At 45.9% G+C, this 133,571-nt stretch overlaps 2 protein-coding genes and 1 long non-coding RNA gene across 35 annotated transcripts; 1 reads left to right on the forward strand and 2 right to left on the reverse strand.

Annotated features, from left to right (window-relative positions):
* Positions 1-25,389: 25,389 nt before the first annotated feature.
* On the reverse strand, positions 25,390-64,612 carry TNK2 (tyrosine kinase non receptor 2). 23 transcript variants are annotated; one of them, XM_027107509.1, is made up of 18 exons: positions 63,818-64,612; positions 44,947-45,006; positions 44,652-44,832; positions 43,544-43,614; positions 41,996-42,129; positions 41,464-41,685; positions 40,177-40,345; positions 39,396-39,673; positions 37,812-37,938; positions 37,261-37,407; positions 37,084-37,178; positions 31,921-32,115; positions 30,435-30,526; positions 29,801-29,845; positions 27,726-29,071; positions 27,529-27,624; positions 27,232-27,359; positions 25,390-26,194 (listed from the first exon to the last, which is right to left on the reverse strand). In XM_027107509.1, the coding sequence occupies exons 3-18, from the start codon at positions 44,812-44,814 to the stop codon at positions 26,188-26,190; spliced, it is 3,315 nt and encodes a 1,104-aa protein (XP_026963310.1). In that variant the 5' UTR covers positions 44,815-44,832; positions 44,947-45,006; positions 63,818-64,612; the 3' UTR covers positions 25,390-26,187. The 23 variants fall into 23 exon arrangements, with proteins under 23 accessions (XP_026963310.1, XP_026963299.1, XP_026963258.1 ...); XM_027107498.1 differs by lacking the exon at positions 44,947-45,006 and having other exon boundaries at positions 63,818-64,611; XM_027107457.1 differs by lacking the exons at positions 44,947-45,006; positions 63,818-64,612 and adding an exon at positions 50,598-52,585 and having other exon boundaries at positions 27,529-27,618.
* A 427-nt stretch (positions 64,613-65,039) lies between these two features.
* LOC113621038 (uncharacterized) lies at positions 65,040-109,815 on the forward strand. Of its 9 annotated transcripts, none has more exons than XR_003433011.1 (8): positions 65,040-65,360; positions 68,715-68,823; positions 69,753-70,708; positions 85,399-85,464; positions 86,050-86,096; positions 88,764-88,846; positions 102,762-102,936; positions 106,901-109,815. It is a non-coding gene; the product is annotated as an uncharacterized LOC113621038 (long non-coding RNA). The 9 variants fall into 9 exon arrangements; XR_003433010.1 differs by lacking the exon at positions 86,050-86,096 and having other exon boundaries at positions 65,041-65,360; positions 106,901-107,075; positions 108,370-109,815; XR_003433016.1 differs by lacking the exon at positions 86,050-86,096 and having other exon boundaries at positions 65,041-65,360; positions 107,015-109,815.
* TFRC (transferrin receptor) lies at positions 89,001-115,336 on the reverse strand. Of its 3 annotated transcripts, XM_027107656.1 has the most exons (19): positions 115,157-115,334; positions 109,286-109,344; positions 108,533-108,743; positions 107,809-108,019; positions 106,513-106,662; positions 106,229-106,340; positions 104,544-104,657; positions 102,824-102,922; positions 102,303-102,442; positions 100,654-100,811; positions 99,807-99,926; positions 98,576-98,661; positions 98,286-98,349; positions 97,037-97,104; positions 96,267-96,325; positions 95,989-96,070; positions 93,793-94,014; positions 92,666-92,806; positions 89,001-92,048 (listed from the first exon to the last, which is right to left on the reverse strand). In XM_027107656.1, exons 2-19 carry the CDS (start codon positions 109,319-109,321, stop codon positions 91,806-91,808), a joined length of 2,316 nt encoding a protein of 771 aa, XP_026963457.1. In that variant the 5' UTR covers positions 109,322-109,344; positions 115,157-115,334; the 3' UTR covers positions 89,001-91,805. The 3 variants fall into 3 exon arrangements, with proteins under 3 accessions (XP_026963457.1, XP_026963476.1, XP_026963466.1); XM_027107675.1 differs by lacking the exon at positions 104,544-104,657 and having other exon boundaries at positions 115,157-115,336; XM_027107665.1 differs by lacking the exon at positions 115,157-115,334 and having other exon boundaries at positions 109,286-109,363.
* Between the last annotated feature and the right edge of the window lie 18,235 nt (positions 115,337-133,571).

Consider the following 133,571-nt stretch of genomic DNA (forward strand, 5'->3'; position numbering starts at 1 on the left):
CACAAACGTGAAGACTCTGCAGAAGTTAAAGGCCGTATGTCCCTGTGACGCACACCTACCCTTGACTCCCTCCCCCTCTAGGAAATGCTTTTCACTCTCTGACCTCTGTGGCCCCGGGCCATCCTGGTTCTTCTCTCACTCTGACTAGTCCTTTGTCTACTTGCTTCCTGTTTCCTCTTCCTCTCCCTTCACCTCCCAATTGTGAGCCTTCCTCCACACCTGAGTCTTAGTTCTCTCCAGCGTATAACGCATCCCCTCAATGGCATCTGGGTCTCTCTGTGTGGATGACTCACCGGTCCATACATCTGACCCTAAGTTCTCTTACTACCTGCAACCTGCAAGGTCCCACTTGGAATTCCCTTTGTGCCTTTAAATTGTGTAATGAAAGACTCAGAGCTCCCAGCAATGAATTCCTGGGGATTTTGTAATTCCTACCAACGCATCATGTTGAAACCTCATCATAATATCTTTACACAATTGTATACCGTGAGGCCATTGGAAAGAATGAGACAGCTCCGTATGTACTGATCTGGAATAATTTCCACAACATGGAAAAAAAGCAAGATGTGCAACACTGTGCAGGGTGGTGCTGTCCGGGAGAAATATAACGCAAGCCACACACATAATTTTAAATTATCTAATAGCCACATTGAAAGTAAAAAGAAACAGATGAAGTTAATTTTAACAATATAATTTATTTAACCCAATTATATCCAAAATAGTATCATTTCAACATAACAATATGAAAAAGTGTTAATGAGATATTTAATGTTTTTTCTCATACTACCACTCACTGAAATCCAGGTGTACTTTATACTTATCGTACATCTCAATTTGGTCCAGCCAGATTTCAAGTCTAGTGGCTGTCATATTGGACCATGCAGGTGTCCTTTTTTTTTTTTTGCGGTACACGGGCCTCTCACTGTTGTGTCCTCTCCCATTGCGGAGCACAGGCTCCGGACGCACAGGCTCAGCAGCCATGGCTCACGGGCCCAGCCACTCCGTGGCATGTGGGATCTTCCCGGACCAGGGCACGAACCCATGTCCCCTGCATCGGCAGGCGGACTCTCAACCACTGCACCACCACTGAAGCCCTACAGGTGTCCTTTTTGAAGAATATGTGCATGGCAAGGACACAGCAGGAAATAACTACACAGCACATCCCAGAGAAGCACCCTTCACATCCTGTTGTCTTTCCTCCTTGAATGCTCAATGGGACATTGGTGACTGACTGACCCACAGATCAGTTGGAGGTCTCTCCCTGAAGTGCCAATTCTAGGTCCCCTCCATGCCCCTGCTTAGACTTCTCTAAAGGACAGCTATTCTACAAAAAGACTCCTGCCATTTTCACCCAGAGGTAAAAGAGAAGAGACCACCGCAAGAGAAGCCACCGCAATGAGAAGCCCACGCACCACAGTGAAGAGTAGCCGCCGCTTGCCACAACTAGAGAAAGCCTGCGTGCAGCAACGAAGACCCAACACAGCCAAAAAATAATTAATTTAAAAAAAAAAGCATTTTCACCATCCTTTGCACAGCCTCTCTCGATGAACTTGTTCAAAATCAATCAATTGATCGATCGATCAATCAATCAACAAACGTTCATTGAGTGCTTACTACATGCCAGTTGCTTGCCGGCCCTGGGACATGAGGCAAACCTGGCTCCTGCCTTCACGGATCTCCCAATCCAGCAGGAAATCTCTTCCCGTCCCTCCTCACCCACTCCCTCCTCCTGCCCTTCTTCTCACGCTCCTTCCTCTTCCTCAGATCTCTCTCCTGGCACCCATGAGCTATGACAAGGGGCTGCCCAGGTTGCAAACCACACCCCTTTGGGCTTGGTTTCCATTTTGGAGGTCAGCCTGGTCTTGCTTCTTCCTGGGGAGGTTTCTGTGCATTAATCACTTGGCTTAGCACAGGATGGCAGAGAGGCTGGGCTCATGAGGAGGACAGGAGGAAGTAGGTGGAGCAAGGACTCAGCTTGGTGTCTCACTGCCCCCGGGCTGCTCTGGAATGACCAAGGCCAGGCTGTCCTGGAGAGAAAGCAGAGACCACAGTGGGCCTCGCTGAGGCCGGAGCTGCGTGTGGGGTCCCATAGTGCTCTCCTCCTCAGCCAGAGGAGAGAAGTACCGGCTGCCCGGGGGTGTTCCGTCCAGCGCTGACTCTCCCCTCCCCTTCAAGTCTGTCACAAATCAACATACTTCCTGCTCGGCACCATGGCCCCGGCGCCTCTCACCTGCTCCCTGGAGCCATGCAGGGCCCTCCTCCCTAATCACCCGCCCAGGCTCCCCATGCCCGTCTGCATGGCCCCCCTCGGTGGGCGCCCACTGCTGCTGAACAGCCCTCACAGCACGCTGCCCCGCCTCTGGGGTTGACCAAAGTCACACCTTCCCAGACGTTTCTCCTACTAACGCATGAACAGCGGGACAGACGACCATGCTCATCCCACCCACACTCTTCCTGGGAGGGGCTCTTTAGGAAGATGGAGGGAGCAAAATAGAGATGGTCTTAGCACGATACCTGCAGTGCACCAACGTGGTAAGGCCGTCAACACCGACAAAAGAAAGGTTTGCTGGTCTTGTGGATGTGCTTTTCTGAGGCTGGACACGGAGGGCCGTTTTCCTTCATCTTTTCTTCCTACTTCACACTCCTCCTTCACTCTCCTCACCAACTCCAGGAGGAGGAAAATCTGGCAGAGCCAAGACCCTGGATTGATGGAAGGGCCTAGGAAACCCAGCGGGTGTGCCTGTGTGTGTGTGGTGGGTAGGTGGGTCCTTAGGGTCAGAGCAGAAATGCCCCCAACTCCCAGACAGTGACTGACTGTGGCAGGGATATCAACCCATTCCCGAGAGATACAGGCTCCAGGATTCCCCGACGGCTCTGTCGAAACTTCTACAGACTACTCCGTGGCGGGGCGGGAGGCGGTTTAGGACACCCCACTTCACGTTCTCTCCCTCTCTCCTTCACTCAGGTTCAGACTTGCACGGAGGCCTGGAGGCTCTCCCAGCGCCTCCAGCCCCTTCCTTATTTTCTCTCACACAATCACTCCCCCAAATAAAGACCTTGGGTATTTGATCCCAGCCCTTGGTGACGGCTTCTTGGAGGATCCGGGACTAATGCAGTCGGGCTGTGCATTTTTTCACACAACCTCAGCTGCAGCTGAACCCAGCTCGCTGAAGAAGCTGAGCGTGATTCTACCAGCAAGGAGCGTAGGTGCACGCAGAGCAAGCGCCCCTCAGCCCTCCTCCTCCTCCGCCAGGCCGGCTTGAGGAGAGCTCGCTCCTGTCTTGGCCCCTTCCTGATTTTGTCAGCTCCCACGTACACCTGCCAAACTTAGCTGTCCTTCGAAGCCTCACTCGGGGTCAAGTTAATTCCAGGTGAAGGGCATGGCATCCCAGCTGGATACTGGAGCTCTCCCCGCTCATCTGAGACACAGGTGTGGAGGGTGGGAGGGACCCACAGAGACCATGTCACTGGCACCTCCCCCATCTGGGCCTGCCGGTGTCTCTAGGGGTCTGTCTGTGGTGTGTGGGGTAGACGACCACTTGGCGTGCCACCCGAGGAAGGGGTCCTGGGGCCATGGTTCCATCTGCCCACCCAGGCTCTGAGGGCACAGGGCAGTGCAGGTGGGGATTCCCCAGGGACGCCCAGCTGCTCTCAGCCTCAGGCTCCTACAGTTGCCCTCTTTAGTCCCTAAAGAAGGTTTATTCTTTTCTGTTGTAAACAAACCTGGCCATGCCCTGGTGACTACACAACCCTTGATAAACTAAACACCTGCAAAGCAACCCATAGAGGGAAACATGGGCTTTGGTGACAAGCAGACTTGGGTTCAATCTTGCCTGCTCCCCAATTACTAGCTGTGTGAAAGTGGACAAATTGCTTAACGTCTCTGAGCTTGATTTTCTTAGCTCAGGAGACGGAATAATAATACTTACCTCCTAAACTTATTGGGAGGAGTGGATGAATAACATGTAAATTTCTAAGCCCAGGGTTTTCTCTAGGGGATCAGCAGTTCTCAAAGGGACAGTAATGACCCCTAGGGGACAGTTTGGGAAGTGCTGGGGTGTTTTCAGTTGTCACTGTGCCAGAGGCTACTGATGTACTGGGTTGGTCAAAAAGTGCCTTTGGTTTTTAAGTAAAAATAAAAGACACATTTTTCATTTTCAAGAACTTTATTTGACCACCTAGAGGGGTGGGATAGGGAGGGTGGGAGGGAGACGCAAGAGGGAGGAGATATGGGGATCTATGTATATGTATAGCTGATTCACTTTGTTATACAGCAGAAACTAACACACCACTGTAAAGCAATTATACTCCAATAAAGATGTTTTAAAAAAAAGATAAATTAAGTGATAAATATTTGCCCTCTGATTATCCAGAGTTAACTGGACTGTTATAAAAATGTTTCCAATCTTCTTCCACGTATGAAAGTTTTTAAATGACCTATATATATTTATGTGCATATGAATTAAATGTGTAGAGAAACAGAATTTGTAAAAACACTGACCAGCAATGGGTTTGGGAAACTAGAGAAAATAAATATTATTAAAAACAAACAAACAAAAAAGAACTTTATTGAAAATGTATTCACCCTTTTGTTCCACTACCTTCTGCCATTTTTCGGGTAACTTCATAATTCCATCTTCCCAAAGCTTTTTATCTTTTCGAGCAAAGAAGTTCCAGGTGTCTTTTACAGTCTTCCAGGGAGTTGAAATTTTTTCCATTAAGAGAATTTTTTAAAGACCGAAATAAATGGAAATCCAAAGGCGCAATGTCTAGTGAATATATTGGATGAATCAGAGCTTCCCAGCCAAGCTGTAACAGTTTTTGCCTGGTCATCAAAAAAACATGCGGTCTTGCGTTATCCTGATGGAAGATTATGCGTTTCTGTTGACTAATTCCGGATGCTTTTTGTCGAGTGCTGCTTTGAGTTGGTCTAACTGGGAGCAGTACTTGTTGGAATTAATCGTTTGGTTTTGCGGAAGGAGCTCATAATAGAGGATTCCCTTCCAACCCCACCATATACACAACATCACCTTCTTTGAATGAAGACCAGCCTTTGGCGTGGTTGGTGGTGGTTCATTTCGCTTGCCCCACCACCTCTTTCGTTCCACGTTATTGTAACTGTATCCACTTTTCATCGCCACTCACAATTTGTTTTAAAAATGGAACGTTTTCATAACGTTTAAGTAGAGAATCGCATTTGGAAATATGGTCAAGAAGGTTTTTTTGCTTAACTTATGTGGAACCCAAACATCAAAGCGATGAACATAACCAAGCTGGTGCAAATGATTTTCAGTGCTTGAGTTAGATATTTTGAGTATGTCGGCTATCTCCCGCATGGTATAACGTTGACTGTTCTCAGTTAATGTCTCAATTTGATCGTTATCAACTTCACCTAATCTACCCAACTGTGGAGCGTCTTCCAGTGAGAAATCTCCAGCACGAAACTTCACAAACCACTTTGGACACGTTCGATCAGTCACAGCACCTTCTCCATACACCACACAAATCTTTTTTTGCGTTTCAGTTGCGTTTTCACCTTTCTTGAAATAATAAAGCATAATATGCCAAAATTGTTGCTTTTTTCTTCCATTTCAATATTAAAATGGCTGCACAAAAATTCACCAATTTTGATACGTCTTTTTTAAAATGCACGCTGATATGACAGCTGTCGCATACAATCTAACAAAATTGTTTCGAATGAAGTTAAAGACAACTAAGTGCTACTAGAGCCATCTTACAGAAAAAACTGAACGAAACTTTTGGCCCACCCAAATAAAAGGCCAGGGATCTTCTGCCTTACATGGAGCAGTTATGCACAGTGAGGAAATGTCCTCTGTTCTACATGTGGCAAAGGAGGGTTTTTTGCACGATATTAAGAGACACTGAATTTTCCAGGAATGCAACTACTGGATGAATTAAGGGAATTTTATGTGTTTTGTTTGGCACTTTACCAACACTCGTTCACTGATTTAGAAAATCTCATCACTGACAGCACTGCTACTTGTGGTCTCTGAGCGGCCATGAGATACCTGTGTGTCAGTGCACGTTCGTAATCACACCTGACCCTTGTGATGTCTCAGTGATGTGTTCTAACTCAGTGCACATTCATCCCCTGGGGACCGTACTCAGGTGCAGGTTGGGATTCCAGCAGGTCGGTTGGGAACTGAGACCGGCGTTTCTCACAAGGCCCCAGGAGAGGCCAATGCTACAAGGTCCTGGTGCAGTCACACCTGAGCCATGACATGCTTCATTATGAATTATAAATTCCACTTCCTCCTTTGTATGACAGTTAGAGCATTGTCTTAGGTTGAGTGTCCCAGGAAACACCCTGAGAGGGATATTTCCGTGCAGGTGGTTGCCTGAGGCGTGTTGGAAACCCCTGTGAGGGGTGGGAAAGGCAGAGGGAGCTGAGCTGTGAGGCAGCATAGAAGGATCCCTCAGGGAGCTCGAGGTCTGGATGGCCTTTCAAAGATGTCTCATGTTCACACAGGGCCCTGGGCTTCTGCTCTGACTCTGAAGGATTGGGGTCATCCTTTAATGCATTCATTCACTCATTCATGTATTCATTACATTCTCACTGAGTGCCTGAACGCACTCTGGGCCTCTTTCCCTCTGTGGCCCCCCTCCACCGTGTCTCCCAGCACCCAGACCCTCACTGACTCCTTCCTGGGAGAGATGTGCACAGACTGGGGCCCAGGAGTCTCTGGGTCAAGGAGGGGAGGGGCGGGGTGTGTCCTGAGCAGGAGGCCCCGGTGGTCCCTCCACAGCAGCCTCATCCTAGCCTCCAACTAGGAGAGAGAGTCCCCCTCCCGACACCCTCTTCTGCATCCCTATTCTCCAGCTTCTCCAACCTGAAAAAGGAGAAACAGCCATTTGTGCCAAGTGCTTTACACTTTTTTTTATCACATCCTTACAATCACCTTAAAATTTATGTTTTATTATGCCCACTTTATGGATGAAGAAACTAAGGTTCAAATAGACTAAATATTTCACCAGGGGTGGCCAGGAGAGAACCCAGAATTCTGGATTCCAGAGCTCACACCCTTTGCACAGCAGCATGCAGCCTGCCAGAAGCCCTCTGGGGACTCTCCAGGCCAGAGAAGAGGCTGACGGAAGATTCAGGAAACATTTTCTAGTCAACGTGGAGGTTTAGTCGGCGGAGCTAGTGCCTGTCCTGTCCCAAGAACAAGGCTCAGCGTATGGTCAGAGGCATAACTGAGCATCCCCCAGGGGCAGGCTGACGCTACTATAATCTAGGGTCCGGGTCCGTACTGGCACACCTTTGAGTGTGAAAAGGGCTGCTATTAGCAATACCCAGAAGCAATGGGCATAAACAGGGATGCGCTAGAGAAAATGGGGAGGGATGGTCACCCTGCTCAGGGCAGATGGAGGATGGCAAAAGTGCTTTCTAAGGAGATTGCGCAGAGTGGCCAAAATACACAAGCTCACCCCTCAGGTGAGTTCTGGGCAGCGAGTGATATTCCGAGCCATCGTGTGGTTTCTTCAGGTGACTGACTCTCCTTATGGCTGGGTTCCCAGGACCCAGCTTGGCAGCCACACTGGTTGTTTATGCAGCCAGCAGCTATGGATTCCAGTGCCATCTCTCTCTGTGCCTTTGGGAAAATTACCAAACCTTTCTGAGCCTCAGTTTCCTTGTCTGTAAAATGGGACAATAAATTCCAGCTTGTGGGGTTACCATATTATATAAGGTCTGCGAAAGGGCCGACTGCTTAGTAGGTGCTCCGTAAAGATAGCGTTTACCTTTGAGGTGGGGTCGGTATGTGGGTGGGACGGGGTCGTCAGGGTGATGATGTTAATTAAGTGTCAAGGCTAATATAAGTTTTCTCCAGCCGGGTAAATCCTGATTGGCCTGTGGCTTTCTTCTGCAGGAGTACCCTCAGGAGCACTAGCCTGGGAGGCAGGTGCCCGTCCTAGTCTGAGGTCCGCTATTGGAGACTCTGAGAAGTAAATGGTGGCAGGTGGATGGGGAAGAAAACTAGAACCTGAAGTTACATCAGACCAGCAGGGAATTTTCCTTTTTTCCCCTCTGGCCTCTCCAGACCCGGACTAGGACAGCTGACCTGGAGCTCTGGTCAGAAAGAGCTCCGAAGAAGCTCTCTACTTCTGGTCAAAGGAGCAGAAAAGGGGGGCTCATGGGTTAGAGTGAGTGGAGGGAATCTCCTACATTTTCTGCTGTTTTTTCATTCTCTTCCACCTCAGTTTCCCGGCAAACCTACAGCGGCACTGGCAACAGCTGGACAGGCACCTAAAGCTCCAAGGGAGAGAACTCTTCTCTCTGACCAGAGAATCTGTGGCCCCGAAAGTATGGGGGGAATCACACTGCTTTTTCTTCTCTCTCTTTCTTCTCCTCTCCTTTTGTGTGGTCAGAGGCAGTTGCCATCATGGGAAGTGTGGGGTAGAGCAGGGAAACTAAAGCCCTGGCTTTTTTTTTTTTTTTTTAATAAATTTATTTATTTTATTTTATTTTTGGCTGCGTTGGGTCTTCGCTGCTGCACACGGGCTCTCTCTAGTTGCGGTGAGCGGGGGCTACTCTTCGTTGCGGTGCACGGGCTTCTCATTGCAGTGGCTTCTCTTGTTGTGGAGCACGGGCTCTAGGCGCGTGGGCTTCAGTAGTTGCAGCATGTGGTCTCAGTAGTTGTGGCGCACAGGCTTAGTTGCTCCGCGGCATGTGGGATCTTCCCGGACCAGGGCTCGAACCTGTGTTCCCTGCATTGGCAGGCGGATTCTTAACCACTGCGCCACCAGGGAAGTCCCAAAGCCCTGGCTTTCAAGCCAGAGAACCTGGAAGGGAGGCCCCTGGGAACCAGAAAGTGCCAAGGAGATTGTGAGGAGGAGGAGGCTCCAGAAATCGACCCTATAAAATTTTAGAGGAACTCCTGGGCTCATGCCCACACTACACATGCCTGGTCTTTCCCTAAACAGTATACCAAAGGAAAGAGACAGTCAGCAACCCAGGTCCCAATTTGCCCACTGGGTGATGCACACATGGACAGATCCAAATAGCATTACAACGCACTAGCAAAGACTTGAAAATTGAACTGACATTGGAACCGCAGCTCACAGTCAAGTAGGAACTTGTAATTGTAAATCAATTGCCTGCTAAAACAAACAAACAAAACCAACATTCTCCATAGGCTTTAAGCGAGACTAGAGTCTCACAACATAATATTTAACCAAAACAAAAAGTTCATTGGATGGGTACCACCCTAGAATGGGCCACTGGCAGCCCAAGGGCTCCTTGGGTTTAAAAGACGAGGTGTGGAGGGTAGGGCAGTAAAGCCAGCACCCAACCGAGTGGCTTCGGCCCCAGAACAATTAATGCTGCTGCCCTGAGGCCTACATGTGGCTAAATCTGCCCAGCCCTTCCTAGACCAGCCACCCTAGCCCCCGACTCAGAACCGGGCTGTGCTTACCCTCCAGCCCACCACTGTCTTTTCTAACCAACTCCTTGATGAGCCCCCTCCATGTATAAGCTGCCTGCTGGGAGGGACTGGTAGTTTTCCCTCTGCACACAGCAGGAGGTACAGAAGGAGTACTCACCTCCAACTGGGGCTCTGGGGGAAGGAGCAAAAGTAAACACTGGGGGTGGGGTGGGGGGAGTGAACTGCTAATTAGATCTCACACCTGGAAGCCCTGACATGTCCACTCCCTCACAATTGCTCACTCCCATTTCAAGAGGAAGGGACTGATGTTCCTGAGAGATTAAAAGACAGGGATGAGGTTGAATGTGAGTAGCAGAGCTGGGATTCAAACTAGGGCTTCTGCTTATAACCCTGGGCTCATTAGACAGAGAAGACAAGAGGGACAAGGGAGGGGAGCACAGATGGCAGCTGCGGGCACAGTTAAAGCATCCGTCTTCTCCTCCCAGGGACAGAACACAGACTAATAGAGGCAGGGGATAAGGACCCTCCTCCAACCCCCTCCTTTACAGTCTGTGAAACTCAGGACCAGGGAAGGACCGGGACTTGCCTAAGGTCATACAACCAGTGGCAGAAATACCTGTTTTCCTGAACTTTCTATATTTCTGGAGAATTCAGTACTATAAGGCTTCTACAAGTTTCATTAAGGATTTCATTTTTACCAAAATGTGCACAGTTCAAGAAAAAAGGTTCTTATATTTAGATATCCTTAATAAATAATTTGCTAAAGTAGCGTGACAAGCAATTACTATTTTTTAAAGGAATGCACCAGATTAAATGCAAAGCACTGAGAGGAGCTGGTTAAATAGTAATATACTTAGCACAATTAGCTTTGGCAATAAGAATTATAGAAGGAAAGTAGGAACTGCTTCGATACTCAACCAAAGGGCAATGGTTAAGAATATTTGGCACATGTACTCAATGGACTATGCTTATGAATCTATGATGAAGTGAATACAGTAAAAACCAAACAAAAACGAAGACAAGACAAATACCAAGATGCTAAGCACTGGTTGTATTCAAGTGTCAGGCTACAAATGAGCTGAAGATTCTATTTTCCTATGTTCCAGAAATTCTGTAATGAGAATGTTCTTTTAGTAAAGAAGGAAAATGTTTTATTCAGGGGTGGCGGGAAGCCACTCTTTTCTTTTAGTGGGAGGACAATAGATGGAACAATAGCTGATCTGACTTTAAGCAACCTCCGCGCCTGGTAACCCATTTCTATTTTGCTCATGACTATACCTCTAGCTCCTAGCACAGTGCCAGGCATACAGTAGGAGGGCAGGAAATATTTGTTGATGAGTAAATGAATGGATGGATAGATAGATGACATATTTGGAAATATTTGAAATTTAAAAACATCTAGTAGAGAAACATATTGGAAATATGGAAATTTAATATGGAAATATGGAAACATATTGGAAATTTTTGGAAATTTAAAAACATCTAGTAGAGAAACAAAGGAGTTAAAAATAAGAATGATTCCAAATGGGAACTCTGTAAATGAGACAAAGAGAAATTTTTGCATATTAGAGGAAGCTGTTAGGCTTTTCACCTGTGAATTAGGCTGTGGTTAAACAGAGAATGACTATCAGACAGGACAGAGTCCTCACAGTCCCAAGGCTTTCAGCAGCCAAAACACTCCTCCAAAACATGGGCCTGATGTTTTTCTGCACCTCTACCATCCTTCTCTGACCAGCTGTCCTTCACCTCCACGGCCAAGGTCAACCCTGAGGTTCTGAGGGGAAGCAAGTAAGTGAGAGGGGTGGGCAGGCCGAGAGGAGACCTGGGCGCCTTCCCTCCAGGCTGAGTCCTTCTGGAGGCCTGCCCCGCACCCAGGGATGCTCCGTGCCCCGAGTGGCCTCTCTTGTTCTGGCAGGGAAGGATGGGACTGGGGGGGCAGTGACTTGCCATCATAGACACTGTGTGCATCTTACAGAAATAGAGTTAATGTATTCCAAGCACCCAACAGTAGCCACTCAGTTTTAATGGGGAGGGAAACACTGGCCTGGAAAACGAGGAGAGCAACACTCGGCTGGCGCACATGAGGAGGAGCAAGATACAGGTCTGCTCTCTAGAACTTCAGACCTGGTCACGGAGACAAAACCATCCCCTGAGGCCACCTGTCCAGCGCTTCCTCTGGGCTCTCCCCTACCTCCCCGCACCCCTGTCCAGCCACCATTTCCTACCACACGAGTGCTTCTGTGATTCCAGATCTTTGTTTCTTCTAACTTCCGCTTTCTGTGCCTGGCAAGCGCTCGTCCATCTAGGTTCACACATTTCTCCAGTTGTGCTGCCAGGGCCCCTAGTCCCTGTGTGTCCTAGCAGAACTCTTGGCTTGGCGTCGTATAAGGATCTGCGTGTGGCCGTCTCCCCTCATTCACTGGGAGCCCGTGAGAGCCTCGTGACCGCTCGAGAGGGCAGCTCACCTCGACAGGACGCCTGCGAAGGAACCGAATGAACCGTAGGGGAGGGGCTGCGGCCACGGGCACGCGGAAGAGGCAGCCTGGGCTGGAGGGGCTGGGAAGGCCGAGTGAGAGCCGGCACTTACTGGACAGCTGCCGTCAGCAGGACTGCGAGACGTCTCTGCACAGGGGCGCAGCCAGCCTGGCGGGGATGGCAAGGGCCACATGCGAGGTGCTGCTCCTCCAAGAACCGGCTGATAAAAACCCTGAAAAAAGGAACAGTCAGGACAGAAGGTGCTGGCGTGTGTGTAGGGAGAGCTGGGCCCACCTCACATGCATGGAGACAGGAGAAAAGCAGGATTCCTAAGGCCAGTGAAACTAGATGGCGAGAGAGGAGGCTCCAGGTCATGGGGTCAAGCAAGAGGGCAGTTAGGACAACAAAAAACCAACGAACCAGTTAAAAAATGGAAGACAGATGACCAACAAGCACAAGAAAACACACTCAGCATCATTGATCGTTAGGAAAATGCAAATCAAAACCGCCTTGTACTCATTAGGATAGCTGCTATTTTAAAAAATAAATAAGTAAATAAAATAAATTTTGTAATGTGTATTTTACCACAAAACAAAAACAAAACTGGGCAGGGTAGGGGGAATTCCCTGGCAGTCCAGTGGTTAGGATTCCACGCTCTCACTGTTGAGTGCCCGGGTTCAGTCCCTGGTTGGGGAACTAAGATCCCACAAGTTGCCTGGCTCGGCCAAAAGAAAAAAAATTGGGAAAAAAAAGTATAACAGAAAGTCATTTTCCAATAGAAGAGAAGTTTTATTTTATTTTTTTTTTTGTTTTTTTGAAAAACCAGCCACAATCCCATCACTAAGAAATAATCGATTTTAATATTAATGGAATATCAATTGAATATTCTTTTAAGGATGGTTTGAGATGCTGTGTCGTATCCCATTCTGTGGATGAAATAAAGTATGTTCAACCAATCCCCCATTATCGGACATTTTGATGGTTTCCAATTGTTTACTGTTATACACAGTGTTGTGATTAAATTCCTTGTATATATATATTTAAACGAATTGTTTATTCAAAAAAGGGGGGGAGCGTTAGAATGGGTGATGAGTCATCGGAGAGGGCAGGGCAGGGAGCACAGCCCCTGCTGGGAGAGGACCAGGGGTCCTGGGAGCCAGCAGGGCCACCCAAGGCCCACCAGCTCTTTGGGATTAGAGCAGAGCTGCCTTACTTCAAGACTTTACACAATTAAGTGTGTCCGAGGATCCCCTGGGAATCTTGGTAGAATGGAGATTCCAATTCAGTAGGTCCAGGGTGGGGCCTGGGTTCTGCATTTCTAGCAGGTTCCCAGGTGATGCTGACACCTCTGGACCTACCTCATGCCACCCTTTAAGTAGCAAGGATAAGGATGAGGATACCCTTAGCATAAAAGATGAACACAGGATGCAGCCTGTGATAACAGGACTGGAGATGTTTCCCTCAGAATTTGGCCCAGTGGTTTGTAAAACTCCACCTTGTCTCTACCTCACAAAGGCCAGCAAGAGAAGGGGATTCTGTCCACCTGATGCCATAGCTGTAAAGGGAGAAGCCATGCATTCTGGGGGCCATCCTGGAGGTGTAGCAGAAACAAAGTCAGAAACCTCCAAAGGGACAGTTTCAGAGAAGACAGCTGGACCAGTGAGAATGTCCCCACCTGGAAAGTGCGTGTATTTTCGTTTAGCTTTTTATCATGGAACAGTTTATTCACCCCCTTAAGTAGAATAAGCCATCATATCCCATCACCAGCTTCGACATTTATCAACTCGTGGCCCATTTCCTTCAACCATCTGGACTATTCTCAACAGATCACTTCATTCAGAAATGTTCTTAAACATGGCTCCAAAATATAAATCCTGTCTTTAAAAACATATAGGTTTTGTTTCTATAATTCAAAAAGATACATGCACCCCTATGTTCATAGCACAATTCACAATAGCTAAGACATGGAAACAAACTAAATGCCCATCGACTTATGAATGGATAAAGAAGATGTGGTATATATATACAATGGAATACTAAAGAATACACAAAAAAGAATTTAAAAAATACAGTGGTGGAAGAGATCAGAGGCAAAACATTCTGTGACATAAATCGTACCAATGTTTTCTTAGGTCAGTCTCCTGCAGCAATAGAAGTAAAAACAAACAAATGGGACTTAATCAAACTTACAAGCTTTTTTTTTTTGGCCTCTCCTGTTGCAGAGCACAGGCTCCGGACGAGCAGGCTCAGCAGCCATGGCTCACGGGCCTAGCCGCTCCGCGGCATGTGCGATCTCCCCGGACCGGGGCACGAACCCGTGTCCCCTGCATCATCAGGCAGACTCTCAACCACCACGCCACCAGGGAAGCCCCAAACTCACAAGCTTTTGCCAGCAAAGGGAACCATAAACAAAACAAAAAGACAACGTACAGAATGGGAGAAAATACTTGCAAACGATGTGACTGACAAGGGATTAATTTCCAAAATATACAAACAGCTCATATAACTCAACAACAACAACAAAACAACCCAGTCGAAAAACGGACAGAAGGGACTTCCCTGGAGGTCCAGTGGTTAAGACTTCGCCTTCCAATGCAAGGGGTGTAGGTTCGATCCCTGGTTGGGGAGCTAAGATCCCACGTGCCTCTCGGCCAAAAAACCAAAACATAAAAACAGAAACAATATTGTAACAAATTCAATAAAGGCTTTAAAAATGGTCCACATAAAAAAAATCTTAAAAAAAATGGGCAGAAGACCTAAATAAACATTTCTCCAAAGAAGATATGCAGATGGCCAATAGGCACAGGAAAAGATGCTCAACATCACTAATTATTAGGGAAATGCAAATCAAAACTACAATGAAGTATCACCTTACGTCTGTCAGAATGGCCATCATTAAGAAGTCTACAAATAGCAAATGTTGGAGAGGGTGTGGAGAAAAGGGAACCCTCCTACACTGTTGGTGGGAATGTGAGTTGGTGCAGCCACTGTGGAAAACAGTATGGAGGTTCCTCAGAAAACCAAAAATAGAATTACCATATGATCCAGCAATCCCACTCCTGGACATATATCCAGACAAAACTATAATTCAAAAAGATACATTCACCCCTATGTTCATAGCAGCACTATTCACAATAGCCAAGACATGGAAACAACCTAAATGTCCATCAACAGATGAATGAATAAAGAAGATGTGGTACATATGTATGATGGAATACTACTCAGCCATAAAAAAGAACAAAATAATGCCATTTGTAGCAACATGGATGCAACTAGAGATTATCATACTAAGTGAAGTCAGAAAGAGAAAGACAAATACCATATGATATCACTTATATGTGGAATCTAAAATATGACACAAATGAACTTATCTACAAAACAGAAAGAGACTCACAGACACAGAGAAGAGACTTGTGGTTGCCGGGGGCAGGGTTGGGGGCATGGGGGAGAGATGGACTGGGAGTTTGGGGTTAGCAGAGGCAAACTACATTTAGAATGAATAAACAAAAAGGTCCTACTGTATAGCACAGGGAACTCTATTCAATATCCTGGGATAAACCATAATAGAAAAGAATATAAAAAAGAATGGGCATATGTGTATAACTGAGTCACTTTGCTGTATAGCAGAAATTAATACATATTGTAAATCAACTATACTTCAATTAAAAAATAAATTTAAAAAATAGAGTGGGTGTGTGGGGGTCCCAAAGGGCACTTTTGTCCTCCCAGGACTTTTCCCTTAGCCCACAGCTTCCTCCCAGGTAGCCCAGAGTTCCTTTCCTAGGTTAGGGGTGCGCTCCTTCAAAGCCCCCCACTCAGTCCCTCTTCCTGGCATTAAATCCTAGCTGGCCCCTCTTTGGCTCCAGATGATGGGCGAACCTGTTCCTTTCCTCACAGCTTCTCTGGAATGAGTCCCTTTAAGTACCCATGGGCCTGGGCCCGGAGCTTTTGGACTTGATTATTGGGCAATGACTTTACACAATCTTATCCCTCCCCCTAATTGACATTTAGCCCAAGAGACTGCAATGTCCCATGTTGCCAATAGGTGGTGCTGCCTAACACAAAAGCACTCTTGCCTGGGAGTTCTGAAGATAGATTTCAGGGATCATGATTTAAACTAATAATTGCTTGAGAGGGTGTGCTGATATAGCATTGCTACGTAAGGGTGAGGGGACAAATTTACCCCCTACCACTGCCATCACCACACAAGAATAGCCATTTTAATACCAAAAATGTAGGAAGACAAAAATCTCAGAGTAAAGGCAATCCCTGCAATTGAGCACATTTCATTTTAGGAAAAACTCAGTTGCTTGCTTCTTATTCTTAACATGTCACCTCAGGCCAGTGAAAACTTGACCCTAGGCCAGCACTGGCCTTGGACTGGCCCTCAGGACCCCTGTTCTCCCCAAGGATTCCAGGAATTTGTGGCCTCTTCATTCCCCAAGTTCAAATTTCTGTAAAAATCAATTTGCTTCCAATTAAGAACACATTTATTTTCCCATTGTGCAGCGAGACAAACATGCTAGATCTTTCCTCCACTCGTGGCCGCAGTGGGGGAGCGAGAGCCACTTTAAAGCAGAGCCATCTCTCCTTTTAAAAAATGTTACTGAACTATAGTTGATTTACAATGTTGTGTTTCATTTCTGCTGTACAGCAAAGTGACTCAGTTATACATGTATTCTTTTCCATTATGGCTCATCACAGGATATTGAATATAGTTCCCTGTGTTATACAGTAGGACTCTGTTGTTTATCCATTCTACATATAATAGTTTGCATCTGCTAACCCCAAACCCCCATCTCTCTTAAAAACACAGGTCCGACCACATTATTCCTCTGCTGCTGCTTCTCTGCCATCTCCCTTTGTCTACAAAGTCAGAGTCAGAGAACTCAGCATTTCACACCAACGTTTTCATGATCCAGGCCTGCCTTACTAGCTAGGATCACACGAAAGCCACTTCCAACCCACCCCAGAAACTTAACAAAAGGATGGGTGCTAAACTTGCCAACTTCAGTTCTCAGGACAGGTCAGTTGGCATCTCCATACCGTTACACGTGCAGTTCCCCACACCTACAATGCTTTCATGCCATCTCACCTTCCTGGCATAGGCCTGCTCCTCCCTATCACGTCAGACAATGTCACCTCCTCTGGGGAGCTACTTCCTCTGATCCCAAGGCACCTGGTGCATCATGATCTGAGAGCACTCATCACCTTGCAATGTCACAGTCCCCTGGGGCACAGAGTATGTCTGTTCAACTTGTATCCCCTCTTCAGGGCTTGACACAGAGAAGGTGCCCAATGAATCCTCACTGATTTATCGATTCTCCATGTTGGCAAACAAACCTGGGTCAGCTTTTTCAATATCTTTCCTTAAGATCTTCAAAATAAACCCAAGAGATGCTGGCAGAAGCTGGCAGGCTGATCAGAAATGAGAAAAACAGCAGGAAACCCTAGAGTTTAGGGAACTGTGTGTCTGGCAAGAAAAGTATTCAATACATCGGTTCTCCTGACCCCCTGAGGAACCCCCAGACGCTTTGGCATGCCCCTTACAAAAAATATTTCTGAAGTGTATTAGCTCTGCCATTGTTTATCAAAAAATGACATTTTTCAATGGAGTCCAAAGTGCCCATGCTCTATAAATAGGGGCAGCTTTGCAGCAAAAAAACAAACTGTTTCCAAAAAACGGGGGTGGGGGATGGGAAAAGAAGACAATTGTACACTTAGAGTTGTTCAGTGTATAATGTAAGCTATTGATTGGTAGGGACAGGCAGGAACATGAAGAAATAAAATGTATTATGATTATAGTTTATTGGGTACTTACCATGGCCCACACACTTAGCAAAATGTTTTACCTATGTGACCTCATTTAATCCTCACAACCATTCTATAAAGCAGGAATTACTCTCCCCCAGTTTACAGGCTCAGAAAGGTTAAGAAATTTTACCAAGATCCAACAGCTGAGAATGAAATCCAGGTCTAGCAGTGATGCCCAAAGGTAACAATACTTTTTCCCTTCTATGATATCATATTTGACTAATTTCTTTTTTTTTTTTTTTTTTTTGCTGTACGCAGGCCTCTCACTGTTGTGGCCTCTCCCGTTGCGGAGCACAGGCTCTGACGCACAGGCTCAGCAGCCATGGCTCACGGGACCAGCCACTCCGCGGCATGTGGGATCTTCCCGGACCGGGGCACGAACCCGTGTCCCCTGAATCAGCAGGCAGACTCTCAACCACTGCGCCACCAGGGAAGCCCCTATTTGACTAATTTTTAAAAATTGCAACTAAATATAATTTAATTCCTGCATTAGTGAATAGGATACACAGAACACATTTGGATCTGAAGGCTAAAGACCTCCCAGGCCTCAGGGCCCACCACACAAGCCATCCTGGAGCCCCAGACACTAAGGAGAGTGGCTCAGACTCACCCTGAATGGCCTTTGTTTTTAATAAACCCAAACCACCAGCTTGTTTTGTTATGATTTATCTCTTTTCCTAAAGTTCAGATGATAATATGGTGAAGCTCAAAAGGCTACATTTCTTCTTCCAGTAAATTCCTTAGAAACAGTAAGAAACAGATTAATAACCTAATCCTTAATGGGTCAAAGCTGTCGTGGTCCGAGCACAGGTTGGAAGAAGAATTTCCAGACACAAAGTATTTTAGAAAAGAATGAGTTTATTGAGAACAGAGAGCAGAGCTGAGTTAGTGAGGGGCGCTGCCGATACAGCAGGCCCATGTCCCGATAGACCAGGGAGGGCTGACCCCCTTTGTGGGCTAGTAGCCAACTTTTATAGCCTCAAGACAAAGAAATTCCTGCTGGCAGGATGGCATTAGGTGATTGGTCAGGATGCTACAAGGTTATGACATGGTGATCATTTTGCCTAATACGGAGCTGGGGGGCTGCCCGGTTTAGACTAGGAGAGCCCATGGCAACAGTTGCCATGGGGGTTTGGTTAATTCCAGAATTTTTGTTCTGTGTCCTTGATGTAGGTTGTCCTTGATGTCGGGCTCCACATTCCCCCCTCTTTTTATTTATGGGCCAAATCTTTGGCCCCTTAACACTCCGCTCATGACTAACTATCTGCCTATCCTCATCTGGGGCCATAGGAACCCAGGGTACTGGGGAAAGAGGCGATGACCTTTCCTAGCTTCTTCCTGCTGGACAGGGGCCTCGTGGGGCCCTGGGTCCCAATGCCCGCTCTCCATCAGGGTGTATTTACGGAGGGAGATGAGAGCCCGCAGAATGATAAGGCGGCTTGTTCCAATGTAGTTCATGTGCCAACTGGCTGGTATCCTTGTTGTATCACCATCTGGAATTGAATCTTTTGAACCTGTCAGGAGATGAACTTAGATAATGTGTTGATAATGCAGGGGCAAAACAACAAAACAAAGGCCATCAGGATTAATGGTCCCATCAAGGGCAATAGCCATGTCCATATCTGGATCCCCATAGAGGAGAGGAGGCTGGAAAGCCAGCTGGGGGCCCTGTCCTGCTCTCTCTTTTAAATCTTCTATTAATTTGATGTTTTTCTTTAGACTCTGAAGGTCTTCTTCAACCTGGCCGGAGGTATGAACATAGAAGCAGCCTGTCTCATTTAGTAGGGCACAGACACCACCCCCCCCCCTCAGCTGTTATATAACATTAAGGGCCCTCCTGTTTTGTAAAACCACCTTGGCCAGAGAGCTCAGGGCTGACTGCTGTTCCTCAGTGGCTGCTACCATAGTCTTCCAAGACTCCTGGACCGTGATGGTGAGATGGAGAACGCTCCTCTCTAAGAGGGGTATGCCTGCAAACCAAAAAAGCACTCTGAAGACACCATGTATTATTTCGGGCCGATCAAGAATTGGGGTATCATAACCATGTCCCCCCCAATCAGTGGTTCGTTTTTGTCTCTCTGGGACAGGTCTTAAGGCCTCCTTGAAGAAGGACCCAAGGTTGGGAATGCCTCCCGAGGAAGCTAAATCCTTTGCAGTCATAATGGTCGCCTCTGGGACCGCAGCAATAATTGTGCAGGAGCCCCCAAAGTGTGGGAAGATCCAGATAGACCCCGTTACCACATAGAAATGAAAGTCCGGGGCCCCTCAAGGATACCCCGCTGTGGGTCCCCAGATCCAGGCCCTGACCTTTTGGGAGTTTTCCTCTGGAAATAGACTGGGGTCCCATGGCCTAGGATTATATTGGGAAGGACAAACTCTGAGGAAGTAATCATCTACACAAAGGGGAGAATCCGGGCTCTGACTGATTATGAGTGTGATGGGGGGATTGGCATAACAAATTTCTGAATGTTAGTTGAATTATGTTATATTTCGGAGGACAGTCTTGTCGGGAGGTTAAACTAAGTGTCTGGTGGTCACACCAATCCCCACATATTTAGTTCCCAGGGCCAAGCTGTTTATGCGGATATGGTCTTCATTAATATATTTCTTAGTCGCATTTTTCCTTGAATTTTCCCAACACAAAGTGAAATTATCTTCACATACATCATATGCATCCTCCTCTGACCAGGAATTCCACTCCAGGCTAGTCTGATTAAAATTGAGGGTGTAGATACAAAGAGAGTCATTTAGCCAGCCCCCAATGGGTCCCCATCCATCCAGGTTGGAGATAGTCCTTTAAATTATGTCTTTTCCAGTATGCACAATCCCCTGATTGTAGGTCGTAGGGCATCTGATCTTCATCCAAAAATAGATTACTGAGAGAGCTTTAGAAACAAACTTAGAGTGTCCTTTAATAATTCAATTAAACTTTTTAGCAATATAACATAACAGCAAGGAACTATCTGGGAAGTGAGTCTTGGTAACACAGACCTTAATTAACAAAACTAGAATTTAATACTCAGTGAAACGTAATTTTTTCCCCCCCATTGTAAGGGCATTAACCCTGCAGCCAGGGAAGGCTTTATCCCATCAAACAAATGAGGTTTGTCAGGGAGCCGGAAAAAACCAAGCCGCTGTCTTGGATTTCCCATAGCCCTGACTGTTTGATTGACAGCTATTGTTTACCCATTTTAAATTCCCTGATTTAGGAGTAGACTGTTGCCATGTTTTAAGGGCATCAGGATGGCAAAAGTCTGGCAATGAGGGGTTAATTTTTGTAGAACCAGAATGAACTTTATCTACATCCGCCATAATCTTCATAGATCATTGTGAAATACTACTTATTTACTCAACCAAAGTAACAAAAGGATTTTAAAAGCAAATATAAATCACTTAAATGCAAGGTAATTCACACGGTCTGTTATCAAAGGCAGCATTCCAGGAAAACTTCGTTCTCTTAACAGAGAGAGAGAACCAAATTCCAGTCTGGTACCAGCTGACTGTTAATAACAAAATTTACTTAATTAATTTTAATTCAATCTTAGAAAGTCCTTTCTATAAATCTTGAAGAGGCAGTATTTTTGCAAAGGCAGTTCAACATCTTAAGAAAATTGTACCATGTATAAAACTCTTTTCTCGGGGTCCACTTTCCACAAAACTTTTTTTATCACTTTCTGTATCCATCACTTTATTTTCCCATTCAAAAACAGCTACCTGTAAGTCAGTCCTACTTCCTTTTTCCTTAATAAAATGCAATTCCATTCTTCATACCTTTTTTACTAAAAACATACATCCTACTTTCCTTAAGCAACCATGAACTGTCCTTTATATCATCACTCTGTAGATTGGTAAACATACATCCAAAGAATAATTTTTGAAGAATGTGCTTTCTTATAGTAAATATCTCAGTCTGACACCAACACATTTTTTAATAGTTCCAAACCTTTTGTTTCTCTGTAAAAGGAAGCCAGTGTTCAGTAATTAATGTTTCAGTATCTTATTTTATTTGGAAATGGACTAGGTATTTAATAAACTTCCATCCTTTAACTTAATTTAGCACAACTCAATGTTTTAAGTTGTCGGCCATCTGGAGAGATTATTCTTAAGTAGACATTCCTAACACATAATTATTCCTAAAAAGTTCACCCAAAGCTCTTTCTCATTTGTATTTTCTTTTCGTAAAAGTTTCTTCATCTTGAATTATTTTCATTGCTGACAAATTTGCAGCAATGAGATAAGCTCTTATTTAGTTTATATTAAACCTAGGCACAATAAAAGTATTATACTTAATGTTGATGGCTCGAAAGACATGTCTATATTAATTAGATCAACAAACATAAACATTAACACCAGGTATTAATTTAATATTGAATATTTCCCAGTTCACATGAACCTGAAATTTATTTAGCTTAAATTTCTTGTTTTAGAATTGTTTGATTTGTAAGTGCTTACCTTTCTTTTAAGCCAATTAAATAGAGCTCACTTACAAATTAACCTCAGCAATATTATCCAAAGACAAAGACACATGCTGAGACATACACATATATCCAGACAGTCAGAGATCTCATTGTTTCCACTTGAGATTTAAAATGTCTCTTTGCCTTTTTTTCTTTTTTCTTGGCTTGAAGTTCTACTCATTAACCCAAGGCTGAAGTCTCAGGCAAAGTGCGCTGTGTTTGTAGCTCAAGGACATGATAAGAGTTAGCTTCAAACTTTTTCCTAGGGATATTTTTGTTCTCTGAGGGTCAGGATTCTGAAAAAAATATTTCAACAGGCTAGCTTTTCTAACTGCACATGCAAAAAGAACCCCTTTTGCAATTTCAAGAAAAGTTTTATTTTAACCAGTTTTCTCCGGAGTCTAAAGAATATTGTAGCCATCCTGACTGAAGGATCCTAACTTGTTTTGAATTTGGGAAATGTCAGACATGGGAAAGGGAACATGGACTCTAATAGTGTTCATGTCTCCATTTGCTACTTCCCTTAAGGGAAGCATATTAGAATCTGTTTCCTAGCGTTGGGCAGTCCTCCACCTTTTGTGGGGAGGGGAGAGGGGGCTTTCGCCCTGATAAGGAGGTGCCTGTTGGGGAGCTGTGGGTTGAGGCAGGGGCGGGGGCTGAAGCAAAGGGGGTTGATGGGGTGGGGGACAGGAAAGGTCGAGTAGAGGGTCGCCTAGGAGATCTGATGGAGAGGGAGACAGAGGGGGTCGGGAGGATAAGGCGGCAACAGAAAGGCACATGCGGCATGAGTCCCTTAGCTCCAGATTCTGACTAAGGGCCATAAAGGTCTGGACATGAGGAACCTCTGAGTCCTTTCCTTGTTTCCGACAAAAGAGATCAAGTTGGAGGATCGTGTTATAATTTAGTGTGCCATTAAGAGGCCATTGTTCTCGGTCCCCCAGTTTACACTGAGGCCAAGCCGTGTTACAAAAGAAAATGAGCCTCTTCTTTTTGAGATTTTTCAGGGTCAAATTTTTCCAGTTCCTGAGGATACAGCCGAGGGGTGAGTCTGAGGGAGGCTCCCAAGACGTACCAGAACCCATTCTTAGCCTGTATGCCGTAGAATGGGGGTACCGAGAGTCACCAGCTGACAGAAAGCGTCCCCTTTGTGCCAGTGATCTCTTCGTGTGACTAAGGCACAAAATGGGCTGGCCATCCCAACAATCGCGTCCGACTATGAGAGGTGACCCCTGAGCGTGCGACTAAGGCACCATGCGACTCGGGCAGGGAAAGAAAAGAGAGATTCCCAGGACCCACTGTTTGGCAATTCCCTGAAACGTGAAAAGGCACTCCTGGGATGGCTCAGAGGCAACACCTAGGCCCCTGTAAGTCAACCTGGACTGAGAAAAAGGTGAAAGTTAACAGAGAAGACAGGCTGAGGAATCTGCCTTGTAGTCCTGCCAGGAAGGCGGCGGCCAAGGGGAGGGGGCTCAGTGTTTTGCTTGAATCAATATGTACCCCATGGTGCACGGAAGTTGTCTTACTGGGGGGGGCAGAAGCTGTAACAGCCTTGGCTGTTCCGTGACCCCTCTTTCATGGGAGTCTTCAAGCAGCAGACACCCTAATGGCTTTTAAATGCCTGACCCGAGCCAGCACAGTACCAATCGGCCTAGTCCTTAGTCAGAAAGAAGACAGAGGGAACCTCACCCATTCTGGGCGGCAGTCACTGGGGCAAAGTGAGCCGTGGAGCCTTCAGAACACACCAGGGCGTGGCCCTGGCCAGAGTTCCTCTGCTGCTTCCCCCGCAGCTTGCCTGTTCACAGAGGGTCCCAAGAAATGAGGAGAGGAGGCTGGGGAGGAGATCCCCCAAGAGGTGTCCCCGTATGGGCCACCAAAATGTTGTGGTCCGAGCGCAGGTTGGAGGAAGAATTTCCAGACACAAAGTATTTTAGAAAACGGTGAGTTTATTGAGAACAAAGAGCAGAGCAGAGTTAGTGAGGGGCGCTGCCAATACAGCGGGCCAACTTCCCAATAGACCAGGGAGAGCCGACCCCCTTTGTGGGCTAGTAGCCAACTTTTATAGCCTCAAGACAAAGAAATTCCTGCTGGCAGGATGGCATTAGGTGATTGGTCAGGATGCTGCAAGGTTATGACATGGTGATCATTTTGCCTAATACGGAGCTGGGGGGCTGCCCGGTTTAGACTAGGAGAGCCCATGGCAACAGTTGCCATGGGGGTTTGGTTAGTTCCAGAATTTTTGTCCTGTGCCCTTGATGTAGGGCTCCACAGAAGCTATTAGTAGGTAGCTTATAGAAAAGGAAATATAAATGGCCCAACTTATGTTTTAAATGTTTATTCATTCATTAGAGGAATGCAATTAAAACTATCAAGACACCATTTTCCACGTGTCATACCGTCAAAAATCAGATAGCTTTGGTACCACATGGAAAGCTCTCACACACTGGTGGCTGTAACATCGGGAAGAGCCTCCTCTGTGGGGAGAAAACTTTCCCAACTGGCAGGATCGCTCATTAGCCACACACACCCTAACTGAGGAGCGCTGCTTCTGGGAACTCATCCTTCAGATTGCCTTGCAAGTAAGGAATAACCCACATTCGCCATTTATTGATGCAATGGCTATAACTGCAAAGGACTGGAAACAACCAAATATCCCTCCATCAAAAGGGGCCTGGTTAAATAGATTATCATAAAACCATATCCATGCAACCCTACACAAGAGTTCTTTCAGTAAGGCTCTGGAGCTCTTCAAAATAGTGAAGAAAATTAGAAACACACGGGAAACTGATGTTAAAGGCAGCCTCTGGAGAGGAAAGGGGGCAGCTGGGCTGGGGAATTTCACTGTATACTCTTTAGTACCTTCTGAATTTTGAACCATGTGAATTATTAGCTATTCAGAAAAAGAAACTTAAAATACTACACATATTGAGTCCTTCCATGTTATAAAAGTTTCTGGCTTAGCTCCCACTAATTGAGTTACTGTACTCTGTCCTGCGGTATATCCTGCCTCATGGAACATCAGAGATAAAACCTAGGGGCTCTGAGTCAGGTGGGGCTCTGCCCACTGCCAGCCCCGGAAAGGGAGAGAGACCTGTTAGGGTCAACCAGGCCTGCACTTCCCCCCCTCCGTCAACAGGTGGCGCTACAGGGCCTGCGGCCTGGGACAGATGGCAGTGGCTTGGGGAGCCCAGGAGCCTCGGGCTGCTGACCAAGAGGCAAAGAAGCAGGCAGACACAAATTAGTAACATAAAATAGAAACTAACTTTATTTCTCTGGAAGAAGCAGATATTCATAGCCGGGGCAGAAACTTTGGCAAGAGGCTGGTGGGAAAACAAAGAACAGCACAGAGGAAGAGCTGGGTCAGAGGAAGCACTGGTGTCCCTCCAGGGCAGCTGCCCCCTTGGTCTCCTTCCAACCCTGGGGCCTTGGGCCCTGGTCCCTGCCAGAGAACGATCTGGCACCCTAGCTCTGCTACCTGAGCCACCTCAGGCTATTTCCAGGCACAAGATCCTAACACCAGCCAAGTCCCATAACATGTCCATAGTGAGGCCACAAGTCACATTCTGTCCGACACCCCAACTGCCGCCAGGGGCTCCCTGGGGAGGGCCCCCGCCCCACGCCCTGGGTGCTGGTCCACCTTTCTGCATGGCCAACACATCCTCCCTGCCCGGGGTCAAGCCTGGCTTCCCCGCCGGCAGGGCCTGGCAACACATTTCAGCTACAGGCCCCACCAGGGACTGAAGCCAGAGGCAGGTCAGCCACAGGGCCTTCTGAGGCCACCCCCAGGCCTGCCTACAAGAGGCTCCCTCCTGCACCTTGGCTGGGTGCACTGAGAGCTCCGAAGTTGCAGGGACAGCGCTGGGTGAGGGAGGGACAGGCAAGGCGGGGCTCCCAGCCTCCTGCTGCCTTGGCCTCGCTCTGCCACTGGGGGCAGCAGGTGCAGCAGGTCCTCCAGGCCTGGCAGGGCGTCTCCCCACCCTCGTCAGATGGACAGGCTCAAATGATTCCTTCGGGGCAGATCCTCTGGGTCTCCAGACATCTCAGCGCCTAAAGGATGGGAAACCACCAGAAAGCCCTTCCATCAACAGGGGTCGCTGCAACAGAGTATGGAATGTCCAGTGTGGGCGGGTGCGAGAGGGGCCTCTCAGGGTCAGCCAAATCGGTTGAAAACTGGTGGTTCTAGGCACTAATTTTGGAATTTAGCATCCTGGGATGACTTCTTTAATAAACTAAGAATAAGACACCAGCAGTATCGTGTTTTAGAGTAACTGATGCAAATCAGTAAGAATAACCACGAGGTAATGGCCAACGTTCAGCGATGGCGTCCCACGGGCCAGACACTTGCTGTGCGGTGCATCCCTCATTAATTCTCCTAACCAGTTCTACGAGGTAGGCACTATCATTTACACACGTTTTACAGATGAGGACCCTGAGAGGTCAGGGAAGGAGCATAAGCGGACGCCACGTGGGATCAGAAGGCTGGGCTCCAGCTCCAGCTGTCTGCCGCCAGAGGAATCCGACACACCCACCCCGCCAGCGCCCCCCAGGGAAGGATTTCACTTTTTGACTTGATAAAACTTTCATTTGTACGTATTTATACTCTACATCAAGTATGTTATTTATATATCTATATATTGTGTTATATATACACGTACATATTTTTTATAGGAAAGTAATGGATTTTTTTTTGATTAGACATTCCTTTAAAAAGGCATTAAATCTTTGTTACTTTAAACTGAAATAGGAAATGAAGAGGTGAGAGAGATTTGTTTAAACCACTGGATCCTAAACTGCTGCTCACTGGAGCCCGGTCAGGAAGCAAGCCCCCTGCAACCAGAGAGGCTCCAATTCCTTTTACTCATTAGCTCGTTTGAACAAAGCGCCTGTGAAGTCTAGATAAACGTGCTTAGGAGAAGCTGTTTTCTCCGAGAACTGTCTGTGTCCTGGGATCGGGACCCCTTTCCCTCCTCCCGCCTGGAGCCCTGTGTCTGGCTGTGTGTGGCTGTGAGCTGTTGGCTTTTCCCAGAGTGACTGCTCCAGGACACCCCGGGGACAGGAAGGTGGCTGGGGCAAGGTCTGCTCACTTGTGGTGGGCTGGGCCGCAGGAGCCCAGCAGGTGGCAGCCAGCCTGCTCCAAGTTCCAGTCGAACATTTCCAGCACTTTGTGGCACTCGCCTCGCGGCCGCAGACCCAAACCAAAGAGCTGCTCCACCTGAGGAGCAGAGGGTGGTGCCGTGGGACACACTGGGGCCAAGGGGTACTGGACCAGGGCGGGACAGAGGAGAGTGAGGGTGGGGGCAGGGAGCGGGAGGGTTGGAGGAGAGCCGCAGAACCAGTCTTCAGGGTCCCTGAAAGCCAGAGTGGGCAGGAGGTGGTGGTACCTTCAGATACTGGGCAGCCCTCTGCACGCTCCAGCTGTGGCTCTGCAGGGCCGCCTGGCACTCCTCTGTGGTCACCCCATGCACCATGGCCTGCAGCTGGGCACACCCACCCACCCGTCAGCACCACTCGGGCCCCTTCCTCTGGGTCCCTCGTGCCCCTGCCCCTCCTCGCCCTGTTAGCCTGGCCCACTACTCACCATCTGGATCTTCTCTGCTGGCCGTCCAGCCTCTGGCCCGTCCCCGGGGCAGCCCCTCTGTGGCAGCCGAGCAGTGGCCCTCAGGGCTGGCAGCTGGGCCCCTGAGTTGCTGGTGTTGGTGGAGAAGTTAGCCTTGGGGTCTGGGGCAGCCTGAGGCATTGGTCGAACGGTGGCAGTGGGGGCAGCAGGAGCTGAGATGCCGGGAGGGGGCAGCAGCAGGGGCACAGGCACGGGGGTCGGCTCTTCGGGGCTCCGGGTCTCACGCAGGAAGCGCTGGTAGCGCTCCAGGTAGGGTGGGCGCTCAGGCAGCAGGTAGTAGTGGGTGCTGCTGACCTTCTTGCCATCACGGACGATGGGTAAGATGCAGGGGCCAGCCCGGGGGCCAGGTGCCTGGATCACCTGGGGTGTGGCATACTTGGGGTCTGAGGCGAAGCTCTGGGTGGTGGGCATGGTCTTCCCAGGTGAGCTGGAGAGCCGGGGTGGCAGCGGGGAGCTGCCGCGTGGCACCAAGGGGCTGGGGGTCCTGGAGCCTTGTGGGGACAGGGGCTCCCGGGGTGGTACCCGGGGAGGGGAGGCAGGTCCAGGCCACCGCCCCGTCTCCTCCTCGCCCGAGGGGGCTGGAGACAGCTCCCCACGTGGGCGTGTGGGCCTCGGGGGGATGGGCACACGAGGGGGCACCTGGGGCTTGTCGTCGCCCACTGGGCTTGGCGAGGGGACCAGAGAGCCGGCCGGGACCTGTAGCTGCCGCATGCACTCCTGCTGCAGCGCCTGGAAGATCTCTGCGGTCTGGGCTGAGTTGGGCGGCTTGCCCCCACCCTGAGGCGGGAGGAACAGGTTGTCCTCCAGGGCAGGGAAGAGCCGCGCTGGCTCAGGCACAAAGGCGTAATTGGTCTCGCTCTGACTGGGCCCAGCAGAGAGCCCTGCACTCACGAGGGTGCTGTTGATGGAGCAGACCTCAAAGTCATCCTCATCCTGGGCCACGTCATCGTAGGCAGGAGGCGGGGGCAGCGGGCGCGCATCCCAGTCCACCACCGGCGTGGGATGCAGGGGCCGGGGCAGGGCCCGCGAGGGGCTCTGCGGCGGGGTCTTGTCCAGCAAGGAGCAGGCATCCATGGCCAGCTGCGCCAGTGAGGGCGCACAGGGCCGTGGGGCCGGGACCGCGGGCTCCTCACCGAAGTCGATGAGCGTGACCTCACTGCTCCCGCGGCCCGCTTTGGTGCCTGGCACCCGGGCAGAGGGCTTCGCGAGCCACAGCCCACGGGGCAGTCCTGGCTTCCGCAGGCCCAGCCTCTTGAAGTCGCTGGACAGGGGGTCTTGGTCCTCACTCACAGGGTCGTAGGTTGGTTCTGCGATGGAAGGTAGACCCCAACAGGGAGGCGGCGTCAGGCAGGCCGATGGGAAAGGTGGGGTGTGGGGAAGACAGCCCACCAACTCCCCACTCCCAATTCCCCCAGAGGTCAGCCCTCAGCCGCCAGAATTCTCTGCACACCCAGACCCCATTCAACAGGAGGGCAGAACCTGTGCCAGTGGTTGGCAGCCCTCTATGGGGCCTGGCGAGCCCCTCCCTCCATTTCAGCTAGAGCAAGAACACCCCACACCTGCCTGCCTGACACTCCTCCATCAACACAAGATCCCATATACCCCGGCTCCTGAGCCCTGGTTAGTAATCCCTACCCCATTACGGCACACCATTAGTGCAGGCAGGGGGCTATGGGCCATCTCCCACCATCAAGGGCAATAGGAGCTATCCTTAGAGAGGACAGAGCTCCTGATCAACTGGCATAAAGCCCGGACACGGCCTCGGCAGGTCCCAAAGGAAGTGAGGCAGGGCCAGGCAACGGCGGACAGTGGCAGAGTGGGTGCCAGGACCACACTCTTGTTCCCGAAGCCCAGGCTTTTGGGGGTTGGGGGAGAGGCAGGCATGCCGGGCCAGGTCAGCGGCAAAAGCTCACAGCACACACCCACTTCCCCTCCCACCCCGGCCAGCTGGGGCTCTGTACCTTCCAGGAGGAGAGAAATGAGAGGAGAGAGGGGGCGGGGGCGGGGGCCAAGGCACCAAGAGCAGCCCCACTTACTCTGAGTGAAGATGGCAGGCTGAGGAGGGCGAGGTGGAGGTTCCCCTGCGAGAAAGGTCATGCGGAGAGTAGAGGGGGCAGAGCAAGGACAAGGGAGGGGAGACAGAGTCAGACAAGAGGGCAGAGTGTGGAGGGGGGAGGGGGGGAGGGGGGGGGGGAGAGAGAGAGAGAGAGAGAGAGAGAGAGAGAGAGAGATGTGAAAAGGGGCAAGTGAATGTACAAACCCAGCAGCAATGGGAAGCAATGGGGCGGCAGGATGGGAAAACTATGTTCCGGAGCGACAGGCCCTGGATCCGGGACGTGGATGAGGCTCCTGGCCAAGATGGAGCCTGTGGGGTGGTTTTGGCAGGAGAGGAGAGCAGGATTAGGGCGAGTGAGGAGAGCCAGGATCTGAGCACGGCGGGAAGGAGGAGGGAGGAGGGAAGCTGAGCAGGCAGGCCAGTGCGGGCCAGACCGAGGATGCCCACCTCGGCGGATACAGCTGCCTCTTGCCGTCCGCCCCACGCCCAGCCGGAGCCAGGGACACAGCTGTCCCCGTGCTGCCCTGACCCAGCCAGCTCGGGGTGGCCTGAGGAGACAGCATCCCTTCCCGGGCAGCTGATGAACTAGGGGACCAGGACTTGGGGGCCCTTACTTTTCACCCTGCCCAGATGCTGGGTGGGTCTGGAGGTGCTCAGTTCCACACTCAGCAGGTCGGGAGGGTCCATGGGGTTTCCCAGATACAGTCTGTGGGGAGAGACGCAGGTCAGAGATGGGTAAGGGTGTGGGGCGGCGGCAGTGAGGGCACCCTGGAGGAGGTGCTGGGCCTGTCCCCTGGGGTCAGGCAGAGGACAGAACCACGTCATCCAAGCCCCTTGCAGACGCAGGCCTGGAGCCCAGGACTTCTGACCCTGGTAGCTCCCTTCTGTAGATCTAGCAGGAACCAGGGGAGGGTACAGTGGAGAGGGGGCAGAGAAAGAACTCCTGACTGTAGGCTGAAAAACCTAGGACTGTAGGAGCTCCAAGGACACCCCAAAAGGGCAGAGCTGGCCCTCTGTAACCCCAGGGCACCCCAACCCATGCCCAGCAGCCACCTGCTGGCACACTCTCTTCTCTCCTGCCAGGCCCTGAGGCGTCTGGGCCACACTGCCCCAGCCAGGGTGGACAGGAGGCATCCTTCTGCCCCACTGCCAGGAGGTAGGGTATGGGCCGGGCTACTGCCACGCTCCCAATTCACCTGCAACCCCTGTGCCAACTCTCAGCATCTGGGACGTAGTCACTGGGACTGATTAAAGCCCAGAGGAATGGGGCTGGGCTGGCCATGGCACGCCAGGAGCAGGGCAGAGGGTGCCGGGCCGCCTTCTGGAAGGTGTCTGCCTTCTCCGGCCCCAGCTCTCTCAGGCCCTTGCCTGGCTCCTGTGAGGCAAGAGACGGGCACCCTCCCAGGGCTCAGCGTTCTGGTGTGCAGGGCAGGGGGTGAAGGGCCTGCTGCGCCACGCCCCCGGGGCAGAAGCCTGTCAGAAATCAGAGGGGAGAGCGCTGCCCGGAAGCCCCGTGCTGCCAGCACAGAGGCTCGGAGGCCCAGCAGGAGGAGCTCCAAGTGGCACCCTCGGGCGGGGCCCCCAGGAAGTGACTAATTCTCCTGTGTATCCTCCCCAGATGCCCCCCACCCCATGACCTCGTCTTTTCACTTAAAGGAGGCTGAACCCCCCTCCCAGGTACAGAGTGAGCAGGCAGGTGGGCACTCTGAAGTTTCCCCGTAGGGAGCTTTTTCTGCACCTTGCACCCCTGGGCCTGAGCCAGCAGCTCCCATCTCCAGGACTCAGGTCCTACCAGCAGGAGCAGGGAAACTGCCACCCAAGTGCTGGGGCTCATGAGCAGCTTTCCTACTGAACTGCTTCCAAAGGCTGTTCCCAAGTCCATGCTCCTAAAGCCAGTTTGCCAGGGGGGCTTAAGGTGTGGACCCTGGAGGCCATTTATCCTTTGAAGCTCCAACCCCAGTTCTGCCGACAAGGAAAAGCTGCTGAACAAGACCCTTGGCCCACGGCTGTAACTGGGACCTTGGAGGCCTGGAGAGCCTGCATGCCCAGAGAGGGGCTGCTGGCCCTGGAGCCCCCAGGCGGGACCCTGCCAGTACTCACTCATCGATCCTGTCAGGGAAGCCCCAGCAGTGCCGGGGGTCACTGTCACCATGCCCTGTGTGAATGAAGCTGTTCTGCAGGGGCTGGCTGATGTCCTGGGCTGACAGGCCGGCCACAGAGGTTACCACGTTGCGAGGGAAGGGCCCCACGCACAGCGTCCGTGTGTTCTGCCCACGCCACCAGTAATTCTCAGCCCTGTGCAACAGAGGTGACATGGTGAACACCAGGGAGTGGTGGGACAGTCCCAAGGACTGGGACCCTTTTTACACCAAGCTCTCTTTAGCTGTGGTATCTGGCCACCTTGGCAGAAGGGAGCACAAGGGCTAAGGGCCCAGGATCAGAGTAGCCTGCCACCAGTCCACCTCCTCCCAGCAGCCCCCCAGGACCTGCCACTCACCCAGTACAGGGCCTGGTATTTGCACGCAGCCTTACCCTAAGTGCCCTAGGTGGGTCAGACAGCTTTTCCTACAGTTTACAAATACGGAAACAGGTTCAAACAAGTGACATGACTTGCCTACAGTTACCAGAAAGAGTACAGCAGATCCAGGATTCAAACACAGTTGTTAATCTGTGAAGCCAGCGCCCTTCTCACAATACCACCTTGCCGCCCTCCTCGCCTAAGCCCTAGTCCTCTCCTAGCCACCCGATCTCACTCTTCAACCCAGTTCCAGGAGTTCTGAGCTACAACGGCCCAAGGGAGAACCGTGGCCTTAGGACTGGGCTTGGGGCCAAGCCCTCCTACCACAATCCCATCTCCTGCAGTCAGCCCTCCAAGTTTTGGAAGCACCTGGGGCAACCCACGCTATCACATCACCAGTTTACACATCTCCAGTGCCTTCCACCACCTCCTGCCAGGACCGTGGGACCCCCACTCGGGCCCCCATCCACCTCCTTGGGAGGAGAGCTCCACTCTTGTCTTCAGCAAGGGATCCAGAAGGGAACCCAGCCTCCCAGCGTGGCTGGACTATGGGACCACCAGCCCCTCGCTCTGACCTCAGACACAGAATCTGTTGGCACAGCCTAAGTCCAGGCCTGGGGTGGGGGTGGGGGTGGGAGCCGGGCCAGGTGGGCAAGAAAGAACAGAGTGCCCTCCTGGACGCTTCCAATGCCCCAAATCCAACAGGCCACGAGGCCCCTGCATCTGCTGGGATCACGCACACCTGAGGACAGGCACAGAAGCTGGGCTAAGGCAGGGGTGGTGACAGCCTCATGCTGCTGCTGCAGCCGACGTGTGTGGCGCCAAGCTGCGTCCGCTCACTGTCAGCCCCCCACCTGTACATCGCCTGTCCACAGCGGGAGCACAAAGAAAGGCTTCCTCCAAGCTGCAGCCAGACCAGAGGGGTTGGGGGAGGTGGAGGCTGGAAGGAGGCAGTGAGGCCCGAACACCTGGACCCCCCTCCGCGAGGTGATGTGGCCACTGGGCCAGTGTGACCCCCAAAGAGCCTGTCCCAGAGACCTAACGTCGAACCCCACAAACACTGCAATCCTTGGGGAGCCAAGAGGCGTGGAGGGGGAGGGATGAGTGCCCAGCCTCCTTGTCAGCAAGGCTGCTGACCAGCCACCACAGACACAGCAGCCCTGTGATTACCACCAGCCCCCCTGGGTGGGAAGGGCAGGAAAGGAAGGAAGAAGGGAGGACAACACCCGGAAGGGACAAAGCCCATCCAAAAATAGCAGGGCCATTCCAAAGAGAGAAACGTCTCCTCCCACCCACACCCCCAGGCCGGCTGAGGCCAAGGAGGCAGGGTGGGGAGCCCCTGGCCCCCAGACCCCGATGCTGCTCTCACCCAACACCCAGGGGCCCCCTGGGTCCCACGTGCCCCTCCACGGAACAGGCTCAGACACCAAGCCCATGGCTGGACGCTAGACTCTGCTCTCCACACCTCTTCAGAGATGCTCGTTAACTGAGGTGGAGAAGCAGTGCAGAGTGGAACAGACTCGCGTCCAAGGCCAGGTTTATGCCGTGACCACACCCTCCCAGTGGATCCTGAGCAAGACCAGATGGGCAGGAGGTCACTCCCTCTGCTCCCTTCCTTTTGCTAACCGACCCTCACTCGGAAGCCTCCTCTGGACCCACTTCTGAGAGCAAGAGCAGAGCCAAGCCTACCTCTCTGTTACAGGTATGGCCAAGGCTAGAGCCAGGCCCAGAAGGAAGGGCTCCCTTTATCACTGCTGGGAGTCCTCACATCAAGTCTCAAAAAAGGAGGTGGGAGGTGAGGGGCAGGAGGCACGACAGCCCTTGCTACTGGGGAAGGAGAGTGGGGAGTGCAGAGTATGTATAAGAAAGACCCCCTTGGGAATGACATCCCAAGCACGGAAGCAGCTTCCTCCCAACGAGGGTCAATTATAACTCCCGAGATGGCCAACGTTACGTCACGCTGCCCACTGGTCCCCCTCCAAGGCTCAGTGGGGCGGAGATACCAGCAGCCCAGAGAGGACCAGACCAGCCCTTCCCACCCAGCCTGCTCTGGCCACACCTCCCTTCCCCTTCCAAGAACAGCCCAGAGACTCCATGGCAAGTGGAGGGCACAGTCCCCGCAGCAAAGACAGGCACCTCCAGCAGGCTGCCCGACAGCATCCTGGGACAGGCAAGATGTGAAGCAGCACCTGGCAAACACCGAAGGCTGCCCCAGCTCTCCTGGGGACCAGCCTCTGGAAACCTCAGCCCATTAGCCCAGTTCTGGCTTAGGCAGCCCAGAAATGGCTGACAAATGTGGCTTAAACATTCTGCTCAAAACACCACCCCACGCACTTCTCTCCAGGTGTCCCCGGCAGCCCCTGGCCTTGAGGGACAACACACCCCCTTTGCTTCCCCCTCTCCCACCCACCACAGGAAGCAAAGGCTCCAGGGACCAGGCCAGGCCAAGGACCTACACATGGATTTCAAAATCTCTGTCCCCCTTCTCTGGTTTGTGAAAACAGAACATCAAAGTTCTGTCAGCCATCCCAGCCTCCAAAGAAGACCCCCTGGAAAAGAGTGGTCATCATCTGTCCCTCACAGTCTAGACAGAGCCTCGCAAGCTTGGCTCACAGGACATCTGGTGTCCTCTCTCTGCCCGCCGCCTGGTACCCCGAGAAGCCCTGAGTCTAAAGAATCAGTCAGAGCCAGGGGCAAGGGTGCTCCGGACTCTGGCTAGCAGACAGCTTCTGCAAGAAGAAATCCCAGTCTAACAGAAGAGCACAGATACGAGACAGCTGAGAGCCAGGCTGCTAAAGGAAGATGGAGAAACAGACTGAGACCCACACGTACAAACCCAGACCCAAAGGGACACCCACGAACAGAGCCCACCCACCCGGAGACACGGAGACAGAGCCAGACAAACACACACACTTGGGGCACCAAGGAAACAAGGGGGCATTTAAAGCTCTGGTACCACCGACACACAGGCCCACTCCCAAAGCCTCACCGGCTGTCATGCCTCCTGCCCCTCACCTCCCACCTCCTGAGTAGCTCCAGGGACCTGCGGCAGGCACTGTGGTCCAAGTCGGCCGGTGGCCCTGGAGGAAGAACCCAGCAAGCCCACACTGGCAGGCAGTGGCGGTGGAGCCAGCAGATGGGCCAACCCAAGCCTGTGATGAAAGGGCGGGGCAGGGCCCGCCCACGGTGGCCTCCCAGGAGGAGCGGCTCCCCTCTCCCCTCCTGTTCCCCGCCTCACCCCAGTGGTGACCCAGGTTGCCAGCTCCAGAGACAAACGCCCCAGAAACACACAAAGCCCCTGAGTCACCCCTACTGAGAGCAAGGGATGAGGGAAGTAAAGACCTGGGGACTAGAGGGCACAAGAGGGCTCAGGTCCAGGGCCCTCTGGCTCCTGGAGGTGGGAATGGCTGTAGGCTCAGATTCTAGCTGAAGGTCCTGCCATGCACCTCCAGAAGGGCCCCCAGCCTAATCTTCCTATTTCCAGAATGCTCCCCAGACTGCCACGCCTGCATTCCCTTCCCTGGCCCCTTAGCTCCAAACCACAGACTACGTATTCCTTCCTGTCCTCCAGGCTTCTCTCCTAGCAGCTTTCTAGCTTTCTGTCCACCACCACTAACTCCCCAACCATACCTCCCCCCGCCCAACTTGCTAGGATGTCATTCTTAATTCACAGATACTGGGCCCGAACGTGAGGGGAGCCCCAGCCTGAGGAGGAGATGCTGGGGCCACAGCGCGTGCGGGCCATGCTCCCCCACAGCCAGCCTGGGCTCCAGGGCCTACCCTGTCAGTCTGACTCAGACCCAGAAACACTCCCTCTCAACAACCCACCATGAGGCACAAGGTTTATCCAAAGGTCCCAGACCCCCAAACCTGAAGTCCAGGTAGGAAGGGCTCCGTGGGAAGTCCCTGCCTGGCTCTGAGTCAGAGGGGCTGGGAGTGCGGGGGATTTCCTCTGCCTCGCTCCTCTTCCGGGTCCTCCGTGCTCACCCCCTACCCCAAAGGCACCACTAGCCTGCCCCACCGCAACCAGCTTCTCAGACACCCTGGGGATGAGATAACAGAGGGTGGCCTGAGCGGTAGGGGGGCCTCCACAGCAGGCAGGCTTGAACTTTGGGGGCTCCAGGTGGGAGACCTGACTCAGGAGAGGCTGCCTGCAGGCAGACACTTGTTGCCAGGTGTGAGGGGGATTGAGGGGGCAGGAATAGAGACCCTGTGAGGGCAGCCCGGGGACAAAATGGCCAGGTGGGAGGCCCAGCAGAGGACGGAGGAGAGCCCTGGGAAGGCAGAGGCTGCCAGGAAGAGGCAGGGCTGCTTGGGGCTACTGAAGGGCACCCAGGTGGGAGTCCAGAGTCCTTATCCTGGGAGGAGAGGGAAGAGGTGGGGCAGGGGAGGATAAGAGGAGGAATGTCCAGGAGTCCCAGCTGGGCCCCGAGGCCAGGCTGCTCCACTTCCTACACCCCACCATTACGGCAGTGAGGCCCCAACCGACAGAGCCAGCACTGGAGCCTGGTGGGAAAAGGGTGACAGAGGAGACGCTAGGCAGGGAAACCCCCCTGCGAGCCACCGCACCTGCATACTTAACCCCAAGCACTCAGGAGGACGCAGGCCTGCCCTCCCCTCTTGCTGCAGGAGCCCTGAGAGGGGCTGTTGCCATGGGGACCTGAGAGGCAGAAAGGCTCTGGGCCCCAGGCCCAACCAGTCTGCGCCCTTCACGGCGGTGCAGGCACAGCCCCCGCGCTCCCTACCTCCCCTCAATGACGGTGATGACATCGTTCATCTGGATGTGCAGCTTGTCTGGTTCCTCAAAGTCCTGAAGGGCCCGCATGTCAGTGGGCTGGGCCTGGGGGCAGAGACAGGTCACTAACCACCTCAGGCTGACACCTGCTCGATATCCCTGCCCCCGGGGGCAGATCTGCCCTCACCTCCAGCAGGAAGTCTCTCAGTGCCACAAAGGTGGGTCTGTCCTCTGGCTTGTGAGCCCAGCACTGAACCATGACATTGTAGATGTCCTGGGGGCAGTCCTCGGGCCGGGGCAGACGCTCCCCCTCCTTGTCAATCTTATGCAGGATCTGGTGGTGGGGAGGTGCAGTTTGAGGACAAGCAGAGCACCCGGCTCTTCACCGCTCATCTTCCCCCCAGCCCACGGAACAGCTGGAACTGCTGGCCGCCATGCCTGTACCCCAAAGAAGAGCTCTGCCTGCACCCTGGGCCTCTGACCCTTACGCCTAGGTCTGGGGCCTCTGAACAGGGGGCCGTGGCAAAGGAGGACTGCGAAAAAGCCCAGGCCGGTCTGTTCCTGACCACTGGGGGCCGTGCTCTTTGCTCAGCTTACCTGAGGGTGTCAGGCAGACACAGGGCAAGGGAGACAGGGATTCCAACAGGTAGGAGCCAGTTCCAACAGGGCCAGGTTGGGAGACAAGGATCAAATCAACCCCCAGCCACGCTGTGGGGAGCACAGCCCCAGCCCCCTCACCTGACTGCCATTGAGGCCAATCCAGGGCTCCTGGCCATAGGTGAACATCTCCCACAGCGTGACCCCAAACATCCAGGTGTCGCTGGCATGGGAGAAGGTGCGAGTCTTCAGGCTCTCAGGGGCACACCTGGCAGAGGCAGGGGTCAAGCAGAAGGCCTCTCAGAGCACCCCCACCCCCTGCATCAGCGCCAGTGGACCCCAAATGCTCATGCACAAGTGTGCCGTTGCCCCGCATGCCCAGGTTCACAGTAGGTACTGGGGGCGCAGTGTGAAGTTAAGGACTTCTTAACTACGGGGTGCACAGACTTGGACAAGATTGTCTCTGCTCAGGTCTTTTTTCCACACGCGGCCTGGGGTGGGGAGAGGAGGATGTTCCCATGTCAGGGAAAGGAAGAAGGTCAGCAGCTCCAGAAGGGGCAAAAAGTGGGGTGGGATAAGATCTCAGGCTGTTTTCTAATTGTGGTGGGAGGATGACAATTTCCAGATTTGGGGCAGGATCCTAGGATTTAGGTCATTTCAGCAGGAAGGTGTGGGTGGGAAATCTGGATAGGGCCTGGGGAAGAACCAAAATGGGTGGGAACAGTCACAGTCGCTTTCCTCATCCCACACACTCTCTGGAGCTCCCTCTTGGGTAAGGAAGAAAAATGGCACTGCAGGGAAGCTAACAAAGGGTATTCATTCCACGGTGGACTGAGGCATGGGGAGTGAGGAGGAAGCCGCCCTCGATGGAGAATCAGAGATACCTCATGGGACTGGAGAGCTGGCCCTGCCACTCAAAGGGCGTGGGACCCAGGGAAAGTTACCCAAGAGCTCTAAGCCCCACGTTCCTCATCTGTGAAATGGGAATAACAATAATCTGCTCACTTCACAGGATTGTTTTAAGAGGGCTGCATAAAAAAAGGTGACCTTATAATTTACCATTCAAACCAGGACGCCTGAGTATGAAAGGAGGTGCTATTAATTACTCCAGGACATCAGGCATGATCCAGGATGTGTGATCATCCTAGATATTAAGTTAGTAATTAATTAGGGGTGACCGTACATCCTGGATTAGAGGGTTTTCTGGCAACCAGAACTGGACCGACTCCTCCCACGCCAAAGCAAGGAGATGACACTCCTTCAGGAGCCTCTGACAGCAGAGGATCATGATGGTCTCAGCACACGATAAGCTCACACAGGGGCCAGGGCAGGGTCAGGTACCACCCCAGTGTGCAGGTGAACATCCCTCGTCAGTCTACAAGGCCCTGCCTGCCCCCAGCTCTACCTGGGACACGCTTAGCAGCCAGTCTCTGCCTGGCTAACTTCTCCTGGTATTTCAGGAGCTTAAAACTGCGTCTTCCAGGAAGCCTTAATGTGTCCCACAGCACTTATCCCTGTGCACCCTAGCACCTGGCACGTGGGCCCCTGAGAATTACTGGATGGATACGTGAATGGATGGGCACACAACAAGGGCACCCCAGGCCCAGAAGAGACAAGGGCTGGTGGGTGCATGGAAGGCCCTGGAAGCTCTGAAGCCTGGGTGTGTAGGGACCGGGTGTGGGGGGGTGGTCCAGGCCCCGCGAGCCGGCAGCGCCTGCCCCTCACCAGGCAAAGGGCACTTTGCGGTGCTCCTGCATGACGTAGTGGTCGTCATTCTGGGGTAGTGCTCGCATCAGCCCGAAGTCCCCGATCTTGACCAGGTCACGGGTGGCCAACAGCAGATTGCGGGCGGCCAGGTCACGGTGAATAAAGCGCTTGGACTCCAGGTAGCCCATGCCCTCAGCCACCTGCACAGCGTAGCGGCTCAGGGTACCCAGGAGGAAGTGGCCCTGGTGCTTGCGCAGCCGATCCAACAACGATCCCAGAGGTGCCAGCTCTGTCACCTGAGGCCACGGAGGAGGAAGGAGGAATAAGCACGGCTGAGCCCTGCTCCTCCCTCAGCTCCTCCCCTCAAGGCCTGCCAGAGCCGTGCTCCATGCTCCTCCCTGGCCTGTCCTCCAGGGACCTCTAGGAATCCTACAGCTTCCCAAGCCTCTCCCCTCTAGGGAACATGGGAAACCGAGGCCCAGAAGAGCAACCCAAAGAGGCTCAGGTTAGCAAATGCCAAACACTAAACTCTGGGACCGGCCCCTCCCATGGGTGCAACGCTCTGCCAGTGAACACAAGCCAAACCCAGAGAGACGGAAGTGAGCTCCAGCGGACACCAGGGTCGGTCAGTACTGGGGCAGGCCTGTGAGCCCCCTTGCCACATCAGGTGGGGGACCAAAGCAGGATCTGGAGGACCTCTGACCTTCGTCAGGATGGAGGGAGTAACCACAGCACAGGCAGGAGGTGAGGGGCACAGGGTCTTCCCTGCCGCCATCCCCCTTCTGCCCACAGCACTCACCATCTTCATGGGCGGCGTGAGCACCACACCATAGAGGCGAATGAGGTTTCGGTGGTCAAGCGAGTGCATGGCATTGACCTCCCGGATGAAGTCATCCATGGCCTCTGGCTGGCTCAGCACATCAGGCTTCAGGCACTTCACAGCCACACTCACCTGGCCAGAGTGGGGACTGCAGAGAGTCAGGACAGGCCCCAGCCTCCACACTCCGGGCTAGCCTACTCCCCACTCCAGCCTCAGACCTGCTCATCGGGTGAGTGAGTGTGTCCCAGGGGCCTGTGGCCTGGCAGGGGGAGGGCAGCTTACCCCAACAGCCATGAGCCGGGCCTCCCCTTCCTGCGGGAGTGCCCAAGTTAAGTGGCAACCGCAAGGTAAGAGATGACCGGTGCAATGACGGAATATTAAAATGTTATGATAAGAAATGTTTTTGGTATAGAAGGAAAATGCTTTAAATATAATGCCATAAAACTAATCTGTGGTGACAGAAATCAAAAGAGTGGCTTCCCTTGAAGGGAGGTGATACTCAGTGGAAGAGGCATGAGGGAGCCTTCTCGGATGACAGAGATGTTCCACACCAGTGGTCTCCAACCTTTTTGGCCCCAGGGACGGGTTCGTGGAAGACGGTTTTTCCACAGACTGGGATGGGGCGGGGCTGGATATGAGGGTTCAGGCGCTAACGCGAGCGATGGGGAACGGCAGATGAAGCTCGCTCAATTGCCCACCACTCACCTCCTGCTGTGCGGCCCGGTTCCTAACAGGCTGTGGACCGGTCTCGGTCCACGGCCCGGGGGCTGGAGACCCCTGTTCTACAACACAATCTGGGCAGTGGTCACACGGGCCCATGCATATGTGAAAAGTCACTGAGCTGTACACTCAAGAACTGTACGCTTTACTGCACACACGCTATCTTTCCCTCCGGGGAAAATTTTTTAAATACAATACTAAGATAAAAGGGCAAGCGTTAAAAAGTTGTATCTAAAATTTGTATCTTAAAGAAATTCAACAAAATGTCTGAAGGGGAAAAAAGGTGTAAGTGCTAACTCTGCTTCCTCTGAGTGGTGGGTTACAGGCTTTTTTTTGTTTTTCTTATTTTTAAGTCTCCAAACTTTTATGATCATTAGTTTTATAACTGAAAAAAGGAACATGTGTCTAGTTAACCCTGAGCACGGACTCCAGGGTGAGCCACTTTGGACCTGTCCCCAGCCCCCTTCACATCCCAGCAGAGGGGACAGATCCGCCTCAGAGAGCAGAGCAGGGCCTGCCACGCCCCACAGGACCCAGAGAGCTCACCGTCTTCCCCGAGGGGGCGTCCCACTCGCCCCTGCGCACCACGCCAAAGGAGCCATCTCCCAGCTTCTCAAAGAGATGCAGGTCCTTCTCCCCAATGAGGCAGGTGAGGCTCTGCAGGGACCCCTCTGCTGCTGGGCCTCCGGGGGTGGGTGAGGTCTTCCGGAAGGTGCTCTGAGAGTGATGAGGGGGGAACTCAGCCTCCAGCCGCTTTCCACTGAACACCTGTTTGAAGGCAGCCAGGGGCCAGATGGAACCCTGAGGCCCCAGAGCCAGTCATTCAGCCCTGCCCCACTGGGTCCTTGGCGAGGCCGCCAGACAGGTCGTGGCTTTGCCAAACTTCTGGGGGGCGGCCTGGCTGGAGGCCCACGCCCCCTCCTGACCACACCTCCAAACGGGCACCCACGGCCTCGGTGTGGCCTCGGGCTGCAGTCCCACCCCCAGCTGTGGGGTCAGGGATAGCCCAAAGCCCGGCACCACCTCTGCCCCCCTCCCTGCTCTGTACCCCTACCCAGCACAGACTCCAGCCCCTCACCCGAGCAGATGGGCAGGAGCCCTAGGGGCCCTTGCAAACACCTCCTGTCCATTTTTAGCCCTGGCCCCGTCTCTGGGTTGCCCATTTGGCGCTGTCTGTCTCCACCCTCCCCAGGGAGTCGGCTGCTCTTCATCCTGCCTGGGGAGAGGATAATTTGAGCCTGAGGTTGGACCGTGAGTGTGTATGGGGGTGCAGATGAAGCAAGGCCTTGCCGGGGAAGGGCCTGGGAAGACAGCTGGGCTTCTGGAGGGAGGCCTAGAGCTGAGGGCTCAGAAAGAAGGAAGGTTGGAGAGGACTCTGCGGCCTGGGCTGGAGAGGGAAGGGGCCAAGGGTCAGGGGACAGGAGGGAAGCCCTGAGAGTCAGAGCGGCCCTGTCCGTTTGACTTGGCCACCCTACCGGGGCATGCAAAGCCTCGGCTTCAGGCGGCACCCTCTGCCCAGTTGGTCCCTGCCCCCAAGGTCGGCAGAGCCTTGTCTGTGTGGGGTGAAGGGGTCTCCAGTCTGAGGGCCTCTTCTGGCCACTGCTCCGTCCTTCCTCCCAGCAACTGGCATCCCTTCCATTTGCAAGCAGTGTTCAGCTGACAAGGTCCTTCACAGCCTTTTTCTCAAGGGACCCTCCCCAAGGCCCCGTGAGGTGAGCTGGGCAAGTGCGGCTGGCACTGTCTTGCTGGCCACATGCCTCAAGTCTGGAGCGGTCAACCGACTGGCCCGGGGACATCCCGTGAGTCGGTGGTAGCTCCAAGGCCCCCTGAATCCTGCACACCGCGTGGCTCTTCCCTCCTGCCTTCGCCCGCCCCAACACACCCATCCTCCCCTAAAACCTGGGCAAGGGACCAGGACAGTGTCCCCAGAAAAGGCCACAGGATCCCAAGAGACAGCCCCTTGCCAGATCACAGCCAGGAAATCTCTGCGGCCCAATCCCAGATCCAGCTGTTCTGCACTGCCCGCCCCTCTCCCCAGCCCTGAGGCCAGAAGTGGGGGGAAGGCCCGGCTGGTTCACTTCCTCTCACATTGTCTTCCAGACAATGGGCAAAGTTCCCCTGAGTCAGACCTGGGACTCACCACTCCAGAGACCCAAATTAGGGCAACGGGGTGGGGGCGGGCCTTAGGGAAGGAAGCTGTCAGTGGGGCCCAGTGACCAGAGAAACCTTCCACAGACTAGGGAGGTGCGGGATGAGGGAAGCAAAGACGTCCTGGGTCCAGACGGTCCCACCGCCCCACACTGGACACCGGCCCCAACACTTAGGCAAAGCGAGGGCTCAAGTTACAGCACACTTGTCAACAAGCGCCTGTTCCATGCCTGGCACCACTGCCTGGCGGGAGGGGACGTGAAGCCAAGGCTACACACAGGCCATTCAGTGCCGTCTCCAGCGGAGACAGACGCTTAGCCAGGCAGCTCTACAAGCACCCTGCCCGATAAGACCCCGGAGGTGGGAGGTCTGTACAAACTGTGAGATTATACTGCGGGGAGTGGGGGAAGGCTCTCAGGATGACAACAGAGGAGGCCCCAGTGAGCTACCCCTCCCACGTCCCTCCCTGTCCACCCACCTTGCTCATCCAGGACTTGCGTTTGCACATGGCCTTCCTCCTCTTCACAGCCTCCCACAGCCGCCGCTGGCCTGCGGGGAGGAAGGGGAACCCGTGCTGTTAAGGCGCTCACACCCCCAAGAGGCTGCTGCCCATCGCAGGCTTCCTCGGTCACCCTGGGGGGAGTCCACCACTAGACACTGCCCAGCACGATGACACCAAGGAAACAAGCCATTCCCACCAACCAGGGGCTGCCATTAACCAGATGGTCACTGCATTCCACTTCTAGGCAATTCTTCTCGAACCGGATGGAGGTATTTAACCACCAAAATTGAACAGTAGTGCTCTTATGCCAACTCTCAAGAAAAAATAAATAAATCAAGGTAACGGACAGAATTTCCCCAATTTTGAGTTTTTCTCCCATAAAATTTTATTATGTTACTGGCATCAGATATCAACTCTCTAGGCTAAAAGCAGCGTAAGTCAGTGTCTAAATTAGCACACCATTACTTATTTAGCTATTTCAGGCTGAATGCACTCAAAAGTTTCTAATGTTCTACAAGGAACACCGTGACTTCTAGAAGCTATAGTCACTACTTTCAGGATAAACACATAGAAAAAAAAAAAAGAGTTCAACTTATAGAATAGATCTTTGTAGGAGAGACAGAGAAAGGGAGAGATGGGGAGAAGAGCAGCAAACCAACATCTGAAGGATTTTATCTTCCCTTCTCCACAGACCTCTGGACACTAACCCCCCTGGTGTTCAGAACAGACTCAATTCTACATTTATAAAAGAGGAGGAGATGGAAGAAATACACCCTAGAAATGTCTGCACAAACAAAACAGAGTGTGTAGTTAATCCTGAGTAGCCAGAAATTTAAGTAAGATTCCTCAAACTCCAATTCACCTTCACGACTGCAAACTGCTCTCATGCACTCACTGTGTGCAGCATCTACTGATGCCCCTCTGCCCCACCGCGGGGGCTCTTGGACAGGCAGTGAGAGTTCTCAGTTCTGCCACCCCACGGAATAAAGGGGGGAGGGCTCTTCCATGCGGTTGCCGATCCTGAGGACAGAGGAGGTAAATGGTCAGTGGGGCGACGACAGGCAAGGCCAATGCCCCCACCTACCAGGCCGGCCCATGCCAATCTTCTCCAGGTCCTCATTCTTGACATACTCAAAGTGGGACAGGCGGGTAACGTTGAGGTCGTCGCGGAGCCGCAGGAAATACTGCTGCAGCTGCACCTCGGACAGCAGCTCCAGCAGCCAGCCTGTGCCCTCCTCCGGCTGCATGCTGCTGCTCCCCAGCCTCTGCGGGGAGAGAAGAATGGCTCAGGGACCACGGGATGCAGGCAGGTAACCGGCGACCCCGCCTCTGCCTTGGGCTCACCCACATCCTACTATGTGCTGTGGGGAAGGACTCACACCACCTTCTTGCTCCCCAAAACAGCTGTACAGAAGAGCCTGTAGCCACCTGTTCTCCTCCTATGGCAACAAGGGTAGAATCAGGGCAGTTGGGACACAGCCCAGGCCCTGGAGTTAGGGTCTTACTCCCCAAATCTGCCATCCATGGCCGAGTGAACTGAGATCAAACTCTGTTCTCCGGTTCCCCACTGGCTCTTCAACGCTCCTGTTGTCACAAGGCCTTTGAGAATCTGATGAAAACTATCGAGTGTGTCTCCAGGAAAATAGATGCATCCTTATTCATAACGTTTTAATTACAAAACTTTTGGGGGTGCAGTGCCCCTTGAGACCCATCCATGAGCTCCCCAGACCTGATGGACCCCCCAGGGACTAGATGAGCTCTAGCTACTTTCCTCTCAGTGCCTGACATCGCATGAGCCTCCCCCCAGGTCCAAAGACCCCTCCGCAGGCCAGCACACAAACACCTCCAGGACCACAGGAGGGTCAGAGGGAAGGAGCGGCAGAGGCTGGGGCGGGCTTTCAGACTGCTGTCAACGGCTGTCACAACAGACTCTGGCCCAGTGTGGTCAAAGCTTTCAACTTTTTCAAGAAATACCAGAAATCTGAATCGACGTGTAAAATCTCGCTATTAAAATTTTTTTTGAAAAGGTACTATACGCACACGTAAGATATTCAAAAGGCACACGAGAGCCGTAAAGTCTCCTCCCTCTCTTGCCCCACCCCCAAAGTCGGCTGCCATTCATGGCTTTTACACGTTCTTCCAGACTTGTTTTTTCCCCACACAAATACTCACCCATTACCCACACCATTCTGTTCCTTGTTTACACTTGACATTAGATCTTTCTCCTGACTTTTGAACTATGTCAACTAATTCAAGTTTGAAATACACACACGCAAGCACACGTGTATGCTGTGCTGGTCAAACAAAATTACATGCAGGCCTCAATCAGCCAAGGGGCCACCAGACCTTTCTCTGGGGCCCAGAGAAAGAAGCCAGTGGCACCCTCAAAGCTAGGCAGCCCTACACTAAACCCATCCTTGTCCGAGTAAGACCCGTCAGAGCTGAGGGCTTGGCCAGCCCCTGACCCGTGTTCAATCCCCACTGGAGAAGACAGGGATGAGGGAAAAGGCCAGCTGCCCCAAGACCCCCTCCTCCCGACTTGGAGGTGGCCTTGTCCCCCAGCGCTCATCACAGGTCGCACTAAGAGAGCAGGTGCTCACAGCCTGGGACCAGCATGAGCCTCCTGCTCTCACAGTTCCCAGCGGTGCTGCCAACCCAGTGCCAGGAGCTCAGACTCTCCCAGGCAGCTCAGGGCAGTACAAAGAGCCACCACTGGGAAAGAGAAGCCCTCAGTTCAAACCCTGGCTCCTCTACCAAAGTGGCTGGGCCAGAAGGGGGTTTCCAAACTTTAAGCCCTAACCCTTCACTCAGATGGTTCTCATGAGGGCCATACAGCCCCCTAGGGGGCATTTTTGGCTGTCACAGTGTTGGGGGACCATTAGTGGCACTGAGTGGGTGGCTGGGGGACTCACACACTGTCCCAAATCCCATACAACTTAATTCATGCAGGTGAGAAATTTGTTTACAATCATCTGATTATAAATCAAATCCCATTTTACATATGAACAAGAAAGTATTTTTACAGTGTTAATACAGACTGAATTTTCCTGGAATGGAGCTACTGTGTAAACTGAGGGAAAACTGGCCTTTTGCTTTGTTTGGAACTTAGCAGAAGTTGTCCACTGTTCAGAAAAATATCACTGAAGGCAGCCCAACCTACTATTTCAAAACTCTGCTCTCAGTCAGCACTTGTGTAGATGTTGCCGTGCTGGTTCTACCTGCGGTCTTAGCATCTGACTGCTTGGTAATGTCACATTCTACTGACGTATTAGAATACACGAAATGCTACAATCGATTTCCTTTTGGTTCTCCTTTATATTACAGGAGGCATTAAGTTGACTGACCACACACACACAGAGTAAACAGGTTGTATTTCTCTTAATTTTAGTTAAGAAAAATAAAAACTCTAACACTTCAACTACAGTTAACTACATGCTGGGCACAGTTCTGAGCACTTAGCTGTATTAACTCACTTATCCACAGCAAAGCCATTTGTTACAAACAAGGGGGTGTGGACTTAAGAGGGCAGGGCACCACTGCTTTCCAGAAGAAAGCCCCAAAGGTGCCCTGTGAAAATCACTAACCTAGGCCCCGTCTCTCTGTGGCGTGACCAGGAGAGGCCAGCCAGCACTTCCGCCATCACTATTCCATCCCTGGAGCAAAATGATCCCACCCCCTACACGGCTCAGCCCAAGAAGAGGCTGGCCACCAGGGCAAGTGGTCTGAAGATCCCCACTGCTTCCTCCCCAGTCCCCGAATCCCAGGGCTCCAGGCCACTCATTCCTACCCTCCTGGGGGTAGGAGGCAGCCACTCCTGAGAACAGCTCCAAGCCCTGCCCTGTGTGGTCCGGGCTGGGAGAGACCCAGAGGCCACTCCCCTGAAGAAGCTGCTTAGAAAGCACAGTCTGCCCTGTTCCTTTACCCATGAAACACCAGCTAACAAATCTCCCTGCTCAGCTGGGTCCTCCTCTCCCTGCTCCCCAACCCCAGGAACAGGGCTGCTCTGCGTGGGGCGGGGGGGTGTGTGTGTGTTGCGGGGGGAAGACTAGAGAGAACACTGGGATCTGGGTGAGAAGAAAGCAGCCAGGGTCCCTGTCCGGTCTCCACCACCCCACCCAGGGTGACCCTGGACATGTCCCCTCCCTCCCTCCCTCCCTCTCTAGCCCGTGTCTTTGTCGGTGAAGCACAGAGCACGGCTGCGGTTGCCCCCAGCACAGCCCCGTCCACACACCTGTGTCTGACACGTGTGGCTCTCATGGCCGGCACGCACACTTCCCACACACGCTCTCCTGACACACTCGCCACCAAGAATGCAGCCGCTGGAGCAGGGAGGCCCTGAACCCCTGTCAAGCAGCCCGGTCCTGCTCTCTGGCCCTCAGCACAGGGCTGCCTCTCAGTCTGTCCAGCTCCCGCCCGCAACCCCCCACTCACTGTGTAGAGTCTCCGCCGGAGTCTGGCCAGAAGAGGGAAGGAGAGCTCTAGGCCAGGGAACCGACGAGCTGCTGGCATCTCCACGGAGCTGGACCCCCTGACCAGGTCACCGGGGCTCTGGCCCGAGGGAGGTGGGGTGGGCAGTGGTCTCAGCTCCTGAATTTCAGGTTCTGCCCAGAAGTGAAGTTGGCCAGAGGTCTGCCCCAGAGACCCCCCAAATCCCACACCAGGGGTGGGAAATGGAGCAGAAGAATAGGGTGGTCCCCTTTTCTCTGCTCTACAGCTGTTTCCACAGCTGGCTACCCTGGCAGGAGAGAGTTAGTTCTTCTCTCAGTTGACTGCAGCCTGGGTCCTCGGTCCTGTTTCTCTGTCCTCTCTCCAGCGCAGTGGTCACGGCTCCAGCCCTATTCCCTGGCTCCCCCGACAGCCCGCCTCCCTCCCCCCTCCCTCCGCAGCTGAGCAGCTCTGACACTGGCTGAAAAAGGACCTTTCTGAATCACTGCCAAGAGGGCGGCGGGAATGGGGGGACTCTTCCTCCCAGCCACCCGCGCTGCCCCCACCTCCTCCCCGCACACAAGGCCCCTGTCTCTGGCTTCCACCCCAGCCCCCAGAGCTGCAGACAACCCCTGGGATTTTAGGGTGGGGGCCAGGTCAATCAGGCAGCAATATACAAAGAGGCCCCCGTCGCGCTTGTCTGGGGCTGTGAGGGCTTAGTGCACAGCCTGAGCTGGGGGCTTGGACACCAGAGAGTCGGTCCTGGACCTTGCAGGCAGACCCTTCGGAGACCCTCCCCCATCTCCCAGTCCCAGCCTTGGCTGGGCGTCTCCTGGCTCAGGCCCTAATGTGGCCCTGTTACCCTGGTGCCCGACGGAAATAGGAGTCCGGCAGCCTGCCAGAGCGGGGCAGTCCAGCCAAGAGCCGGGGTGGGGGGAAGAATCTCCCAGACCAGCTGGCCAAGATCCAAAGCCCCCTCAAAACACACAAATATGCCCCTAAACCGTGCGATGCCCCCAGCCAAAGCTGGAGGATTCCGGGCCATAGGATGTCTCCTGAATAGCACCTACACACACAGACAACAGCCCCAGCTAGAGGGAACTGCAGTCACCCCATGAAGCCCCCGTGGAACCTACACATTCCTAGAGCTGACAAGTGATCCCTCTGGCCCTCCTCAAGGGCGCCAGCTGCTCTTACACCCCCCTCGCTACAGCCCCCAGACACACCTGACAGCTGCAGGAAGTCCTCTCAGGCTCCCTCAGCACCCCCCTCCCAGCCGTGCCCAGGGAGCCCCTGTTTCTTGCACACTGCTCTCTTGTCCCTATCCAGCTGGCCACCAGCTCTGGGAGTCCCAGCTGGCTGGTGGAGTAGGCAGCTGGGGTTGAGTTTTGGGGAGTCAGCATCCCAGGCTCTTTCCAGGGCCTCTCTCTCAGTGCTTGACCTCCCTGGCGGGGAGGTGCCTGCAGGGGCAGCCGTTTCCAGATCTGACTCAGGGAGGGGGGAAATGGGACACCCCCAGCAATCAGTCCTCTTTCCCATCCCCCTGTCATGTCATCCACCGCCACCCAAAGCTTGTGAGGCCAGCCAGGTGCAGCCTCCCTTCAGTGCCAGTGAATCACCAGCCTGAGAATGGAGTCAGAGCTAATGGACAAGATGAAGTCGGGTCAAGGTCACACTGGAGCTGACCTTCCCGCAAACGCTGGCTCACAATGCCCACAGCACAGAGAAGCCTATTGCTTATTTCCCACAAAGCACCATTCTGAAGGAGATCCAGGGACCTGACTTCAAGGGGCAATTTAAGCAGGATTATTCCCTCTACCGCAAGTTGGGGGACTGCTGGATTGGAATGGGCAGACTGAAAATTATAGCCACCCCCTGAAAGATGTGCCCCAAATCCACCAGAACCCCATGCCTGCCTGTTCCCTTGCACATCAGGTAAGAACAAGCCTCAGTAGCTTGCTCAGCAATCCAGCTGTGGGAGGCTGTGGAGAAAAGCAAAGCACGGTCAGGGGTCAGAGGTCAGGCCAGCTCCTAGACCTCTTCTCCCAGCCCCAGAAAACAGCCACCTTTCTGCACCGCCACCCCCACCCCGCTTCGTCCTGTCAGTGACTGCCCTCTACTGGTCAAGAGAGAAAGTGCTTGATCTCCAAGGGGAAGGGAAGCCGACCCATAAATACCATGATCATGTTTTCCAAAGCAAACAGGGACATTTGGCTTAATACGCAGATTCATAAAGCCAATAAGAGGGAATGTCCAGGGCACAGGGACTCAGTGTCCATAAAGGACTAAACCCACATCCTGGCAGTGCTTTCGGGGCTCCCCTGCAGCGATGAAGCAAGCCCAAAGGACAGCTTAATTGGGTCCCAAGGACTCAGAGATACTGAAGCAGATGTCAGCAACAGGAATTCACCACCACTGACTCGCCCCGCCCCACCCCACACACAAACACATCACCCTTCTTTACCCAGCATCCCAGCCCCCAGGATCTGTCCTGGGGCCAGGATCACAGATACCCCTCACTCCTGAAAGGCTCCCCTCAGCTCACCAGCAGACGATGCGGTCTAGGGCCCGGCTACCTGGCTATCCCCCAGGTTTTCCCTATTACCTGCTGTCCCTCCTCGGCCCCAGTTAGGTGCAGATATGCAAATCTCTCACCCTTGGAACCCAAACTCCGGGCTTTAGGGCCCGGGAGGGGAGCAGAGCCCTCCCGCAGTCCCCGCCCCTCCAGCGCACCGGCAGCGTCACTGCCCTGCGTCCTGAGGGGCCGGGCCTCGAGCATCCTCAACAAGGAGGGCCGGGGCCGCTAAAGCACCTCAGCCAAGGGAAGGCCCAGTCCTCGGGCCCGCACGCACCCCACAGCCCGTATCTGCCACCTGCAGCCAGAGCGAGGGAGCAGAGCCTGGTGGTAGCGGTCTCTCCCGCTGGCCTGCGGCTGCCCCTCCCCCAATCCCGTGCACAGGCTCCATTCCAAGGAGCCGCCTCTCCGCAGCGTAGGCTGCCCCCCAGAGAGCCCGGTGCGGGGCTGCACCTTCACTGACCACGGAGCCACAGCTCCCCTCGGCCCCTGTCCGCCTCCAGGACCCCAGAGATCCACAGCCACCGATCAGGTCCTGGGGACTCAAGGGCCCCCATACTCCATGACAAGGGGGGGGGCCGTCCAAGAAGCTCACAGAAGAGAAGCCCCCATCCTAACTCGACCTGAGACCCCTCCCTCTAGACCCCTCTCCTTCCACCAGCCCAGCTTCCACCTAGCTCCAAGCATGCGCCCACCTGCCAGGCTCCCTGGTGCGCTGCCATTCCGCACTCCACTCAGGCCCGGGGAACCTGCCCAGCCCACTCCTCTCCGCAGTGGAAGCCACGCCCCCCGCATCCACACTGGGAGGGAGACCTCAGCCCTCCGCAGCCCACGCCTCTTCTCACCAGCCTGGACTTCTCCCCGCCTGCACCTCCACCCGCCCCGCCCCCAAGACTGCTCGGGCCCGGGCAGAGCACTGTGGCTGACTTCTCTGGGCTCAGAAGAGTGCGAGTACCCACACTCCCTCCCGCAGGAGCTGCTACAACACGTGTCCACGCAGGGCTGTCACCCAGTGCCAGGATGAGGACATTGCTAGTGGAGGAGGTCCCACGGCAGAGGCCCCAAGGTGCCACACGCACACCCTCTCATTCCAATGGCACCTGAAGCATCCACTGACTCCTCAGTACCAGGTATTTAGGGGTGAGCTCAGGGCACCCTCACACCTTGGGGCTTTGGGGCAGAGGAGGAGGGAAATGCTGAGACACCTCTACTCCCCACTCCCCTCCCCACACACACACACTCCACCTCAAGACTAAGGAAGGAGACCCCGGGTGGGCACTAGGTGAGTTCCCATAAGGCTCACTCTCTTCAAAAGCTCCTTCTCCAGCTGAAGCGCGTTGGCATAGGGGATGACCCTGCCAGGCAGGGTGTTTATTCTAGGCAGAAGCTCCTCTGCATCTTACTGCAGCTATGGCAGAAACTGGTTTTGGGAGCAGCTGCAGGAACACTCAGGAGGCCGTCGAGAAAGAGAGGCTGAAAATGCCAGGCCCACAGATCCCTCCTCCTGGTTGGATAAAGAGTCTGATCTAAACCATTCCCCCATCCTGCTTTCTCCCTACCTCCTCCCTCCACAAGGCCCCTGCCTCCGAAAGCCATCCTATTACAAGATACCCACAAGATCCAAACTGCCTCTAGGATTTGGGGAATCCACCCCACATGTATACCCTCTGGTCTACAACTTGCCCCCTTATCTCTAAAGGGAGCCGGTAGTGGCCCAGGAACCAGCCTGCCTCTGCCGTCCACTCCCCTCCCCCAGGCTCTCCAACAGCATCAGTCAAGTTACAAATCCACACTGAGGAGCAGACGTGACATGTAATTTCCGGCCAAGAAGATTTTTCCAAAACAATCTACCGTATTCTCAGGAATATATGCCAGGCCTGCTCTCTTGTATCTCTGCCCTCCCTCTTCTCCAGGCCCTGGAGGGAAAAAACATACTGGGAAGGAGAAGGAGGGGGGCTTATGGCTCCTCTCCCAACCAGAGGATTATCTTGCCTACACATGCCAGCCCCACCAAGCCCAGTCAACCTCAACTCACCCCTGTGTGTGCAGCGCCCAAGCTTCTGGACCAAGGCCAGGCTGGTTCCCCTTGGGACTTCATCCCAGAGAGAACTGTACCAGGTAACCCCACACCTTCAGGTCATCCCAGGTCTGAAATCACACTGGTCTGGGGAGGAGGCTGGCCACAGGCCAAGGGAGAGAAGGGGGTGATTCAGACACATACCATGGCTGTCCACACCCTCTCCATCTCCAGGCCACAGTGGCCCACTCCCTTCCAGGGGAGCTTGGCAGCTGAGGCCCTGAGGACAGTCAAGCCTGAGGCATATTTGCCAGCAGTGCTGAGCCCACAGGCCCTGAGTCTAACCCTGAGGGCTCTTCACCCTTCTCCTTAACTGTGGATATTTCCTAAGACTTTGGAACTCACCCTTCCTTCTCTTCCCTCCCTGGGCGTCACCTCCTCTCCTCCCAGGGCTCCAATTAGCACCATGTGCTGTCTGTCTCCATTCCTGAGCTCTAGAAGCGCTACACCCATGCTTCTAGACATTTACAGCCAGCTCCACCAGGAGGATGCAAAGGTACCATAAATTCTACATGTCCAAATTGAGCTCATCAACCTCCGCCTTAAACCTAGCCTGAAAACATCACAAGCCAACACGAGCCACCTAGGCTAGACACCTCACCCCTGGCTCCCCAACCATAACGCCCTTCTTTCCCCACTGGGCAGGCCACAAAATCTTGTTTCTGCCTCCTCATTACTCCTCCCATCAATACCTTTGGGACAAGAGTCAGACAGACCCGGGCTGAAATCTTGGCTGTATCACTCTCTAGTCAGACGACTTCTGGGCAAATGCCTTAACCTCTAAGCCTCAATTTCCTTATCTGCAAATGGGAATAAACAGTACGTCCTTCAGAAAGTGCAAACTCAATGAGATCACGAACGGCACACTTAGCACAGCATCTGGCACGTAGTTGCCTATTCTTATACTGTCATCTGAACACGGATCCGAAGTTCCTCTCCTGCTTACGTCCTCTGTAATTCCTCACTGAGCCAAATACAAGGCCCTTCAGGATCCATCCCTCGCCTATCTGTCCACCTCCAACTCTTATCATTTCCTTCAAACGTCTCCATATTCCAACCAAGTCAAATACTTGCCCTTCCCTAGACACAACATCTTCTTTAATTTTAATGTCTTTGAGCTATTCTTTGTGATACTCTTTTCTCTTCATGATGAACTCCTACACATTTGGGTCCCTCAAGACCCAAATAAAACGTCATCTCCTTTGTAAATTCCCATTTCCTATCCCCAAACGGTTCTTTTTGCCATTGCTTCCCATGTTATTTTGTTAAAGTATGTTTGAAAACAAGAGTGGTATAAACACATAATACTACACGTGGAAAATAGCCAAAAGGATGAAAAAAATTTTAATTATCTATCATGCTCTGATCCTTAAAGGGTGCTATTTCTGTAGCACTCTGTACTAATTCTATTGAGGGAGCCCTATGTACGTACCTCTTGTGGTTTGTACATTGTAACCATCTGTTTATATCTGTCACCTTGAAAGAAGAATCTGGCAAGGCACCTGGTCAAAAGAGTTTGCTAAAAGGGACTTCAAGCCTTTGTGACAGACACTGGGGAAAGGAGGCCTGTCTCTTTTCCAGTGAGCTGGTACCACCTTATGTCCAGTGAATACCAGGAATAAGCCTGGTTGCCCTTGTCGGCCCTGGCTTTGCTTCCCCCCATTATTTCGAACCCAGAAAAGCAAGCACCTTCATGCGAAGAAGGGCAGCCAATCTCATTACAGCTACTCCTGTCCCAGAACCACTAAGCTACTTTGCTCCCACAAAGCTATTTCAGCCCCGGGGACAACACAGCAGTCCCTCAAGGCAGAGGGACAGCTTTGACTGAAGGCTGCCTTCTCATCAGACTGCGGAGGGAGAGCTGGGGATACCACAGCGTTGATCGACGGGCAGGAGGTCTTTTTTGTCAGGCATCCCAGCCTCGCAGAGAGAGAGGAGGGAGACAGGGGGATCAGAGGGTGGGAAGGCAGGGCACAGAAGCAGGGGCAGACACACCAGATACAGGGACCCTCCTACGCCTCATCTCCTTTGACTCCAACAGAGAAGGAGGTGTAACTTTCAGAGAGGAAAGGAAAGAACCTGACTAAACACCACAACCACAGGCCCTCACTGAACCCAGTACCTCCGCACATCTACCAACTTGGTCTTGAAAGTTTTTTTTTTTTTTTGTGGGGGGGGTACACAGGCCTCTCACTGTTGCAGCCTCTCCCGTTGCAGAGCACAGGCTCTGGACGTGCAGGCTCAGCGGCCATGGCTCATGGGCCCAGCCGCTCCGCGGCATGTGGGATCTTCCCGGACCGGGGCACGAACCCATGTCCCCTGCATCGGCAGGTGGACTCTCAACCACTGCCCCACCAGGGAAGCCCTTGAAAGTATTTTTTAGCTGTTTCATGCTCCACCAGCGAAAGACCAGTGTGCCAACCCTGACACCCAGAGACAGGACACTGAGAGCCCTAATACATTCCTGGAGCATCCCTCCCCCGCACATAAACACCACTCGAGTGTGACAGTGGGTAAATTCCTGCAGTTGCCTGAGTCTCTTGCACACATGCACCCCACACGCCCGAATGACAGGGCTGGGATGCAGGGTACTGCAGAGAGCTGCCTCTCACCATCCTCTGGCCCAAACATCCTCCCGGCACCAAGGCCCGGCAGCCGAGGCTCCCGGGAAGAGAGGAAGGATGTAGTCTGGCTCCCAGCAGCCAGCCACTCCCAGGGCTCTTCCAGGGCTGGGCAGAGGCCGCCCAGCTGGTCGCCCTGCCTACCAGCTCAGGCCTCACCCCACTCCCCCAACCCCCTCAGCAAGAGCCTAGAGCTGAAGGGGCCTATTGTTGGGCCCTGGAGGTGGGGTGGGCCCAGAGCTGTGAATTGGAGAGCATTTACTCTGTGAGAGGGACTGCTCATTCCCTTGGGACAGCGCCCACACCAGAACCCCAGGAGCTAGGAACATCCAGCGCAGGGTGGGCTGCTGGGCCAGGGAGAGAAAGGGTCTGAACCTGGAAGTGAGAGAGATGTCAGGGACTGCAAGATATTTAAGATACCTTAAATCCCACCCATTTTAGAGATAAAGAAACTGAGACCCTGAAAAGGAAGGGACATGCCTGGTCTGAGGCACCTAAGAAGCTGTCATAGGGAATGGATCCCTAGGAGCTGCAGAGCAGTTCAGAGCAATGGTGATTCCTCTCTGGCCATAGAGGGGCAGCCCTGCCAAGGTCAGGGACTAATAAAGGTCAGGGGCCTGAGCGGAGAACCTGCCTCAGGAGGAGACACAACATCCAGGGGACAGGCAGAGACAGGAAGAACCTAGAGTTCTCACATCCAGCAGAAGCCCTTGGCTCCCAGGACCTAGAGCTGCTGAAGGAGGGCCCAGGCCAAACCTCTCATCCCACCCACCTCTTTAGTCACTCACCACATACTGACTGTGTGCTCACCCTGTGCTAGGTTTGGGGGACTATGAAGGAGGAGAAGTCACGATTCACATCCTCAGAAAGACACTGTGTGCAAGTTCTTTACTAAAAGTTTTATCTTTCATTGCCTGATTAACCTGCCCCCCACTACCCTACATTATCCGCATTTTACAGATGAGGACACTGAGGCTCTGGAGGGGTGACCAGGGTCACCTGTTACTGGAGAGTCACAGGTGAACCAGAATTCAGTCCATATACAACTGGACACAAAACTGCTTGGTTCAAGGATTTGAGCTCATGGAGGGCAGAGCTGGAGTCTTATTTGTTAAATATATACTAGATACTGAATGAATTCATGGATTCTGCGAGGAAGTTTAAGGAGGGAATAGAGGCTCCAGGAAAAGACAGATTGCACAAATGCACATAATTTCACTCCTTCCCAAAACCCCACCAAAGCCAAAATGATCAAAAGAGAAATTTTCTGAATGGCAAAAGTCCCTAAGGACGGGAAGAATAGTAGAAGAGAAAACCACAACATAGCTTTGGAAGCTGGAAAGCAGATGGCCAGTGACTGTGGAGAGCAGACCTGAGAAAATCCCCAATCCCAAGGTGAAAAGGACCTGATTGACCCCACAGAATCCTCAAAAGGCCTGGGAACTAGAAGCCCCAGAAACCTCTAGAAGAAGAACAGGTGCTAAAAATACAGAGGATTAGTCAAAAGCTGTTTAAGAAGCAGTAAGACCCCCCTGGACTCCCTCTCCAGTACAAAGCCACTGGGTTGCTGCCCTGGTACCACCCGGCAAAATCGGGATTTCCCTTCGGGGGTAAAGTGCGGGCCTCTGCACTGGCGCAGAAGGCTTGGCTGACAGCGGGGTACCAGGGACCTAACAAGGAAAGCACACATAGATGTGGAGATCTCAGTCTCCTTCTCGACTCCCTCCAGGAACATGGAGCCAGACCTCCACCTCCTGGCAGAAGACAGGAGTGTCCTTTCTGGGGACTCTGATCAGGCCAAGAAAGATATAAAGAAACCAACATTAGGAGTTCTCCACAAACCGAGCAGCCAGGTCACCATACAAAGAAGCTCGGTCAACAAGGCCACCCAGTGCTTGTGGTCAAGAGTAGATGACAAAGAAATACTGGACACCCAAGGAAAGCCTCTAACGTGGAAGAAAGAACAAAACACACAGAAAATGCTCATTAATATCCTCAGAAAGACAAGATGTTGTATCTACAAAACAAGAAGAGAATATTATTATTTTTTAATAGGGGGAATAAGAAATTACAAATATGACAGGAAACATAACAAATTCAACAGACCCATCCTCACCCCAACCAACAAAGTCTAGCCCACAGCAGGTGCTCAGAAATATCTGCTGAATGGATAAATGAGGCAGTATTTCATGAACTTTAATGCACATGCAGATCACCTGGGGGAATCTTGTTAAAATGCAGATTCGGATTCCATAGATATGGGGGTGAGCCTGAGTTTTACATTTCTAACAAGCTCCCAGTGATAATGTGCTGGTCCTTAGACCACACTCTGAGAAGCAAGGGTCTCTGCTAAACCCTGGAGCAGTGGTTTCTTTGCACTGGCTGTGCATTAAAATCACCTGGGAGGTAGGAAAGTGACAGTGTGTGGGCCCCGCCCACTGAGATTCTAATCAACTTGGTCTAGGTGAGACTCAGGCATCATATCTTGAAATCTCTGCAGATGAATCCATACTGGGGTCGAGAACCGCTGCTCTGGAGAAAGCCTGTAACTGCGCCAATCATTGGTCCTAGCCAGAGCAGTCCTGTTTTCAAATATTCTTTCCCATTGTTGACACTGACCACTCTTTCAGAAGGCCCTTCTCATCACGGCCATGAGCATCAGTTTATGGGACTATTTACTATACAGAGGGTAATTTTTTTTTTTTTTTTTTGGGGGGCGGTATGTGGGCCTCTCACTGTTGTGGCCTCTCCCGTTGCCGGAGCACAGGCTCCGGACGCGCAGGCTCAGCGGCCATGGCTCACGGGCCCAGCCGCTCCGCGGCATGTGGGATCTTCCCGGACCGGGGCACGAACCCGTGTCCCCTGCATCGGCAGGCGGACTCTCAACCACTGCGCCACCAGGGAAGCCCCAGAAGGTAATTCTTAATGCTAAGTCCCATTAATGTCAGTGGATGGAGAAATCATTCTACTAAATTTCCAAAAATTCATTGAGAATTTTTTCCTTATTAGATTCACACACTTATCTTAATTTTTCTAATTAACAAAAAATCTGGACTGTAAAACTTTAGCAAGTCCTTTAAAAAAAATAAAGGATTTTTAAAAGTGAAATGTGGATATCTCCCTAGCCAAAAATCCTAATCCATTATTCCAATGTTTCTGTTAAAACTTAACTTGAATTTAGTAGTTTTGTGTCTACCTCATCCATGCCATGGGATAAAATAATATCAACAGACATTTACTGCTGTTAAAATTGCTAAAATCACAATAGAAGGGTTGGAGGATAAAGCATCTTCCACAATGGAGAGCAAAAGCCCACACCAAGCTACATAATTAAAGAATACTGGAGATAAAGAAAAGATGCTATAAACTCCTGGGCAATGGTATAACACAAGTTCCACAAAAAGGATTGGGAATGATTTTAGACATTAATGTTAACTCTGGAACTTAAGAGCAATGTCCTTAAGCTTCCAAAGGAAAGCAATTTCCAGCCTAGATCTCTATGTTCAGCTAATTAAGTGACTGAGTGTCAGACTGGCAAGGTCTCAAAATAATCTACCACTCTTTTACCCTCCTCTCTTAGGAAGCTACTAAAGGATGTACTCTACCAAACTAGAGAATAAACCAACAAAGGGGAAGATAGGAAACAGGAGAGAAAGGCACAGAAAGGCAGTGAAGGAAATGCCCAAGATGCTGAAAGGGAGATCCCAGGAGGACAGCTAAGCATCAGTGATAGAGAGCAATTAGTCCACGCCGCTTTAGGGCACAAGGCTCTGAAAGAGACTTCTTTAGAGAGGTGAATTTGATAGAATACCTAATGGAATTGACACCCTGAGAAATTTATACAGCTACTGGAGAGTTTAATTAATTGAAAAGTACATAGAAAACTAAGCAAACAAAAAAAGCAACTCCAGGAAGAACAAAAAGGTGCCCAGGAAAGGAAAAGTCATAGTTTATTACACCATAACAATATAAACAATGAACAGTAGATTGAAGAAAACATGAGATACGCCCAGAGTGGATGGGCTGGAAGATGGGATGAGTAGCAGGGTGGGAATGAGGGAATTAAAGTAAAATCCTCATCTTTGGCCAAGATGGAATAACACGGATCAGACTTACCCTCCTGACTGAAACACAGAAAAATGGACAAAATATACAAAATGGTTTTGAAGACACCAGACATCAAGATGCAAAGGTCAGTGATACCTAGGAAATAGGAAACAAAGGAGGTCAGCCCTATGGTTGGGTTTCCAGGCTACAGAAAAGGGAAGGGAACCAGTTGGACCCCAAAGGACTCTCTGAGTTGAAGAGATGAAGCTGAGACTCTGGGGAAACTCAAGTGGCCAGAATTCACAGAACAGAGCATCAGAGAAGAGAGAGCACCACAGAAGTCTGTAAAAGGTCCCCCTTGAGCAGTAAGCTGAGTACTGATCGTCACATGAATGTATGGGAACTACCCAAGGCTGGGGAAAAGAACCACCCAAAGGCTTCCCTGGTGGCGCAGTGGTTGAGAGTCTGCCTGCCGATGCAGGGGACCCGGGTTCGTGCCCCGGTCCGGGAAGATCCCACGTGCCACGGAGCGGCTGGGCCTGTGAGCCATGGCCGCTGAGCCTGCGCGTCCGGAGCCTGTGCTCCGCAGCGGAAGAGGCCACAACAGTGAGAGGCCCGCGTACCGCAAAAAAAAAAAAAAAAAAAAAGAGTTTCAGTTCTGCAAGATAAGAAAAAGTTCTGGAGATGAATGATAGTGATGGTTGTGCAACAACGTGGAAGTACCTAACTCTACTGAACTATACACTTAAAAGTGGTTAAAATGGTAAATTTTATGTTGTGTATATTTTACCACAGTTAAGGTAGGTAAATTTTTTTAACAAAAAACTGAATTCCATTAAAAATACCATTTACAATAGCATCAAAAATATGCAATACTTAAGGATATATCTGACAAAAGATTTAAAAGATCTGTGCATTGTAAACTATAAAACATTGGTGAAATTCTTAAAAATCTAAATAAATACAGAGATACACATTGTTCATAAGTCAGGTTCAATACTGCTAAGACAGCAATTCTCCCCAAATTCATCTGTAGATTCAATGCAATCCCAGCAGGCTATTTTGTAGAAATTTACAAATTGTTCTAAAATGCGTATGGAAGTACAACAAACCTAGAATAACTAAAGCAATTTTGAAAAGGAAGAACAAAGTTTAAGATCTTTCCTTGGTTTCAAGGCTTACTATAAAATCTACAGTGATCAAGATAATGTGGTCCTGGGATAAAGACAGACAAGTTAGATCAATGGAACAAAACAAAGTCCACAGTTGGATCTACACACATACAAACAACTGATTTTTGATAAAGGTGCAAAGGCAACTCCATGGAGAAACAAGTCTATTAAAAAAATTTTGCTGAACAATTGGATGCCCATATGCAAAAAACTGAACTTCCATTCATACCTTGCACCATATACTAACCTAAGAATTAACCCCAAATAGATTGTAGACCTAAATGGAAAACCCATAACTATAAAAGTTATAGGAGAAAGCCATCATGTTTTGGGTTAGGCAGAGAGTTCTTAAACACCAAAAGCACAATCCATAAAAGAACAAGCTGGTAAACTGGAGTTCATTAAAAGTTAAAACTGGGCTTCCCTGGTGGCGCAGTGGTTGAGAGTCCGCCTGCCGATACAAGGGACATGGGTTCGGGCCCCGGTCTGGGAAGATCCCACATGCCGCGGAGCGGCTAGGCCCGTGAGCCATGGCCGCTGAGCCTGCGTGTCCGGAGCCTGTGCTCCGGCAACGGGAGAGGTCACAGCAGTGAGAGGCCCGCGTACCGCAGGAGAATTAAAGTGCAAGCTAGAGCCTGGAAGAAAATACTTGCAAATCACATATCCCATAAAAGGCTTGAATCCAGAAATATAAAAGAAACTCCCAAAACTTAGTATGAAAAAAAAAACCCACACAATAAATGGGTAAACAATTTGAACAGACACATCCCCAAAGATATACAGATGGCAAATAAGATGAAAAGATGCTCAACGTTCGTCATTAGAGAAATGTAAATTAAAACCAAAATGAGATACCATTACAGACCTATTAGTATGTCTAAATTTAAAGAGACTGATCATACCAAGTGCTGACAAAGTAGTGAACAAACTAGAACTTTCATACACAGCTGGTGGGTACATAAAATGGTACAACCACTTTGGAGAACAGTCTGGCGGTTTGTTAAAAATTAAATGTATACCTACCATATGATCCAACTATTCCAGTCCTAAGGATTTACCCAAGAAAAAAAAAAGCATATGTCCGTACAAAGACTTACACATATGTTCATAGCAGTTTTACTTGTAATAGCCAAAAACTGAAAACAACCCATCAGGAGATAAATGGATAAACAGACTGTGGTATACTACTCAGCAATAAAAAGGAATAAGCAATTGATACCCACAAAAACATGGATGAATCTCAAAATAATTATGCTGAGTGAAAAAAGCCAGGCCAAAAAAAAAAAGAGCACATACTGTATGATTCTATTTACATAAATTTTAGGTAATGCGAACTAATGTATAGTGACAGAAAGCAGACTATTGTTACCTGGGGAAGGGGGATGGCAAAGGAGGGGTGGGATGGAGGGATTACAAAGGGGCACAAAAAACTTTTGGGAGTCTGGGAATAACGGGTATGTTCATTATCTTGATTGTGGTGGTGGTTTCACAGGTATACACGTATGTTAAAACTTATTAAATTATGTTTTAAATACGTGTCATTTACCATACGTCATTATACCTCAATAAAGCTATTATTAAAAACAAACACTTCATCTTCCAGGATAAAGCACAGGGCAGGGGGATAATTGTGGGCTCAGGGGCTAGAGGAAAAGGTCTGGTAGCACTGACCCCTCCTGCCTAATGTCCACTGGCCATGGCTCCTGGGAAGGTGGATGCTAGGCTGGCAAAGAAGGGTCTGAGCCCTCTGCACTCAGGACACTGTAGGGAAAACCAGGGCCCACCTCACAGACGAGGAACTGAAGCCCAGAAATGTTATCCTAGTTACACACTAGTTACACAGCTAGTAAACCAGATCTGCCAAAGTCCTCTCTCTCTTCATCTACCACAAATTCAAGAATCAACCTGAAACAGGGTGAACATGTATGCTTACGTGCGCGTGTTTAGAACAGTTCTCTCCACTGAAGCCAGAGCGCAAGAACCAGTCTGGCCGTCCCAGAGGAGCCAGACACCTTGGACACAGCAGCTGAACTTCCGGTGCATGAGTGTTTGGGGTGGCAGGATGACAGGCAGGCATGGGACGAAGTTGACAGTCAAGTCTGGGTCTGCATGGGAAGCAGGATAACTGGCTCCTCCAGCAGAGTCCCAGCAGCTGCCTGCTTAGGACGTGACCACCACTCCCCCTGCCCCAACAGAAAAGGACTATCTCCACCCAGTCCGGTTGGGACAGGGGTCTGGGGGCCATCTGACTCAGAGCCACTCCTTGGGGTAGGGCAGAGATGGGTCTTGGCTAAGGCCCCGAGACAGGCAGCAACTCTGTACCCATCCCCACCCGAGGACTAGAGAAGCAAGAACCCAGACAGCGCCAGGTAAGAGGTGAACGTCCCTAGGCAGATGAGGCCCACAAGTGGCCAACCAAGCCCCTGTGGGGCAGGAATGAATAGGCCTGGCACCCAGGCCATGAGGAAGTCAACAGGAAGCCAAATCTAGCCCCCACCTCTGCAAGTCCCACCTCTAAGCTGGGCTGAGAGCTGGCCCTGGCTGGTACAGAACCCATGATGCCACAGCTGCCCATATGTCCACCTCCATGGGGTGGGGCTGAGGTCTGGGCCACAGAGGATGCCCAGAGTCCAGCAGTGCAGATAACCTCTCCTATCCCACACTTTCAGGTTGGGGTCCTGAGAGCCCACATAGAGACAGAAGTCCTCACCAGCTCTCCACCCTTCTGCCCACTATTTATCCTTGGCTCTGGGCCCTCAGTATTAATCAAATGTGACAAGAAGGTGTGGCAGGAGCAGGCCAGGCTCGTGCCCAAGTTACCGGCTGCCACGCTGACAGCTCACGTGGCCAAGAGGGTTACAAGATAAGGTCCTGTTAATGCAATGCTGCCCCTTCCCTTTTTTGGAACGTGTTTTGAGGACGTGAAGCAGCGTGTGCTGATTGCACCAACCCAGCAATGGCATGGAGGCACCCCTATCTCCACCGGTAAACGGGTGAAGCGGGGGTGGAGGGGTGGAGAGATGACTACTTCCTCTGCAACCTCAGCCTGGGACTACCCCTCTCTCCCTTCTGCCCAGGCCTGGCAGCCACCCAGACAGTCTCACCGCCAGTCTAGACTCTAAGGAAATATCCCATCACTCCAGTTGGCATATACAGTAATGGGGGGAGGGATCCTGTCTCGTTGTTGAACACTGCACTGCTTCATTCCTCTCCAGGTTTAAACACAGGGGAATGAAAAACGGCAGTTTGGAGACCACGCTCTCCTGCGATAACTGCAGCCCCCTCCTTCCAAACACACCAATTCCAGCTGAGAACAGAATTGGGCTTCCTTACCTGCTGCCTTCCACTGGCTCTCTGCTGACAAAGCTTCTATGATGTCCCGGCTGAGGTGGCAGAAAAGGACCCAGCAGGACACTGCCTGCTATCGGGCAGTGGTTTCCAACGCTCCCAGGTTCACGGCGCTCTTCTGCCCCCCACTCCCCAAACCCCTACATCCTGCTCTCACCACGGCCCTGGCTCGGCCGATGCTGATGCTGAGCAGCCGGCCTGTGAGTTACCACCTCCTCCTCCTCCGTCTGCGCCTCCGGATCCTGTGTCCCTCCAGGGGTCCGTCTCCCTCCTGGGACCCTTTCCCGTCCAGGTATGTTTCCTGGACAGCCCGCACAACCTGCCCTTCCTGCACCCCGGGCAGCCAATTTGCTTCCTGCACCCCCAGGCGCCCCTGTCCCTCAGGGCCCTGGGGCCCCACTGGCCGGGCCCTCCCCACCACTTCGAGTCTCTTGCGGCGTGCCGGGGCCACTCCCAGGACCTCTGCCTCCCCTCTGAGGTGCCCGCAGCTCTCCCAGTACTGCTCCCCCCGCTCCTCGGAACTTTCGAGCTCGTCTCTGCTCTCCCAGAGGCCGTCCCCGAGCTCGGACAGCTGCTCGGGCTGCTGTAGCAGCCTGCGTGGGCTCCCCTCCCCCTGCTCCTGCACCCCGGTGCGAGCCTCCCCCCGTTCCTGCACTGCGGGGCTGCCTCCCCCTTTCTCCTGGTACTGCTTGCGGGGGCCCAGCCCCTCCTCCTGCACCACAGGCCAGCCCGCGGAGCCCGTCCACGGCGGCGGGCGCCTCCAGTCCGCGCTGTCCGCAGGCCCCCACACCACCCCCAGGCTAGGCTCGCGGCCCCGGCCGCCCCGCTCCTGCACCCCCGGACCCACCCCGCCCTCCTCCTGCACGGCCGGACCCACGCCCCCCTGCTCCTCCACGCCGAGCTTCAGCCCGCGGAGCTGCTGCGGGCCCCAGCTGAGAACCCCGATCCGCTGCGGATGCTGCTCCTGCAGCGCTGGGCAGAGCCCGCCGCGCTCCTCCTGCGCTCCCGGCCTAGGGCCCCCAGCCGGCACTGCCCAACGCACTCTCCTGCCCACCAGAGGCCGCGCTGTCCCGCCCCTCCAGATGGTGCTGCCCTCGCCGCCCGCTCACACCCCCCTACCCGGTTCCTTCCGCCCCGTCCCCCGGGGGAGGGGGCTGCGGGGTCGCGTCCCCTCCCGCTCCGCCCACACGTCCCGGTCCCGGCTCCCAGCCCTCGCTCCTGGGCGTCGACGTCCGCCCGCCGGGCGCCGCGCCCTGCGCAGGCCCCCGCAGGTGCTGCGGCCCCACGCCCCGGCCCGAGAACCAAGAGCGCCCGCCCTCCCGCCGGGGGTTCCTGGAGCCAGCCTGCGCCTGCGCTGCCCGAGGGGGGCGGAGCCTGGCCGGGTTGGGGGCCGGGCGGGGCCTTAAGGGGCCATGTCCCACTTACTTCTCCTTCCTTCAGAGCCCCTACTGCTCCCCCTTCTTCCTCCCACCAGAAGCCCCGCTTGCGCCTTCCTGTGGAGCCAGAAGGAGAAGAGGTGAACCAGAAGGTAGGGAGTGCCTACTGAGACGGTGTAGTCAACAGGGCCCAATGGAGGAGCGCTGAAGTAGGAGTCTCGAATTCTAAGTAGCAGTTCAGCTGCTCCTGACTTATGAGTGTAAAAAAAACACTTACCTCTGGCCTCAGTTGCTTCGTTTCTAAAATGAAGAGGAGATTGGACCGGAAAGTTTCCAAGGTCCCAATCCAGTGAGTGTTTGACTGCAGAGAGGGACTCTAGTCCTAATCTTTCAGCAACAGCCCAGAGACCTATGAACCTGGGCTGCCTCCACCTTTACCCTGGGGCCAAGGGAGAGCCGGGCTCAGGCCTGTGACACTTCCTGCTGGGAATACAAGCAGAAAGAGTTCCAGGCAAAGGGAGTCTTCCTCCCTCTTGCACTGCTCCCTCTTGGGTCTGTACCCCGAAAGGAGGAGAAAATTCAGAGCTCCTTCTCCCAGTGATAGTGCAACCTGCAGACCCAGATCCTAGCACAGCTGGAGGCGGCCTTGGGCTGCCAAGCTTAGAACCCAAAAGCTAGGGCAAGTTGGCCGTTTCTGACTGTACCTCATCTATAAGATGCGTTTAATAATAAAACAACTCCAGACAGAATTGTCCCAGGGATCAGACATCAGAGAACTGTGTAAGGGTGACTCCTGCACTCTTATTTTCCAGCATTGGGCCCAAGGGCTCTGGCCTGAGGACAGTAGGACAATGAGAAGGGCGCGGGTTCTAGACAGCTATGGGGGGGCTGGACTGGGTGGATTTGGGTCATGGCGTCTTTCCCTGTGAGGTGAGCAGGGCAACTTTCTACTAAATCATTCGATAACAGTGTGTGTAAGGGGGTTGCCCTTCACCATGCAGCCAGGGCCACTGAGCAGGAAGTTGAATGCACCCCACCTGGGCCGAGACAGGGTCTAGGGCAGGCAATACTCCACAGGTGATAGAACTGAGGCTCTACACGATTAAGTAACAGCTGGTAGTAGTGAAGCCAGAATTCAAATCCACTTTTCTGACTCCCAAGTCTGCTCTGAACCAATAAGGGGCAACGAAGCAACACCATACCCAGGAGCTTTGGGAAGCATCAGGTTTTAAAGTAGTAGATGGGCCCCTGGGCTGGACAGCTGGTGATTGTCAAGTGGAGCAAAACTGAAGTTTTGTCCTCAGCCAGACAAGAATGACGCCCATTTCCCTTCCTCCATTAATATGGACGGAATGAACTAGCACTGGGGAATTTGTTGCAACAAAAATAGAAATGAAGTTGTTCCTCTCCTGAGAACAAGGAAAGTAAAGGGAACAGTGAACAGGCTAGAGAAGAAACAAATGGGATGGAAAGGGTTAATCACTCCTAGCTTTATTTTAACTGTTGCTAATCTGTAGTGTCTGTAACTAGATTTGTCCTTCACAAAGCTAACCTATTACTCCCTGACACTATGTGAATTACATCCTGCATGGTAATACCCCCTAACTCTATGTAAATTACATCATGCCCTACTACCCTGCACTCCCTTATAACAAATCACCCCTTGTAGCCTTTTGCATTTCAGAAAAAAAGATAAACCAGAGACAAACAGGCTCAAGTACTGGGCTGCTGGACCCAGTTACCCAGCTGCCTGACACCAGCTGTGACTGTTTTGAAATAATGCAAGAAGAATGCAAGACCTTCACAATTTTGATCCTTATCATATACCCTGGACTGTGAGCCCCACCTATAAGATCTTGTCTGATTCCCCGGGAAGTGGGGGTACAGTTCTTGAGGTGCTAGCCTGCTGTGTTTTCCCCTTTGCCAGACAAATATTAAAGCCATTTTTCTTGTTCTTCCAAAACTCTGTATTTCTGTTTGGCATTGGTGCACAGAGAGCTGAGATTTTTGGCATCAGTCTGACCAGATTTTGGGGATCAATAGATGCAAACAGCTGATTTGGAGCAAGTTTCTCTGCTGGTAAATCAAGCTCTAAATCAAACAAGGCAAAGGGTCAAAGCACCTACATGCTGGATTGTTCTGCTGGGTGATTCTCTTAGGGAAGCCCAGCTCCCCATTCTCCCGTCTCCCTTCCAGTTGCTCTCAAGAGCCAGACCCATGCCTCCAACATCCCTAGTGCAGGGTTATCTGGAGCTTCAGGCTCACAGAAAAGAGGTCTCCTGCTCCCTTCCCCCATCCTGCCATCTCAGCTCCTGGACTGTCCCCACCACCACATTGAGCACTGGGACTGTGATGGAAGTTGTCTTGGAGCATGTCTCCTTCTCTTCATTGTGTTTGACTCTGGTACTGGTAGCTGAGGAGACTGCTCTCTCCCAAGGGGACTGACAGCACAATGGAGGAAATGAGACACAGGCTAGAAACACAAGGCTTAGGAGATTTAGGAGGCTGGGGGGATAACCTCAACCCTCCAATGTGCCTGTGCCAGTCTCTTCCCAGATCTGAAACTTGAAAAGAGCTGCCCACAGGAGAGTGATTCTGCAGGGGGAAGGGCTTGTCAGGTCTAGTTCTAAGCAGAGGCAGCCCAAGCTGCTTGAGGGAGGCTTGTGGCAGTGCCTTGAAGAATGTCCACTGTGAAATGGTTGCATGTTTGGGGTAAGCAGGAGGGCAAGGAAGGCTGCAGCGGGTGATAAAGGCACCTGCAAGCAGGTGCTCGGCCAAGAGTGTTGATGCTGCGGAGTGGTTGGGCTGAAGGTTTTTTGGGTTCTGTTTTGTTTTTTAAAATAGAGCAATGTTTTTTAAACTACTCTTGCAAACTATTAGCTGGAGGTGCACTGAATTTAGTGAGTTTTAACTGCCTTTTTTTTTGCTGTGTTGGGTCTTCATTGCTGCATGCGGGCTTTCTCTAGTTGCAGTGAATGGGCTTCTCTTTGCGGTGGCTTCTCTTGTTGCAGAGCATGGGCTCTAGGCACGTGGGCTTCAGTAGTTGTGGCACATGGGCTTGTGGGCTCTAGAGCACAGGCTCAGTAGTTGTGGCACATGGGCTTAGTTGCTCCGCGGCATGTGGGATCTTCCCAGACTGGGCTTTAACCCATGTCCCCTGCATTAGCAGGTGGATTCTTTATCACTGCGCCTCCAGGGAAGTCCCTTAACTGGCTTTTTTTTTTTTTTTTTTTTTGCGGTACACGGGCCTGTCACTGCTGTGGCCCCTTCCACTGAGGAGCACAGGCTCCGGACGCGCAGGCTCAGTGGCCATGGCTCACGGGCCTAGCGACTCCGCGGCATGTGGGATCTTCCCAGACCGGGGCACGATCCCATGTCCCCTGCATTGGCAGGCGGACTCTCAGCTACTGCGCCACCAGGGAAGCCCTGGCTTTTTTTTTTTTTTTAATGAAAGAGGACAGTAATAGAAAATATCAGAATATAATTTTCTGAACTTTTCATTGAAGTATAACATGCATCCAGAGAAGTGCAAAGACTTGGGCATTTTACAAAGTGAATACACCCAGCACCGAGATCAAGAAACACCATAATCAGGATCCGGAAGTCCCCCCAAATGTAAGTTGTAAAAGAAACTATAATCTTCAAGCATGTCCTTCATATTTATGATTTACTTTTAACTTTCTGACAACCCTCCCTGGCCTCCGCCACCAACATAAACTCCACAATAACAGGAAGTTTTGTCTGGGGATAAGACTGGCACAGGCACCTAGAACAATGCCAAGTATACAGTAGGTGCCAGCAATATCTATTGAATGGGTGAGATTGCATCACAGATAGTGTAACCAAGCAGGACCCTATGGGGCCTTCCCAGGACAGACCCTACCCCCCACCAAGTCCTCTGCCTCCCTCTTGTCTGTAGAAAAACTTTAGCCTCCTAGGCCTTCCCCAACTTCCAAAGAATAAATGTAATCAGAGAAGTAAGAAAATGCAGAAAGAAAGGAAAACAGCCAAGCAAGACAGAATAATAATAGTTTAGTCATTAAACAAAGTCAAGGACTGTTAGTTCCTCCTCAAGGGCTATAGATAATATACTGGATCATATCCTTTGAGCTGTTTGACAGCTACTAAAACCCCCACGAAGTGGAAGAAGTTAACTGCATGCTGCCCACAAGCACGTAGACCCCAGACGAGTTGGAATCAGGAGGTTGATGATGTTGATTCCCAATTACTCACCAACAACCAATCAGAAGAATGTCCACGAGCTGATCATCCACCCTTTTCTCTCACCCTGTCTTTAAAAACCTTTCCCTGAAAGCCATCAGGGAGTTGGGTCTTTGGAGCACTAGCAGCCTGGACTCCTTGCTTGGTGCCCTGCAATAAACGCTGCGCTTTCCTTCACCAAAATCCGGTGTCAGCAGATTGGCTTTACTGTGCCCGAGTGAATGGACTGAAGTTTGGTTTGGTAACAATAGTAAAGGTATGGTTTCATTATATATACACAGGTGTGCTCTACATCTTGATATAAAATGTGTTTCTTTCTGCAGATCAGAGGCAAAGACTTCTGAAGGCCAGTGCTCCAACTTGAGAAAGCTGTGGAGGCTGTGGTTCAGGTCCGGGGAATGAGCATGGACGAAGTAGAATAGTATGCTGACTAGACCAGTGCTTCTTAAACTGCAGTGTGCCACTGAATGACCCAGGCATCTGGTTGAAAGGCAGGTTCTGATTCAGCAAGCTGGGAAGGGGATGCTGCGATGCTACATTCCTGTCAAGCTCCTACACTTGGTTAGCAAGGCCTTGAACCCAGAGATTCTCAATAATGCTGTACATAAGAATCACACGGGAGGCTTTTCAAAACACTGCTGCCCAGGTCCCACCCCAGAACAATTCAGTTGCAATCTCTGGGGTGGGGCTCACATCCATAGGTTTTAAAAGCTCCCCTGGTGATTCCAGTGTGCAACCAGAAACAGTGGGTGCTGGTTCCCTGGAGCACCCCCAGTGCCTGAGCTGAGGTGGGAGGGAAGTGAGGTGTGGGGTCAGGTCCGGTGTCTGAGCAAACGATCCAGTATGACAAAGGGCAAGAGATTTCTTAGTCAGCAATGGACCATTTGCCCCTTAGTGGAGGTGAAGGGAGGGATTTCTGAAGGAATTCTTTGGCGTGGGGCTACCTGCTAACCCAGGTCACATCCTCCCAGGACCAAGAACAGACCTGTGCCTTCACCTTATCAAGCAAGTCAGAGCTCCCCAGAGCTGCTCCAGGGGCTGGGCTCACATGCCCCCAGGCGGTTCAAACATTTTCAAAACCTTACTAGGGCAGTGGGAGGAGGTGCTGCCAGCTGCTCCCACACCCTGCCCTGCTAGAGAAAGAGCCAGATGAGTCCAGAGATTACAAGCCCTGGATCAACATGGGCTATTCAGGATGAAGTGCCATAGTCCTGGGTTCTGACGCCCTCTGGTGGACACCTAGAGTTGAAGTTGGTAACCAACAGACTACTGTGTCCAGGTACTCTTTATTTATTTTTTAAACTTTTAATACAGTTTTTAAAGGTTACTTTATATTTACAGTTACTACAAAATATTGGTTGTATTCCCCATGTTGTACAATACACCGTTGAACCTATCTTACACCCAGTAGTTTGTACCTCCCATTCCCCCACCCCTACACCCTCCCCCTCACTGGTATTAGTTTGTTCTCTATATCTGCAAGTCTGCTTTTTTGTTTTATTCATTAGTTTTTTGTATTTTTTAGATTCCACATATAAGTGATAGCATACAGTATTTGTCTTTCTCTGTCTGATTTATGCCACTTAGCATAATGCCCTCCAAGTCCATCCGTGTTGCTGCACATGGCAAAATTTTGTTCTCTTTTATGGCTGAGTAGTATTCCATTGCGTGTGTGTGTGTGTGTGTGTGTGTGTGTGTGTGTGTATTACAGCTTCTTTATCCATTCATCTGGGTTCTTTTGGTTGTTTTTGCCTCAGAAAATTTATTTCTTTAGATTGAAGTTTAGTTGATTTACAATGCTGTGTTAGTTTCTGGTGTACAGCAAAGTGATTCAGCTATACATATATATATTCTTTTTCATATTCTTTTCCATTATAGTTTATTACAAGATATTGAATATAGTTCCTTTGGCTATACAGTAGGTCCTTGTTGTTCATGTATTTTATATATAGTAGTTTGTATCTATTTTATATATAGTAGTTTGTATCTGCTAGTTCCAAACTCCTAATTTATCCCTCCCCCTCCCCTTTCCCCTTTGGTAACCATAAGTTGGCTTTCTACATCTATGAGTCTGTTTCTGTTTGGTAAATAAGTTCATTTGTATCATTTTCTTTAGATTCCACATATAAGTGATATCATATGGTATTTGTCTTTCTCTGTCTGACTTACCCCACTTAGTGTGATGATCTCCAGGTCCATCCATGTTGCTGCAAATGGCATTATTTCATTCTTTTTAATGGCTGAGTAATATTCCATTGTATATACACACCACATCTTCTTTATCCATTCATCTGTCAATAGACATTTAGGTTGCTTCCATGTCTTGGCTATTGTAAATAGTGCTGCTGTGAACATTGGGGTGCAAGTATCTTATCGAATTAGAGTTTCTGTCTTTTCTGGATATATGCCCAGGAGTGGGATTGCTGGATAATAAGGTAGTTCTTTTTTCAGTTTTTTAAGGAAAACTAAAACTGTTTAGTTTCCTTTTTTAAGGAAAACTAAACTTGACACTGTTCTCCATAGTTGCTGCACCAATTTACATTCCTACCAAAAGTGTAGGAGGGTTCCCTTTTCTCCACACCCTCTCCAGCATTTATTTATTGTTTGTAGACTTTTTAATGATGACCATTCTGACTGGTGTAAAGTGATAGCTCATTGTAGTTTTGATTTGCATTTCTCTGATAATTAGCAATGTCAAGCCTCTTTTCATGTGCCTTTTGGCCATCTGTATGTCTTCTTTGGATAAATGTCTGTTTAGGTCTTCTGCCCATTTTTTGTTTGGGTTGTTTGGTTTTTTGTTATTAAGTTGTATGAGCTGTTTGTATATTTTGGAAATTAAGCCCTTGTTGGTTGCATCATTTGTAAGTATTTTCTCACATTCTGTAGGTTGTCTTTTCATTTTGTTCATGGTTTCCTTTGCTGTGCAAAAGCTTATAAGTTTGGTTAGGTCCCATTTGTTTATTTTTCGTTTTATTTCTATTACTTTGGGAGATTGACCTAAGAAAACATTGCTACGATTTATGTCAGAGAATGTATTGCCTATGTTCTCTTCTAGGAGTTTTATGGTATCATGTCTTATACTTAAGTCTTTAAGCCATTTTGAGTTTATTTTTGTGTATGGTGTGAGGGAGTGTTCTAATTTCACTGATTTATATATGGCTGTCCAGCATTCCCAGCAACACTTGAAGACCGTCTTTTCTCCATTGTATATTCTTTCCTCCTTTGTTGAAGATTAGTTGACCATAGGTGTGTTTATTTCTGGGCTCTCTATTCTGTTCCATTGGTCCATATGTCTGTTTCTGTGTCAAAACCATGCCATTTGGATTACTGTAGCTTTGTAGTATTGTCTGAAGTCTGGGAGGATCATGCCTCCTGCTTTATTGCTTTGACAATTCTAGGTCTTTCATGGTTTCATATAAATTTTAGGATTATTTGTTCTAGTTCTGTGAAAAATGTCATAGGTAATTTGATAGGGATCACATTAAATCTGTAGATTGCTTTGGGCAGTATGGCCATTTTAACAATATTAATTCTTTATCTCCCTTTCTGATGGAATGTAGTCTTGATCTGTCACGTACCCAAGCCAATGTCAGGCACAATCAAAGAACACATGATCCATATGCATAATCAAGAAACTGCTGGTTGGGGGAAGCAAGACTAAACAAAGAAAGGACTGGCTCCTTTTATTCTTCACCTACTCCTTCTTTACATCCCCCAGATCTGGCTTTCCTTGGAACTCACTGTGCTAAGTTTAGAAATGAGGAACACTCAGGGCTACTGAGGTATTTTTTCACTTTTGGACCTCCCTGCTGTTCCTCTCTCCATCTTTGTTTAAATCTCCCCATTCGTAGTGTAGATACAGCACAATCCTTAGCTGACTGTTCTTCCTCTTTCTGCTCCAGTGATGACCATCCCAGGGAAGCTCATACCTGCTGCTTTTTTGGCCACCTCTGCAGCTTGGTCAGCTAATTTCCACTCATTGCCACCCCCACCTGCAAACACACACACATCTGAGCTAATTAGGCCCACAGGATAGAGCTCCCTGCATCTGTGGCTGCCCTCTTGAACCACAATGTTCATTGGTGACTACCAGACACTTCCTTTTGGTCATGCCAATCTGAGGAAGTGGCAACAGAACCCAGACTCTCAAATCCAGCCCTCTCTCCTCGACTCCCCTGGCTCTCTCATTTGCCCAGGAACCAGACTCAGGTCCTTGGCCGCCTCTTTCCACATCCCCTCCTTCGGCACTCTGTGCAGACCCCAGACACTGCAGGGCTCCAGTCTGCCTCCTCCTCCCCAGACTCACTTCCTCTCAGCTACCACCTTAGTGCCGTTAGGGAGAACGTGGGTCCAAGACACCTCAATATCAACAGCCCCAAAGGAGGTGATCAGGTGGTTAAACCAATGGGAAACACTAGTTGGGGAGATCCAGGGCACCTGCATAAGTGCCTGAAGAATGTCTACAAGATAAGGACAGAGTAACAATCTCATCGGTAGCACATCTGAGCTATTGGGATGGGTAAGAAAGGATTGTAAAGGTACCCTAAGAGGATAGAATCAAATCTGGGTTTGAGGGAGGAAACATACATTCTCAGTGGGAGAGGGATTTTTTGTTTGAGCTAGAAAGGATCTTAGAGAACAGCAGGCCTAACCCCCTCATTTAGAAGTGAGGAAACGGAGGTCTTGAGATGTACAGCAGATTACCCAAGGACGTCCAGCGATTTAAGGATGGTGATTGAATTGGATTAGAATCTCCATGACCCAGATACAAATTCAGGGCTCCTACTCTACTAATTCTTTTCCCCAACTTTCCCTCTAGCAAATACATATATACCATGCCAAAGCTGAGCTGCAAAAACAGGAGGGAGTAAGAATATCTTAGTGAGTTCTGATGATTTACGTATAGAAATTATATATGGGCCAGTCTCTATATGCTTGGTTGGGGGTGATGAGAAAGCACCTTATGGAATTAGTTGAGGGGAATAGCTGGATATCAAGGAAGGCTGGGGCTGAGTTCTAGCATGGGAACAGGTTAGGCCATCAGGCCTCCTTACCTTCCAGTTCATACATGCATGAATGCACTCGCACATAGTTTTTTCCTAAACACTGGTAGCCTGTGTGGATAATAGTCAAACACACTTTGAGCTGATGAGGTTCCTGGTCCTTGGTGTGAGCACTTACATAGGATAGACATTTTCAGCAGGGAGAGGAGCAGGAAACAGGGCAAAAAATACAGAAAGGAGAAGGGGCCACAGGAATGATGCTACATCAGAAAGGTGTTATAGGATCCCTTTAGGCATTAAGGAAGCCTTTTATGTATGGAGAAAACATTTTTTATTAGTTTGTCAATTATCTTATGATTTGGTTTATGCTATGTTTTTTTTTTTTGCAATGCTACAATTTGTATGAAATCAGTGTATCAATCTTTTCCCACATGGCACTTGGGTTTCTTTTAATTTAATTTTTATTTTATATTAGAGTATAGTTGATTTACAATCTGCTAATTTCAGGTGTACAGCAAAGTGATTCAGTTATACATATACATATATCCATTCTTTTTCAGATTCTTTTCTCATATAGGTTATTACAGACTATTGAATAGAGTTTCCTGTGCTGTGCAGTAGGTCCTTGTTGATTATTTTATATATAGTAGTGTGTATGTGTTAATCCCAAACTCCCGATTTATCTCTTCTCCTCACTTTTTGTTTTTGAAGTCTGTAAGTCTGTTTCTGTTTTGTAAATAAGTTCATTTGTATCAAATTTTTTTAGATTCCACATATGATTGATATCACATGATATTTGTCTTTCTCTGTCTGACTTACTTCACTTGGTATGATGATCTCCAGGTCCATCCATGTCGCTGCAGATGACATTATTTCTTTCTTTTTTAATGGCTGAGTAATAGTCCATTATATACATGTACCACATCTTCCTTATCCATTCCTCTGTCAATGGACATTTAGGTTGTTTCCATGTCTTGGCAGTTGTAAATAGTGCTGGTATGAACATTGGGGTGCGTGTATCTTTTCGAATTATGGTTTTCTCTGGATTTATGCCCAGGAGAGGAATTGCTGGATCATATGGTACTTCTATTTTTAGTTTTTTCAGGAACCTCCATACTGTTCTCTGTAATGGTTGTACCAGTTTACAGTCCCATGAACAGTGTAGGAGGGTTCCTTTTTCTTCACACCCTCTCCAGCATTTATTGTTTGTAGACATTTTGATGATGGCTATTCTGACCAGTGTGAGGTGATACCTCAATGAACTGTTTTAAAATTTTTATTTTATTTATTTATTTTTGGCTACGTTGGGTCTTTGTTGCTGCACACGGGCTTTCTCTAGTTGCAGAGGCTACTCTTTGTTGTGGCGCGCGGGTTTCTCATTGCAGTGGCTTCTCTTGTTGCACATCACGGGCTCTAGGTGCATGGGCTTCAGTAATTGTGGCGCATGGGCTTAGTTGCTCCATAGCATGTGGGATCTTCCCAGACCAGGGATCGAACCCGTGTCCCCTGCCTTGGCAGGCAGATTCTTAACCTTTGCACCACCAGGGAAGTCCCCTCATTGTACTTTTCATTTGCGTTTCTCTAATAATTAGTGACGTTGAACATCTTCTCATGTGCCTCTTGGCCATCTATATGTCTTCTTTGGAGAAATGTCTATTTAGATCGTCCCATTTTTTGATTGGGTTGTTTGTATTTTTTGATATTGAATTGCATGAGCTGTTTGTATATTTTGGAGATTAATCCCTCGTTGATTGCTTCATTTGCAAATATTTTTCTCCTATTCTATGGGTTGTCTTTTCATTTTGTTTATGGTTTCCTTTGCTGTGCAAAAGCTTTTAAGTTTAATTAGGTCCCATTTATTTTTGTTTTTATTTTCATTACTCTAGGAGGTGGATCCAAAAAGATATTGCTGCAGTATGTCAGAGAGTGTTCTGCCTATGCTGTCCTCTAAGAGTTTTATAGTATCCAGTCTTACATTTAGGTCTTTAGTCCATTTTGAGTTTACTTGTGTGTATGGTGTTAGAGAATGTTCTAGTTTTATTCTTTTACATGTAGCTGTCCAGTTTTCCCAGCACCACTTATTGAAGAGACTGTCTTTTCTCCATTGTATATTCTTGCCTCCTTTGTCATAGCTTAGGTGAACATAGGTGCCTGGGTTTATCTCTGGAATTCCCATCCTGTTCCGTTGAGCTATATTTCTGTTTTTGTGCCAGTACCATACTGTTTTGATTACTGTAGCTTTGTAGTATAGTCTGAAGGCTGGGAACCTGATTCCTCCAGCTCCCTTTTTCTTTTTCAAGATTGCTTTGGTTATTTGGGGTCTTTCGTATTGCCATACAAATTGTAAAATTTTTTGTTCTAATTCTGTGAAAAATGCTATTGGTAATTTGATAGGGATTGCATTGAGTCTGTAAATTACTTTGGTAGTATAGTCATCTGACAATACTGATTCTTCCAATCCAGAAACATGGTATATCTTTCCATCTGTTTGTGTCATCTTTGATTTCTTTCATTAGCATCTTATAGTTTTTCAGAGAACAGGTCTTTTGTCTCCTTAGGTAGGTTTATTCCTAGGTATTTTAGTCTTTCTGATGTGGTGGTAAATGGGATTGTTTCCTATAATTTCCCTTTCTGATCCCTTGTTATAAGTGTATAGAAATGCAACAGATTTCTGTATATTAATTTTGTATCCTGCAACTTTACTGAATTCATTGAGCTCTGGTTGTTTTCTGGTAGCATCTTTAGGATTTTATATGTAGAGCATCATGTCATCTGCAAACGGTGACAGTTTTACTTCTTTTCCAATTTGGATCCCTTTTATTTCTTTTTCTTCTCAAATTGCTGTGGCTGGAACTTCCAAGACTATGTTGAATAAAAGTGGCAAGAGTGGACATCCTTGTCTTGTTCCTGATCTTAGAAGAATTGTTCACCGTTGAGTATGATGTTAGCTGTGGGTTTGTCATATATGACTTTTATTATGTTGAGGTATGTTTCCTCTCTGCCCACTTTCTGAAGAGTTTTTATCATAAATGGAAGTTGAATTCTATCAGAAGTTTTTCTGCATTGATTAAAATGATCATTTGGTTTTTATTCTTCAATTTGCTGTGTGGTATCACACTGATTGATTTGTGGGTATTGAAGAATCCTTACAAACCTGGGTTAAATCCCACTTGATCATGGTGTATGATCCTTTTCATGTATTGTTTGATTCAGTTTGCTAGTATTTTGTCAAGGATTTTTGCGTCTATGTTCATCTGTGTTATTGGCCTGTAACTTTCTATTTTTGTGGTATCCTTGTTGGGTTTTGGTATCAGGGTGATGGTGGCCTCAGAATGAGTTTGGGAGTGTTCTTTCTTCTGCAATTTTTTGGAATAATTTCAGAAGGATAGGTGTTAACTCTTCTCTAAATGTTTGATAGATTTTACCTGTGAAGCTGTCTGGTCCTGGACTTTTGTATGTTGGGAAGTTTTTTAATCACAAATTCAATTCCAGGACTTGTGATTGGTCTGTTCATTTTTTGTATTTCTTCCTGGTTCAATCTTGGAAGATTGCACCTTTCTAAGAAGTTGTCCATTTCTTTTAGGTTGTCCATTTTATTGGCATGTAGTTGCCTGTAGTAGGCTCTTATGGTGCTTTGTATTTCTGTGGCATCAGTTGTAACTTCTTTCTCATTTCTAATTTTATTGATTTGGGCCCTCTCCATATTTTTCTTGATGAGTCTGGCTAAAGGTTTATCAATTTTATCTTTTCTTTTTTTTTTGGCAGCACTGCATGGCTTGTGGGATCTTAGCTCCCCGACCAGGGACTGAACCCAGGCCTCGGCAGTGAAAGCGCCCAGTCCTGACCACTGGACAAGCAGGGAATTCCCAATTTTGTTTATTTTTTCAAAGACCCAACTTTTAGTTTCATTGATTTTTTCTATAGTTTTCTTCATCTCTATTTCACTTATTTCTGCTCCGATCTTTATGATTTCTTTCCTTCTACTAAGTTTGTGTTTTGTTTGTTCTTCTTTTTTAGTTGCTTTAGATGTAAGGTTAGGTTGTTTATTTGAGATTTTTCTTGTTTCCTGAGGTAAGCTTGTATCACTATAAACTTACCTCTTAGAACTGCTTTTGCTGTGTCCCAAAGGCTTTGGATTGTCATGTTTTCATTTTCATTTGTCTCTAGGCATATTTTGCTTTCCTCTTTGATTTCTTCAGTGATCTGTTGGCTGTTTAGTAACATATTGTTTAGCCTTTACAGTTTTTTTCTTGTAGTTGATTTCTAATCTCGTAGCATGGTCAGAAATGGTGCTTGATATGATTTCAATTTTCTTAAATTTACTGAGGCTTGCCTTATGGCCCAGCATGTGATCTATCCTGGAGAATGTTCCATGTGCACTTGAAAAAAATGTGTATTCTGCTTTCAGATGGAATGTTCTATAAATATCAATGAAATCCCTTTTGGTCTAATGTCTTATTTAAGCCTGTGTTTCTTTACTGATTTTTCTGTCTGGACGATCTATTCATTGATGTAAGTGGGCTGTTAAAGTCCCTTACTATATTGAGTTAACATTTGCTTTATATATTGAGGTGCTCCTATGTTGGGGGCATATATATTTACAATTGTTATATCTTCTTGGATTGATCTCTTGATCATTATGTAGTGTCCTTCTTTGTCTCTTGTAACAGTCTTTATTTTAAAGTCTACTTTGTCTGGTATAAGTATTGCTACTCCAGCTTTCTTTTGATTTCCATTTGCATTGAATACCTTTTTTTCATCCCCTCACTTGCAGTCTGTATGTGTCTCTAGTTCTGAAGTGAGTCTCTTGTAGGCAACATATACATGGGTCTTGTTTTTGTATCCATTCAGCCAGTTTATGTCTTTTGGCTGGAGCATTTAGTCCGTTTACATTTAAAGTAATTATTGATATGTGTGTTCCTGTTGACATTTTGTTAATTGTTTTGGATTTGTTTTTGTAGATCTTTTTTCCCCTTTCTTCTTTTGTTCTCTTCTTTTGTGATTTGATGGCTGTCTTTAGCTTTGTGTTTAGATTCCTTTTTCTTTTTTTGTGTATATCTGTTATAGATTTTTGATTTGTGGTTACTGTGAGATTTTTATATAGCAATATATATGTATATATGTGTGTGTGTGTATATACACACACACACACACATATATACACATACTTGTTTTAAGTTGTTGATCCCTTAATTTCAAATACATTTTAGATACCTTCCATTTGTACTCTCTCCTCTCACAATTACTGTTTTTGATATCATGTTTTACATCTAATTGTTTTGTTTAACCCTTAACTACTTAGTGCAGATACAGATGATTTTGCTACTTTTGTTTTTAACCTCCGTACTAGCTTTGTGTGTGGATTAATTCTTGTCTTTACTGTATGTTTTCTCTTACTGATGAGCTCTTTCATTTCATAATTTTCTTGTTTCTAGTTGTGGCCTTTTCTTTTTCACCTAGAGAAGTTCCTTTATCATTTATTGTAATGCTGGTTTGGAATTCTTTTAGCTTTTGCTTGTCTGTAAAGCTTTTGATTTCTCCATCAAATCTGAATGAGAGCCTCCCTGGGTAGAGGATTCTTGGTTGTAGTTTCTTCCTTTTCATCACTTTAAACATATTGTGCCACTTCCTTCTGGTCTGCAGAATTTCTGCAGAAAAATCAGCTGATAGCCTTATGGGAGTTCCCTTGTATGTTATTTGTTGCTTTTCCCTTGCTGCTTTTAATATTCTCTATCTTTAATTTTTATCATTTTTATTATAACATGTCTTTTGGTTAATCCTGTATGGGACTCTATGCACTTCCTGGACTTGGGTGACTGCTTCCTTTACCATGTTAAGGAAGTTTTCATCTATTATCTCTTCAAATATTGTATTTTCTCAGCCCTCAGGCTCTCTTCTCCTGGGATTCCTATAATACGAATACTAGTGCATTTGATGTTGTTCCAGAAGTCTCAAGCTGTCCTCATTTTTTAAATTCTTTTTTCTTTTTTCTGTTCAGCAGCAGTGATTTCCACTACTCTGTCTTCCAGCTCACTGATCTGTTCCTCTGTATCATTAATCTACTATTGATTCCTCCTTGTGTATTTTTCATTTCAGTTTTTGTATTCTTCATCTTTGTTTGGTTTTTCTTTATATTTTCTAACTCTTTGTTAAAAACATAACTTCTCACTCTGTGCATCCATTCTTCTCCTGAATGCTTTGATCATCTTTACAATCATTGCTCTGAACTGTTTCTCAGGGAGATTGCCTATCTCTACTTCACTTAGTTCTTCTTGGGTTTTATTTTGTTCCTTCATCTGGAACATACTCCTCTGCCACCTCATTTTGTCTAAGTTGCTATCTGTATTTTTATGTATGTGGTATGTTAGTTAAATTTCTCGACCTTGGAAAAGTGACCTTCGTATGCAAGTGACGTCATATGCATCCCAGCGGTGCACTCCCCTCTCATCACCTAAGCTATATGCTTTAGGGAGTCCCCCCTAAGAGGGCTGCAGGGGTTCTTCTGCTGTGGTGGGCTGACTCTGGGGCGGTGTGGTAGGCTTTTTGGCCCCTAGTCTCGTTGGTTGCCTGACCCTTCCGTGTGTGGATGCTGCTGGCTGCTGTTGAGCAGGGCTTGGTCACAAGGTGGCTATTGGTAGAAGCCTAGGGGGCGCCAGGGCTAGTGGTAGCTCACTGGTGGGCAGTGTCAGGATCCTGAAGACGCTGGGTCTGTTGCCCACCCACTGGCAGGTGAAGCCAGGTCCTGGGGTTAATGCTGTGCTACTGGCAGGCAGAGCTGGTTCCTGGAGTCTGGCAGCAGGGCCCAGGGATCCCAGAGCTTGTTTCAGATCATTTGGGGCAGATGGGTTCTTGACACTGTTGGGTATGGGGGCCAGGGTGTCCCACAGGTTACATTGGCCTGCTAGTGGGCAGGGCCACGGCCCAGCTGGTCCCAGGGTAGGGTCTGACCTGCTGGTGGTGGTCTGCAGGGTACAGGATCATAGTTTTCTTGCTTCTGGCGCCTGCCCACTGGTAGGTGGAGCTGGGTCTTGGCACTCTGGTGGGCAGGGCCATGTCTAGAGGCATATCTAGAGGTGGCTGTGGGCTCAGGAAGTCTTTAGGAATTCTTTTTGCTGATGGGTGGGGCTGTCTCCCTGCCCAGTTAGTTGTTTGGCCTGAGGTGTCCTAGCACTGGCACCTACAGGCTGTTGGGTGGGGCCAGCAGCCACCAGTAGCAGTGCTCATGCAGCTGAATGCCCCCCAAAATGTCTGCATGCAGCCAGTGTCCATGTCCCCAGGGTGAGTTTCAGCCATCTCCCCACAACCCCCGCCACCTCTCCAGGAGGCTCTCTAAGACCAGCAGGTAAGTCTGGCCCAGGCTCCTATCAAATTCCTCTTTTTGCCATGTGTCCTGGTGCACATGAGATTTTATGTGTGCCCTTTAAGAGTGAAATCTCTATTTTCCCCAGTCTGATGGGGCTCCTGTAATTAACCGTGCTGGCCTTAAAGCCAAGTGCTCTGGGGGCTTGTCTTCTTTGTGCTGGACCCCTGGGCTGGGGAGCCTGATGTGGAGGTCAGAACTCTCACTCCTGTGGGAGGACCTCTGCAGTGTATTTATTTTCTAATTTGTGGGCCACCCACCTAGGGCATATGAAATTTGATTATATTGCAAGTCTGCTCTTTCTACCCATCTCATTGTGGTTGCTTCTTTATGTCTTTAGTTGTAGAAGGTCTTTTCTTGTAGTTTCCAGTCTTTTTCACTGATGGTTGTTCTGCAGATAGTTGTGATTTTGGTGTGCTTGTGAGAGGAGGTGAGCCTCAGATCTTTCTACTTTCCCATCTTGGCTGCTCTCCTCTTCATTCTTTTTTCTTTCTGCTCTTCAGACTGGATAATTCCAATTGCTTTATCTTTAAGTTCACTAATACTTTCTTCTGTCTGCTCAAATTTGCTGTTGAATAACTCTAGTGAGTTTCTCATTTCTGTTATTTCACTTTTAAGCTCCAGCATTTATTTGGTCCTTTTTATAATTTCTATGTTTTTACTGATATTTTCATTTGTTCTACATAGTTTTCCTGATTTCCTTTACTTCTTTGCCCATGGCTTCCTTTAGCTCATTGAGCATGTTAAGTCAACTGTCTTAAATATCTTTAATAATTCCAGTGTCTGGGCTTCCTCAGGGATGGTTTCTGTCGAAATCTTTTTCCCCCCATGATTGGGCTATACTTTCCTGTTTCTGTTTCCTGTAACTCTTTTATTGAGAACCAGATATATTGAGCATTATGTTGTTTTAACTCTGAAATCTAATTCTCCCTCTCCTCAGGAATTGGTAAATCTTGCTAGTTGAGGGCTGGAGCCATCGTTGTGACTTCTCCAAACGATTTTTGCAAAGTGTGTATTCCTTGTTTTGTGTGGTCACTGAAGTTTCTGTCTGATATCTCTACAGTCAGCCAGTAAGCTGACAAATATTTCCTCAAATGTCTGGCTCCCAAAGGGAAATACTGTCTCTAATCCCCTGTAAACCACTTTAGTTCATGGGGGTTGAAACAATGGCCAACCTTTGTGCTGGCCCCTCAGTGATCAAAAGCAGCAATTATCAATCAAAACACACAATCCTAATATTTGGAGGACAAGTTTCTTATTGTCCAGGAAGCTGCACCAGGAATATGGGCCACCACCTCTCCTTTCTGCTCCCCGCTTCAGAGAATGGTAGTGGAGGAATGGTAGCCACTATATGAAAGACCAACATTCCCAAGAATTTACTGATTTACCAGTCTCTTCATCAAGCTCTACCCTGAACACTGCAAGTATTTAACTAGACTCCAGAATTCCAAAATAGTTGCTTTAGACAGTTCTTGCCAGCTCAGTAGTTGTTTAGGTGGAGAAATGGCTTCCTTCCCTGACATCATTCCATTTCTTTTTATTGCCAAATAATATCACATTGTAGGCTTATACCACATTTTGTTTATTCATTCATCAGGTAATGGACATTTGGGTTGTTTTCAATTTTTAACTATTATGAATAATGCTTCTATGAACAATCACTTATAAATTTTTGTGTGGACTTGTGTTTTTATTTCTCTTGGGTGTATACATAGGCATGAAATACCTGGGTGTAATGATTACTATTGTTAACAATTATTACTATTATTAACCTTGCATTCCTAGAATAAACCCTACATGGTCATAATACATTATCCTTTTATATATTGTTGGATTCAATTTGCTAGTCTTTTGTTAAGAGTTTTTGCATCTACATTCATGATAATATTGGTCTGTAAATTTTGTTTTTGTAATGTCTTTGTCAGGTTTTGGTATGTTATACTGACATCAATAGTTTCCTCTGCCTCTATTTTCTGAAAAAGTTTGTGTAAGGTTAGTGATAGTCCTTCCTTGAATGTCTGATAGACTTCACCAGTGAAACTGAGTCTAGAGTTTTCTTTATGGAAAGTTACGATAAATTCTGTTTATTTGCTAGAGGGCCATTCAGATTTCCTGATTTTTTCTTGTATTAATTTTGATAATTAAATTTGTTAGTACATTTGTCTACTTCACATAAGTGGTCTAATTTGTTGGCATAAAATTGTCCGTGATATACCTTTACTATCCTTTAATGTCATAGGATCTGTAGTGATAACCTTTTTCATTCTTGATATTGGTAATTGTTTTCCATCATTTTTTTTTTCTTCATTGCTCTAGCTAGGGGTTTTTCTATTTCATTTTTCATTCCAAAGAATCAGATTTTGGCTTTGTTAATTTTATCTATTGTATGATTTTCATGTCATTGATTTTTGTTCTTTATTGTATTTCCTTTCTTCTATTTCATGTGAGCTTACTTTGCTTTTCTTTCTCTAACTTATTAAGATGGAAACTTAGGTCATTGATTTTAGATGTTTTTCTAATATAATTATTTAAAACTATAAGCTTCCCTCTAAGCCATGACTATTCAATAGCACTTTCTGCAGTGATGGAAGTATTCTGTTTTCTGCTGTCCAGTACAGTAGCCACTAGCCATATGTAACTATTGAGCACTTGATATGTGGCCAGTGTGTCTGAAGAATTGAACTTTTGTATTAATTTAAATTTAGTCACATGTATCCAGTGGCTTCTGTAATGAGCAGTGCATCTCCAAGCACTGCTTTACCTGCATCCACAATTTTATGTTGTAATTATCATTAAATTTAAAATATTTTCTAATTTCCCTTGTGACTTCATCTTTTAGATGAATAAATTATTTACAACTGTGCTGTTTAATTTCCTGAGGTTTTGGGGGTTTCTGGATATGTTGTTACTGATTTTAAATTTTTAATTTAATTCCTTTGTGATCAGAGAACACACCATGTATAATTTCAATACTTTTTAATCTGAGCCTTGTAGAGCCCAGCATATGGTCTATCTTGAATTTACCATGCATACCTCAAAAAAAATAGTATTTTGCACTTGTTGGATGTAGTGTCCTATAAACATCAGTTAGATTGAGGTGGCTGATAAAGTGGTTCAGATCTTTGTCCTGATTTGTCTAATTGTTCTAATGACTTCTAAGAAGTGGGTGTTAAATCTACTATGGCAGAATTATGTTTCTCCCCACAATGCTATAAACTTTTAATTCATGTATTTAAGGCTATCAGGCATCCTACATACATATTTATAATTGTACTATCTTCCCAATGAATTGTCCTGTTTATCATGAAACGTTCCTATTTTTATCTATGATAATCTTTGTCTTAAAGTCTATTTTTATCTGGTGTTTATATAGCCATTCTAGTCTTATTATGCTAATTTACATGCTCTTTGTTTTCCATCCTTTAACTTTCAACTTATCTGTGTTTTTAAAGTGTTTCTTGTAGGCAGCATTTAAATGAACTTTTTGATTAGAATGTTAACGTGTCACTGATGTAATTATTGATATAGTTGGACCTTGGCATATTTTATTAGTTTTTTGTTTGTCCTCTGTTTTTGTCCTTACCAACTCACGTTTTTTTTTTTAAGGTCACTTCTCCCAGCTTTACTCCCATCCACAGTCTGTTTGCCTGTGTTTACTTTTTAAGTCATCAGGTGGGTTTCTTTTCCTTTCTTTTTTTTCTATTTTACTCAGAGTTTATCATCGTAAGCAGTGGAGGGATGGGTTATAGGGGCTTACATTGTGATACTGGAACCAAAACTCCTTTCATGAAGGTTTCACGGCTACTCTCACTTATGCATAGACTACTTTGAAAGCAGACGCAAGAAATTGGTGATTGTGGATATTTAGAGGGAGAAATTGTGGGGGCCAAGAGGAAAAACTTTTCAATATAGACCCTTCTGCACTTTGACCATTAGTATGTAAACATTTTTCAAAAAAGGCATTAACAACTAGTCAAAATAATCAATCTGGGATGGATTAAACATTAGGTAGTTTGAAGGACAGATGTAGCCAACTACAAAGGCTTTAACTCAAGCACCTAAGAAGGTAAGCCCATTGATAGCTACAAGGAAGATAACGGTATTTGATGTGTTCAATTCCAAGCGAAGGTATATGTTGCAGATAACCAACCATATGTCTCTTCAAATATTTGTTTAGGGCTGCCTCCTGGCCCATCACCTTTCACAAGGCACATTTTCCTTAGAATACAGTCATCTATTGTCTTGATTTTTTTCCAGGCTGTGCACGTGGCTACTAATTCTGACAGGGGAAAGCTTGGACATAGGTGAGGCAATTAAAAGGCTTCCCAATTCTAGTGGCTGCAATTCCTGCAAGCGTACTGAAGAATTCTGGCTGGCACTTGTAGCTACGAGATTCAGTTGTATAATGGTTTTTTTGGTAATTGCTTAGTAGAAAGCCTGTAAAATAAAACCCTTACCAATTATGCCTTTTACTATAGAGCAGCAGTGTCCACTAAACCATTAGCTATTGAGCACTCGAAATAGGGGTAGCCCAAATTGTGATGTGATAAGCACAATGGATTTTGAAGACTTAGTATGGAAAAAGGAATATAAAATGTCTTGGCAATAATTTTTAATGTGTACCTGTTAAAATAATAGCATTTTGAATATACTGATTTCAAATATACTAAAATTTCATGTTTCTTTTTAGGTTTTTAATGTGGCTAAAAATTAAAATTAGATAGGTAACTCACCTATTTTGGAGGGGGAGGGGAGACGAAATAGGTCCTGCTAGAGTTTTCTTTTTTTTTAATTGAAGTATAGTTGATTTACAATGTTGTTAGCTTCAGGTGTACAGCAGTGATTCAGTTTTATATATATATTCTTTTTCAGATTCTTTTTCCTTATAAGTTATTATAAAATATTGAGCATAGTTCCCTGTGCTATACAGTAGGTCCTTGTTGGTTATCTATTTTATACATAGTATTGTGTTTATGTTAATCCCAAACTCCTAATTTATCCTTTTCCCTCCCCCCTTTCCCCTTTGTTAACCATAAGTTTGTTTTCCATGTCTGTGGGTCTGTTTATGTTTTGTACATAGGCTCATTTGTATCTTTTGTTTTTTGGGTTTTTTTAGATTCCACATATAAGTGATATATGATATTTGTCTTTCTCTGTCTAGCTTACTTCACTTACCATGATAATCTCTAGGTCCATCCATGTTGCTGCAAATGGCGTTATTTCATTCTTTTGTATGACTGAGTAGTATTCACTGTATATATATACCACATCTTCTTTATCCATTCATCTGTCCATGGGCATTTAGGTTGCTTCTGTCTCAGCTATTGTAGATAGTGCTGGCTATGAACATTGGGGTACACATATCTTTTCGAATTATGGTTTCCTCCAGATATATGCCCAGGAGTGGGATTGCTGGGTCATGTGGTAGCTCTATTTTTAGTTTTCTAATGAACCTCCATACTGTTTTCCATAGTAGCTGCACCAATTTACATTCCCACCAACAGTGTAGGAGGATTCCCTTTTCTCCACACCCTCTCCAGCATTTATTATTTATAGATTTTTTTGATGGCCATTCTGACTGGTGTGAGGTGGTACCTCATTGTCATTTTGATTGGCATTTCTCTAATAATTAGTGATGTTGAGCATCTTTTCATGTGCCTTTTGGCCATCTGAATGTCTTCTTTGGAGAAACATCTATTTAGATCTTCTGCCCATTTCTTTATTGGGTTGTTTTTTTGATACTGAGCTGTATGAGCTGTTTGTATATTTTGGAAATTAATCCAAAACAAAAAGACAACCTACAGAATGGGAGAAAATATTTGCAAATGATGTGACCTGCTAGAGTATTCTTACTGAAAACCAATGACCAATTGGACAACCACATGCAAAAAAAATGAACCATATACCCTTTAGAAAAATTACCTGAAAATAGCTCAGACCTAAATGTTAAATGGAAAACTAAAACTCCTAGAAGATGACACAGGGAAAAACTTAGATGGGTTTGGTGATCCATGAAAGAAATAAGTGATAAGCTGGACTTCTTTAAAATTAAAAAATTCTGCTCTGCAAAAGACACTTTCAAGAGAATGAGAAGACAAACCACAAACTGGGGAAAAATACTTGTAAAACACATATCTAATAAAGGACTGTTGTCTAAAATATACAAAGAAATTCTTAAAACTCAACAATAAGAAAACAAACAACCTGCTTAAAATAGGAGCAAAAGATCTGAACAGACACTTCACCAAAGATATACACTTGGTAAATAAGAATATAAAACATCTTGTCATTAGGGAAATACAAATTAAAATGAGATACCACTACACACCTACTAGAATGGCCAAAATCCAAAACACCGACTCCACCAAATGCTGACAAGGACGTGGAACAACAGGAACTCTCATTCACTGCTAGTGGGAATGCGAAATGGTATAGTTACCTTGGAAGACAGTTTGGAAGTTTCTTACAAAACTAAAGATACTCTTCCCATATAATCCAGCAATTGCACTCCTTGGTATTTACCCAAATGAACTAAAACTTATGTCCACAAAAAACCTGTACACGTTTATGGTAGCTTTACTCGTAATTGCCAAAATTTGGAAGCAACAAAGATGTTCTTTGGTAGGTGAATGGAGAAATAAACTGTTACATCCAGACAATGGAATATTATCCAGCACTAAAAAGAAATGACCTATCAAGCCATGAAAAGACACAGAGGAATCTTAAATGCATATTACTAAGTGAAAAAAGCCAATCTGAATAAGCTAGATTGAATGAATTATATGATTCTAACTATATGACATTCTGGAAAAGGCAAAACTATGGAGACAGTAAAAATATCAAGGGTTGCCAGGGGTTCCTGGGAAGGGAAGATGAAGAGGCAGAGCACAGAGGATTTTCAGGGCAGTAAAATTATTCTGTGTCATACCATAATAGTAAAAATGTCATTATACATTTGTCCAAACCCATAGGATGTACACCACCAAGAGTGAATCGTAATGTCAACTATGGATGATAATGATGTGTCAAGTGAGGTTCATTGATTGTGACAAAGGTACTTCTTGGGGGTGGGGCTCTCAGGATGTCAATAGTGGGGGAAACTGGGGTGGGAGCAGTGTGCAGGCAGGGAGTTTATGGGACCTCTCTGTACTTTCTGCTCAGTTTTCCTGGGAACCTAAAACTGATCTAAAAAGTCTATTAAAAATGACAACAGTGTTCAAGCATTTTATTAAATCAGGATAAGGAATCTCCACATTGTTGCACATACCAGATTGTATACAATTATAAGGGCATATCACTTGTTTACGAAGACACAGCTGAGCAGTAAGTTGACAAGTCTAATAAACCATGTTTAGCCAACTAAAATTTCAAGAACATTCAAAAGGAAACACAATAAAGGTCATGCAAGTTCTAGAATAGTGAATCATGACAAAGCTCATTCATTATATGCTTTACCTTCAAAATGCACATGACATCTAAAACAAAAAAAATCTGAAGACCAGTTGGTTGTCACTAGTCAGATACACATTTCATTCAGGAATATTAAGCCCCTTACCACTACTGACTTGTTTGATTGTAAATAACTTAGTCCTAACTACAGAAAAGTTTTCTGAAGAGATTTACTGTTGTAAAATATATGCCCATTGTTCATAATATGCCTTGAAGCCACTGAACTTTCATTAAAATACGATAAAGAATGATACTCAAACCAGGAATCCCAGCTATGACCTTTTCACTTACCACTAAATATCAGTTCAAGATAAAACACCGTAAAGACTAAAATAGACTGTGAATGGTCAAATCAGTGAGACCGTATTAATCTACATCTATTTTAACTTACATAAAGGACACTAAGTTTAAGAACCTGAAGAGACCCTATGGAGTTTTTCTTAGGCGACAGTATTGAACTGCCTTAGAACAAACAGCTGATTATCAGGTTTATAATGATGGCTGAGTAGAAAAGAAAGTCCTAACTGATGTAGCCTCAAACTTATTTGTTCAAATCTATGTTTAACTTATAACCACCAAATCCTAATGGTTGGGGAGACATGATCAAATACCTTTCTGCAAACTTCATCTCCCCACACCCTCCACTCCTCCCTCCCCCCCAAACTCCTATATAAGTTTCCCCTGCTTTAAGCTAGAAGGTCAATTCTGGATTCAAACTTGTATGAACTAAGTTTATAGGAGATAACATGCAAATAATGGGATAAAGTTAAATTCATTTGACAACAGCAAACATTATAAATGTATGCCACTATCCCGCTAAACAGAAGACCTGGGGAAACCACAAATATAACAAAACACAACGTTAGGTTTAAAAACAAAGACTCTTGAAGGAAGTAATTTTATTTTACAGTGGTTGAAGTTATCCACCAAATGCTTAATGACCTCCATGTTTCTGCAACTAAAACTAAAAGAGAATTATAGGGAGCTGGGAATACATGTTAGATACTAACGATCTTCAAGCTTTGAAGACGTCATTGCATGAAGAAAATTATGGGAAACACTGTTCCCGATAATTACGTACACCCTTAGTGTAACATATGGAGATCACTGTCTCCGATATAGACACTGTGGTAGGCAAAAACTACCTTGTTCTTTATACATTATGGAAGACACTGCTCCCGATAATGTGAGTTAGGTTTGTGACAAAGGTACTGGAAATTTTGCAAAATTCGAATTAAAGTTACACCTTGGATAAATTGAGCTGTAAAATTTTGCATGTATGAGTACGATCACAGCTTTTAAGTGACATTAATTTATAACTTGGTCACAATTCACTGCATTCAGGGGAACTGCTGTTTTTATCTGATTAGCTAAATAGAAATTTAACTTGATTAGCAACCACTAATTAAATTTAATTCTTCTCCAAGACTTAGCTTTATAATTTTATTTGGCTTGCGGTTGTTTTCTAACACCCGTAAGTGTCGACCACAAATGCAAAACTTCCAGTATCTGTTGGGTTTTATTAGCAGATGCTGCTATTATTTAAAAAAAAAACGACAGTATAACTGTCATAATTATGGAAGGCACTGCTTCCGATAATTATCTTCTATAAAAAAAACACCATTTATAGTGAACTCTGTCACTGATAAATAAACAATAAATATCTCAGTGCCAAAATGACAGGAAGCTTTTCCAAAAAATTAACACTTTGGCCAAAATTTGGCAGTGTGTTCTTTAAAGTCTGACGAACTGAGTTTGAAATTAAACACCTAAAACTTGGTTCTCTTTCAAAATACCTCGGAAAAAACGAAAACAAAAAACTAACAAAGGTTTATGGAACAAGGGACAGAGGAAGAGAAAATATACTAGGTCTTTGGCTTCTGGTCTCCTCTTTTCATACATAATCTTGAGGTTAACACATTAAGGCCTTACTCCTGTGATAAACAGTTGAGCCTCCTTTTATGCAGCGGAAGGACCTCTATTTCAGACCTCACTGGCAAGAAAACAAGTCCCATCTCTTCTGAAAGTGAACTGTTTCACTTTCAGATGTGGAAACGAGCTAAATCCTTAAAGAAGGCAGAGATCTCATGTGGAGAGTAAAGCCTTACAGCCTGGGATCTCCTATATAGCATCCAGTGAAGGTGGAGAATCACATTAAGCTACCACTTTCCACCTTCAGCAGATATCACCTTCCTCCTCCAATTCAAAAGATACCAGTTCACGTACTTAGGATTTAGAGCAATAGTTCACATAAATGGTTCTGACTTTTTCATAACTGTAACAGGAAAGAGGCAGTTACCATTACAAAGCACTTAAAACCCTAGAGATAATCAGAGAAAATATTCTATCGTGAACATTTTTTTAAGTGGTTAGTCACTTTAACTTGAAGTGCAGGTACCTACCCTGTATTAAAAGCTGCTGCCTAAAGACATCTATTAGTACCAAGATTGGGTAGAATTTTAACAATATTAGGTTTTGTAGCCCTACTGAAAATTTAGCACAACCAACACAAGTCTAGGAACCACACTACCCTGATGTTCTTATATAAGTTATAGGTATCACATTTAAAATTCATTGTCAATGTCCCAGATGTCACCAGAGAGGGCATTTGCAGCTCCCTGAATAGTCCAAGTTGCTAGAGCCAACTGGTTTTTCAACAGTGTTTCATTAAAAGCACCGTTATTTTTCTGCTGCAGCTTTAAGTGCTCTAGTAAAGCTGACAGAGTGTGAGAGCCAGAGCCCCAGAAGATATGTCGGAAAGGAGACTCTCTTGGAGATACGTAGGGTGACAGGAAGTGATATTCCACCTACGAAAACAAAACATACAAGGGAGCTTACACAGTGCTGTGACTTTTGTTGTGAGGGAAGGACCTGATAGAGTAAAACAACTGTCATTCTCTCACTTCAAATGTTAAAATTTCCCTGAACTTAAGAATGTTGAGGACAGGCTACTAATCTTCTAATGTTAAAATTGTAAAGCAACTTGTCAATTCCTTTGTAAACTCTAACTGCATTGGGTATTTTTTTTTTTTTTTTTGGTCAGAGCCTATATAGGGAAGGTTTACAAGTTTCCACTGTAATGCAGTCTTCTGCTTCTTACAAGCAGACTAGGCTAAAAGCAGCTAAGGGCTAAATTAAACAGAAATACAGAGAAAATGACAGCTAAAACCCATTAATGATCCCTTCTTTAAAATGTTTTTAAAGCCTAAAAAAGTTAATATGACGTCAAATGTCTTTTGTATTTCCAGTTTAGATATGTTGGCTTTATACCTTGCTAATAAGTAAAAGTTAAAATTTGTGCTCAATTCTAAAGCAGCAAAGGATTTTGGGCTCCTGGAATTATTACTCTACTCTTTAGAAACACAAGATTTACCAATTAAAAATGCACATACTTGAATTCCTCCTTTTCTAAGGGTTTACGTACTTTCATGATACGGTCATTGATCTCCCTCATGACAAATCTGTTTGTCCTCTCAGCATTCTTATAATCTGTTGTTAGTCTAGACGTAGCACGGAAGAAGTCTCCACGAGCAGAATACAACCACTGTAGATTCAGACCCATCTCCTGAAGCAGAAAGACATTAAACTCACTATTTATTAGACGTTATATTTCTAAGGATGTTATTCTATATACCTTTCTAAATTTAGGTGTACTAACTGAAATGATTCTGATAGAAGGGGGTGAGACTCACAGACAAGCTCAAGCCAGCAAAAGCTAGACTTAACCATCTTGTACAGGAGGTTCCAAGCTTTATAAACTCGTAACACACTCATATTTCAGCTCAGCAGATAGTACAGTTATCCATTCTTAGTCTCATAAGAAAACCATCCTCATCAAGAAATGTAACATAATGTACTTAGTAAAAGTATATAATCCTGTGTAGTATATTCTTTCCGGTTCAATTTCCCTTTGGTGGCAAACTTCAAACATTTTGGTTCAGTGAACTTCAAAATCTAGTTATTTCCATCTGGTAAGTCCCAGTTTCTGATCAGTTACAATTAGTTTCAAGTAAGCCAATCCTAATAATTAGGATTCGGTTATCAATGATTTACTTCATTTAAGGGATCTGTTAAATTGACTTCTAGTACCATAAAAGCCACTTATTAATTAATTTGGTTTTATCAAATGTTTGAATATTAGACACAAAGGATCAACACTAAATAACACTTGAACCACTGGCTATGTTCTCTCTCCATCCATGTCATCTCTGCAAGGCACATGTGGCCCAAACTCGTAGGTTCAGAGTCATAGTTGAGATCTTTATATTCTCTAGGCCCAACTTCTTTATGGGTTGCTTGGAATACATGAATGAGAGAAAGCTTAACACCATTTTAGATTCTGAAAGACTTGCTGTGGTCTATCCTATATCTATAACCTTCATCCTCCCAACTTCCCTTTCAAATGAGTTATGGATCCTAAGCAAAATTATACTTCAGTTCACTTTAAAACATACTTTGGCTACCAATCATGCTGCCCAGGAACAGCTAAACATTATTCTTCAAACTGCTTGATACTTCGGCAGTAAGAACCTGATTTTAGTTAGTGCTCACCTTTATGTCTGCTCTGAACTGGTTCATTTCTCTCACAAACCAAAGTATTTTGTCATTATACATCTCATAGTTCAGGTTCAATTCAACATCATGGGTAAGTTTAATCACAAGCAGACCGGCTACTTCTGCTGCTGCACGTGCCATTTTGTTCAACTGAGGAACATTCTGATTCAGTACCTCATAGGTATCCATGGGAGTACCCAAATAAGGGTAATCTGTGTCCTGGAAGACAAAGGTAGGTTAATGTACTCAGGTGGGTTGTAAGACTAGGAACCTCACGTTCTAGTTTCCCCATCAAAGTAATAGGAACTGTAATTCTTCCTTTGCTTCTAATATATTCCTACTCCAACTTTGTCTCATATCCACTACTTTAAGAAGATACGGCTTTTGCTAGCTCCTCTGAACCTAGCCTACTCCTGGAATGATTAGTTTCTTCTAGGTTCCACAGAATCCCTGTTCTATCACATCACAGACCCTAAACAGCTTTCTAGCCAAATTCCTTGAGGCTATATCCTTATTCCCTTCTCTCTGGGAAGTTTGGCCCATATTAATGAGGAAAGAGGAGAGCACACGTGAAATGTACTTTCAATATAAAGTGTTACTTTTAGACAAAAATTTACCTCCTTCTTCATGCAGCATTTATCCATTCATACATGTTACCTTTCTAACAAGACCGTTTGATGCTCACAAGAGCTCCTCTCCACTTTCACTGGACAACTTTAGTAGCTCTTTTTTTTTTTTTTTGCGGTACACAGGCCTCTCACTGTTGTGGCCTCTCCCATTGCAGAGCACAGGCTCCGGACGTGCAGGCTCAGCGGCCATGGGTCACGGGCCCAGCCGCTCCGCGGCACGTGCGATCTTCCCGGACTGGGGCACGAACCCGTGTCCCCTGCACCGGCAGGCGGACTCTCAACCACTGCGCCACCAGGGAAGCCCCTAGTAGCTATTTCTTCAACTGTATTCCCTACCACTGTCCCCGGTGATACTCATTGCCAAACCTTTGGTTTGACCTCAATTCTTTACTTTCAGACTGTATATATCTGTATTACCTATACCTCTGAACCAGCACTGCTAGGAATCATTAAGAAGTTTTTTAAAAAAACATGACTTCTGAAGGTCAACAGAAATCATCCATAAGTTTCCTCAACCCTAGGACCTGACACTCAGTTCTTCCTAAAGTACATAATGACCAGATATTTCAATACCATTCATACTGTTGCTCTAGCAGAAAGTCAGGGGAATTCCAGCTATGTTCATCTCCAAATCCAGATCTTTCATCACTCCCTCACTTCACACCTTTCCATCCTAGTTCCAGGCTAAAACACCCAGTGGTAAGAAGTCTATTAAGGACCTGGCCTCTACTGCATCATCAATTTGATGCCGAAGTCAACAGCTTCCACCCTGACCCCTTAGACTAACTCTGGGATCTCTTCACACCTCCGAAGAGCCTGCTACGGAGCTGGTTTTCCAACTCTAGCCTTCAGCACAGAAGCCTTCATCATGCTTTTTACTCTGCCTGGGTTTTAGTGCCTTCTAACTGGCTCTTGTACCAAGTCAATTTTGTTTTCCAACTTGGTCAGTTCAAAGTTCTGTCTCTTAAAAATCTTACCTCTGTTTGGTTTTTCTGCTTTTATCTATAATCCCTGCTTAAGAGACTAACATTTCAGGATGAACATCTACAACCATATTTCAACAGGCATCAAGAACAGTATTATCCTGTAGAACTTTGTTTGAAGGAAATATTCTATACTGCACTGTTCAATAGACGGCCTTATTATTAAAACTCATCATGGGGCTTCCCTGGTGGCGCAGTGGTTGAGAGCCCGCCTGCCGATGCAGGGGACACGGGTTCGTGCCCCGGTCCGGGAAGATCCCACGTGGCGTGGAGAGGCTAGGCCCATGAGCCATGGCCCCTGAGCCTGCGCATCCGGAGCAATGGGAGAGGCCACAACCGCAAAACAAAAACAAAAACAAAAACAAAAAAGCTCATCATGCATAACTGAAGAAGTTTAGCAAATAAACTCAAATGCTAACTAAGCTGAGATTAAAATTCTGTCTTAAGACTGATAATAAGGGACATTACGATAACTGCACGTATCTAACTTCTCAAAACATACTAAGCACTCTAGGAAACTTGGCCTCAAAACTGACGAAAGAAGATCTAAGATATAATGCCGTAGCGTTCTTCAGACTTACCTCACAAAAACAGAAAGAGACTGCTGGGATTCCAGAATATGCAAGGAAAGGGAAAGCAGCATTATCAAAAGAAAGTTTCTCGCTGCAAGAAAAGCAGGAATGTGTTTTTAGAAAGTTATCTAAAGAAAAAGACTGTGCTACATGCAACCCTACCCCACCCCCAAGTAAATTTTAACTCACTGCAAGGTTATGTTTAAACCTCTACCTAACACAGTAGGTGCTACTTACTGAGTGACTCTGCTTTTCTATTAGCTATTCATTCACTTATCTCAACTTACACTTTGTTGATCCAGTTGCTATCCCGATATAGAGAGAGCCCAGTAACTGGATGTTTCACCTGTAAAACAAGACATTATTTTATCATTACAGTGAACCTTTCTGGACTTATTCATTCAGGCTAGTCACTAACATTTTTCTCTATAAACATTTATTAAAAATATTAAATTTTTTATTATATCTTCTTGAAAAAAATTTAAGACAGTTAAAACAATCCCAAATTTCTGAAGTTACTTCTACTAGGCTCGTGCTGTTAGTTCCTCTAGTTATGGTGAGAAAAAAAGAGTTTTCCTTCTTAACATTTTAAAGGTGACTTCCCCACAGTTTTAAAAGCCCTCTCTAGTCTTTATGATCTGCCTCTCTTCTTTCTGGTTTCTTCCTTCCAGCACATTTTATACTACTGCCAGCCTAACCTGCAAGCACATTACTGCCCTGTTGGAGACCCTATAGCAATCCCTAGTTTCCCATGGGATCAAGGTCAAGTTCCCTGACCCTTATTTCTCTCCAACTTCAGTCACTCCAATATATTGTCTCTAATCCCATCAGGGAAACTTTGTTCCTCACTCATTCACATGTCTGTTTTTATTCAATGACTATCTCATCTGGCCTTCTTATTTAAGTCTCAGGTATGGTTCAAGTTCATTTAAACCTTCCTTAACATTCTGACTCTATAGATAACCTCTGTGGGCACCTACAGTTTAAATATCAGTGTTTTTCAACTTAATTTTTTGTCTAATTTATATTACACTTTCATAAGTAGGTATACACTCACATCTTGCATCGTCTTCTCAATAAGCGAATACAACAGTGGGCTGGAAGAAACTTTGAACTTGCTGGTACCTGCAAAGAGATTATTTTAACATTGCTCTTTCTTTAGTCAAGCAATTTGCACAGTGCTACTTCTATAAAACTACTTGGCAAACAGGAAGACAATAACCTAGATCAGTGGCATATACAACAACTATCCTCTTAATGAAGTAGATAAAAAAAATGGTTGGGTCAAGCTCTTTCGTGACTGATAACCCTAATTTCACTCAACTGAAGCTCTTACTCCTTGAGTTTGCATATTTAATGTTAATGACTTGTTTTTCTGGTATCTTTTTGGTTCACCCACGTTAGGGTAGGCATCTATTAGCTACAGTAAGCTTGCTATATTTAGTACATTCTGCTGCAAAGGTAAAATGGCAATAATGACTAACCTAATAAATTTTAGTTTAATTGTAACGCCTTTTTATTCCCAAAGTAGACATTTCATTACTCTCCAGTTCATCCACTAGCTACATCTGTACGTTAAATAACACCGAACTCTTTCAGAAGTTTGATTACCTTGTATTTCTATCCATGATGCCACAATCTAGCAAGTTGTGAATTAGTCTCTAGAAATAATACCATTCTATTGATATGGTTTAGTTCCTTCTGGTCCAAAGTAGAGAACTAGTGGTTCTCAAACTTTAGTGCAACTGAATCACCTAAAGCACTTGTTAGAACACAGTTTGCTGGACACTATGCTCCAGATTCTGATTCAAAAGGTCTGGAGTAGGGCCTGAAATTTTGCATTTCTAACAGCTCCCAGGTGATCCTGATGCTGCTGATCTGGGACCACATTAAGACCATTGCTCCAGACAAGGCAGTCTGTACCCATTCTATAACTTAATCCACTATTTAAAAGGAAGCTAGGGCTTCCCAGGTGGCACAGTGGTTGAGTCCGCCTGTCGATGCAGGGGACACGGGTTCGTGCCCCAGTCCAGGAAGATCCCACATACCGCGGAGCGGCTGGGCCCGTGAGCCATGGCCGCTGAGCCTGCGCGTCCGGAGCCTGTGCTCCGAAACGGGAGAGGCCACAACAGTAAGAGGCCCGCGTACCGCAAAAAAAAAAAAAAAAAGGAAACTAAGTTAATCTTTTGATCTGGTTATATCCAATGTAAATTGTAAAAAATAACAAGTGCTGCTTTAGAAAGCTTTCTTCTACTATTCTGTAAGTAGTTTATAAATTTATAAACAGCTAATGAAAGGATACTTACCAAGAACAGCTTTATCCAGGTTAATGTAAGTGAAAGCCTTTAAATGCAAGGAGGCAAGGTATCCCTAGAAGAGAAGGAAAAATACAAATGTACTAATATGTATTAACTTAATTATCACAGACAGTAGCTATTATTAGGGATTTCTGTTTAAGTTTGGATTCTATTGAAACTAAATATACAAAGGTAAAAGTGATATAATCACATTTAAAAGAGCATGGTTTCTGGAGGACAGCTTAAGCCAATACAAGTTCGAGTGCCCATTCTGGGTATGGATGATATATAGATAATACCTCTAGCCATTCAGTGGCACCAATAGCTCCAAAGTCTCCACCACTCCAGCTGGCAAAGACAATGCTCCTGCTGGGTTTAAACTGACCTAAAAGACAACAGAAAGTTAGTTTTGTCTTGGTAAAGGTTATAGGTAGGTAACTGACTTACGATGAAATCAGAAACTTCTAATTCAAGCCTGCAGATTCAGAAATATTTCTTTTCCTTTTGAGGCCCCAGGTGAAAGAACCAAAAAAAGAAATAGAAATAAAATTTTAAAGTAATATAGCAAAGAACAGGATAGGAGATCATTTGAAAATAAGATCTTAAGTACATAGTAGGGACCAGCTTCCTAGACCTCACTCTTTTACCCTCCATTCTTTGAGTCCCTTATAACTTCCAGACCAAGAGATATTTGAAATCACAGCCAAAGTATCTTCTTTGAAAACAATTTGCCTAGAGGTAAGTCACTTAAAACACTAGATTACTTTAAAAACAACTGTTTGAAATAAAATTAAAACTCACAAATTCAAGTTTAGGAAAAGAGTGAGTTTTCAGAAAAATTACATTAATGACAGCTCCTTTGGGGGTTTTATGTGCCACTACCCTCCATCCCTCCCCCTCCCCTGGGTATATACTTTTCTGCATTAATGTACTTTTGTATTCAAGTTAAGCACTGCAACTTACCCTATGACGCAAAGATTCATGAATGTGGTGGGGTCTGCATGTGGGTGGGTACAAAAGAGTGGCAAGTACTATGGGAGAAAGGCTTGAAAGGAAGCCTTTCTTACATAAATTATATACTATATAATATTATATATTTATAAATCAAATATATAAATACATATTCTATGTTGTATTTATAAATATTTAAGTTATATATTATCATTTTATAACAAAACTATAGAACATTAGTGCAAAGGTATGACACTGCTTGCTTTCAAATAGATTCCTTAGGGACCATGTTAGATTTGCCGTATCATTCTGGATATGTCAAACTAAGAATTTAGGGCCCAATATAATGCTTTCCAGCATCTCAAAGAAACTCATGATTCCCAGTACAATGAAGGCACTGCACAGAAAGCTGTTTCAAAGTCAAAGGCAGATACAACAAAAGGCAACCTGCTTTGTACTTAAGAATTCAGGGTCTAACACAAGTGAACCATAAGAGTATAGGCGAAAGTGAGCAAAGCATATTATAACATTTAGAAATACAGTACATAGATGTTCAAGTTCTCAAAATTTGTACTCTACCTTTTAAGACCATATCGGAAAGTATCTGGGCAAGTTTCAATAGGAGACTTGTTCCTACACTGGACTTTGCAGCTCCAGGACCCCAGGCATCCCTCTGGGCCCCTACTATAACATAGCGATCTTAATTAAAAAAAAAAAAAAAAAAAAAAAAAGATAAATTATACAATCAGCTTTTAAATTGTTTTCTAATATTGAAGTCTAGAGTAAGCACATTAGTAGAAGGGTAACAATGTAGTATACGTATTAAGGGTAAGAGAGCCTTCCTTCAGATCTGACTTAGGACTCTAGGGATTAAAAAATTCACATGACAATACTGATCTCTTTTCCCTTATTCATACTGCTACTCTTTTTCTACATTACCAATAAGGTTACTCACTGACTACTTATTTGTGCTAGTTGTCTAATAAGCACTGAAGTCCAAGGGCTTTCCTTACCAAATATTATTATTTGATGGCATTCAGATACATTGGCAGACTACAGCCTGCATGCCCATATTGTCCATGGCTATTTTTATGCTACAATGGCAGAGTTGAAGAGTTGCAGTGGAGACTGTATGGCCTGCAACATGTTTATTATTTGCCCCCTTAAGAAGAAATTTGCTTACCTCTGGTCTATTTAATAACTTACAAGAGATTTTCTAGTCATAATGGTCAGTTTTTGACAAGTTAATTTCCTAGTGCCTTATTACCTCCCACTAAAACTGACACCTGAACAGTTCCTTTAGGACAGATAAGATTTAGCATTTCAGGAAACCAAGCCAAGTCAGCCTTCCTGCACTCCCTCCCTCTGGCCACATCCTTAAGAGTAAGGAAAACAAAACAAACGAAAACCCCCCAAGGATCTTTACCTGGTTCTTCAAAGCCCTTAATAACTCCAAAGATGTTAAAAATTCTTATCTCTTTCAGCACATTGTTCACAGTGAGCTTCACATTCTTGTTCTGTGAGGATACCAGCTTACATGAAGAGTCTAATCCCCAAATAGGAGGACAGTCTCCTTCCATATGTCTAGAAGTAGAAAACAGAGATCAGAGTTCTGAGTTATTGTTAACCTCCCCCCAGTTTACAAAGTCAGTCCTTCCTACTGTCCAGTGAAGTTCTAGGTTAAGAGGACATATAAACAGAACATACAAAATTATTCACTAGTGGCCAAACATTTGTGTTTTTACTCTGATCTGTAGGCGGTCATTTGAAAATCATGAGTTACTTCCTAATTTAACCAATGTTTTCTAAAAGTATTACCTATCCCATCTGATGTGTGCCTTTCTGCCAGAGACATAGCTACAATTTACATTTGAAATAGATTCCAAGATGGACTCGGAAGGAAGTTCTTATACATAAAAGTCCATTAATATATCCTCCTGTTTCCTAACTCTCCACTAACAAGGGTAGTATACATTCTTATTTCAGTTAAGAAAGAATACTCTCATGCTGCTGGTAGTTAGGTTAGATATCTTCCCCTACCTGATTCCTCCTGTGTTATTCAAACACTGACTACTCTAAAACGGCTTACTTACATAAATATGTCAAAACATCATTACTCCCCACTACACAAGAAGATAAGGGGCTGGCTTCATAGGTTAGGAAAGACTTGTAGATGGTAGGAAGAATTAACTGATTCTCAGTTTGATTTTAGTCAAAAAGAATCATCCATTACAAAAACCTCTTAAACAGCATTATTAATAGCCATATAGGATATTTGAAAGTCCTTACATGTAGATGGCTCTTCATTTGATACCAGTAACCCTGCTAAGTAGAATATACTTTATAGCTATCCGATTAAGTCAAAGAAACATGATCAATGGGGTTAAGAGTGACTTGTTCTATGTCACATAGCAAATAAATGCTCACATGAGTTTTGAAACTAGACTGACATCCCATGCCAATACCAGGTGGGGAATATATCCAGATCAAGATGAAAATTAATGACATGTACTCTAATCAGACTGAGTTCTATTTCTAAAGAGGGTACTAATACACTAGGGAGATATCCAGAAGGACTAATCATGACTATAAAGCATCTGGAAACTGTCATGAGAACTGAGGATATTCAATCTATAGACAAGGAAACTTGAATCATTCTGTTGCTTCAAAAGAAAATCCAGAACTAATGAGTGTTCCAGGGAATACGATTTCAGCTCAATACAAATTCTTATAGATCTCCAATAATTGGACGGGTTGCCTAGGTAACAAAATGCTTTACCACAGGAAGTACTTAAGCAGAAGCTATGCCAGGAATATTACACAAGAAATTCACTGGGTGGATTGAACAAGGACTCCTTGAGTTTATAAATCCAATGTCTATTATTAAGATCACTTTATGGAGGAAAAATTTCATTTTTATCTACACCAAGTTAACAGCTAACCATCCTCAAAATGTCCAAAATGTGGAAAATTATAGCCAATTGTTTTAAGATTTTATCAAATCAACAAATTATTATTATTTCTCCCTAATCATAAAACCTGACCCTGCATTACAGTTTTCAAATGAGAACTTACTGAAATAGCTTTTCTGCACCAGCTCTGGAAATTGTTTGGACAGGGATGTTAGGCAATCCTGATGACTGAGATGGTGGAAACTGAGTGTGATTGAAAGAAGGGAATCCAGGTGTGTAAGGGTCACCTGTTCCCAGATGAGCCTAGTAAAACAAAAGAATAATTAGCTCAGGCATTTATTCAAGAAATCCCTATAAGATTCAAATTCAGTATGGGGCTATAACCTGAGTTTGGTTTAGCACCTTAAAGTTTGAAAGTCTGAGTGGTTCTATAATATGTGACTCTTACTTTTATATGGCATATGTCAAATTCTCAATTCAAGATATGACTGATAAAGTACTTTTAGCAATAAGTAATAATTAGGTCTCAAAGTCATGTAATTCATCTTCTCACTTACTGCTAAAACTCTCCAAGGGAAAAAGAGTATTTAAGGATGGCACAGTTCTCTTTCTATTAATGTAGATGGAATCCAGCAACAATTTGGAGAACCCAGTAACTCATTTACTCAAGAAATAAAAACTCACATGTCCAAAAACTGGAAGATCTGCATTAACAATGGGAAATTTAGTCTGGTCCATGTATATCAAGACACCGATTGCATTTAAACTTTCAGCATTTGCAGCCTAAAGAAAAACAGGTAAAGCTCAGAAAATGAAGATCTAATCAACCAAAATTAGAAGAATACATACTGAACTTATACTGAAAGACAAAGGGTTACAGCAGACTACACCAGTACTCCCAATGTTTCAAATAGCTTATATGTTTAGAAAAAAATACTTGCCTTAAAATTTAACTCTTTTTTAAAAAATTTAACTGAAATTTTTAATGAGATAATTGTAGATTCATTTGCAGTTTTAAGAAGTAATAGAGATCCATTGTAAACTTTGCCCAGTTTCTCCCATTAGTCAAACTTTGCAAAACTATAATGTAAGAGCCTGAATATTAACATTGATACAATACAATCCACTAATATTATTCAGATTTCCCCAGTTTTACTTGTACTCATTTCTGTGTTTGTGTGTATTAAGTTCTAAACAATCAAAATATTGAACAATTAGTTTTAATACCACAAAGATCCTTCCCATTGCCATTTGATATCCACACCCACTTCCTTTCCACCCTCAACTCCTGGCAACCACTAACCTAACCTCTCCTCCATTTTTAAAATGTTGTCATTTCAAAAATATTATATACTCAAAAAGCTAAACAGAGTTACCATATGACCCAGCAATCCCACTCCTAGGTAGATACACAAGAGAATTAGAAATATCTATTCACATAGAAACACGTAAATGAACGTTTATTGTAACATTATTAATAAAGCCAGAAAGTGGACACATCAATTGACAAGTAGCCAAGCAAAATGTGGTATATCCGCACAGTAGAATTCTATTCAGCCAACAAAAGAAATGAAGTACTGATTAATGCTACAACGTGGATGAACCTTGAAAACATTATGCTAAGTGAAAAGAAGCCAGTCAAAAGACGCAAAATATTGTATGAGTCCCTTCATATAAAATGTCCAGAAGAGGCAAATCCATAGAAACAGAGAGTAGATTAGTGATTGCCAGGGACTAGGAGCGGGGAATGGGGAGTGACTGCTGCTGGTATGGGGTTTTTTTAGGGGACGATGAAAATATTCTGGAATTAGATCATGGTGATTGTTGCACAACCTGTGAATATACTAAAAACTGAACTATACACTTTAAAGAGTGAATTTTATGGTATGTGGATTAAACTCAATTTAAAAAGTAAAAAAGAAACAATTCAATGTGGCTGCACAACAAAGTTTAACTAACTCTTAAGGAGAGTTCAGAAGATAAGAGAAATAATAAAAACCCATCCAAAACAGCCACTGTCTTTCCATTCTAAGCCCTGTGTAGGTGACTTTTAATTTTCCTTTTTAGAAAACATAGTTATAACTGAATTTTATATATATAATATATTCTATATATAACTCAGTTACATAGACACAATTTAAACTTCTTTCACTTAAGCATTTCTGATTATTGCATTTTTATTGAAAGACAACGACTGCAAAATACTCCAAGTGGGTATGCCAGTTTTGGAAGTATCCTATAACTTTAGATAACTGGAACTTATTTGGTTTGTAGAGTACTTTAATAAATTATATTATCAGGTATGAGAGTGTAAGACAGATGGTTTTCAGAATGTAAGAAAATTAACAATACCATTTAGCTGAAGAATGTTATGATACCAATGTATTTAATAACTCATACTCACCTTTTCAGCAAAAGTAATTTTCCCTGCTCTAACAATCACTAAAGATCCATTCACAGGCATATTTAAATCCTCAAAGTCTTTTTTAGTGCCAAAATTAGCATGGACCAGTTTACCCTAGAATAAAGACATTAGATTCAATGAGCATTATGGTATCAGAATAGCGACAGAGTCTGCCACCAAATATTTCACAGGTCAAACCCAAGAGAGAAAACCAAGAGAGAAAAAAAAGAAGGCCGAGGCCAGGAAAGAATATATGAGAGTTCTAAAGTCAAAACTGGTCAGGGTTAACAGGAGTGAAGTCAAGATTTCTGGTCTCCTACATTCATGCCATTTATTATCTTATGATGCCTTTAATTAACATTGATTATTTACATCAATTAATTTACATTGCTTCAGATATTTGGGGGGAAGAGAAAGGATAATAAGATATCCTTAAGCAAAGAGACATCTATCAATATAAATATGGTAGGCTAGCCAAGGCAGTACCAATTACATAATGTTCCCACACTTGAACTCCAGACAATTGAGGACATAAGAATTAACTAAAAGTTCTGATAATAAATCTGTCTGAAAATTATTTTATAATAAAATGACTTGCATAGATCAACTTTTAGATGTTTTTATAAGCTGTTATCATAATGCTCCTAAACTCTATCAGAGTTCAGACATACAGCTATAAACTGACATTAACAACCAAATATCTAAATATAGAAAGCTCACAGGTGAACCAAAACTCTCCACGTTCTTTAACAGAACAATCTACCCGCCTCCAAACCACTGGCTTGTGGGAAAGTGATACAGCACAGGTAAAGCAGGAAGGCAGAGAACAACCCTAAAACTTCATTTGGCTCAGAAGGCAGTTTTTAGATAGACCCCAGCATATAAATATGTGGTTTTTAACCTAAAAAACAGATAGATCTATCTAGCTGTTTTTTAATTTCTATAGTAGTTTGGCCATATTTGCCTAAATTTTAAAAGATCAAGCATTAAAGAACCAAACTAAGATTAGACTCCAGCTGAGACGGTTATTTATATCTGTCCCCACATAAGGGGGTACCTGATACATGAATTCATTTAGTAAATACTACCATGTGTCAGGCACTGTCCAAGACTCGGACATAGCAGAACATGAAACCAACCCCTAGCCCTTCATGTAGTTTACATTCTAGTGTGGAAACAAGTAAATAAAGTCAGGTGCTATAAGTACTAGGAAGAAAAATAAAGCAGGATAAGGAGAAGTGATTAGAGGAAGGACATTTTTGATCAGATAATCAAGGAAGACTTCCCTAGGGAGGTAATGCTGGGAAGAGACGTGCACAGGGTGAGGGAAGAAGCCATGCTAATATTTAAGGGAAGAGTGGGCCAGGCAAAGGGAAAGGCGATTTCTATAAAGGCCGTGAGGTGGGAGCATGCTTGAGTTTGAGGGTTTGAGGAACAGCAGGGAGGTTAGAGTGGCCACAGCAGAGTGAGCAAAGAGGGGAGCAGGAGAATTACTGAGGGCCTTGCTAACCAAGATGAGGACTTGGGATTTTATTTTAACTGTGGCTTAGGAGGGTTGAGAACAAAAAATATCCCAAGGTCAGTTACATTTTGTAAGTAAATTTATACTAAGGACAGCAAAGACAATGAGTTTTTGAGCTATTCAATAGGGAAAAATGTCTCACGCACGGTTTTGCCTTACTCACAGTAACTGTCGTAGCCTTACTATACGCCACATAACCCTCGGGATTCTCCACCAGGTACACCGTACTGCTGCTGCCGCTCTCACTCACTATGGTCACCGAGTTGTGAGCATTGCTAAAAAAAGATTAAGTTAAAATGAAGCTAAGGCATTCCTGATAAACAAATTAAATGGATTTAATACATTTAGCGTTTGACTTGCATTATTTATTTTGAAGGTCTTCGCTATAATTAGCACACCTGAGAATAGCTACTTCTTATAAAATAAGGTTACCATCTTTCAACATACCTGCCTTTGACCTGAATCTTAACAAAATGTTCATCATGCCAGGCTTTGCTGAGTTTAAGTTCACGGAACTGATTTTCAATGTAAAAAGCAAGGCTTTCATCTTTTTGAGATCCAGCCTCACGAGGGACATAAGAATTTCCATTCAGCATCCTGGAGGAAAAAATGTCACTGTTAAATGAACTAAAGTTTAACCTAAAATAAGCATTGAACTCAAGTATCAAGCAAATCGTTTTAAAAGCGTAAGTCAAAAAAATAAATTAACTGTGACCCAAAATCCTGGATTAACCAGATAGAGACAAGCTTAGAAGAAAAAAACTGTGTGCCTATATTTTAGGGAATTTGTGACTTCAAACTTGTTAAAACCTCTTTATCTGATGTATCTGCTTAGGGTAATTTTAGGGGAAATGAGTAGCTTCCAGAAGATCTGCTGTAAGCACAATGAAAGATAGTATTGCTACTGGTGAACTCAAGATTTACAGCTTCAACTTTTACTCTTTTGAAGCATTCTGAATACCCCGGAAGCAAAACTCCTCTTCGTTCCGCTTTCTTTCCCATGACTCTTTGTAAGTATCTACATATTAGTTATATGATCTTTTTTTTGATAGACCTTATCCTCACTTTATCCATAATGCCTAAATACAGTATCCACAGAAGTATTCACCAGATGAAGTAAAAAATGCCAAGATTTCTAATTTAAGACAAAAAGAATTACTGTACCATTGAAATTATAGGGGGCTAACAAAAGGTAAAAGTTGATTTGTTCTTTATATGGAGTTAGATATGTGTCCAAAGAAGACCTTAAAAATCTAAGGACAGGAAACTTAAGGACACTTCTTAGGGTATAGATTGAGTGAGAACCAGAAGAAATCAAGAAATACTAGAGACATTATCAAGCTGGGCAGTCAAGTTGGTTCTGAACTAGAGGATGAAAAAGGCTACCGATGCCCTTATGGATAGTAGCAGGGCTCAGCATGACTTACAAGGGGTTGAGATGGAAAATCGGAGCAGAAGAAAGTCTGACAGCAAGCAACAGGCTACAAAGAACCAGACGACAAAAAGATCAAGAGCCTGTGAATTTTCTTAAAAAAAAGGAGTCCCCACAGAAATTCTAACATTTTTTCCTAACAACATAGTTTGAGTTCTTTACTGACTCTTTACGCTCTAACTGAACATGGGAAGTCTCGCCTTATAAAGCGTTTCCTCCAGACTATATCACCTTTGTTTTTTTCCACTGCACCTAATAATCAATATTTGTGTAGGCACTGAGGTTGAACTTGTAAAGCAGCTCAAGCTTACTTGATGGCACTGGTGAAGTCTATGGCATCCAGTCTCTTGGACAACATTGATTTGAGGTCTGCCCAAAATATGCGACGTGTTTCGGGGAGCTGCTCTTCTGTTTCGAAAGTTTCTGTCTCCTCTGTGCACGAAGGCTCTCTTCCTGCCGGTCTCTCACAATCGGCTTTTGGTTCTACACGTTTACAATAGCCCAAGTAGCCAATCATAAATCCTAAGGATAAAAAGTTTCAGAGCTGAACTCATAGAATTTCATTTATAATCTATTCCTATAAGAATTGTTAATATTTTCAGCTAACCCTTGAAAATACTGGTTTTAATCAAATTGTAAGCCATTTGAAAGTAAGTAATGCATCTCCATTTTGTCTATTTTAAACCAATCTATTATATAATAATTTTACTTTAAACAGTTACCTTTTCAAAGCAAAGGTACCTTTTCTTCCCCCGAAGCCTTCCTTGAATCCTCAGGTCCAGGGTCTATGCTACAAATATCCTGTGCATATTTCTAGTATAACATTTGCACATTACACTGAAATGATTCATGTGTCTCTCTTCTCCCACCAGGTTAACCTCAAAGGCAGGTACAGAGTCTTAGCCATCATTGTATTCCTAGTGCCTTGCACAATGGCACATAAAAAGGTACGAAATAAATGTTTGCTGAGCTGGATGGACAGAATTCCTAGAGTTGGTGACAAGGAACATTTAAGTTTTGAATGGCCATTCTTACCAATCAAGAAAAAGACGATTACAGCAATAGTCCCATAGCAGATATATCCATTTAACCTTTTTGGTTTTGTGACATTGGTGTGGTTACCCCTCATGTTATTGTCAACATTTTCTTCTTCATCTACAGCTAGTTTCATCTCCACATGACTGTTATCGCCATCGACTTGCCGAGCCAGACTAAACCGGGTATATGACAATGGTTCTCCACCAAACTGAGATTTAAAAAAGAAAAAAGGACAGAGAGAAGAAAGGGAATAGGGACAGTCAAAGAAAGTTTGGTGAGGTGTTATACATATTATTGGGCCATTACTATGACTTGCTATACATTCTCAAGGAAAAAGAAGTTCCCCCTTCAAATCAGCATTCTCCTCTGTGCCCAGTTCTGTCAACAGCAGATGAGGGCTGGATCACACACTGGCCTTCATCTCATTCAGACTTTTCATTCAGGGTTTCTGTTATGCATGTCTACTGGTATACAATTTGACCAGTGCTTTCTTTACTTCATCTTACCTACTTGATTGTCTCTCTGCCCTGAAACTTCTTACAAGATTTTCCATAATTAGCTCTACTCAAGACTGAATATACCCTTCCTTTGTGAGATCAGTTACGCCTCAAGACCACCACTTCGAATATAAATGAATACCTGATGACGGCTTTGGGTATTATCTCCTGCTTACTGGGTGAAAGCCATCCTTGTATACTTCGTATTCTTGCAAACTGGTGACAGAGAAATCTTTCTTACTGAAAATCTTACCAAGTTAGAGAATGCTGATCTTGCTTGATCCATCATTGCGAGCTGCCACACAGAAGAGCCTAGTAGTAAAATAGAGAATTAATATAATGAGATACATACCATTGTATCAGACTGGTGAGGACTTTTCATTACCACACTAGATTATTGTATATCAAATATCCTTTTTAATATATTATCACCTTTCTAGAAACGGTCTTTAACCAAAATATTTAGTTTACATGACAACTAAATTTAGTGTGATCCTTGATTAGATCTAAATTGGGGCAGGGGGTGGGCAGCTTGAAGGACATTATTGGAAGAAACAAGAAATTTGAATATAGACTGTATCCTAGATAACAGGATTGTATCAATATTAGATTTAGGAGTGTGATAATGGTATTGCGTTTTTTGGAGGAGAACGCCCTTGTTCTTAGGAGATTAATGCCAAAGAATTTAAGGATGAAGTATTGTGATGTCTGTCACTTAATTCCAAAGAGTTCAGTTTAAAAAGTATGTAAGAAATAAAGGAAATGTGGTTAACGATCAGTGAATCTAGGTAATGGATATACATTGTAATATTATTTCAGCTTTTCCTGTAGGTTTGAAATTTTTTTTAATTAAAAATGTGAGGAGGGGGCTTCCCTGGTGGCGCAGTGGTTGAGAGTCTGCCTGCCGATGCAGGGGACACGGGTTCGTGCCCCAGTCCGGGAAGATCCCACATGCCGCGGAGCGGCTGGGCCCGTGAGCCACGTCCGCTGAGCCTGCGCATCCGGAGCCTGTGCTCCGCAACGGGAGAGGCCACAACAGTGAGAGGCCCGCGTACCGCAAAAAAAAAAAAAAAAAAAAAAAGTGAGGAAAACTGGGACTTCCCTTGTGGCGCAGTGGTTAAGAATCCGCCTGCCAGCACAAGGGACACGGGTTCGAGCCCTGGTCCGGGATGATCCCACATGCCGCGGAGCAACTAAGCCCATACGCCACAACTACTGAGCCCGCGTGCCACAACTACCGATGCCCGTGCGCCTACAGCCCGTGCTCCTCAACAAGAGAAGCCACCGCAATGAGAAGCCCACGCACCGCAAAGAAGAGCAGCCCCCATTTGCTGCAACTGGAGAAAGCCCGTGCGCAGCAACAAAGACCCAATGCAGCCAAAAAATTTATTTAAAAAAGAAAAAAATGTGAGGAAAACTAGTTAGAATGTTATCCATGGTAAGTAGATTTAAGTAATTGAATTTAGTAGTCAAAGAAAAGGGACAAATACAAAAGAAAATAGACTAGCACCTGGAAAAAAAAAAACCTAACAAAAGTAAAATTAAGTCAAGACTGGTTATGCTACACAAATCCGTAACAAATCACCGCCAATAGAAAAGGAGAGAGAACCTGATCTTTCTGATTAAATGAACAGTTCCTAACAAATGATTTGATAGATCTTCGATGCAAAAAGAATAGGTAAAAGAAAAACAGAGTATGCTATTTTACAGATGAAAAGGCCAGTTATTTGAGACGTTAAGTGACTTGCTCGAGGCTGAAAACTGATCATCTAAAAATGAAGTCCAATGGGTTTCTATAAAACTGGTTTTATAGAAAGCGCGTTCTCATCTCCAGAAATTTAAGAAATTAATTTCAACTTTTTTCAAAGCAAACTACACCTCTGTAACCAAGAGAGAGTCTTAAGTTAAAGCGTAGGTATTAACTGAAATCTAGATTTTCTAATTAATTTGGTTTGAGTCCATCTAGATGCTTGAAAGTGATAGTATGTTGAGATGTATAAAATGGACATTTATTTCACACTATTTTAAAGCTTTTCCTCCACTACAAGTACACTCATAGCACATTTAACACCCACATTGCACAAAGCAACCTGTGATATACATGCAGATTGTAAAACAAAGAAATTATAAAAACTGGCATTAGAAAAGTCTATCAAAACCTATTAACAAAAAAACAATTTTTAATCCCCAAGCTTTAAAGACCGGAGCCAATAAGCAATAGGTCATATTCTTAGAAGCACAATCTCTTGCCCCATGTGGTACAAAAAGCTTATCACTATCACTGCACCAGAACCCTACAGACCCAATCACTAGAGCCAGAACTAGAAGGCCCCACCCTGAACCAACTTTAATCACCCTTTTCTAGGAAAAAACGGCTTACCAGTTTAATATTCATCTGACCCAGCCATTCCTCAAGGCTTCTAGTTTTAAAGACTAAAGTGACAACATATTTAAATAAATGATCTACATAAAAGATTTAAATAAACAATGAGATTGAGGATTGCAAGTCTGAAAAAACATTAATAGCACATGCCATGATTTTGTATAATTAAAAGTATATTTTTTACTGAGAAAACAGATACACTATTTCTATTTTCAATCCCCAGACAGAACATTAAGACTATAACATAAAAGAAATCAAGTCAGAGGAAAAAAAGTGTGACCTAGGTAATTTCCATTTTAACTCCATCATTTAACCCCACATCTGTGAAGAACACAATTAATTCTATGATATCCAGAAAAGTTATTCCTGAAGTTTTTACACATAACAAAATTGAGTTATTCTTTCAAAATAATCTCACACATAGTAAAGCTATTTCAAAGAACCCTTAATGAATTTTCTTCTAACTGAAATAACTCTAATTTACGTGTTCTAAAAGCATGGGAGAGAAACTTTTCATACCAGTTATATACCAGTCTATAAACAAGTAGTTCTCTTACAAGACTATGTATAAAAGGCAAACAACCATTATTTGGCTTCTTTCAAGATGTCACCACCAGTGCTAACAATCTATTACAAGAGACAAACCAAACATCACCTTGATTTTTATTCATATTAGCATCTTGTATATCTTTGGTGTTCTCAGTGATAACTGGGAAAACTATTCAGTTTCTCACAATAATGAAAATTAAGGTAAGCAAAACCAGAGCCCCACATGTTTTGAACATGAAATGGAAGGAAGATCTGAAATGTTTTTTAATTGAGCCATGGGATGGAAGACAGGAGGCAAGCAAAGGTACTCGCTAGACTACAGCCCCAAACTTCTTTCAAATTCAAATCATCTTATTCCTACTTTCTTGAAATGTGGCATTTCTATTTAATTTTTTTTTAAATACAGTAATTATCTTATGGTCTTAAGCTACTTCGGGATGTCTTAAAACAATAGTTCTGTACAAAATACGTACAGCTAAAGGGCTGTGGGGATCAGGTACCAAAATATACTTTCACCTATATATAAAACATACCCAAAGCTGCTACTCCACTTTACCCGAAATAAAAATAAGACACTTATTTGTTATTATTGACAAGCCCATTTCAATTTAGAAAACAAGCCACAGTTTCAAGTCCTTGGAGATCACATAAAATGAAATTCCTCTGCCTGCTTTTGAGGCTCTGTTCTAGAGACCTATACTACCTAATTACTTTGCCGCCCTCTATCTTCTCCAAAATGAGACAGAATCCAGCCCCTGCCTGTACCCACTAACATTCTTCCTCTGTTCTTAAAGTCCTACTCATTTCTTCCAGGATCTGCTCAAGGGCCATCTCTATGAAGCCTTCTCTGACTGATATCCCTATCCTATAATACTTGATATGCAATTATATCATAATCAACAAAGACTAAAGATATTTTATTTGTTAACGTACGGGGGCATGCTTAATGTAGATGAAGTTCACTTTTCATATCATTTGGAAATTATATGAAAGAGAATATGATGAAAACCTTGGACGTGGGATCTTCCCATCCTTGCTACTATTTTGGTTTATCCTGAAATCACTGGGTAAAGCTTGGGTAGTAGGGAAACTTTAAAAAGTAGAAAAACTGTAAAGAGACGGTTGGTCAAGGTCTTTACTAGCTTCCAGAGTTAACTTTCCGGGCCTAAAATGAAAAGGCAGTGGAGGAAATCAAAAAAAAACAAGCAAAATCTTCATTCCTATTTAGCTTTCTGAAAAAAAGATTGCTCAACTTGAAGGTCAGGACCACCTGAAGTCCCTGCGGTCTATTTGTGTAGTGCTCATCTGCGACAGCAGACAGAAGGCACACACACAGAAGATTTCCAAACGGCCTCAGAGAATCATTTTTAGGAGCTTTCAGTTGTTGTCTGATTCAAGTTTAGCTGGGAGCCTTCTCCATTACAGATAACTACATTATCAGAGGCAAATAAATGTCACCCCTTAGGGCAGAGTTAGCTGAGTTGTTTGCTATCCAACAATCTTCAGCACAGGCTAGGTTCACAGCCACCACTACAATGTTCTTGTCAGAACATTCCATCAAAGAAAAGTTAAAGGATGCTATGCTATATATAGACTTTTGGAAAATATTTCATATCAATGACAAAATATTTTAAATTCTGGATTTTCTTGTGAAGCATATTGAGTTTATTATAATCCAAAATTGAGGGGGGGGGGAACAGCAGGGCAAACAAGTATACTTTAGATAGCCTAACCTTAATTTTCAAAGCAGAAAATCAGGGACCTCCCTGGCAGTCCAGTGGTAAAGACTCTGAGCTTCCACTGCAGGGGATGTGGGTTCGATCCCCGGTCGGGGAAATAAGATACCACCAAAAAAAAAAAGGTAGAAAACCACTTCTGGAAATCACCTTAAATGTCTTTGTCAGTAAGGTCAAACTCCCTAGCTCAGAGACCACAGAATCAGCATCTAGTATTCCAAAGTCCTATTGAAACCTAGAATAAAGGTATTCAAATATTTGTAACAGGGCAACTATTTCCTACTTCAATCTTCTCCGAAAAAAGCAGCAGCAATCAATTTCCTTGGTATACCCAAAGTCGCCACAAGCAGTAGGCAGAGGGAGGACGTTAACACGAGTCAAGTCACAACTTACCCACTCTCCCCACTACGAGCTTAGAAAGCTGTCCACCCGAAACAGTGACACAATGGGTCTCTAAGCCCATTTATACCATACGGCACAGCCTTTTTATACCATATCCCTAATTTCCTGAAGGCAAAAGCCGATTCCAATCCAAATAGCTTTTATTTAGTCTCTAGACCATAGCTTTCACAAAGTATAAGTCTTATTCCTACAGTCTCCCATCTGTTAGTGAGGAGGGCCTAGCAATCCGAATATTCTTAATATCAACACCTGCGGTTTTCAGTCGGCTTCTGCCTTGGGAAAACTGAGAACCCACACACAAGGCCAACGGGCAGCGCTGAAAGATCAGGTTGTACTAGAGTTCAAATATACAGCTTATAGAAACCCCCGCCTAAATGACCAGGACACAGTAATCTAGTCGAGGACAGCGATGAGACCAGGGCCCGGGAGGGCCCCGAGGAATCCAAAGGCTACGAGCTCAAGGTCACCCACGCACCGCGACAGCCATTCCCTGGGAACTCTTCCTAGAGCGGCCACGTGCTCCCCGCACAGCGGCTCTGCGCTGCGGCAGCGTGGCTCACGCCTCGCTCCCGAGCCCTCAGGCTAGGGCTGTCCCACGAGGGCCTGCATCTTTTAAGGGCAAGCTACTGAGGACAAGGGATCCGGGTGGCCTGAGGAGCCGGAAGAAGAATGGCGGAGCGCAGAGCGACAGTGGGGCACCCCTCATCTCGCCCTCAGGGCCCTAACAGAATCCATTCACCGGTCGGGGGCCAAGAGGAGGAGGGCACCAAGTGGAAGAGAAAGGTAGGGCAGCCCCTCTCTGCAGCGCGGCTCTACCCTGCTTGCACTTGCAGGCTACTCCGCTCTCCGCCGCAACCCCTTCCCCGCCGCCACGCGGCGCGCACCCCCTCCCGCCCCACCCGGAGGCGCTGCAGCCTTCCCGCGCCCCCGGCGACTCCCCGAGGCTGCTGGACTGCACGCCGGAGGGCCGCACCCGAGACTGCTCGGAGCAGCCCCGCAGGCTGAAGGGAGGGCAGGAGGGTCAGCGGGATTCTAGCAGCAGCGTGTCACTCACACAGGCGCCTCCCGGGTCCGCCGCTCCACTACCCGTCACCGGCCGATGCTGACGCCCTCTGATGGGTTGGTTGCCTGCAGTCTGCCGTTTATAGTCTCCCGCCCTCTCCAGATCCTCGGAGACCCTTTGCGTCACTTCCTGCCTCACGTACACCTTAGGAGGCGCTCTGGAAACAGCCCGGGGCTAGGGGTGGGCACGCAGCCGGATTGGGGGCCCTTCGCTGGAGCGCGGGACCCGAGGAAGCGAGGTCGGAGGGAAAAGGCGCCAGACTGCAGGTGCCGGAAGGGGTCGAGGGGGTGGCGCACCAAGCTTCCTCCTCGCGTCCTCGGCTGGCCGGCTGGCGCGCGGGCGGCAGCCCTTCCTCCCGGAGCCCTCCGTCTAACCTTGACCGGTCTTCTGGCCCTGCAGTGCAAGGTCAAAGGGTGTTAGCGTTTACTCGTAAATGCTGGATACTTACACTGAAATAACACTTTAAAGTGTATGTCGTTGATGGAATATTAGGTAGTCACTAAAGCCATGTTGTGAATATTTTTGCAGCATCAGAAATACTTAGGATAAGTAAAAAGGAAAAATAAAAGCAAAATGCAACTGAATAGCACAGGGAACTATAGTCAATATCTTGTAATAAACTATAATGGAAAAGAGTCAAAAAAAGAATATAGATATGTACATATATATGTATAACCAATCAGTTTGCTGTGCACCTGAAACTAACACAATATTGTTAATCAACTATAATTTTTTAAAAAAACAATGCAAATTTGCATTTAGGATGTGTAAAAGTTTCCCGTGAATCCCTAAGGCTGGCACAGAGCTTTGCAGAATGTTTTAATGCATGAGGAAATGGAAGATAAAATAGAAACAAGCGATTTATTAGGGTGATAGAATTGTAGAAGAACTTTCATGTACACTGTCATTGTTATTATAGGATTGTGCAATGCATAATAAATAAATAAAATGGGATTGTTATCACTTTCTAAACTCTTACAAACATTCTCACCCTCTCCCTCCCTTTGGTCGGCAACCTACAGTCCTGTGAGCGAGATTAGACAAGTTTACAAATAGCCAGGAAGCGAGAATACGTCTGGGGCCATAAAAGGGTTACAGATAAAGCGCTTTCCAGGTCAGAGCCCAGAGGGAGGCACAATAGCCCTTTGAAATCCAAATCCGTTTCCCGGCCTCGGGCTTCTGCGCTTCCACTTATTACGCGCCGAAATGAGGAAGTACAGAGGGGTGTGCCCGCCGCCCTAAAATCTCTCCCCAAGGAGAAATATTTTAAAATCTTATAAGTAGGAATATCGCTGCACCTTAGTGCCTCTACACAGGAAAAAGTTAAAGCAGGGAATGGGATGGATTCGCTGTGATGGGGCCAACTTGAAATTCTGACAGTAGGTCCTGAGTCCCTTCTCTTTCCCAGACTGGTGGGACCTTAAAAAAAAAGGAAAGAAAAGAAAAGAATGCTAATATCCAGGTGAAAATCTTATAACCACGTGGAGAAAATAGACTTAGGAGACTGGAGGTCAGGCTGGAACCTATGAAAATCCAAATTTAAAAGTTTACATTCAGCAAAATGAAACAATAAAGAAGACACTAAAAAGCGTGTCAATTATATGTTTATTTTCATGCTTTTATTAGTAATAACGGATACTGTGCAATTACATTCCCTTCACTATCCCTTCCTCCCTGGAAGCTTTGCAGGATCTCCCTCCTCTGCAATTTCAAGTAGATGAAAATAAATTTGTCTTGCTTTGTTGTAGAATCTTTTTTTTTTTAAATTGGGGTATAGTTGTTTTACAATGTTGTGTTAGTTTCTACTGTACAGCAAAGTGAAGTTCCCTGTGCTATACAGCAGGTTCTCATTAGTTATCTATTTAATACATATTAGTGTATATATGTCAATCCCAATCTCCCAATTCATCCCACCCCTCTTTTCCCCCTTTGATGTCCATATGTTTGTTCTCTACCTCTATGTCTCTATTTCCGCCTTGCAAACCAGTTCATCTGTACCATTTTTCTAGATTCCACATATATGTGTTAATATATGATATTTGTTTTTCTCGTTCTGACTTACTTCACTCTGTATGACAGTCTCTAGGTCCATCCATGTCTCTACAAATGACCCAATTTCGTTCCTTTTTATGGCTGAGTAATATTCCATTGTATATATGTACCACATCTTCTTTATCCATTTGTCTGTCGATGGGTACTTAGGTTGCTTCCATGACCTGGCTATTGGAAATAGTGCTGCAATGAACATTGGGGTGCATGTGTCTTTTTGAATTATGGTTTTCTCTGGGTATATGCCCAGCAGTGGGATTGCTGCGTCATATGGTAATTCTATTTTTAGCTTTTTAAGGACCCTCCATACTGTTCTCCATAGTGGCTGTATCAATTTACATTCCCACCAACAGTGCAAGAGGGTTCCCTTTTCTCCACACCCTCTCCAGCATTTATTGTTTGTAGTATCTATACATACTGAGAGGCAATTTTGCTTTGTCTCGTATTCCATACATATGATCAAAGATTTTATTTTTTAAATCTGATTTTCATTGTTGTTGTTGCCATTATTACATAGCATTGGCTCCCACTTCTGGAGACCCAGTAACTTGGTTGCTTGCAATGAAATAAATTTTTGGTAACTTTATTTAAACTATCCAGCATAACTGAAATGGACATTATTCAATTTCCAACTTTCCACAGGCTGTTACACAAGACTTACCTTACAGTGGACCTAAAATTCTTGCGGTTCTTCCAAAAGGTACACAAAAATTTTTTTAAATCATGTATGCTAGAATTTTGCATAAAGGAAACTGGAGGTTGGAGAGGAATGTACGATGTGCTTAAATAATAAACAAGCAAGTAAATAAATAAAAGCCCTGGAGATCTGGGAAAAGAGCACAAAACCTGGACTTGAGGAACTGGAGTTTTCAACTTTCTTGAGCCTGGGTTTTATCAGCTCTTAAATGGGAATAAAAATACTTGCCTCACAGATTTTCTGTGGGTTTAAGTGAGATAAGGCAGGTGCAGTCTCCTAAAAACACACAGTAATAGTGGTGAGAGTGGGCAACCTTGTCTTGTTCCTGATCTTAGTGGAACTGGTTTCAGTTTTTCACCATTGAGGACGATGTTGGCTGTGAGTTTGTCATATATGGCCTTTATGATGTTGAGGAAAGTTCCCTCTATGCCTACTTTCTGCAGGGTTTTGGCACATATATACAATGGAATATTAGCCATAAAAAGAAACGAAATTGAGTTATTTGTAGTGAGGTGGATGGACCTAGAGTCTGTCATACAGAGTGAAGTAAGTCAGAGAAAAACAAATACCATATGCTAACACATATATATGGAATCTAAGAAAAAAAAAAAAAGGTCATGAAGAACCTAGGGGTAAGACGGGAATAAAGACACAGACCTACTAGAGAATGGACTTGAAGATATGGGGAGGGGGAAGGGTAAGCTGTGACAAAGTGAGAGAGTGGCATGGACATATATACACTCCAAACGTAAAATAGATAGCTAGTGGGAAGCAGCCGCATAGCACAGGGAGATCAGCTCGGTGCTCTGTGTCCACCTAGAGGGGTGGGATAGGGAGGGTGGGAGGGAGGGAGATGCAAGAGGGAAGAGATATGGGAACATATGTATATGTATAACTGATTCACTTTGTTCTGAAGCAGAAACTAACACACCATTGTAAAGCAATTATACTCCAATAAAGATGTTAAAAAAAACAACAAAAAACACACAGTAAACTGGCACAGAGTAGCCTCTTCACTGAGTCAGTCTGGGTGGGATGGAGCAGGATCAGGCAGGAAAGTAACATGGAAGATGTCTTCAGGCCAGACTTGGATTGATGAGGAAGAAATAAGGTATTTAGCCAGAGGAGACCGGCTTGCCTGTGGTGTGTATTAAAAATCCTACTCTATGTAAATACCTCAGGGAAATCACTGGTGGAAAAGAGTTATAGAAATCATCAGCTGCACAATTCTCCCTCCCTCTCTTTTTTCTTCACCTTGAGATGAAAGCAGGAATCTTCCAATTTAGTGAGGGAGGAATAGGAGGGTAAAACAAAGCAGAGAAGCCACTGATGTAGTGAAAAGAGCCCCACCCTCGAAGTCAGCAACTAGTCCAGAGCTGTCACCAACTGTGCTGCAGAACCATGGGCTTAATGGCTCTATGCCTCAGTTTCCCCATTGGCCACATGAAGATAACATCCCTTTATGTCCTTCACCAGTGAATTAAAAAGTAGTAAAGCTCCTTTAACTACAGTTATACAAATACAAGGTGCAACTAGTTCAGAGCCAAGTGAGTAAATGTGGCCTGAGGGGGAAGAGCCTGGAAACTGAGAAATTCTAAGCAACTAGCAATGAGGTTATTGCTCCAGAAAAGGAAAAGTTGTCTTCAATGGCATTTGACTGCCTGATTCCAGTAAAAATGACTCAGTTATTGATAATGGCTGAGAAGAAAAAGTAATCAATTATCATTTACTGCATTTATACAATTACATTTATTGAATAGTATTGTGTGTCTGGCAAAGACACGTAAATAGATAGGAAAGGAATCTGTACCCCTGATAAGGCAAACAATGTAGCTGGGGAAACAATTTATACTTAAAGGACAAAAAACAAGGATGCAAATATGAAACATAAGCAAAAATAAAAATAAGTCAGGGTCTGTGACAGACAACTGCCCAGATCTGAAAAGGAAGGCAAGACTGGTATGCTCACCAAGGCACACTGTAGTTCTCTAAATCTTGTTCCAAATTATATGCCTATTTAGATTCTAGTTAATTACCTGCTTTTTAACAATCTATTTTGTAATGTAAGAGTACAATTGAATGTAAACACACTCTCCTCTCTAACTCAGTCACAGGTACAAGAGGGGACTTTTGCTACTTGCCCCATAAGATCAAAATCAAAACATACACCTGTTCCGGGAGATACAGACCAGGAACCTAGTCCTGGTCCTAGTCCTAGGAGGAAAAACAAGGGGGATGGGAGAAGGGGGACAGCATTGTAAACTCAAACCTTTAAGATGATACAAGTTGGGGGTGGGAGGTTTTTAGTTTTTAGACAAAGGCATTTAGTGCTTTTTCCCTTACATTTTAAAACGTTAGTCTGTTTATGTTATGTATATTTTATCACAATTTATAAAAATATATTAATCTGTCAACTCAGTAATAGAGGATCCAAAATCATTTGCTTTTTCTGGGGTCCTCTCTGTGGCCCAAATGCTAAATAGGTTCTCTTAGGTCAGCATTTGTCAAACATTTTTGACTGTGCTCCATGGTAAAATGTTCACTTTACAGCACAATCCAGTATACACATGTGTGTATGTGCATGTGTGTGTGTGTGTGTGTGTGTGTGTGTATGGGTATGTGTGTGTATTCACATGAAATAAGCAAAAGTTTCATTAAATAATACCCTTGCTGTGTGCAAAGCAGTCTGGAATTTTCTATTTAATTTTTTAAATTAAATAGAAATTTTCTATTTCTATTTTTTTTTTTTTTTTTTGCGGTACGCGGGCCTCTCACCGTTGCGGCCTCTCCCGCCGCGGAGCACAGGCTCCGGACACGCAGGCCCAGCGGCCATGGCTCACGGGCCCAGCCCCTCCGCGGCACGTGGGATCCTCCTGGACCGGGACACGAACCTGTGTCCCCTGCATCGGCAGGCGGACTCTCAACCACTGCGCCACCAGGGAAGCCCCTCTATTTAATTTTTTTAAATGCTGATTTCAACTTATTAAATTGATTTCTCAGTGGGCTACGACCTGTGTTTGAAAACCACAGTCTTAATTCATCTCCTTTCTCAGAGCATAAGTCTTTCTAGTGAACAGGACAAATGACTCGCTCAAAGTTAAATATCAACTTGCAAGTTTTCTCCCTGTTACTTTGCCCACTGTTTTGACTTTCTACCACCCTGCACTTGAGCAAATATTGATTGAGGTTTTATGAATTGGTAGGCAGTGTTAGAAAACAAAACATAGATAAAGCCTTTTCAAATGCTTTCAAACATGCTTTGGTCAGTCATGGCCGTACTCTGCTGGTCACATAGTAGGTCCTCCCAGCAACCACTACAGACGCCACTCCAACCTACATTCAGCTCTGACCACAGCTCCTATTTGACAAGCTGTATCCACTTTCTTTACTTTGGAACCCTAAGCTCAGGGCAATCACTTTAGGGCCAGAATCGTAAAATAAAAATATGGAGCGCTGCACACTGGAACAGGATGTGTTCCAGAGAATGAAGGTGAATTGTCAGCTCATATATTTGAGGTTGATATTTGAGGTTGGTACTATTTTCCATTTTATTTTGCATTTTTTTCCCTTTAAAATGTACTTGGAAACCTTCAGTTTCCTGTCCTAATACTGCTGACTAAATTATTCTTTGTTTCCCCTGTGCTAAAAGGAAGCTTACATGGGAGAACATGGAACAGGAGCAATCCAGGTTAATATGGTGGAATTTGCCCCTACTTTATTGCAAGTGGCAAAAGTTACTCAGGTAAGGGAAAGAAGAATATATAATTAATTTTAAAATTAATTACAAGAATATTTATGCCAATGAGTATAGTGGTCAAAGTCAGAGTTTTGAGCAGGATATAAGGTCCTATTTAGTTAGCCCTTCTAGTTTCATAATAGAATTTCAAGTTTGGCAGGAACTTTGACTCATGTACCATACATAGCCTGTAACAGATGTCCACTAAATATATGTTGAATTCATTTGACAAAATTCCTCTACTTTACCCCATCAAGTGGTTGTCTAGCTTCTCCTCAATCTTTCCAATGAGAGCAAATTTATCACTTCCCAAACCAGAGAGCCTTGGATGGTTCAGACAGTTAGAACGTTTTCACCTAGGGAATTCCCTCGGTGGCCCAGTGGTAGGACTCTGAGCTTTCACTGCCAACGGCCCGGGTTCAGTCCCTGGTCAGGGAAGACCCTGCAAGCCACACGGTGTGGGCAAAAAAGAAAGAAGTTTTTTTTGTTGTTTTGTTTGTTTTTTGCGGTACGCGGGCCTCTCACTGTTGGGGCCCCTCCCGTTGCGGAGCACAACCTCCGGATGCGCAGGCCCAGGGGCCATGGCTCACGGGCCCAGCCGCTCCACGGCATGTGGGATCTTCCCAGACCGGGGCACGAACCCGCGTCCCCTGCATCGGCAGGCGGACTCTCCACCACTGCGCCACCAGGGAAGCCCAGAAAGATGTTTTTCACCTATGTTATACTGAATTCTCTTCCCCTCTATTTTTGATAAATTGTTTATTGTTTGAAGACTGCTCTCATGTCCACAGCTGTCTTCTCTCCTTCAGGCAAAATATCTTAATCCCTCCTAAGGGCCACGACAGGACGCGATTCCATGTCTTCCCACCCACTAGTCACTTTTGGAAGCATGGTCTGACCGATTCAGATGGTCAAGCAGAGGACTGGAGCAGGGCTACCACCATTCCTCTGTTCCAGAGGCTTCTGCCTGTACACATCCCATTTGTCTACCACCACATTCACTGCATTAACAACCACTGCACATTGTCAGCTCATGCTGAGCTCTTGGCAACAGGGTTCAAAAAGAACAGATTGGCCTTTGGAGCAGAGAGACCTGGGTTCAAAATCGAGTTTTGCCATGTACTAGCTGACTGTGCTACTATTCCGTATTTCTCTCTTTTCCGTGGATAATGTGATATCCACATATTGTTGCAGTCTGATACACTATGCATAGACTATCTTCCCCAGTTTATTGCCACTCTAGTTAGTGAATGATGGGGAAGAATCTAGTCTCTTTGGCTGGGAACATCCTTGAATATAGAGCTGAATGACAGACAACAGCTAAGATTTACTGATCATCTACCGTGTGCTGGTAACAATTCTAATCCCTTTATAGTATTAGTTCATGCACTCCTCATAACAATCCTTAAAAATAAGAATAAATATTATCTCCATTTTCCAGGTGTGAAAGCTGGCATTATACAGAGGGAACTTGCCCCAGGTCACGTGGCTAATTAGTGGTGACGAGAATTCAAATCTAGGCAATCTAGCTTCTGAACCCAGCCCCAAACGACACCACTGTACTGCCTCATTATAAATCTAACCGTGACACAGACTGACTGCAAGGCAGAATTTTTATTAAAGAGGTTCAGGGAACATCCAAGTGGGATTTGAAAAATTTGAATATTTGGGGGGGAGCCATTTATTTTTCCTTTCAGATTTAATTTTATTTCAAAATTTGGATTCAGATTCATGTTGAGGGGGAAATCTCAAATAATTCTAAAAATAAGACTTTGGAGAGTGACTGATGCTCCAGAAATCTAAGTACAGGTTTAACAGAATTGCGATGCATTCATTTTATCTCTACAAGACAAGCTGATTTATTAAATTCTCAATATGTGTACTTATCTTTGCTAAGGAGAGTTATTGAATTAAAATAATTATATTTGTTCCTAAAATATCAATGAATCAGTTTCATCTTCCTCTTTTTGACATCTGTAGCTTACAACTCTTTCACTTATGTCTTAGTTTCCCTTCCTCTATGGTGTAAATCTGGCATCTTAATAATACGTCTGATAAACTCTGTGCAGTATGGCCAAACTTAGTATAAGTTGAGGTCTTAAAAAAAAGGGGGGCTAAAAAAAGAGGCTTTTGAATGTGAAGTGCTGGCTGGCTGCTGATGTAAAAGGGGAACATGAACAAATGTGTAAAGAAAATACTTGCAAACCTAATTAAATCTAAATCCTAAATCAGCAAATCCAGGGTTTGGAAATATCTTATCATCTGAAACTTTTTGGTTTCTTCAGCTTAATATGTGCAAGTAGACAAATGTTCCCTTGGTTTGGAAAATTATCCTGCCAACAGTTTTATTTCTCATACATGGAAATGTGGTCAAGCAGGCGACCGTTTGGTGGTTACATCCACGAGGGCTGGCCTGCCTTCCCTGCTTTATCGCACACAGTCTCCTGAATGGTAGGGAAGCTGTGTCCTACGGCTGATTCCCAGCTGTCAGTCTATTAATATTCACTGAGTCCCTACCCAGTTTGGGTAATGGGCTGAGTGCTTATACTGGGTCAATTTTAGCCTGCCAACAATTCTGTCAAGTAGGTACCATATCCGTTTTATAGACGAATATGTGGGAGTGAAAAGAACACAAAGTAATTGATTCCAAGTGGAACAACTTAGCTTCAGATCTTTGAGATCTTCTATCTTAACGCCACCTTTTGCACATCTCAGGTATTGAGACATTGAAATACTATCCAGCAGGCAGATGGCTGAAGCTCTGTGCCCAGAATAGAGTGACTTACTGCCAGGCTCCAGCCTGGACCTTGTAACCATAGCCATCTTAGGAAGGTTTGAGTCCAGTTTATATTTGAATTTGATGCCACAGGCATGAAATAAAAGACCCTAAAATATAAAGACAAGGTCACTAAGTGCAGTGTGCCTGGGATAACCATCCCCCAGAATGTTTCCTAGAAATAACCTGTGCTAAAGTGAGATTTGAAATTTGCTTAACTGATGACATGAAAGTCCACAGCCCCCTACCAGGTGATCAGAAAGCAGCTATCCTAAAATATTATCATTGTAAACCATCTCTAAACGTCATAAGATTACTGCTTCTGAGACTGGATTCAGACAGTGAAGCATTTGAAGAGACCCACTGACTTCCACAACAAAGTCCACGCCAGGACTCAAAAGTAGGCAATGGCTGCAGAGAGTTGCAGAGAGAAAGAGAATCCAGGAACAGGAGGCAGCCCTGCTGAGCCCAGTGCCCTCCCCGTTGCCAGCGGGGGATCCCGGGTCCAGCCTTGAGGGACCCTGTGGACAGGAAGGGTTCCCTGCGGGTGTTGAGATGAATCAAGCTGATGTGGATTTTGAGATCCACATGGAGCCTAGACTCTAGCCCAGGGCTTCTTTTTTTTTTTTTTTAAACATCTTTATTGGAGTATAATTGCTTTACAATGGTGTGTTAGTTTCTGCTTTATAACAAAGGGAATCCGCTATACATATACATATATCCCCATATCCCCTCCCTCTGTGTCTCCCTCCCACCCTCCCTATCCCACCCCTCTAGGTGGTCACAAAGCACCGAGCTGATCTCCCTGTGCTATGCGGCTGCTTCCCACTAGCTATCTGTTTTACATTTGGTAGTGTATATATGTCAATGCTACTCTCTCACTTCGTCCCAGCTTCCCCTTCCCCTTCCCCATGTCCTCAAGTCCATTCTCTGCATCTGCATCTTTATTCCTGTTCTGCCCCTAGGTTCTTCATAACCATTTTTTTTTTTTTTAGATTCCATATATATGTGTTAGCATACGGTATTTGTTTTTCTCTTTCTGACTTACTTCATTCTGTATGACAGACTCTAGGTCCATCCACCTCACTACAAATAACTCAATTTCATTTCTTTTTATCAGCCCAGGGCTTCTTAAACTATAAAAAGCATGGGTGTCCTGGGAGTCTGTTAAAGTGCAGATTCTGACCCCAGATGGGGGCCTGTGACTCTGAATTTCTAACAAGATCCCTGGTGATGCCCAGGCAGCTGGTCTTCAGAGCACACTTGAGTAGGTTTTAGAGCAAGAAGTTTTTACTAGCAGTTTCTCCAGTACTCCCACAGAGAGGACACACTGTGTGGCCAGCTGGCATGAAAGTGCTTTCTGCATGGCAGCTATCTTTATGTGGCTAAAGGCAATTACTGGGGCTATCACAGCTTAAGTAAACAACCTCAACCTTCAGCTTCTTTGCTGGGAATCCACAGTTTCCAAACAACCCACTCATCCTGATTTGAGAGCATTCCCCAGCCCCCCCACCCCCCACGCCCCCCCACCCCCAGAAGCCCCTAGACCCTGATGTGAAGATTTGGCCTAGAGGACAGGTCTCTTGCTCCATACAAGTTAATAAACAGGCCTTATGAATCAGTGTTTGTGCCTCTGGGTAGCAGATTACCTGATGACCCTGGGTGAACTCATAAAATTGAGTCTCCGAAACAAAGGAATGACCTAGAACTGTTGTGAACTTCAGCGAGGACTCTGGTCTGAGAAAACCAGTCCCTGCACACTCTGCTCTGGAACCTCTCCTGAGACAGGGGCTGGGCTGGAACGAGGGTAGGTATTTTCAAAAACAAGCACCACCCCCCATTTTCCCCACCCCCACCCCAAACAAACAAACCAACAAAAATTCTTACTGGAAAACTAAAGGGAAACAAATACTAAATCACTATCCTGCCTCCTTCCCCAACCCACTCACACATTCATAGGATATGAAACAGATCACAGACTGCACATCTGGAAGCCTAGTTTGGGAGCCTAGGTAAAGGTCGGCTTGAGTAGGCCCTCGCCTTGACCGTTTTCCTTTTCTTCGCCTGAGTTGGCAGAGGGAGTGGCTTCTGGGCAAGGACACTCATACTTGGAGCTGGGGAGGGCTGGTGCTGGCACAGTGTGGGTGGCACAGCTGGCTCTTGCCTGGGAATGCACTGTCAACGTTATCCTTTCCTCCCCCCACCCCACAGGGATTGCCCTGACCTGAAGCATCCCTGGCCACCCAGGCCCTCCACTAGAAGCTGAGCCTCAGGTGAGCCCCTGATCCCTCCCCCAAGGCCCTGCCCCTCTGCACAGTGCCCACAGACGCCACTCCACCCTGTCTGTAAAGCTCTGTGTGGTTAGCTCCTGGAAGGCCAGGCCTTGCCTCGACTCGTTTCTTTCGGTCACTAGGCTCAGTCATGAATGGCCCTAAACCAGCATCCTGCCTGAGTGGCAGGGGGCACCCACCCTGTGCTTGTCTGCATGGCGTCAGCTCCCTCTGCCAGAGGCACTGCATTACCTCATCCTGTTTCTAAGCCTGAGCTTGCTTTGGGACTATCTGTCAAGTCCCCTCTCCCTGTCTGAGGGATAACTCTGATTTTCCACGTGTTCAGAGAATAGAGAAACTCTGTTCCCATTCTTCTCACCTTATTAACAGTGTATTGGATGAACATTTGTGGAGGATCCACTGTGTGTCAGGCACTGTGTTGAGCCCTGGTGATAAAGAGCTGCCTCAGAATGCTTCCCTTGGGTTCTCCCTGATGACTTACCCGTCTTCCAGAAGCCCACCATTCCACTTCTATAGTATCAAAAGCCTTTGAAACATTAAGAGAAGCTTCCTTGTTTCATATTTAGGTATCACTTAAAACAAAATGACCAGCACAGAGGCCCATAGAAGTGCTTCACTGTTACCCACTTCCAAGAATTTTTGTAAAAACAAGCTAGGCAACAGATGTGCAAATGCCATGAGTTATCAGAAAGAAGGTAAGTGACGAGTTGAAGGTCAGGTACCCACATGCTCCCATCTTCACCTCTACAGTGGAATTCATTCTGCTCACTATACAAACACCAATTTGTGTCCTCTCTAAGTGCCTATTCTCAGGTGCCTGCTGGATGCCCCCACCTGGATGACCCACTCAAGTTCAACCTGTCCCGAAAAGAACCCAACACCTTCCTCCCCAAACCTGGTGCCCCTGCCTCCTGTCTTCCCTGCTCCATGACACTGTGCTTTACAGATTCTGGGGACAGTCCTGACAGTCCTGGGGACTCTCCCACAGTCACCTGTTGGTGCTCCAAAATGTTTATTGAATGGAGCTCCTAAAACAAACTGCATTTACAAAAGTACATCGGTGGGTACCTGAGTGCACAGAACGTAGTCGAAAGGGAGACACCCCAGACTAACAGGTAATTATAAGGGAAACTGAGTGTGGGAGATACACGGGAACTCTGTACTATCTCTACAATGTTTCTGTAAACCTAAAAGGGTTCTAAAAATTAAAGTCTATTTAAAGGGAAACAAAAAAAGAGTAGGAAAAAAATGAAAAGGTAAGTTGTTAAAAGTTCAGGAATTGCAATATAAATGCAAAAGTTGAAACTCAAGGTGAGATGTGCTTGTTGAGGAATCATTAGACAAGGGTATCTGGGAGTTCAGAGGAGGGAAGACTGTGACCAGGGATCTTGGGGAGGATCCTGGAAGAAACAGACCTGGGAGTCCTGAAGTTACCGTCTGCACAGTAGTACCCCACCTTTAGATGTTCAGAGTTGCTCACAGACACAAAGAAGGCAGCTCTGAACCAAACAAGCCTAGGTGTTTGAACTCTCAACTTAAGCTCTCTGAGTATCTTAGAGATGTTCGTCTCTAAGTATCTTAAACTCTCTAAATCTCCATGACCTCTAATCTGTAAAATGGGAATAATAATTCTCACCTCACAGGTTTAAGTGAGATAATGCATGCTAAGTGCTTAGTACAGTATGGGCACCTTAGAAGGACTCAAAACGTGTTAACTGTTGCTGATACCGTGTCAAAACTTCAGGTCAAATACTGTATGACATCACTTACATGTGGAATCCAAAAAATACAACAAACTAGTGAATATAATAAAAAAAAAAAAAGAAGCAGATTCACAGATACAGAGAACAAACTAGTGGTTACCAGAGGGGAGCAGGGAGGAAATCTCGGGGTAGGGGAGTAAGAAGTATAAACTACTAGGTATAAAATAAGCTACAAGGATATATTGTACAATACAGGGAATATAGCCAATATTTTATAATAAGTATAAGTGGAATATAACCTTTAAAAATTGTGAATCACTATATTATACACATGTAACATATAATATTGTACAGCAACTATACTTCAATTTTTTTAAAGTATATGAAAGTTTGCCATTTTTGGAATCCACAATAAAAAATACTTCAGTTTTGGAAAAACAAACAAACAAAAATACTTCAGGTCAGAGTGACTCCTAAACTAACTGTCCTCCCAGTTTCTTCTCCCCACGTCTCTCACTCTCAGCTCCCATTCGGGTCAGACTGCATTTGCCCCCATATCCTGACTTTCTAGGCTGACTTTTTGCATCTTTCTTTCTCTTCACCTCCTCCATTCAGGCCCATGTTCTCTGCCATGGACCCCTTTCCTCTTCCACAAATAGGTTCTTATTCTTGTTGTCTCTCCCCATCACTGACTATGGCTTCCTGACTCCATTTCTCCACACTTGTCCTAATACCTGCCAGTTCCTCTGGGTCTTGTTGTAGCCAGCACCCCCAATGCCATATTTATTTGCCCCATCATAGCTATATCCTAAGATTCATCTTTAGTTGGAATTCAAAATTAATAACAAAGGGACCACCTTATCCTATAACACTTCAACCCAAATGTATACTTTTTCTACTAGAAAAGAAAGGGATAGTTAAAGCAGTTTCTGAGAAGTATAACATCTGTAGTACCCTATGGCATGGTACCATCTGGTTTATTGGGAAGGGGTGCAAAATAGACATGGCCTGAGGGAAATCTCAAGTGAGAGGTTGAGATTATCAGTTTAGTGAGGAAAGAACCCTTTCTCTCTGTAGCAATAGCCCTTTACTATTAGCAGAATGAGATGTCCTTGGACATCTGGTGTTCATAAGGTTAGCCATTGACCAGGAGACTGATAAAATTAATCAAAGGGTCCATATCTCCCTCCTAGGCACACCCTTACTTTCCTGCAGTTTCCCACGGCCTTAGATCCATCAGAGCAGTAAAGAGCAAGATTAGCATAGGGCCATAAATTTAGATCCTGGGTCATTTTAGCTGAAAAGCCCTCTAGCACAGTGTATAAGAACCCTCATTCATTGCTGGTAAGTATGCAAAATGGTACAGCCACTCTGGAAGAGAGGTTGGCAGTTTCTAATAAAGTTAAACACAGTTTTACAGAACGATCCAACAATCGCACACCTAGGCATTTACTCAACTGATTTGAAAACTTAGGTGCACACAAAAATCTTCACATGAATGTTTAGAGCAGCTTATTCATAATCTCCAAAAACTGGAAGCAACCAAGACAGTTGCTTCACCAATAGGTGAATGGATAAATAAATTTTGGTGTATGCATACAATGAAATACTATTCAGCAATAAAAAGGAATGAGCTATCAATTCATGCAAGAACATGGAAAATATTGCTAAGTGAAATGCATACTGTTAAGTGAAAGTAGTCAGTCTTAAAAGACTACGTACTATATGCTTCCATTTATACGACATTCTGGAAAAGGCAAAATTATAGAGACTGAAAATACATCAGTGGTTGCCAGGGGTTTGGGGAGTGGGGAGGGCTTAATAAATGAACTATATTTTAGAGCAGTAAAACTATTCTTTGTGATACATGAGACTATGCATTTGTCAAAACCCATAGAACTTGGGCTTCCCTGGTGGCGCAGTGGTTGAGAGTCCGCCTGCCGATGCAGGGGACACGGGTTCGTGTCCCGGTCTGGGAAGATCCCACATGCCGTGGAGCGGCTGGGCCCGTGAGCCATGGCTGCTGAGCCTGCGCGTCCAGAGCCTGTGCTCCGCAATGGGAGAGGCCACAACAGTGAGAGGCCTGCGTACCGCAAAAAAAAACAAAACAACAAAAAAAACCCCATAGAACTTTATAGCACAAAGACTCAACCTTAATGTACGCAAATTAAAAAAATAAATTAGTAGGTCAGGGGAATCCCGGAGTGGAATACAGACTGTGATAAAAGAATATTATTAAAATGTACTATATAACCTTACTGAAGAGAATGGAGGGTAAGTGCTGACATAAGTAACTTTGGAAATGAGTGGAGGCTGTAAGACTAAAGACTAAAGGAACTGTACATAAGCACTGTACTCTAATTGATGAAGTTGCTTCCCATGGGGGCATGGGTTAACAATTCTGAAACCACTATACATGTATACTGGGATTGAACAAATAAATAAATGAATGGCAGATAGTGGGAGGCAGATTTCTCACTCTTGGAGTGTGAAGTTACAGATAAGCAAGAGGGGAGTCTAGAATGAATCATGTGATACTAGATAGTTGCAGACATCACTATGAATCTGTGTTTAGCTTAATGTGGATACAGATAGATATAACAGTAACAATTATGGATGTGTGTATATACACAGATTAGTATATACGTATAAAGAAAGAGAGAAAGTCAACAAAACCAAAGTTGGTCCTTTGAAAAGATCAAGAAAATTGACAAACCTTTAGGTAAACTGACCAAATTTAGAAAGAGAAAAGAAATCCACTCAAAACATGAAAATCAGGAATGAAAAAGAGAACATCATTACCAAACCTACAGAAATTTTAAAAGACTATAAGGCAATACTATGAACAACTGTATGCCAACAAATTAGATAACTTACGATGAAACTGACAAATTCCTAGAAAGACACAAACTGCTAAAACTGACTCAAGAAGAAATAGAAAATCTAAATAAGCCTATAGTAAGTAAAGGGATTGGATTAGTAATTTTTAAATTTCCCACAATTTAAAGCCCAAGCTCAGATGACTTCACAGGTGACTTTTAACAAATGTTTAAAGAGGAATGAATAAAAATTCTTCAAAAACTCTTCCAAAAAATTAAAATGGAAGGAACAATTTCCAGCTCAGCCTATGAGGTTAGTATTACCCTGATGCCAAAACCAAAGACTTTACCAAAAAAAAAAGAAAGAAAGAAAAGAAAAAATACAGCAATATCTCTTATGAATATAGATTGGAAAATCCTCAACAAAATACTTGCAAACTGAAATCAATAACATATAAAAAGAATTATACACAAATGACCAAGCAGGATTTATCCCAGAAATGCAAGGTTGGTTTAACATCTAAATATCAATTAACATAATATACCACATCAATAGAATAAAGGACCAAAACCACATGATCATCTCAGTAGACAGCAGAAAAAGCATTTGACAAACTCCAATACCCTTTCATATAAAAACACTCAACAAATAGAAAGGAACTACCTCAACATGATAAAGAGCATTTACAAAAAACCCACAGCTAATATCATCCTTAGTAGTAAAACACCGAATGCTTTGCCCTAAAATCAGGAAAATGACAAAGATGTCTACTCTCACTTCTATTCAACATTGTGCTGGAGGTTCCAGCCAAAGCAATAAAGCAAGAAAAAAAGTATCCAGATAGAAAGGAAGAAGTGAAACTATCTCTATTTTGTAGGTAATATGATTTTACCTATAGAAAATCTTAATATATCTATTAAAAACCTATTAGTATATACATGTAAATATATTTCCTAGCTCCGCCAAAGAGAGGGCCTAGAAGCAAAAACATTCAGGTACAATGAGCACATCTAGTGCCAGATCTTGGTTTTTAATACCATTCTCCAATAAAAATAAACCAGGCTACCTGGAGAAATGGCTGGGGCAGGGAATATCCAAGATGAATCTAGAGCATCTTCTGGTGCCAAAAATAAGGAACTGCTCAAGGGACAAAATGATGGAGATATGTCTATAGCACAGGAGCCAACTGAAGGAGCTCCCTGTGGCCAAAGCTGGAACAATTAGAGCAGCAAAGTAAATAGCAAAATACTAGATTATTATCCAAAGCATAAAATAAATATTGATGAGCCCCTACTAATATAAATAAATGATTGACTAAATAAATAAATGGGAAAGATAGACAAATCTTCTGTACAGAAGAATTCCTATACAAATAATATATGTAGATACTGTTCCATTAAAAAGGTGGAACCTAACTCCCTACCCCTAGAGTGTGGACTGTGCATAGTGACTTCTTTCCAAAGAGTACAGTATGAAAAGGGGAGAAAAAAGAAAACTTACAAATAGTAGTACCTCAACTAGGTAATCAAAGTCAATCAAAGTCAATCAAAGTCAGATAAGCAATGTTGATAGGACCCTTGATATAATGTGAAGAAAATGGCACTTTTCTTCTGTGGTTTTCCTCCCCCAAACCCGTAACTCCAATGCAATCAGAGGGAAATATTAGACAAACCACAATTGAAGGACATCCTACAAAATATTTGACCAGTACACCTTAAAACTGTGAAGTTCACCAAAAGAAAAAAGAAAAGCCTGAGAAACTTGTACTTTCTAGAGGAGACTAAGGAGACACAACTACATGTAGTATGGTATCCTGGATGAAATCCTAGAACAGAAATGGAACATTAGGTAAAAACAAAGAAATCCATGTTAACTATGGACTTTAGTTAAGAATATGCATCAATTTTGGTTCATAAGTTGTGGTAAATGTACCTCAGTAATGTAAGATAACAGTAGGAGAAAGTGTGTGTGGAGTGTATGGGAACTCTCTGTATTATCCTTGTAACTTTTCTGTAAATCAAAAATATTTTAAAGTAAAAACTTTATTTAAAAAAATATACATGGGTGAAGGAGGTCAAAAGCTACAAACTTCCACTTATAAAGTCATAAATGTCATGGGGATGTAATGTACAGCATGGTGACTATAGTTAATAATATTGTATTACATATTTGAAAGTTGCTTAAAAAATACACACACATTATACAACACATATACCTAGTTATAGAAAAGGAATAGAAGAAAAAATAACAAAAAGTTAATAGCAAACAATTAAAATTTTTTTCTTTTTCATTAAATGTTCCTTAAAGAATGTATATTACTTTGAACATAAAAAA

This window comes from Aethalodelphis obliquidens, unplaced genomic scaffold (genome assembly GCF_003676395.1).
Source record: "Aethalodelphis obliquidens isolate GAN/ISIS:26980383/991018 unplaced genomic scaffold, ASM367639v1 scaffold1, whole genome shotgun sequence".
NCBI classification, from domain to species: domain Eukaryota; kingdom Metazoa; phylum Chordata; class Mammalia; order Artiodactyla; family Delphinidae; genus Aethalodelphis; species Aethalodelphis obliquidens.

Bases quoted from the DNA above. Each gene is read 5' to 3' on its own strand.
- TNK2 (XM_027107448.1), bottom strand. From the start codon at position 50,771: ATGCTCGAGGCCCGGCCCCTCAGGACGCAGGGCAGTGACGCTGCCGGT. The intron at 39,674-40,176 runs GTGAGTGCTGTG...CCGTGGCCTCAG, and splicing joins TCACGCCGCCCATGAAGATG to GTGACAGAGCTGGCACCTCT. The intron at 37,939-39,395 runs GTGAGGGGCAGG...TGCCTCTGCCAG, and splicing joins CGCAAAGTGCCCTTTGCCTG to GTGTGCCCCTGAGAGCCTGA.
- TFRC (XM_027107656.1), bottom strand. From the start codon at position 109,321: ATGATGGATCAAGCAAGATCAGCATTCTCTAACTTG. The intron at 106,663-107,808 runs GTAAGCTTGAGC...TTTTTCCTCCAG, and splicing joins GACTTCACCAGTGCCATCAA to GATGCTGAATGGAAATTCTT. The intron at 98,350-98,575 runs GTATTATCTATA...CTTCTCTTCTAG, and splicing joins GTGCCACTGAATGGCTAGAG to GGATACCTTGCCTCCTTGCA.